The following is a 140,886-nucleotide window of genomic DNA, read 5'->3' as shown; positions in this document are numbered from 1 at the left end:
TATCTATCTATTGGGCAATGTAGACATACTGTATAACTGCAAATAAATGTATCTCACTTGTCCATATCTGGACATTGTAAATAAAGTCCTAATGATGATGTCAGGGTAACAAGGCAGGGTAATAAAGATGATTTAGAGCAGTGTCTGGAGCAGGTATGTGCAGACCATGAGAAAAACAAACAGCTCGAGGTCAAAACAGTTCTGTAGAACATGCCAGTGGATTGTATAGTGTCGTCTGATGACAGTGTCCATTACTGATGAATTATCACAGCCATTAGACTTCATATGCCTCAGGGGTGAACTGGAACTCTCTCTACTTCCTCAGGTGATGTCACATGCAGCCAGCATGAGAGCCTTTCAGGAGTCTCAAAAATACCCATAAAATACTGAAATTCCAAGGCCACACCAATGTTTGTGAACAAGCTTTTGGGAATTTCACATTGTCGACATGGCCTACCATCCAGATTATGCAAAACTCTACGCTATATAGCAATATTCTATTATGGACCCTTTCAAGAGAGTTCCATTATCAGCATCAAAGTTGGCCCCACAAGACTTCCTTTTTAACATTCCATATGTTATCTTAATGTAGAGGAAGTAGATTGGGACCCAAATAGAACGTTCAAGCATTGTTTTTGTTTTTATTGATGAAAGGGTCTATATACTGTAATTTGTGTTAATACACCTTTTTGGATGTGTGTCACATCATTTAATTTTTTCAGGTTCATCATTCACCTACATACATTTTGAGGACAAATTCAAGTGATGTTGACTTTCTTTTTTTGCACAAGCAGTTCCAGTCCAGTACCTCCCACACTACCAACATTTAACCATTTTGGATAAAATGTTACCAGACTATCCAGTTAAGTGAACAAATTGTGGTACTCAATTGTGAGAATCATGTAATTAACATATACTCCTGGTGTTCATGGTTCTCAACTCATAAATCACATGGAGGTGGGTTATTGCATTCTGAATGAGAATATAAAAGGTGAAGTGAGAGGTGGCTCACCTTTCTCATAGGACAAGTCAACAGGCACAACAGGTAAGATTACTTTTTTTTTTTTTTAAACATGATACTCTAACATAAACATTTCATAACACTACATGCAGTTCATAGGCTATATAATCCCATATGTCCATAACAAAATGTTTGTCATTACAATTTATCCAACCAGTTTTGAACATTAGCGGATGAACACATTTCAGATTATTTGATATTTGATTTTTTTTTGTGAAGTTTGAAGGTGCTGAAGGCATGTGGTGTCAACATTCTTAATCTTATCACAAAGTAGTGACAATCCATTCAGATCTTTTGAACATCAAAAATATTATATTATCATTTACAAAATTGTTTATCAGAATGATTTTCAGACAAATGTTCTTTCAGTCTTCAGTCTGTTGGTCTTTTCCAAGGCCCTGTCATGACAGTCTCCTACACACTTGAGGTGGCAGATGCCAGGTTTGCTGGCTTCTCTAAGCTGCTATTTCGCTGGAAGGGCAGCATATACAAGTTGCTCTACAAGGAGTTCATTGTCTTCTGCCTATTATACAGTGCCATCAGCATTGTATACAGGTATGTTACAGAAACTACTAGATCTCAGTCCACCACACCTGGACGTGTTTCCATTTATGAAAGGTTTGGAGTTTTAATGAGTTTCAAGTTGACTATTTTAACCATCCTTAATCTGACAGGTGCAGCCTTAATGAAACACAACAAACATTGTTTGAGAAAACTGCACTCTACTGTGAGCAGTTCTCAAATTTTATCCCCATGTCTTTTGTTCTGGGTATGTTATACTGTCACTAATAAAAGTCCATCAATCTCCTTGAATCAACATTTTTCTTGTTCATATCAAATAAGTAGGACTATAGGCCTATGTAAAAATAATTATATAAATACATTATTTTAGTATAGAAAATGTAATATAATAATATAGGCTAATATAATAACACAATTTAATATAATAATATAGGCTACTGTAGTTTTTTAGTAGACTTTTACCATTTCATTATTTGAGTCATTCAGTTTGAACTTTTCTGTCCCAAGGATTTTATGTCACACAGGCATTTAGCCGCTGGTGGGGCCAGTACACAAGTTTCCCGTTGCCTGACAACCTGATGATGGTGGTGTCAGGTAATGTCCACGGTGTGGATGAGAGGGGGCGGCTGCTCCGCCGGACTCTGATGCGGTACGCTAACCTGTCCTCTGTCCTCATCCTCCGCTCCATCAGCACGCGTGTGCGCAGGCGATTCCCCACGCTGGACCACATTGTGCAAGCAGGTCTGAACCACCATCACCCTTTTACCAATAGACCAAACTAGGCCTAACTGTCTGTAATGTGTTCATATACTGTACACAGCTGTGTGCTCTAAAAAACTGTGCTCTGTGCTCTTGGCCTGGGACAGGCTTCATGACAGAGAAGGAGCAGAAACACCTTGACCACTTGTACTCCGATTTCAACAAATACTGGATGCCCCTGACGTGGTTCTCCAACCTGGCCGCTCAGGCGCGGGAGGAGGGCCGTGTGAAGGACGACATCGCGCTTCGCTTGCTCATGGATGTGAGTTATTATCAGTGGTGTTGACAGGAGGGTGATGCATTGGTAGACTTTGAGACCACTTTTGTCTTACTCCCTTCCTCTGTGTCACACAGGAGCTAAATAAGTACAGGGCAAAGTGCAGTATGCTATTCCATTATGACTGGATTAGCATCCCTCTGGTCTACACCCAGGTCAGCAACTTCTATCAAGTTATAAATATCTGAGCTCATTTTATTTTATTTATCCTTTATTTTTACCAGGTGAGTCCCACCGAGATCTTAAATCTTTTTCAAGAGAGCCCTGGGATGTAATGTACATGACCCAAGGGAAAGAAGCGCTCGACTGCGTCTTTTAAACCCCCTGTTTCCAAACCTCCTCTTGTCTCAGTATAGTTAAGTTCAGTTAAAGATGTCAAAATACTCCCTTTTCTCTCTATTCTTATTTCTCCTAAGTGGATTAGGACAGGACAGATCTCATATCAAATGTTTTTTTTCTTCCTGTTGGTTCATTGCTAAAGATCATTCCACCAAAATATATGTAGTTTATTATGATGTACTCAACACGTTTGGGAAAACTGATAAATGTATAATTTATTTACAGGTGGTCACTGTAGCAGTTTATTCTTACTTTGCTTTCTGTTTGATTGGACGCCAGTTTTTAAACCCAAAACATAAATACCTTGGTCACTCTTTGGACTTGTATATTCCGGTTTTCACATTGCTGCAATTCTTTTTCTATGCTGGCTGGCTCAAGGTATGTGAACTTCTCTTTACATAATAACTGTCCCAATTGGTATTTGCAACCTCACATAAGCCCTTTCTATCAGGTTGGGGAGCTCATCATCAATCCATTTGGGGAGGATGACGATGATTTTGAAACAAATCAGCTCATTGATAGGAACATTCAGGTACCCTCTGCATGAATAAAAAAAACCTTGTCTTCACTCCAGATGCCTTTCCAGCAGTATAACCCAGGGCATCGAGTAAGGAAAACTCCCTTGTTTATACCCTGTTATAATCTCAGAATCCCCTCCTTCTCTGAAGGTGTCAATGCTGGCTGTGGATGACATGCACCAGAACCTTCCTTTACTAGAAAAGGACAAGTATTGGGTGGAGAAGAGCTTCCCTCTTAACTCCGACGAGGCACAAAACCAGCCTTCATGGGTTCTACCTACGATATGAGGTGCTGACCACAGGGACACTGCCTTCTGAGTACACACAAAAGATCTACAAACATCCAGTAAAAATATAATTTTCTCTGGGTCTGTTTTCAGGCTTATTGGGGAAGAGTCCTCAGATGCCAGCATACAAAGCCCTGTGGTCAACAGATACCTGCCTGTCAATGTATGGCCTCCCTCTAAACTCAAGAGATCCAACAAAGTGAAGTTACTGTGCTTCCCAGGAAAGGAGGCAAATGCTGGAGATGAAGAGACTCACTGCAAGACACCTATAGAGAGTGATGTGCAGTTTGTCCAGGAAGGGGACGGCATAGGTCAGACATCTGCCAAGGAACATGATGCTAAGCTGGACACAACTAACGTAGCATGAACACTGCTCACATTTAATCTTGTATGTGCAAGTGTTTTTTTTTTTTTAAATCAGCCGTTTGATGCCACCCTGAACCAAGTCTCCACCTAAGCAAAGAGTAAACTTCATGAATAAAAACGTCAAAAACTCAAGTCAAAATAGATATATTTAATAGCTTAAACGTGTAGACCACACACCAGGCATACTCCGAAAATAAAATTCAGGTAGGCTACTGTTTTGATGTTAAGTCATTAATCTAGGAGGTAATAACCAGTTTTAGCAGCACGTATGCAACTGCCAAACTTTCTCAATCCTCCTTTCAACCAGTGTGTAACGAAGAAAGCTGCAACTTTGGTGCCACCAAAACATAATTACTACATCTCCCATCCCAAGGAAAGGTGTAAATGTCCAACTACCAAAAAAAAAAAAAAAAAAAAAAGTCCCACCACATTCTTCTGTTCACTAAACCAGCTGATTTTAACTGGCACAACTCCTCAGCCAGTTAACCCTTAGAACCCTAAGCTGTTTTTAGGGCATTTTCACTACCTTTATTCATAAGGATTTATTCTGGTCATTGTAAGTGCCACACACATATATATTGTTCTTGTCATCATTTCATGTATTAGTACTAGCATTGAATTTATTTTTATTTTTAAAGAATTAAAATAAAAAGTGTATTATAAAAATGCTTATATTTTGACATGCATCTCACTACAGCAAGCTCATAGCTCTACATGCATTTCATGTTTGTGTAGGGCTGACTGTCCTGAATTGGGCAATATAATTGCCATGTTGGAGGGATACTCTGGGGGCTGAGCAATTTACAGAAATATGTGGTGTGTGATTTAAGGAAATAAACGCCATTTTTTATTTAGTGATGAAAAATGACTGCCGTTTTTTTTTTTTTTCCAATCGGGTTTTAAGGGTTAAATCAGCTAATTATTCAAATCAGCTGTATTAAGTGCACTAACAGAAGCCAGAACGCTGAAGCCGGACTTCCACAACTCTGCAATTAGACTACTTGATAAGCCTTCCTGTTTATATATCCGACTACCCACCTCTGTATAGCAATGCAGTACAGAAGGCACACAAATACCAGATAATTTTCTTCTCTTTTTTAATGGTAGCAGTATCAAACAGGGCTGTACATTTATTTGCCTTTCTTGGCCTTGATCTTCCTCAGGTAGAACTCCAGCTCTTTACCTTCCAAGACGTAGCCATCAGCTCTGCCGCACTGTCCAGGTCTTGAGGCAATGCAAGCTGAACAGTGAGAAAAAAAAAAAAAAAAAATACCAAGTTAAAATCTTAAGCTTAACATTACGCTACAGTGATTTTTGTACATCTTTATCAGAAATGTAATAGGCTCATCACTGGTAATCAGTAGCAGAACTGGTTAAGATATCATCATGTGAAAGACAAAATAGTCCTATGCCAGTCATAGCTACAACTTACCGAGCAGTTTGCCCTGCTGGAACTGCTCATCCAAGAGGGGACTGATTTTGCACGTTTTCTTGCGTGTGTCATATTTTTTTTGGGTCTTCTTGGATCGCTTCTTGTTAAGGATCTCCTCCTCCTCAGGACTCTACAAAAGATGCATTTTTAAAAAGCCAATGTAATTAAAAGTAGCAAAAGTATCACAAAACTACAATTGGCATGATCCCATGCGCCAATTTGGTCTTTCTCAGCCCTAAAACTCATCACTAATATTCAGTAGCAGAACTGGTAAAAGGTTTTTCATCATTGAAAGACATTTCCCAGCATGCCCCAGAAGCAGCCCATAACCAAATGCCAGTTTGATTACAGCAAGACAGGCATAAATGCAGCCTTGGACAGAACTCAAAATGCCACCACAAATTATAAAGATGCTACTGGGCATACTGGCTTAACCACACTGCATCCCACAACACTAACAGCAGCAATGTCAGGTTTATATATGCCATAAAGCACATACCAGTTTGGCACCCTTCTTGCGTCCAAGAGGAGTGACATAGTGGGACTCATACCACTGCCTGAAAGGAGTGCTGTCCACAAGGATGATGCAGTTCTTCACAAGAGTCTTGGTTCTCACCAGCTCATTGTTGGAAGCATTGTACACCACATCAATGATCCTGGTCTTGCGGGTGCAGCCTGAAGGGTGAAAGTTTGAAGACATAAGACTTTGACACCAAGCGGACTTAAAATGTGACCACAAGGTATACAACATTGACCCAAACAAGCATGCACTCAGAACTAATGCTTTAAACATTCCAGATTGTCTTTCTCAGCCCTAAAACTCATCACTAAAATTCAGTAGCAGAACTGGTAAAAGGTTTTTCATCATCGAAAGACATTTTTTTAAGCATGACCTCAGCAAGCAAGAGGCCTCATCAATGGCAATCCAATAAGCCTCAGCAGATACATGGCAAGAAGCATCACTTACATTCTGAGCCCCATGAGAAGTTGCCGACATCCAACCTCAGAGCACGGTATTTCTTGTTCCCTCCACGGACCCTCACCGTGTGGATGCGGCGAGCTCCAATCTAGATGAGAACAAGCTCTTAAAACGGCATGCTTCTCATTTGGAAAAACAAATGACCATAATATATCCTTGACCATGTGTCAGTGTAACTATGACGAATCCTAGCATGGGATGGTCCAAAACTTTGACCAAAACGGCCAAAATAGACCAACCTAAGGACGTGTTCTCATCACCCACACCATCAAGGAAGACCTAACGATAAGGCTGTTGCACGTGTAGAGATTTACCTTTGTGTTTGCGGGAGGACGTCCGAGTTCATACTTCCTCTTCTTGTGGACGGGCTTGCGTTTGCCACCGGTCTTACGGCGTTTGTGCCAGTTGTCCCGTGAGATACCTAGAGAAACATAGGTATAATGAGCAATGCTAACGACGCCATACACCAGTACACTACTTAACGAGCTTGAGTGGTCAGTTCTCCAAGGTGTTATCCGCACAGTATCATCGGATTCCGCAATGAGAATCATCATACACTCAAGCATAGCATCAGTTTACCACTATCAACTTTAGCTATACTCCACACTAGCCTCGGAGCAGAAACATTAGCCAGTGGAAATTACCTTCCAATCACAAGTAACACGTCATTTCAGCCGACCCTAAACTGCATTCCACGTTTGTATAGTTCTTAACAAAAATGAGTTCAGACTGCATAAAAAAAAACTACTCGATTTCTCTGAAAACGTGGTGTCACGTTAGCTAGCCATCTAATGTTAGCTACGCTGATAGGTTACATTATCTTGAGCTGGTAAATTCAGATGTTCAACGGACAAGAAAAAAAAAGCCGCCAGATAGAATTTGACTGTTTCTACTACAGCAATTAGTAACAGATTACTACAGCACAATTTACACATCTAAGAGGAAAAACACAATCAAAACTATGTACCCCATGAGAGCAGCCATCTTGAAACATGTCAGCAATTACTAGCACGGAAGCTTATCAAACAAAAATAAAAGACAAACTGGTCTCATCGCTCAATATTCCTTCAGAACACCTAACATTAGACTACGCACATCTTAACAAAAATACAATAAGTACAATTTGACTCAGAAGTATTAGATGGAGATGGATTGAATGCACCTCCTGGCAGCGAAAACACGTACCCATTCTCAGGCGCCGGCTAGAAAGAGAAATCGCAAGGGCTCATGGGCAAGTTTCAAGGAACGACACACCGCGAGAAAACACGAGACTTTGTTTCATCAGCACTCGACAGATCAGCTGAGGATCTGTCAAAAGTGTACATTGGTGACTTTTTAACTCAACACAAAACACATAGTAATATTGCCTTATTTTCAGCAATTTCAGAAGTGCTGGCAGATACCATACGACTTAACTGATTGTGTAATGACAGGATCGAGTAATAAGCATTGATGCGTTTGGGTATTGGGTGTCAAGGACAGCAGGAAGTCTACCGTGTATTGGTTCAACCTGTGTAGGCTAAGATAGGCGATCTCACTAATTATCCAATGTATCTGTCTGAAGAGGTGTACTAATTAAAATCAGCTGGTTTAAGTGAATGGCTGGAACCAGTATGTGGTAGGACTTTCTGAGTGAAGCTAGATTTTTCCACCTCTGGTATCTAGCCAGGACTGTTGTCACATGTTCCCTACCTCCCCGACCCAACATGTACCTACAATAAATGGAAAACGTTTTTTGTATTATTCATGATAAATGCAAACAACGTGCAAACGTTTGCATTTACTTACAACATTTGATTTAATAATGATAAAATCCCCTGAGTTTCTATGTCTGAATTAGACTTTAAAATTCCAAGATATTCCAGAAATGCTATGACCAGTGTACACCCAGCAAAAATGTTAATTGCATGTTTAATTAATTCAGCATGAGATGCGCTAATTGCCTGGACCAACCAAAGCCTCGCTTTCACAACTGCATTATGTTGCATACTGGTAGAAAAAACGTACGTTGAATTATATAATATCTGGATCATAAAGCATTAAGTAGCCTTTTAATTGTTATACAACCAGACAGACAACTACAAATTAAGACATCTTCTCTTTATTTACACATTTGAAAGTAGCAATATTGTAGACATAGTTTTGTTTTGTTAATGGGGTGATACTACTGCTGGATATGCAAAAACCCAGGTGTGAAAAACTTGTGTAAACATGGTTCAGCCAAGTCACTCTTCCCATGGGCTCATGTCTGTGTCTATGGCAACACAGTTGTAAGCAGCATAGCGTAGCTTCTCCTCACAGACCTTAGCACTGGAAAGAGATGGAGCAGAAAATCCATTACATTATGGATAATAATTAAGATACTTCGTTTTAGACAAAGGTCTGCTTTAACAGTAAATACATTTACACTACACTAACAAATAATCCCGTGCTGTGTCTACATTGGAAGAATGTCCTCTTACCTTGGGTAATTCGGTAAGTAAAGGGTGCTAGAACAAGTAGAAGACTGTGGCAGAGCATCTGAAGTATCAGACCTAAACATTTAAATTCGTAAAGTTAGAAAAGTAAAGTATAGCTGATCACAAAGTCCTTTTATTCAGATAACAATGTAAACGTACCCTGGTTTATCAGGATATATGTAGATTGGAGCAGGAAGACGGCTTCTACCGGTGACAAACCGCAGGAACCTGCTACGGTCCTCTGTGAGCAAAAATAAACAGTGCATATTGAATACAGTCTCTGCTATGTCTACAATGGAACCGACATGATTTATCATGGGCGGACCAGTTTTATACAGAGCCCTATATAGACAGAGTTTGGCCAACTCCGCCATGTTGGATACCAATGTCAGATTACTCTACACAGTGTAACTACAGCACAACCCTATGGGGCGGATATGCTATGTTGAAATAAATGGCTTATTTTCACCATTATAACAGGCATATAAATGTTATCATCAACATTTGTCAATATGTAAAAGGCCCTTACAGATATATTGGTATCCAACAAGACGCCCATTCGATTCCCCTGTTGGCCAAACTTTCTCTATATACGGCTCTGGTTTTATCCAGTTACAAAAAGGACAGCATTCGATAATCAATCGATTATCGACCATTGATAGGTGTACAAGGTGGGTTAACTCTATTGTTAGTAGTTAAGACTAGTCACGGAATGTCTACTTAAAGACTACTAGTAAAACAGTTCTTAGCTTACCATTTGTGAAGTTTGTGAGAGCTTCCCACAAGTACTGTACACGGCCATCTTTATGTTCAAGGTCCTCATATCGAGCTAAGGATAAAAACAAAACAATGTGCTAGTGTAAACAGAGTACATATACAATATTAACAAAAACACTGGGAGACTAATATATTTGGCCACTAGATGTACCGCAGAGCGGTACAAAATATGACCGCCGCCCAGTCCAGCACATTTTTTCCACAAAAATAAATCACGCTGAAAGGCCTATATGATTCTAACTGTCTCACTAAATTGCATTATCCACACTCAATTCTCACTGGTATCTGCTAGACAACAAGTACCAAAACATGATTAGTTCATAGATTGCACATGTAAAATTCATTTTATACAACCCTACCCCCATCTTGCCTGTTCATAATTCTGAGAAATTCTTGAATTGTGTGCATGTGTGAGTGTATATGTTTATGTTTATGTGTGTGGGTGTGTGTGTGTGTGTGTGTGTGCGTGCTTGTGTGTTTGCCTGCGTATGTGTGTTTGTGCATGTGCATGCATGCGTACATATGTCTACTGTGTGAGTATTTGTCATAAGTATGATTACTGTGAATGTATGTGTGTGCGTGTGTATCTGTTTATACACATGTGTGCACATGGAATGGGTTAACATGACCCCTGGAGGCAAACATACGGAAAAATTGGTCATCCTAGGCCCTACGGTTCTTAAGATATTCACAGAAAACTGTGTCTGCCCTACCCTCCTTTTGGGGGGTCCAGTACAGCGGGGGGGCTACAGATCAAAACAAAAAACGATGGTTCCATGCTATCCATGTGGGGTTACATGCCCACCAAGTTTCGTGTACCCCGGTGTCCCGGGAACCTTGTGTGACCTTGTTGGTGTACGGTCACTAAATGTACACATAAATTATTTTATTGTAAGGCCCCCCATGAACGAAAGTTCACAAAACTTGGCATGCATTCAGAGGGTGTCATAATGATCCTACACTTTCAATTTTGTGCAGTTTTGACCATGTCAGCCAGAGATATTGTGAAAAACACCTAATTTTTTGCTTTTTAATTTTTAACTAGGTGGCGCTATACATGAAATAAGTGGTAATGTGATGGGTTGACATGCCCCCTTAAGACCAACATACAAAAAAAAGGTGGACCTCCTAGGCCCTACGGTTCTCGAGATATTCACAGAAAACTGTCTCTGGCCACCTACAGGCCAGTTGGTGTATAGTAACATAAATTAATTTATTGTGTGGCCCCCCATGAACAGAATTCCAAGAAACTTGGCGTGCATTCAGAGGGTGTCATAATGATCCTACACTTCCAATTTCGTGCAGTTTTGACTATGTTAGGTCACAGATACCTGCGATTACAACACTTCATTTTTACTTTTTTGTGTTTAACTAGGTGGCGCTATACATGAAATGAGTGGTTATGGAATGGGTTGACGTGGCCCCTTGAGATCAACATACAAAAAAAAAATGGTCCTCCTAAACCTTACGGTTCTCGAGATATTCACAGAAAACTGTGTCTGCCCTACCCTCCTTTCGCTGCACGGCGGTCATAATTATCTCTGTCAAAAAACAGCAAGGTGCAACTCACTTAAGCGTTTGAGAGCCTCCACCGTGATCTCAGGATCTCCACAAACTTTCTTTTCTGCCTCCTGCCAGGTCAAAAGGTCTAGCACAGCCTGTGGTACGACCTTCACCAACCCAGCCCGCATGGCAGCTATCTGCAATACAAGTACACACAAATACAAATTATGTGTAGACAGGGCAAAAATACAGATGAATCCTAGATATTAAACGTACTCTTATGAAATCAAAATTAATACGAATTTTTAATGCATCAACTCACAAAAAATATGATAACATGCAGTCATTGATTCCCACGTGTGTATTGTACAAACATAACACTGGGCTTTTGAATCGAAGGGTGTCTTTATAAACATCTCTCAAACACACAAAAGCTCTGCAGGGGGACGAATCAGCACGAGCATTGCCGATCGCCGTAGTAAGGTTACCTGCTCTCGGCTCTCCTCCAGCCGTGCTTTCTGCACGAGCCGGATGAACTCCATGCGGTCCTCATAGTGGACCACCACCTCACTGCCCCCAGGGATGAGCTCGCCCAGCCGGCCATCACTGAGTGGCGTGGTGTACACTAGCTCCTGGCCAAACTTGAAGTCAAATGTCGCCTTGTCCATGTGCTCCATAGCCTCCAATAACTTCACCTATGTGCAGAGAGAAAGCAAAAATCAGTATTTCTCATGTAATCATGAATTGCTAATGTCACTGTCGTTGGTTGCAGGGGAACAGTGCCCAAGGGCCATCATTTAAATAATGGGCAAAGTGCAAGGTCCATCAACAAGCTAACTATAGCTGTTGTGTGGCATGTGGGAGCATTGATCTGACTCACCAACGCTTGCGTTTCATTGTCTTGCCCATGGTGTCCAATTAACAAATTGATTTTGCCTAGTTACTAGATAAGCTTTAGTTAGACTTAAAAACTTTGCCCATCATTCAGATAAGGGCCACAAATCAGAAAGTTGCTCACCAGTACAGAGTCTACTGCTGGGAAGTCTTTGGTCCAGCTGACCTCCTCTCCCGTCAACTGCTTCCATACCAGTCCAGGAAGAGCCAGGACCTGTGAGCACAACCCGTATTAGCGTGGGTGTTCATGACACAGAAGACAAACAAATAAAACATGTCATTCATATTGTTCTCATGCTAACCAGGAAGTCTTTCCCTCTCAGAGCTGCTCCCATCAGTTGGCCTATCCATTCGTACTTATGGAATTCCCTGCAGGAAGGGTTGGGCACGTAGAAATCTCTGGCCTCCCCTGTGCCCTGTAATAAGAAGAGGCAGCAAGAAGGCAAAAAGTCAGTCCCCGAACAACGCCAAAGAGACATGGAGGATAACCATGGCAGAAAAAGACACGGAGTGGAAGTGAACAAGAGTTGGCCCAGTGAGACAGACAAGAAGCGCTACCTGGTTGGAGGTTCTGTTGAAGAATGGTAGAGGCATGGGGCAGTCAGCTGAACTGGGGCACAGCTCCTCAGACATATCTGCCAAGCTGTCCCGGAATCCTCCACCTAACAAAGAGAATTTGCATCATCATCATCATCTCATTTAAGATTTATTTGATATGGACATTGCACATTAATCAACATGAAATGTAAATATGCCAGAATTAGCCAAAAAGGCTATTTTACATCTGTTATCGATTTAAACTGAATGCCCCCTGTCTTCTAGGAATAAACGTCCACTCAGACATCAATTAAGTGATGATGTTCGGTTACAATGCACAAATAGGTCACCTTGATCAATAATGCCCTCTGCGATGAATTTGCATTCCCACCATTGGTCGTATCGTGCAGGCCACCTGAGGGGTTCAGAAGAATACTAATGTCACCGCAATCATGGTATTTGCCACTATGGCCACCTTTGACTCTTGATACATAGACATGATTGTGTGGGTTTTGTCAGATAGTGACAAATGATGTCAACATACACAAGAGAAAGATTTTTTCTCTAACCAGTGTATTATTGACATTCTGTTATTCGAGTTATTACTGTAAGTGAATTACTTTTAATACATTCTTTTAGGCAACAGTAAACATAACTCTTCATTTGAAGAGAAAGACTACCTATAGTCCAGCGTCTTCTCAAATTTATCTGATGGCTTCAGACCTTCATACACCTAAAGAACCAAAAGGCAAACACAACCGTCAACAAAAATCCCCAAAAGGTTTATAATCTGAAGCACAGTTGGGTTTTTGAAGACCCAATACTGAGTGCATTATGCCTTCATATTCCACACTATGTAAAAAGTAAAAATCGCGTCTCTTCTGAGACAGCACCTGAGTGAAGACTGCGTTTTTGCAGGTGGGGTCCAGGGAGGGGTTGTCACGGTGCTCCATGGCTAGCCGACGGTTGATGTACAGGCGAGGCATGAAGTTGGGCTTGTTGGTCTCAGAGTCCTTCAGGCACTGGCTGATGAGCGCACAGCGGCGCTTGGACAGCAGTAGGAACTGCTTTATGCTCTGGAAGGGGACAGCACAGACCAGGGGTTACTACTGCAGGTCAGGAGGCGTGTCAGGCATAATGCAGCAGCACCACATAAAACTCACACATAAAACTTGTACATCTTTGTGGTACAGTGCTTTTGATCACCTTGATTTGGTTGAAGGTACCCAGACTGTAGTCCCAGGCTGGCACCAGATGGGGCAGGAGACTGTCCAGCAGAGAAATGAATCTACAAACAGAGAACTTTATTATTCAACCATCACATGACAATTAAGCTTTCCAAACTCTCCTTCAATTATGGATGAAAGTGGACATCTTCTGCCTATTTCAAAAACTGACAGGTTACCTCTGGATGATGAGTGCGCGGCGGTACAGGATCTCTGGGGGGGTGCCCTCCAGACGGGGGTAACGCACCAGGTTAAACGACTGGAAGACATCAGCACTCAGGCCCAAATCTCGCTCACAGGATGACTTAATCTTCAAGCCCCGGATCCTGACATCAATGCCATCATCTGAAATTTGAAACAAATGATATATTTTGCGTAAGTAAAGGATGCACACAAAGGCTAGCTTAGTATCATAGCACAGAAATGTGCACAATGTATATATGAGAAATGTGCACAATGTATATATGAGAAATGTAGAGAAAAAAAAAAGTCACGTGCCGTTACCTCTGCATTCCTCAATTCGGATTTCGATAACTGGCACGTGTGTTGTCATATCTTCCAGCACGCAAACCTCACCAATTAGATTCCTAGAAGAAAAACATTTAATTATGTTTACCACATAAACTGCTAACCAATTTGTCTTCGGCATCTTTCACAAAAGAAAGCCAAACGTACTCATCTATGGTAACATCACTGTACTTCTTCAGATTTTCTGCTTCACCCCCAAACACAGTCACTCTTTTTGGCATATAGTTGTCATCGGTTGAATCTACTGTCAGCATCAACTTACTAGACACAAAAAAAATAAAACATTTCATGTGAGCCGGTCACTAAATAAATGCAAAGATCATACAACATAATCCAATCATCTTTCATAAACTGTTTGTAATACCAAGGAATACAGATACCAGTTAGGAATAGCCAAGTCACAAATCTAAAGAAACATTACATGTACAGAGCAAAGTAGATTAGAGCTACCAAGGCATTTATATCTTTATACCAATAGCTGAAAAGGCATTTGTCGTTGCACTGGTCTATGTGTGTGTGATAAGGCTTACTTGACCACAGTGCCTCTCTTCATATGTAGACGGATCCAGTGTTGGCCCTGCATGCCGTCACTCTCCCAGTAGGTCTCATTGTCCCCATCTGTTAGACAACTGGCTCCACCACTGGGGTCCTCCTGGGAGGGGACATGAAACGTTGTCAATGTTACCTGGCTATGATAGCAACAGTAGTACGATAGTAAGTTACAGACTGTCAGGCCATGATATGGAAAGGTGTGGGCCCTGTATAAGCTCTTATACTGCCCCTACACTGTAACAGTGTAGACATAAAAGAGTTTGCCTATTATCTTGTGATATGTCACCTATTTCATAATTACAATAATATAACAACCGTTATAAAATACACTGTGGTGTATAATATCTTCAAACAAAAAAAAAAAGACATGGCTAACAGAAACAGAATGTTAGAGAGCATATAATTAAACTGTGAAAAGGCCTTGACTCACAGAGCACGAGGAGACATCGATGCTGGTAACACACTGCTTCACACTGCCCAGGTTCTCATCCTCCTTCCCAATGTGTTCATAGAAGTAGTGGACCAGGTCCTCATCACATTCGTAAGTCCATGTCGGTGGCACATACCTGAAAGATGGCAAAGACAATTCCTTTGAGGAGCTCTTTTAAGAACTTAATTGGCTGTCAAGTGGTCTGGTGGTATTCAGCTCTACTCACCTGAGTTTCTGTGTGGCAGCCTCATCTTGCTCTGCCACCTTGGGCTTGGTTCCCAAATACAAGGCGTTCTCAATGTCCACCACCTGCTCCCACCTAAGAGATACAGAGAACACAGACAGAGTAAAGCCTGTGGATTGGAGTTATACCACACCTAAGGTCTTGACAAGACTATCACTAGTCTTTAAGACAATGCTTTTCTTGTCTTTTGAATTTGTTTCCTTTTTAGTTTCTTCTTTTCTCAGCGTCTGTACTGAGACCAATCACTGTGCTTAATTTTAGCGCAATGTTCATATAGAGTTGTTTAAGTGTTTAACCACACCTGTTGCAGGGTTTATGGTCATAACCAAAAAGCTGCTGCTGTCTGCTGATTGTATCAGGTGATTCAACCGGCACCAGCCTGTCTCCACCTTCAGTGTGCTTACACACAAGGATCCAGCCCTCTTCCACATCTACTCCACTACGATATTCCTCCAGTTGTTCCTTCATTGACATGGGGGAGTAGAACCATTACAACATGAGATGGATGAAGTATGCACGTTATGTGACACAATCAACATAAATGTTTAGCCTATGAGCACCCAAGTGACATGTCAATGCCTAGTCAAATCGGAGTGAGACATCTGCATATTGACTTGCATAGGTAACGTTACAGTTTTAATCAACATCGTAAAGACATGACAAACATAAGAACCAGATGACCATGTGGTCTTTAAAAAATGATGTTTTTAATTAACTTTGAAATACATTACACCGTCAGATTTTCAACTATAACCTCCACAGAACATTGTCTTTAGATTTAGCAGCTACAGCAATGTTAGTCTAAATAGGCTAAGCATTTGAACTTACCTTGCTTATTTTGACCCAGAGACCATGACTGTTACAGTACTCTTCTCCAGTTGTTCGGATACACGTTCCCTTTTTTGGTTCAATGTTACATTTACATAATTTCTTACTGTGTGGAGATTGATAAGGACTCTCCCAAACAGAGATCAGTGTTTTCCCAGATGAGTTTCCAGGTGTTGAGGAAGACGACACCGACGAGGTTGATGATGAATCCTTGCATATTTTGTAGCACACTTCTTTAGGAACGAAACATAAACATTCTGGAAGAGGCTCGCTCTTTCTAAAACATCTTACGCATTCGTTGAGAAACCTAATCCTACCCAACAAGACGTGGGGGTTTTCGCCTGGTGTCATTTCTTGCGTATTTGTTGTGCTAGCTTGTTAGCTAGCTGTAGCTAGAGTGTTCAACTTCACTGTCAGCACACAATTTTACAAGCGTCACCTAACATCACTCTTTTGTTGTGGACCGTTTTGTCAACCCCGTCCGTTATTTAACTTAACAAATACCAGTGGACAGAACGTGGAAAAATTACCTATTCAAATACGCCAACCCGGTTGTTGTAGTCATAGGATTTGACAGAGAAATGCCTTGTTAGTTGGCAAATCGAGCCGTGCTCAGCCGGTCTAAAGGGCGCTCAGCCCAGCCCCGTAGTTCCGCCCATGTGTCTCGTTGACGCGTTGTCCTTCCTTATTTAGGCTCCGTAGTTCCTTCGTCATTTGCAATGGAATGGAAATATGTTTTTGTACGGCTAGGCCCCGTTACACAACAGTGGACCTGATTCGCAGAACAGTGCTCATTCTAGTCTGTTCATTACATTAGGTGGTCCATATGCGATCTGGCCGACTAGAAACTAGGCTATAACATGAAATGTGTTTAGAGGGGCCTCATCAAAACATAATTGCAGTTTTTCAAATGTCAAAATTTGTTTTTTGAATGTCAAAACTGCAGTTATTCAAAATTAAGAGACCACTGCGATTTGGATATGAGTCATAATAGTACCCTAAGTCGTTTAAATGTCAAGCACCCCCCCTCTGAACCACACAGTAGACGAGTAGCCTAGACTCAATGGAGATCAGACTACTTCTTGAGTTGTAGCAGGAAGCACCATCTGGTAGGCCTTTTTGAGAATGTGAGTGATGTCCTCGGCTGTCTTCCATTTCAGTTCCCAGAAGCTCTACAGTTAACAACACCAGGTTATTGGGAAGGCTGTAGGGGAGGTTGTGCTGAGTGTCTTTTAAGTTCAGTATCATCTCCACAGTCTTGAGTTTAGCTCCAAATTGTTAGAACACCGGCGGTTCAACCTCTCATCACAGATGAGTCCGATGTCTAGTGTGGTTTGCAAATTTCCACTGACCTGTTTGCCTGATAAGCAAGCTAGGGGCCCAGCAGGTGTCCTGTGATGCTCCTCAGGTGGACAACAACACTAGTGGTTCAAAAGACTTCATGACAGACTGGCAGGCCTGTATTCATTCAGTCCTGTGATGGGTTTCTTGGGGAAATATGAATTAGTGGAAATAGTGAAAAAAGGATCCAGTTCATCAGCAGGCTTTCAGTCAGGATGGGAAGACACTGGATGCAGATCATGCTATTTCCATGCGTCTTCTGTCCTCCGGCTCGTGCCCTGGAAATCGTTTAAAGCTCGACGTCATCAAGGATGTCTCATTTGTCTAATTGCTACCAGAGAAGATGAGGAACGAGGGGAGAGGAGAGAGGGTTTATACACAAGGAAGCAGAAGTGCACATGCAGAGCATTTTCAGCCAGAATGTGCGATCGTTGGCCAAAGCCGCCAAGGTGAAAAGTTCCTTCCTGTTCCTGCATGCCTGTCAACTTTTGGTTTAAAAAAAGTTTTAGCGATATGACCAACAATAAATGACTAGATAGACCAAGAAAAGATCTGCGCATGCTGAAATCATTATCAACTACCATAGCAACTTTAACAAAAAGATTGTCTGTTTTGTTAACATGCTGATGTGTTTAAATAAGAATTAATGTCTCGAGAACTGAGTATTACCTCATTATCATAGCCTGGAAGCCAGCCAGAATGTAACCCCGCCCACAAGATTTGAGGTTAGGAAATATAAATCTAAATAGAAATTTCAGTATGGCTACGTCAGGCTATCATTATCAGGATCAAAAAGTGGGTCAAAAAGACAAAGACATCATATCTGTCTCTTGAATCTTCCATCATCCCTTCATCCCTTCCTCGTTTCCTTCACAAGATTAGGAGGAGGGGCTAGGCCAGAAGGAAGGAAGGGAGTGAGGGAGGATGGACAAATAGAGAAAGGAGATGCACCCACTGTCTTTCCTGATCCTCACATCCTTATTGAGCGAGGGTGGGGTGCAGACGTATGATGGAGGGAGTAGCAGTTGGACTGGGTGAGATAAAACTGGCCCTTTCAAACCTGCAGTAAAAAATTGTGTTTGTGTGTGTTGGGGGGGTCAGTGGAGATCTGTTGGTGTCGATGCACACACTAAATCAATTTGGGGGTGGCGGGCATGGTGGTGGTTGTTGAATAGCCAGTGAACAACCCGATGAGGTCTGTTGGTGTCGATGCACACACCACATTAATTTGGGCCACAGACAATCAACATCAGTCCGATCATCAGATTGGTGTGCACAATCCACTCTGTGAAAACACATTGTGAAACAGTTTTTCAGTATAGCCTTATAGTTTAATGGCAAAATCTAGTAGAAGTGTATAGGGCCACGCACATCCCAGGCCAAAGTTGGACAGGTGCAGGATCCAGCATGAAAGTATCACAAGAGGAAAAGAGAATTTTTTAATTGTGTGATGTGAGCTCTTGAATTCTAGGCTTTATTACTCACAGTCTTGTCAAGGAAAGATATTGTTTTAGGGCTGGGTGGTATGGCTTGAAATTTATATCATGGTATGATTTTAAGCAAGGAGCAGTAGCAATATTTATCTTAATTATTCATAAATATGTCAATATAAATGATGGCAAGGCACCTAACCCCTCACTGCTCCCCGAGCGCCGCTGTTGTAGCAGGCAGCTCACTGCGCCGGGATTAGTGTGTGCTTCACCTCACTGTGTGCTGTGTGTTTCACTAATTCACGGATTGGGATAAATGCAGAGACAAATTTCCCTCACGGGATCAAAAGAGACTAAGGACTGAGTTAACAAGAACCTTCTCTTCACCCTCCTACAACTTGTAGAAGGTACAAACGCATTCGGACCTGTACCAGCAGACAGTTTCTATCTACAGGATGCTGAACTGCCATATTCTTCCTTTACCCATGTCATCAACATCACACCTCTTCAGTGTTTTTTTGCACTTGATGCTTTTTGTCTTTTATCTTCTCTTATCTTTTCCCCTTAATACTTACCCACGTCTTGTTTAATTAGCAATTAATATACCCTTTTAATTACTTCTATTTAATTTATTCTTTAAATTTGAGCTGATTCTTTAGCATAAGACATTTCATTACTGATAAATAATTTTATGAGTGCATGACAATAAACTTGAACTTGAAGTACAGATATGGCAACTGCATGAGAGCTATTTGCACTAATAGGACCTATTTCACATTGCACAGATGTATGAAAGTTCTTCTTTTTCTTTTCTTTTTCTGTTATTGGTCTAATTTAAGCTAATTTAATAACTAGGCAAAGTCAGTTTGCTAATTTGACACCATGGGCAGGACCTCAAGCACAAACATTGATGAGTCAGCTCAATACTCCAACATGCCACATACCCATTATTCATGTGTGAAAACTTGGCTTTTTGACAAACTTTCCATTTGGTCCACAAGGCATATCAAAAGCTCTGTGATCGCCTATTAAACCTATTTGAAGAAAATAAAACTGTAGCCTAACAAAATAATCTTAAAAAGACCACAACCAACTTGTCAACAGTGTGCATTGCACTTTTGGGGGTAAAGCTATAGAGGATGCGTCTGTAGTTACCATAAGGACCATATACAGTCAAAGTGGATTAAGAAAACATATAGCCTAATGGATTATGGATGTGAGAGCAGATTGGGTGCCCCCCCTGCCACCTCTCTCAACCATGCGAGAGTCGCACTAAGTGCCCGGTGCGGATAAAGTCGTTTTGAATGACACCATCAAACTAAATAATGTCAATACGCAGTAATTCAATGCCTGTAAAAATGTATCTCAAATTGTGTATGTTCTTAGGTAACTAGAAAGTAGGTGAAGAGTCATCTAGTCACACGTGACAAAAACCCAGTCCTGTGATTGGTCAGACATATACTTTTATGTCGCACAACCATCTCCACATTGTTCAGGACCTCAGAGACAGTCGGCAAAAATGCTTTTGAACAAGGTAATATCAAATAAGCTTCAATAGTACGGTGAGCGTTGTTTAGATTCTGTAATGACACAAATGTCGAAGACAACTTCAGATGTGTTATGTGTCACTATATTCTGCTATTCTGAGGTAGCCACTATAATGCAATCTGCGTTGGCTCAGAAAGCTAACTTTAACCTTAACCCAGCTAGTCTAGCTGTATGACTGTAGGGTAGCTGTAGGGTATATCTATAGGTTGGTACACCTAACCTGGCCTAAATTAACTAGCATATTTCTCAGGTGTTAACGCAGTTGTTATTATGTGATCAAGCGTAGATACTACCGTTTGCTGTAGGAACTTTAACCAGGGATCTTTGACTAGCCTCCTTGGCGTCAAGTCCAGTTATGTCAGTTAGATATTTCATTAATCCCGGACCAGGACCAGGGACCTTTAACCCAGTACAACGGTTAACCAGCCATACACAAATGGAATTGCTTACATAACTATAGAAAAGTACATAGTGTATGACAAGTATGACAAGTACATAGGTGAGTGTTTATAGAGCTGGTAAGTCCCGCCCTTTCCGCTGGACCTCTAGATTGAAAAATCGTCAATGCAAGTGAATGTGAGAAAATAATTATTTTCTGGTCCCGTTTGATTTGTGCCATGAATGTGAACATATGTTGTCTGTGAATTTTTAATATAAATTTTCGTGTAAAGAATGCTACAATTGAGCGGGTAGAAGTTTGATGCGGTTAAACTTTGTGTGAGAGCACTTTGTGGACTACAACTTTCCGCTAGACGACAGATCACTAGTTTCCCATAACAACCATCAGTTGGTCGAGATGTAGAGGGTTATTAAGATCGACTTTGAACACAGTGAACCATACAACTTTATGTTTTTGTTACTATGTGTGTTTATTCCTGCCGTTACAAAAACTAGCATCTCCGTTAATGTTAGCGATTAGAGCTAGCCCACGTCACAGGCGACATGTAGTCTTTCTAGTTATGTCTTTTCCACAACTGATAGCCGAAGAATCATATAATATACTGTCAAACTCGTAACATGAAAAATTATATTAAAAATCCACAGACGACATATGTTCACATTCATGGCACCAATCGAACGGGACCAGAAAATAATTATTTTCTCACATTCACTTGCATTGACGATTTTTCAATCTAGAGGTCCAGCGGAAAGGGCGGGACTTACCAGCTCTATAGAATGTTGCCACTTCAAAAGGTGACACACTTTGCTACCAAATGAGTGACTGACAGATGTATAAGACTGCCATTTCATTTATAGGTTTTGAGGGCAAGTGTCCGAACTGGACTCCGGTACCAGAGCACCAGTGCCCAGGCAGCAGCTAGTGCTGCCCGAGCACCACAAGGCGGATACTCTTTTGGTATGTTACAAAACACCAACATTAATATCACCAATATATTGGCGCAGGTGTGGGTTTGTGTAATGTATAACTCATGTCCTTTTTAAATTCCAACAGAATTGACTGAACAACAGCGGGAATTTCAAGAATTGGCCAGGAAGTTTGCCAGGGAGGAGATTGTACCTGCAGCTGCAGAATATGACAGAAGTGGAGAAGTGAGCCTCTTTTACCTCTTCAGTGTATCAGGAAACTCAGGATTAGTTATTATTAATCAATTATTGATTGTTTCTTGAATAAAAAAAGGGTTATGTTCTTCTGTATTCCCCCCCTTAAAGTATCCTTTCCCAATCATCAAAAGAGCGTGGGAGTTGGGTCTGATTAATTCTCATATTCCAGAAGAATGTGGTATGGATCTACCATTTGATTACTAGTCTGTTTTTTATTTATCTTATGAATGTCTAAACAACACACACATAATTACATACAGTTTACTTGAATAATCACAATTAATATTGTAAATGAATTAATATATCTGGCTTGGAAAAGTCATTCCACAGATTTAATGGACTTTCTGGTTACAGGTGGAATGGGTCTGACCATATTTGACTCCTGCCTTATCACAGAGGAGTTGGCTTATGGCTGCACAGGTGTTCAGACTGCCATTGAGGCAAACTCGCTTGGTGTAAGGAACTGTCTCTTTAAATCTTGATGTAATTTTGTGGTCAACCATTAGCATTACATGGCTTTGTTGACCTTGTTGAAGCTCACTGTGTGGACACTTAAAGCATCTAGTCACCTTTGTGCTTCCTCTTTTTTACAGCAAATGCCAGTTATCATCGCTGGGAATGATGCACAGAAGAAGAAATACTTGGGTAGGATGACCGAGGAGCCCCTGATGTGTGTAAGTGTCTCTCTCTCTCTCTCTCTCTCTCTCTCTCTCTCTCTCTCTCTCTCTCTCTCTCTCTCTCTCTCTCTCTCTCGATTTTGTATGATGTTGTTTTTTTTGGTAGGCATATGGTGTTACAGAGCCTGGGGCAGGCTCGGATGTGGCAGGTATCAAGACTCGTGCTGTGAAGAAAGGAGACGAGTACATTGTCAATGGACAAAAAATGTGGATCACGAATGGAGGGAAAGCTAACTGGTTGGTCGATTTCTGATTTCTCTTTCATTAGATATGAAGGTGTTATTTGTGTAATTTATACAATTTGAAATTTCATTTTTCATCATATACTAAACTGATCTTAATATAATTTAGGTACTTCCTGTTGGCCCGGACTGACTCTGACCCTAAATGCCCAGCAAGCAAAGCTTTCACAGGCTTCATTTTAGATGGTGACACTCCAGGGATCCAGATTGGAAGGAAGGTTAGTAAGTGCTGGAAATCTGTACTTTTTCTCTGAGCTCCTATCTTTACATTACATTTACATTTATTCATTTAGCAGATGCTTTTATCCAAAGTGACCTACAGAAAGAGAATAACTTTCAAGCTACAGTGCAGAGGAGACCTTACTACTGCATCGGTCATTACTATTACTAGAAGATAAGAGTGCTATTATGACAAGTACTAGTCAAAGTGTAGTATGAGGAGAAAGTGGTAGAAGAAACAGGTAGAAGAGGGAAGTACATGGTAAGTGCATGTTAAATGTGTTGGGTTGTTAGACATGTTAAGAGAGGAGGTATCCTTGGAATGTTATGAACATGGTGGTAGGCACTGATTTCTTTTGCTTTTTCACAGGAATTGAACATGGGCCAGAGATGCTCCGACACCAGGGGCCTCACCTTCGAGGATGTTAGAATACCTAAGGAGAACGTCCTCATCGGTGAAGGCGCTGGCTTCAAGATAGCTATGGGGGCTTTCGATAAGACAAGGCCTCCAGTGAGTTAACCCCATAATCTGCCACAGTAATTTTTACAAATTAAAACCCAGGATGTATACTGGAAATATACTTTGAAAATATATAGTTGGGTGCAGCGATGTATCCGTTGTCTAGAGGAAATGTTGAAATACATTGCTGTTCAGGTGGCTGCTGGTGCTACAGGCCTGGCTCAGAGAGCTCTTGATGAGGCGACCAACTACAGTCTGGAGAGGAAGACCTTCGGCAGGTTTATCGCTGAGGTAGGTTGGCCTCAGAATATGTGTGGTTTTGATATCCCTGTAGTGGCAGTGCTTTGTAATGATCACATTATTGTTATTGTTATTGTTGTTATTATTATTATTATTATTATTATTATTATGTACATGTTTCAGTCCTTTAGGAATATAATTAGTATGTTTGACAACAACAACAAAAAGAGTTGGATTAAATTTCAATGTACACATATTTTATTTCTTTAGTTATGAGTCATGTCCAAATAATGAAAAAGAACATTGGTATGACTCTTACTGTTCATTCTTTCACTTCTTAAAGTCCTGTTAGGATTTTTGTTGTAAAAAAGACTGCCAGGTACTACAAACAATGTGTTGGCCATACGTCCTCTTTAACCCTGGACTTTGATGAAGCCATATTTAAATGAGCTGTCCGCTGTGCCCTTTCCAGTTCTTAAAAGACTGTTCCCCCTGCAGCACCAAGCCGTGGCCTTCATACTTGCTGAGATGGCCATGAAAGTAGAGCTGGCCAGGATGGGCTGGCAGAGATCTGCGTGGGAGGTGGACAACGGCCGAAGGAACACATACTATGCCTCCATCGCCAAAGCCTTCGCTGGAGATATTGCCAACCAGTGTGCTTCGGATGCTGTCCAGATCTTTGGTGGAAATGGATTCAATAGTGAATATCCAGTTGAGAAACTCATGAGGGATGCCAAAATTTATCAGGTTAGAATTTTTAGAATTGTAACTTCTCTAAAAATGATGAAGGATGATTCAATGTGTTTGCCCTGTTGCTATGTTGAAACATTGATTAAACCACCCATCTGTGTTTTACAGATTTATGAAGGCACCGCTCAGATCCAGAGATTAATCATCTCAAGAGAACACCTGGGAAAATACAAGAAATGAATGATTGAATGAGTATGATGGCCATCGATGGTCATTTAACCCTATGCTACGTCCTTTGTACAGTTTAAAGTAGTTATGAACAATGGTTGCTGCATCTCAGGATGACTCAAAGCTGATTGCCTTATGCTCTCCCAGGGCTGCTCTCATATGTGTGAATGTGTACACTCACAAAACACTTTCTGTGTCCTTACCATATCTGATTTGTATGGCCAGTTGTCGACATGCCTTGTTCTTTTTTGTGTCTGTCAATATAAATACAAGTGGCCTGTCACAGTAGCTTGAATTGAATAAATTTGTATGCGCTGTCCTGACTTTTTTTTTTTTTTTTATTCCAAGGTATTTAAAACTGGAATTAATGGATGCTGTTTTAATAAATCTATTCCAGACATCACCTCTTTTATTTGGATATATCAGATGACTAACGCTAACAAACACAATCATTTAATCTTTCAGAATTGATCAGGACTACTGAAATGATTGACAATATAGAGTGATTCACACTACAAAAGGTTTTGATCTCAAGTCAGAATCAGAGTTAACTGAATCGTCAACGACATAAATGCATTTGGAACTAAAATTAATTTCATTTAGGCTGACCTCATTTCAAGTCGCCATCCATAGTTATCTGCTAGTGTTTTTGTTCATGGGCAGTTACATTTGAAGACATACAAAACTAATGATCAACTGTCAGGAGATTGTTTTGTCGCTGTTTTATGCCTGCTTATCTTCACCCATTTTTTGAGTGTTGGAGCAGTATAATGTTAAATGTCAAAGAAGCTGTCACCACAGTAATGATGCCATGGCATTTCAGAATTAATAGCCTATGGAATGTCAAACATGGTGAGGAGCAGTGTTGGGCAAGTTACTTCAAAAATGCAATATATTATGTAGTATTACTTATTACTGTAAATTCAGAGTAATGTGTTACATTATAACATTACTGTCTCTGAATTGTAAGGCATTACTCTAGGTCTACTACTGCATTACTTTTAAGTTACTTTCACCAAAATAACTGGACATATGGATTTGGCATACTAGATAGCTTATCCAGTGGAGAACGATTTTGTTAGAACACTTTTCAAATGCTTTATGTAAATTGAGTAGGCCTACATAACATACGTACAGCCACGTGTAGCTGTCGACACACAATGCATATAACAGGTCAATTTCACCAGGGCACCATAAAGCATTTGAAAAGTACAGTTTGTGTGTTCTAACCATGGTTCTAACAGCCTTCTTATTACTGCAACAGGATATAGTAGAAATATAGTGTTTAATGTGAATGGACAGCTTTTTTTTATTATTATTATTATTAATTAAATCAAACTGAGGGGTGAGATTTGTGTCAGTTAATGAAACCAAAAAGTAAATTTTCCCAGCGCAAGGATAATTCAGGCTAAATAAGATCAGCGAAGTATCGAGGCAGTTTACTCCAAAGTATCGTATTTTTTGAGCTTCTGTTAATAGTGGCTTACTGAGTAAAACCTATGAAGCATTTTGAAAGAAATCTCTTTGACTTAGGTTATTGGTCAGAAAAAAAACTTCTGCGGCAGTCTCCAACAACAAAACTCAAGTAGTCCTGGACCGGTTACAAGACAACATAGAGCTGGTAAGACCCGTAAGTTACCAGAAAATAATTATTTTCTCACATTCACTTGCATTAACGATTTTTCAATCTAGAGGTCCAGCGGGGATAGCGGAAAGGGCGGGACTTACCAGCTCTATTGGTTGTGACACATTACCTTCAGGACGTGACGTATTGAATGTGCGTCTGTGTGACAGTTCTTCGTGGACTCCCTTAACGATGGTAAATTGTGCCCAATTTGCTTTAGTACATTATGCATTTCTGTTTTAATTAACCCCACTCCCCTTCAGACACGGAATCTGTACCGGTTTAGACATTTTATGGTCTCACTCATACACAGTGGCGTTATCTCGTCCACTCGACCGGTTGGCTAACACTGTTAGCAACTAGCGCTCTGTGCCTGTAATGTTGGTTGTTTAAGTGACTGGCTGGTTGTGTTTAATGTTAAAACACCCACGACACTAACTATTTAAAAAGTATTGTCTCGAAAATGCTACATTATATTTGTGCTCTATCTCTGACATGACACTGTTTCCTGTGTTTGTAAGGGGACCCAAGTGAAAGACGTCGTCATCAAGGCCGATGCTCCAAATGCTCTACTCTTGGACAAACATGCAGATTATATCGCCGCATATGGTTCAAAAAAAGATGACTATGTAAGTAAAGAAAAGTATGTTTTGTCCATTGCAGAATAATGCAACGCTTAACCATTACGCCTTTCTATAGAAAATTGCCAAGTCGGACAGATTGAATTGATAACAATGTTATTTACGGAAAACAGGAATACACGCTGTCGGAGTACCTAAGAATGAGTGGAATCTACTGGGGGTTGACTGTAATGGACCTAATGAGCCAGCTCCATCGCATGAACCGCGCTGAGATCACCGAGTTCATCAAATCTTGCCAGCATGAGTGTGGAGGCTTCAGCGCCAGCATTGGGCATGACCCCCACCTGCTGTACACTCTTAGTGCTGTGCAGGTAGATAGCCTGACTGGATGGCTCTCAAACTGCTGATTTTAATAAATACCAGTGCATTTATATCTGAGAAATAACCTTCAGTCGTTTTGCATGGCTGAGCCAAGTGTCCAACAATATGTAAAGATTAGTCAAATCCTTATTGACTTTCTATGCATTTATTCTACAGTTACCATTAAGGTGGTGTAACAATTGAGTAAAGATGGTCACTCACTTAACAGAAATATCTACTTTTTTTTATAATTATTTTTTATTGTATGAAGTTATTAGGGTCAGCACCTTACAACTGAAGATACCATTCAAACTAAATACTTGCAGAGGGAAAATAACAGCAGTTTTTAAATTACATTTCTCTCCAAACACGTTCAATAAAAAGAAAAAGAAAAAAAGAGAGAACTCCAAAAGTTGATTTCCCTCCAACATTTCATGCTTCCCTCATAACACCAACCCCAAAACCTCCCACTACTCCCTCATTCTAACAGAAATATCTACTGTAGGTGGCAGCAGTGTTAATATTTTGAATCTTGATTTTACAGATTCTTTCGCTGTATGACGATGTCAGTGCCATCGACGTGGAGAAGGTGGTGGGGTATGTAAAAGGTTTACAACAGGAAGACGGTTCATTTGCTGGAGACAAATGGGGTAAGTTTACACTCTCTGATTGTGAAGTATGTCAATTGGTGCTTTTCATTCCGTAGTAAAGGTATAAGTAGGGTAAGGTAATTTCCATACATTTTTGATAGTGAGTTACTCCTTGTAGCCCTATGGATGTCTGTTCAGTGTTTGTGCTCAACAAACTCTAGTGTTCATAATACAAAGACCCGGGTCTGGGCCATGTAAACAAATCCCAGCCAATCAATGTGTGATCTGTAAGCAGAAATGGAATTTAGTATGTAAAGTTATGTTTTCATTACTATACACTACAGTATAATGTGTAACTAAATGAGCCTAGAAGGAGCATCTATATTGGTAGCAGGTCCACCATGTTGTGCTGCAATCATGCTACAGTGGCCCAGAATGGACAAACCAAAATAATGGCTTATGATGGAGCCTTTTGCATTTTTATGTAATTTGACACTTTCATCCAAAGCGACACAGACTCGCAATGGGCTGATTGTTTTTTCAGGCAGTGATGTTGCCACTGTTTCACCACGCCAGGTTTAATTAACATGATGGTTGTTTATGAGTTATTCTCCCACACACTTGGAAATGGAGTTGTATTCAGTTGGTTGTAATTCAGCAGTCTCACCACTAGATGCTACACACTGTAGCTTTACTATTTGAGATTTGGTTGAGACAATTGAATTGGTAGACCTCACATTGTCACTTTCTCTCTTCTTCAGGGGAAATAGACACACGGTTCTCTTTTTGTGCAGTAGCAACTCTTGCACTACTGGTAATGTGAAATATTTAATTTGGTTGTTTTACGGTTATAACAATAAGATTAATTAAATGTTTTGCTACAAGTTCTTAGACATTTTGTCAACTTTAAAACCCAAAACCGCAAAACACACACACAAGCATCACACTTTTGGAAAAAGCAAGCATTTCTTCCAAAGCTACTCTAACTCGTGTCAAAATGTTATTATTTCATGAAAACATGCAATTTTGCATGTCTGTATTCCAGCTGAAACACATGGCTTTAAGTTTTAAGTGTTTTTCAAAAAGTCTGTTTTAGAACTACTCAATGAAATGTTAAATAAGCTACCTGCTTACCTGCTTGTTTTCATGTCTTAGCAATTGCAAAACAAAATGTACAGAGCCTCAATATCTACAGATTCATTTAGACAGATGAGGGAAGGTGACCAAAATGGTCACAGGGTTGTCTGAAGTGATGATGTACATATTTATGTAAAGATGGGACATTTACACATAAATAGTAATGAGTGAAAATCTGACTGACCATCTACTGTGGTCTAGGGCAAGTTGGATGCAGTCAATGTGGAGAAGGCAGTAGAATTTGTTCTTTCCTGCATGAATTTTGATGGTGGCTTTGGTTGCAGACCTGGATCGGAGTCCCATGCGGGTCAGGTATTGCTAGTATTCTACAACTTTGCTCAGAGTAATGTGGTTGTGGTCATTCCATTTCATAGAATACCACATTTTCGATGATGATGATGAGGATAATAATTAATATTATTATAATCTGTATGTAATAATCCTTCATACAGTATGAACAGGATGTCTTTTGTGACTGGAGAGTAGATTTGATGCAGTTCTGCCTCATACAGTGTTCTCCATTCCTCATTCCCACTCCCCAATCAGATCTACTGCTGCACAGGCTTCCTGTCCATCACCGGCCGGCTGCACCAGGTGAACGCCGACCTGCTCGGCTGGTGGCTCTGTGAGCGACAGCTTCCCTCAGGGGGTCTAAATGGACGCCCGGAGAAGGTGGGGATGTGTCCTGTCAGACGACAGGCTTGTTGTTGAAGAGTAAAAATGTGTTTTTTGTGGTCGTTTGTGGTTCACCTCCTTTTGTGATTTTGCATGTCTTGCGTGTATTGTGCAGAGAAAAGGCTAAGAGGAGGATGATAGAAACCTGATTGCTTTTTTCCTTTATTTGCTGAAGCTACCTGATGTGTGTTACTCCTGGTGGGTGCTTGCCTCCCTGAAGATTATTGGCAGAATTCACTGGATTGACAAAGCCAAGCTGAGCTCATTCATTCTAGCCTGTCAAGACGAAGAGACCGGTGGCTTTGCTGACAGGCCAGGAGATATGGTATGCTATTTCTGTGTCCAATACAGTTAAAACAGCATTCACAGAACAACAGACAGTTGAGGCATTACTTTCATACAAGGAATACTTTTCCTTCTTTTGAAGTACTATGAATTTGATAATATTAAAGCTGATATTGGCAAGTCTGACAGATTGAGGGGACTTTCGGCTCCTACACACAGCTGCGTTGCTGGAGACGCATCCCATTCACTTTACATGGGCTCACGTGATCCGTTGCCGAACTGAATTGTGGGTCCGTTGCGTTGCGTTTCTCCCGCCGCTCGCGTTGAGAAGTTCAGCTGTTGCTGCACCGACAGACGGCACCGGCCAATCAAGCCAATCTACGGACGGCACCAACCAATCACATTACGGTTTTACTTCAAGTCATTTGCATAGCTACCGTCGGCAACACCCACTGGCATGCGTTGACGGAACGCAGCTGTATGTAGGAGCCGTTAGCCAAAATTTTGAATGTTTACAACTCTCATGCCCCTCCCCCACTACCACCGAGCACCCTCTCATCAAGTTTGTGCTCGTCAGTGCACACCAGACTGTGATTGACAGTCAGATCTCACATAGCCCTGCTCTGATTGGACCAGAAGAACCGGGAGCTGTGGATTTTTGCAAAACAAATACTGTAACAGGTTCTAGGCATTTTTTTTTTTCTAAAACCGGCTGATTTATGTTGTTCTGTCGGAGCATAGTGTCGGTTTCAGTGAATATGATCAAAAAAATCTTGCCAACTGCAGCTTTAATACATGAACAATTGATGCTACTATAGCACACATGTTAAAACTACAGGCACACAGATGATGTAGCCAGTTCATTATTTCCATACCACTCCCTTTTGCTCCAGGTGGACCCTTTCCATACCTTGTTCGGTGTGGCAGGGCTGTCCCTCCTGGGGGATGACGAGGTGAAGGCGGTGAATCCCGTGTTCTGCATGCCTGAGCAGGTGATTCAGAGGATCGGCCTCAACCCAGAGCTGCTGAGCTAACACCACCCTCAGCACCACTGCAGCACACCCCCTGCACCACCGTCACACACACTCCACCCACCTCCCGCACCACCCAGCCCTCCGGCTGGCTCACAGCGCTAAGGGGACATCGGGCACTGGCCAGAGATGGGTCAGTCTGAAGAGGACCTTTGACGCTTCTGTTGCCCCATGATGAAAATGACAAGACGTCCTCACCCTTGAACGAGACAGACTGTAAGACTGTTATTAGGCTCCAGAGTGTGCTTCGGTACTCACTATTCACTGGTCTTTTGGCAATGATAACAGAGCACATTTGTTTGAGTCATAACTTGTCAGTGAATGTATCCCAGGGTTCGAGCAGAGTGATTGCACCATATCATAACATCTTAACACGTGGATGTGAAGCCTCTGACATTGCACTCAATCCTGTCATCTTGGTCACATGGAAATAATGCTTAGAAAATCACTGTGGTTATTTTTAAATCACTTCATCAGCATAGGATTACTGAGCAAAATGTATTTTACGAGTCGGTAATTATTAGTTGGTACTTCAGTAAACAAATTATGCAAAATGGTCAGTTAGGGGTGTATCCATTGTTTGTCATATAGAATAAACTTAATTTAACTCTTAAGAGATTTGGTTTCAAAATGCCTTGTAGCATATATCCTGACAGTAAACATGAAAGAGGCTTTGCATTTATACTACTTACTTTACAGGTATTGTTCCTTGCTAATATTGAATGAAGACAAATATACATCTTTACAAATTACTTTCCATGATTATGTTTTCTCCATCAACCTGGAGAAAAAAAAATATTTTATGCATTCTTCATCTTAAAGTACGGATTATTTTTATTTTGTTGTCTGGTCTGAATGATAATTTGTATGTATGCTATTTAAATATCACTGTCTGTTTTCTGGAAAAAAAATAAACCATAGTCACATAAAACTCCTTTGTTGAGTTGTTTATGGCTACACACATCTGATATGAACTGCCAATATACTCATTTCAGTGCACTGGTTTAGTGAAAAGCATGCAGATAAAATCCCACGATGATTTCCCTGCAGATGGTATGGCCAGTGCAATCTTGTCTTCATTGCTGTTAGGTGTTGATTTTTCTCTCAAGGGCAAAGGCATGATTACCTGGAAACCATCTAGGTGGAGCGAATTCCCTCATGTGCATCACTGAAGATGTCACAACTCGTTTTGCAAATATTTGTGTTGTCTAGTCAGCCCTACTGCTATCGCTGCACAAATTCTGTCAGTTTGGGGAAAAATAAATAATTCATTGGATTAGAAGTCTGCACAAAAGTAGGTTAATCCCAGTTGGTATACGAAGTTGACAATGGGCCTGGATATTTCAGTCAGTTCTCCAGCACAACTAAAATTATCTGTAGGTCTGATGGAAGTGATTTGCATCATGTACCGCAAAAGATCAGCATCACTGTTGTCTTTCGAAGATTTGCTTCTTGCAGTGTTTCACAGTCACAACTCAAGCGTCATAATCCCCCTGTCTCTTTCATTGGTTTATAGTAACTAGGTCCTGATGTTGACACACATACATAAAGGCATTTGTGGAATTTTAAAGATGTACCAAAACAAGGCTCCAAGGCATACCATAATGAAGTGAATAATGTATTTCTCTTTCCACACTAAAAAAAAAAAAAAACAATCATTGTAATGCACAATGCCAATAAAAGGCATTGTATTTAATATCTGGAAAGATATATAATAATAAGATTGCGTTGTGTTGCCTGTCGTCAAGCAGACATGAAAGGGCGTCAGAAATCTCGCAGCCTGCAGGGGGGCCGTAATCTTCAGCACCCCCGCTAGAGCCGCCGAGGGAAGCATGACGGTTGTTAGGCTACTCTGAAACCCCACAGGCTCTCATTAGGGAAAGCAGGGAGTGGGATGTGTGCCACATGCCTGGCATCGTAATACTCTCTGTTTCTTCCTCTCTCTGTTTCTACGGCTTGCTTGGTTTCAAACACACAACAGGTTCCTAGAGCAGCTTTTTCTTCAGTTTTTTTTCTTTGTAGTTTCTTTCAGGGCTTTCAACTCTCCATTCTTTTCCTTTTGACAGATGAATTGTTCTGTGTGATATCTAGATGGCAGCCTGTCAGCTGGATATTGGTTCCAACACAATAACAATTTGCCATTCCCTTCAACTAGAATGTGTTTGTTCGGTTGCTTGATCACTACGGAACATTTCTTCATTGTTTCATTATGTGCGTCTACAGCACAGAAGCAAGGCAAGAAGCTCAAGCCAAAACAATGGACAACATTTTTCTTTAAATACACTGACTATACTGCATTTAGCCATTTGGACACAGTGACATCAAGCCTTTGAATGTGACATTTGTAGTTACTAGGACTCCAAGCAAATGACAAAAAAGCTATTATAGCAGGGGTTCCCAACCTTTTTTGGCAGGTGACTATTTTGATGTCACAAAATGTTGGACACCCCAAACATTCACATGTTGTGAGAGTGCAACTAATCTCTGCTGTAACATCCAGACAAGAGCGGTACTTTGATTTCCCAAAATGTCCTTCCATACCTGGTGGTTTTGCTACTTTGCTACTTTTTTTTTGAACATTTATCAAGCATAATTCCATCAATCAAACATCTCATGTAGGCTGTCTAGTTTAAGTTTATTTTCACTTAGTTAGATTGTAATGAAGGATCCGTTACTTAACTTGAATATCATGGGGGTTTTAACTTTTTAAATATATATATTTTTGATGTCTAATTCATGTACATATTTTTATGCAATGTATATGTCAGTTGTGAGAGACCCAGTATCTCAGCCGATCCCATGGGGTCCCGACCCCAAGGTTGGGAAACGATGTATTACAGAATCCTGTGTGGAAGCCAAAGAGCACACCGCTCTCTAGACGCTTTGATGCAAGAGTGTAAATGAGTAGCCCTGGCCTACCTAACCTAACACATATTCATCCGAATGTGCTCTCAAATACCATATTGTGAAACACTTCATTCAGTTGCTGAATTGTATTTGAGAGGAAAACAAACAAACAAACAAACAACAATGTAAGTGCAGTGATGAAAGGTTGTGTCTTGGTCTTAACATCACAAGGAGCTTTTAATCGGCAATCCCTGAGATCCCTGAGAGGCGCAGGTGCCCGCTGAGGCCTAATTCTGGGCCTCAGAACTCAATATTAAGGAAAGCCTGGAGGCGTGAGGGGAGAGGCAGGTCCTTGAGGCCATCCGGGAGCCGACACATCTTCAGCAGATGTCCCCGCACAGCCACCCTGCAGAGCTGGGTCAGCTCACAGGGCTCCTGGTAGTGGGTGATGGGGAGACAGTCCCTCCAGGCTGCAATCATTGGCACCCGCCCATAAAGGATCTGCATCTGCATGACATTAATGGAGGAATCACACTACTAACCCAGGTCAATGTATTTATTTCACTTGGACTGATTGGTGTTTGTTATAAATCTAATTGACTTGAGAGAAGAACCATGAGAATATAAGAGATTTAGGGGGCAGCCGTGGCCTACTGGTTAGCACTTCGGACCTGTGGCCGGAGGATTGCCGGTTCGAATCCCGACCAGTAGGCACGGCTGAAGTGCCCTTGAGCAAGGCACCTAACCCCTCACTGCTCCCCGAGCGCCGCTGTTGATGCAGGCAGCTCACTGCGCCGGGCAGTGGCGCAAAAAGTGGGTATGCGCTATATGCGGCACATAGGGGCGCAGCTCCATGAGGGCGCCAAAGCGATAGTAAAAAAAATAAAATAATATATTTGATATTTTCTATATGTAGCTACTGCTGTCCGTTTCTAAATCATTTCAACATTTTCTCAATGTTCTATAACATTTTAGAGGACTAACAGGCTAGAGTAGGCGCCCTATCTCCGCTGGACGAGCAGATAGGCCTACGAGTAGTGAGTTGCCGTCTATGGAAAAAGATGGATACAGCAAAAAAAAGCTGTTGACGACAAAAAAGAGAAAAAGAAAGAGGGAAAAGGAGATGGCATGTCAAGGGATGCAACAGCAGTTAAATAAGTGGACGGTGAAAGGCAACAGGTAGGATTTAAAGTGATGACGTCTGTACTTGGAGGCTTGCAAATATGAATGTTAACAGACTAACTAGCGTTTGTTAAGCAAAATGCCGACTGAAACATAGCCTATTCCATTCAGATAGCTAGGTGGCTACCATGCTCATACTGTACTTTTAATGGCCAACTGCAAACAGAAATGTCATGCTAGCAGCAACTCATTACATGTTTCCATATCCTAACAATGAATGCTCCTTGTAATAACTTAATATTGTGGTGTCAATGTGGTCAGGGCCTGGTTAAGGTCATCTGGGGCCCGGGGCAGAGGCCTTATTATCAATATACATAAGGGGGGGCAATTAAATTCTGACAGACATAATGTAAAAATGAAATTTGCATTTATATTGTGGAACCGTATAACCAACATACAATTGTACCAACATACAAAAAACAAGTAGCCTACAAACATGGGGCAATGCACACAAAAAAAAAATCAACCATGAAATATTACATTATTACCATCAATTACTTCAACTAAGGCTTGAAGACTTCCAGTGGTACCCAGGTCAGACTAAAATGTGCAACTCCCGAACTCTGAACTCATGAAACATTGTAGCCTAGAGTTTGGCGCTCACGCACAGCCACATCATGATGCATTGTAACACGCTGTCTGTAACACACTGTAACACGCAGCCCTAGCCAGCCACGACGTCAAATACATTGAAACACGCAGTCTCGCACACACACAGCCCAACCACATCAAATACAAACAAGGGGGGTTTCGTAGCCGATAACGGTAACGTTGTCAGGGACAGGGGTAGTATGCCTAGACGTGGACTTATCACTATTTTGATCCTCGTTTTGAAAAAAAGTGGACAGGGCGCCTGCAGGAATGAATGCACACACACACCTACCTTTCAACGCTTTGATAATATCTGTCCCGGTTAGGTTCCTGCATTGGTCAGTTAAAAAGTAGCCTACATAGCCTACTGTTGTAGGCTAATAACATCCACATGCAATATCTTTATAACAACAACGCCTAACGACCTATTTATTTGGACAACTTTGTATAGCCTAGCCCTATAAAGGCTAAAGTTGCCTAGTTTTGTTCTAGCGAAGGCTACGTTCACGTATGGCTTTAAACAGTGGTAATGATAGCCTAACGTTTTGACAAGCAATAATCTTGCCTACCTTGTGCTTGTGGCTTGCCCATTTTAAATAACTCATCTCGCTTTGCTGTCTCCATCCTTTCTGTTTTCGTTGTTTAAAAAAACGTGTTGAGTGTCTAGTTAATGAATTAGTTATACCATTGTGTGCTGATAACCAGCACTGATAGTAATAGAAAACAACAAGCTAGCCTACAACTTCTGTAGCATGCCTATGTATCTCTCCTGCTCAAACAAAAGGTGCGCGCGTGCATAGTTCTGCATTAAGTTGATTTTGATAAAGTTACAAACTTTACAGAAAATTGTAAATAGCCTACTGGCATGCAGTTAATGGAATATGCTACTGTGCAGAGTTGAGAAGTTATGGTAGCCTAGGCCAATTTGGTGTGAATACACGCACACAGGGGAAACTCTCTCTCGTTGTTGAGTAGCCTGGCTGATACACACAGTGCGTACAGCCGTGGTTTTAGCGCGCCTTAATGAGAACGTCTGGCTGAAGCTCTCTTTTTTCGAGATCCGCTTTCATATTTCCTAATTCTCTCATGCGAAGCCATTGTTGTCTGTGATAGCATGCATTGATACGGGCAAAGACAGGTGAAGATAAGACACTTGTTTTCTTTTTTAAATGTCCCGCGCCGGGGCCCCCTAGTGGCCGGGGCACAGCCCCTTTGCCCAATGCCCAAACGCGGCCCAGAATGTGGTGCAAACAAACAAAGCTAGAGTGCCTATCAACCTTATCCATTGTGAGCAATAGCTGGAAAAAGGACGTTATGAGAACCGTTTAGACTCTCTTAAAGTGGCAATGCACCATTTATCAATACTTATAAAGTAGGCTATAACATGAAGTTAAACATTAAATTGGCAGCATTTCTTTAAAAACATATTCAATAGACACTAATGCAAAATAATAGTGTAAATTATTGGCCTTTTGTTTTGCTTTAGTTGTTTGTGTTTTTTTTTTTTTTTTAGGGGCGCCAATATTGTTGTTGCATACCCCTCAAAAATGGGTAGCTGGGATTAGTGTGTGCTTCACCTCACTGTGTGTTCACTGTGTGCTGTGTGTGTTTCACTAATTCACGGATTGGGATAAATGCAGAGACCAATCACGGGATCAAAAGAGTATATATACTTACTTACTTAAGAGTAGAGTATAATCCTGTACTACAGTAGCTATAGGAGGCCAAGAGTCTTGGATATCTGGGGTTGTCATTCTGTCCATTCTCACAAAGCTAGAGCCCCCAGCCCGGACAGGAAACAGCTCTTGTTTCAGTAGGCCTGTCCCAGACCACAGGTGTCTGTGGGCATCGTGTGCCACTGTACCTCGATGTCAGCGATGGCGATGGAGGTAAGCACTCTGGAGCACAGTTCCACACACTCGCGGATGCTTCGACCCTCCTCCCCTGGGTTCTGGTCGTCCAATACTTCCAGGCGCGATGGGTTGAACAGGATACAAATGATGATGTACGTAGGTTGCCGTTCGCGCTCCAACATCCCGTACTGCAGTAGAACCTTCAGAACGTCATACTGCCGGTTCTGGGCCACGAACATCAACGGCGTCAATCCACCCATGGGGCTTGGGCTGTAAGTAGGTGTGAAGGACCTGCGAAGAGACACCTGTATCTTTGCCTGACTCATGGCTGTTATCATTTGACAGTAAAAGCCAGTCTAGTAGCCTATTTGCTTAGCAGATTCGATCTCGACATTTGTTGGCCTTTACAACTAACCGTGGACAACTGGCAGCTTATTAGTAGGTGCACCATGAATCAGCTAAAAATCTATACAAATGTGTGAATATTTCAACCAGATAAAAAGTGAATCTTGATGCATTTTTTAAAATTAGAATATGGCGTAATCTGCTTTTTATTTGACTTGTTTGATGTCAGACGTCAGTAGGCCTACACGTTCAGTTGTTCAGAGTGAAAACACAGACATCCCAATCATTGTAAAATTGGGAATCAGATTGGTTAAAAGATTATTCTAATTTAAACAGTGTTTCCCATACATTGACTTATTTGTGGCGGCCCACCACAATATCAACACCACCACACAATGTTTTTCCAGGTTGTAGGCTACTAAATTGTGCTTTAATATGGTTAGCATCATAACCATGCTGCGCTAATGTGTTAAAAACTGTTGCATTCAAGGTAATTCTGCAAACCTGCCACCACAAATAGAATTACATTCTGTGGGAAACACTGTTAAAACGTGTTCCTCTCAGTTTAGGCTATATAAATAAAGGCATATTTTCAGTCATAAATTATCTGCAGGGTCATTCCATGAAATCGGTGCCTTTTCAACTTTAAACATGTGAAAAATATAATTGTTTCAAACTGATTTTTTTCAATGCCCATTTAATTAACACATCTTAACATGACAAGAAATTGTGTTGGGCCATCTCAAGCTATGCATTTATTTTTTACCATTCACTTATTACATAGAATATTGTAGGATAGTAACAGGACTGATGGTAACAGGACTGATGATTTCATGGTAAATTGCTCCTTTCTAGCTAACAGGTCAAGGTTAGGGAGGCACATGGTATGTAATCTGAAAGGTTATTACTTCTAGATATAGGTAATATCAGTATTGATAAATAATTGTTTATATATACACTTAAAAAAATGGTAACAGGACTGATGTTGTATGCCCGCCCCTCTCTCACAACCCTGATAAAACATGAAAAATAGGACATTTAAGAAGAGAGAAAGTTAGCCTTTCTTACACTGTTGAATCTGCTTCTTCTAAATGATGTCACTTCCTTGAAATTATGTCACTTCTAGTTTGTACCATTATTTTATAAGGGGTTTTAGTGAAAGTAACAGGACTGAGATGAAATTAAGGGACAATGATAAATTACTTATATTTTCTAAGAAAACATATCTATTTATGTCAAAATCATTGCTTAACAATGAGATAACACTTAAGACAATATAAAACTGTGAAAATTGTATCATTTTACCAACATTTTACAACTGAGAAGTGCTGTTGAAAAAAAAAAAAATATAAGCGATGGGACAAGCCAAAATCAACCAAAATCCTTACCCATAGCAAATATTTATGTGTTTTTAATCATTTTAACTTGTATTTTATTGGGTTGACTTGGTCTTATATTTATGCATATGATCTATAGTAACATTAAGTTTTTTAAATTACACATGTATTTGTTGTTAAAGCAACTTTAGAACTGATTATATGTTGTGGGACGCAAAAGGCACCGATTCGGTGGAATGACCCTGCAGGTTATTTTGTTAAACATCATGAGAAAACCATATTGTGAACTTAAAATCGTGAATTGTACCGAATCTTGAGTTGATAGATCATCTTTACATCCCTACTTATTCGTGTAGCTTAGCCTATCCTTATCTTAGCCTACCTCCTGGCAATAGCCAAACAGTCGTTGTGTTCTCCTAGGAAACATGAGGTTCGTGCCATGAGTGTTCTGACTATTTCCACGCTACTCCTGCGGGCAAAGACCCAATACAAGATGGTGTTGGTGCACACGTTGATAAACTCCATGTACAACTGCATGTCGAGCCGCGCATGGGCTGTCTGCGCGAAGGTGATGAAGTCTGATATGAAGGATTCAAATTCTTCGGATGATACATTGCGCAGTATGTTTCCCAGTGTTTTGTAGATTCGTGGTTCATATGTTTCCTGACCCCACTGCTCTGGAAATCTATACGGGGAATGGTGTATAACCCGGGAAACAAGGCTCAGGAAGACGTTGCGCTCAGCATGGGAGTCTTCTCCATCCGACATTGTTGAGGTCGGACAGGCCAGCCACTATTCTAAAATAATAAACGTCTCTTAATGATCAACTTGTTGGCATTGTTACGTAACCACAAAAAATGACATAGGCTAAGTCTATATTATTGCCCGCTTTCTTGAGCGAAAGGGAAACTCAAATTTATGGATAATGTTTTTTTTTTTCAATTCTCTGTAACTCTTCGGACAAAATCAGAAACACGGCCTCTTAAAAACATTTGTTTTTCTTTTTCCAAGGAAGTCAGTCTTGTTCGGCTGTATTGTTGCACTAGTTGTTGGAGGCTTTGCCTAGCAGCTGCTTTTGACATTCTACCGTGGGTGCTGTCCTTGGTGCCAAAACTTAGTGTGCTGGAGAGTTTTGCTGTCTGGTTACGCACGAGGAGCCGCCTGAATGTTTCTGACGGAACTGAAGGCAAATCCCCCTGATACAGATTACTTCTTGCTTCAGCGGCGGGCAGCAAACACCCCCTCTCAAATCGGAGTGCTTCCAAGTCAACAGGCCCTTTATGAATTGAATGATCCTGACCTTGGCGTGCTGGTCTTGTTATGGTCGACCGTTTTGACCTTAAGACGTGGTATTCTTCTTCAAACACCCTTTGTAGCGACTTCTTGCAGGGGCAGGTGTTAGTAAGCGATGAGGGCAAATGGGTAAAATCTGCATTCGCTGTTTTTTGCCGTATGGCCGATCCACTTAAACCATGCCTGCAAAATACTTTTTGAAGTTTGACTGGAGGAGTTGTACCCTTCTCTTTGTCGTTTTCTTTCTTCGCCTTATCTGCACTTCTGAGATTGATCAAACCTTTATCCTTAGACTCTGACGATATATGGGTTTCATACTCACTGGAGACATGTCTTCTCTCGCCCGACGGCCCACCATGCTCGTCCACCAATTCAGGGGTCAGCACCCAATTAAGGGGAACGCGTCCACAGGCGCTCCGCCTGCATAACCAAGACATCTCAGGAATCAAATCTTTTGCATTTAGTATATCGTTTTGACGAATTTCTCTGTCACGTTTAATAAGGTGCGTTGTACCATCCTTCGTGGAGACGTTATAGTCTTGGTCTGGTGTACTTACAGCAGTAAAATGAAGAGATCTTGTTTCATGGCAATAGCCACTTATTGCTCTGATCTCCTGCAGGGTGATTTGAACTTCTCTTAATTCCCTGCTAATCGAAAACATCTCTCTCCAGTGATCCTGCTGAAGAACACGTTTTTGATGTTCGAACCTCTTTTCCTCCCATGCGTTTTTAGAGAGGGCTTTCGTCAGATTCAAGACACTTAATTCGCAGTCCTTAAGTTTGTGGCTCATGTTTGTGCTGTTTGATCATGGAGTGCGCATAACCATCAGCAACAGAGGGCGTGGACGGATGTTTAAGTATTTCGGGCGAATGACGCAGAAAACAGCAGCTCATTTGAAATCAATGGATACATGGTGTTACATAATTGCAGGCTAACACGAAATCACTTTAAAATGACAAATAAAAAAACAATCGCAATTACGCACGCATAACACTGGAAGACTTTTGAACACTGTAATCACACTTTTGAAACTGTTGGGGGCGACAAATATCTTTTAAAAAGAATTAGATGCACACACATACAAACACACACACACACAAAAGGTTGAGGTGGAAAAATGTGACAGTGCCAATATATTTAGGGAAAAGTCAGCCCTACTAACGATACTTTTAAAATGTCTAATAGCCTATACTTAAATATGGCAGAAAAAAACACATTGCATCAGCTAAAGTCCTTGTGTATTTTTTTTCTCCAGGCATTCATGTTTGTACTTTATCCAATATATAGCACCAAACAATATGTAATGCAACATGGTTATAGTTCATAGTTTAGAGGGGGAAAAGGAAAAAGTGGTTCACTTGTATGTCAGTAGGCTAAATTAGACCCTAAATATGAAAAGGGGGTAATGGTAGTAGAGGTTGCCAAAATGACCACTCTTTTAAAGATAGATTTTCCTTCCATGAACAGTAGGTCGGCTGTTCAGCTGTGAAATATATACAATGTGATATGTGTGCCACCAGGCACATTTGTTTTCAAAGGGAACTTCAAAAAGAGGCCCAGTGTGTGTCACTTTCCCTGCGGCCACAACCTGTTCCCTCCCTATATAGAACAAGACTCCCTCCACTGAACTACCTGCCCCGCTCTCCCTGCCCATGTATTTTTCATCAGAGTCTACATTGCATAAATTATTCACAGAGGACATCCACGTTTCTCAGCCCTGGCCACACCTAATAGTTGACTGAGCAGCCAGGGCAGTCCGAAGCCCTGATTGGTCAAAGTTGCATTGCCTTAGCAGGGATCTGACCCAGGAGATGAGGGAAATGTTAAGGTTATCGAGGGCGAGATTTTTTTTTAAAGGCCAGAATGTTGAGAGTGGCTGTCCTGCATATAGCACAAAACCCACACACAGGGATAAAAGAGAAAATTACAGTCTCTGAGATAAAAAAAATATAGTCAATAATGTTGACACACCAAAAAGTGAAAAATGTCTGCTGCTTTTTGGCACAACACATTTGGGCAAACCCACATTTCAATGGTGTGTGCTAAGGGGATGATTTTCTCAAAATGCATAACAAAGATGAAAGATTTATGCCACACAAAATATGCAGTGCATGAATCTATAAGGACAAACAGCTTGAAAGCAAGAAATATACACTTGAATGTAAAACCACATGGTGACAACCTATCCACAAAGTAGTACTTTTGGTAAGTTGCCTCAGCAGATGAAGGCTGTGATCTGAACTGATTTTCCATATCCATTTACAGTATGTTGAAACAGTTTTACCAGATTCCATTCTCTGAAATGCAAATGTTCGATTAATGCATATTGTTGTCAAAATGAGGCCTATTACCCCCATGCAATATTTTATACAATATAATTATATACAATTCACAAAATATTTTCATATACTTTCTATACCAGTAATGATTTATGCAACAATTTCTGTTGCATGCTCAAATGAGTCATTTTAACTCAATAATTTATAGAGAGAAATGCAAAGCTTTTCTTGATCATCTGGATACCATACTACCAAGTAGATCCCTGAGCACCATGGGTGTTACTGGGTGTGTTTCGCTATTCATTGCCCTGTGAAATCAAATATTTTTTTTTTTTTGTTTTGGGGTGTGTGTGTGTGTGTGTGTGTGTGTGTTGGGAGCACTGCAACAATAGAACCCTCTATAGACAAAATGCTTTATTTGTGTGGCTCCATCTGAACATGTTTTCCGCAATTGGACAAAACAAGTAGGCTGTACAAAATAAGCTGAATGAAAAAAAGGGAACATACACCAAGTCTGATGGACATACAATCAAGTCTGGATGCCTTTTTGTCCATTAAATACTGATTACAATTTGACAAGAGCACAATAACAACAACGATTACAGTGAAAGAACCCCCCCAAAAAAATGTATTGGACAGCTGAGTCACTGCCAATAGCCTGTCGTCACTCAAAGACAATCCCCCGAAGAGCCCATGAATAATGGATTCTGCACTTAAATGCTACAAAAATAACATGAAGTAGAATACATAAAAATATCTAGTCTTGTTTGTGGATGCTCGTTCCATGTTGTCTCATTATGTTGTGATTTTCACATTAGAGAAAGCCTATCCCTAGACTCCACTCTTAACACAGCAGTCATTTTGTGTTCCATCGTATATATGTGTGTGTGTGTGTGTATGCCTTCAGAGTCTTCCGATGATCAGAGCTTAATTTTGCAGCATTAGTGTCTGGCGTTCTTCAGCGAGCCACACTGACCGTGTTGATCTGTGTTCTCCAGATGGATCAGTGGCGGACGGCGTGCGTCAGCGTCAGCCCCCGCCTCAGCCCTCTCCAGCATGGACAAAGCACCAGAAGAGGCATCTTAGGCTGTGGCGGACCAAACTCATATATGCAAAGCAAACGTGATGAGTGAGTGAGATGTGTCCGAAGCCATGGGCCAAGCACAGCGCAGCCAATACGTCTAAGAGGCTTTTTTTGTTTTTATCACACATTGTCTGTATTTCTGAATAAAAATATATCATTAGGAAGGTCAGTGTTTCTTTCTTTTTCATCATTATTTATTATTTTTTTTATTTTACTTTATTTGTCACAGTGTCCATGCAAGTGGCTCTCTCACAATGTCCGCCCGTCTGATGTGCAGACTCCAAAGCCTCGTCATCATGTGCACATGTAGAGAGCTGAAGTCCTTTGGTGTCGCCAGGAGCCATATTTAATGGGATCCCTTGGGCAAATGCCCTCTTGATCCAGCTGGCTGAAATTGTGAATCCTGAATGTGTGCTATTACACGGAAAATGGTCCAGCCCAAATAACATTTGTGGGGAGCGACAGCTGTTACACAGGTGATGGAATCAACCAAGGCCCTATAATGCGACAAGCGACAGAAATGAGAGGGGTTTTTGTGAATTTCAAGAATTGTTCCCCCAGATATGAAAGACATTCTCTTTAAAATGCTTGGCAGGCCCCAGGTGTCTGCTGTTTTTCTATTTGTCACAGTGTCGTACACACACCACACGCACACACACACACACACACACACACACACACACACACACACACACACACACACAGTGCTCATTTGTTCGGTGTGTGTGGTGGTGTGGGTCGAGAGGGTGTCCCTGAGGGAATTGGGCCAGGGTAAAAGGGAACGGAGGAGAGAAGGAGTCGAGGGGGGGTGGGGGTGTGATGGCACGCTGGGCGGGCGGAGGGCAGTTAGTTGGAGGAGGGAGAGGGCGGCGTGGGCATCCGGGGCTCCAAGTACAGAGCGTGAGCGTGGTCACAGACTGGAGGTCTTCACAGAGAGGCCAGCGGCGGCAGCAGCAGCAGCAGCAGAGCCAGCACCAGGGGGAGGAGGGGGGCCTGCGCCCTCCAACTCGGGCCCTCGTCAATCAGGAAGGGCTCGGGAGACTCGTAACTCGAACCATCTGAAAGCACAGGAACACAGAGAGACAGCAAAACACAGGGAGTGCAAGAGCTGCAAGCCCAGGAGTAAAGGAACAAGGGAGGGAGGGAGGGAGGAAGGGGAAGAACGAAGAAATATATACCTCTTCTGGGGAGCAGCGGGGGGATTTTAAACAACATCCTGGCTGACCTAATTATGCTTTAATTACTGTGTTGCAGAAATCTAGAGCACATCCCCGGCTTTCTCTGTGCAGAGAGGACTGTATGATAGATTAGGATATTAGGACATATTTATGTCATGCCTTTTTTTTTTTTTTAAATTTGGTCTGTAAATATCCTCACATTCAATGTAGGTGAAAATGTCAAAGTTAAACACGTTTTAAGGGGGTAAAAGAAAATATGTCATCCAGGTGATTATACAGGAGGTGAACTGAACTAGGCCAGGAGATAGATAGATAGAGTGGGGAGAGAGAGAAAGAAAGACATGGAGCATGACTTACTTGTTGGCTTTACGTACACCTTCAGCTTTAGACAAGGCATCCCTGCATGGTTGGGATGGGGAGAAGCTGTGTATGGAGAGAGAGAGAGAGAGAGAGAGAGATGGGGAGGGAGGACAGGAAAGCATGATGAAATTGAGGAAACCATTGCGACTGACACTACAACCACCACAATCTTTGACCAGTTCCTTGAACGAAGTCTATTTCTGAGTGTCTTCTTGACCTCATGACAGAACCAAAAGTGGTGCCTGAAATCTGCCTCCCCTTCCTGCGGAAATTGTGCTGACCTTCTGCCACCCCCGTCACAGACAATGCCCTGTCACCCACCATGTCCCCATTGCAATTTGCTCTGCAGACAACTGGCTGACCTGAGAAACAAAAAGCAAATCTCTCTCCACTGTCATCAGTGGGCACACACACACACACCATGGCCAGTCACTCCAGCCACGCTTGGTACCTCCGCATCAGCCTGAATCTCTCCCTGATCTTCACTCACAGATCCTTGGACTTGATTATATTTCCTATCCCTTCCATGCTTACACACACACACACACACACACACACACACACACACACACAACACACACACACACACACACAAAGCAGCACCCGTCCAGAGCAGCCTACAGGCGAAAATGAAATCTGCCTTGAAGGACAACATAGAGGATCTGCAAATAAAAGCACATTTCACTGGGACACGGGTGGATGTTTTCAGAACATTGGGATGCATCCTGGCAGCGTAACCCATTTTCTGAGCCACTCTATAGACCCCCATATCTATTGACCAATCGCACCCCTCTCCCCCTCGTTCTCCCTCGCTCTCCCTCTCCTTCCCATTGCTCCCCTCTCTCTCTCCCGCTCCCTCTCCCTCTGCTTCCCGTCGCTCTCTCCCCAGGTCATTGCGTATTCCCGCGGCGTGCCACCACACCACATACACAGGGCTTCATTGGAGAGCACCCAACCTCAACCGAAGGCAGCTGGGGTGGGAGACAGCTGTCAAGACGTCATCACCGCCGATCAATATGAGGGGCCGGCGAAGGGAGGAGGGGGTTAAGTCCGACCGCAGGGGTGATGGACGTGCTCTTTTATCGCCGCACAATCAAGCCGAACCGAGCCCCCCACCCCCCTCCTTTCTCCCTCTTCTCCCCCTGATAACCCCACAGATCCATCTCCCCTCAGGATCAGTCCGACCCCCCAACCCCACGCCCCCACCCTCCTCGGCCCCCTGGGGACTGAGACAGATACAATGTTGCAGGCATCCAGACAATCCCTCTCTCTGGAGGTGAAGCCTCCCTGAATGGCATTATTGGTAGTATTGGTGTGGAATAGAAGAGGGGGGCAAAGGGGAGGAAGGGAGTAGAGGTACCCCCCTTTCACATGACCCTGCCCCTCAGGCTAGGACAAAAGGGCCTGCACAATGCAGGGCCCGGCAGAGGATCTGGAAGGCGGGGGCATTCAAAAACCCAGTTTGAGCGACGGGCCCCGGAGAGTGAAGGGCATCTTTGAACTTTTTTTAGCTCTTTGTGTCGTCGGGTTTTTTTTTTCCTCTCCCTCTCTTTTTTTGGAAGGTTGACAACACGCTACCATGTATGATAAGTAGCTAGACGCCCCGCTGGTTTGAGGGACGCAAACACTTCCAGAGAGTACCACTCCTCTAGTCTCCGACCCCCCCCCCCCACCCCCCACACACACACACACACACACACACCGCCTGTCTCTCCTGTCTCAGCTGTCAGTCAAAAGATAATTGACATTAAAATAGGATCTGTGTATAATCAGTGTCCATTTCCATGGGAGACGAGGCCCTGCTGGGTCTGGGGGGCTAAAGGCTTTGGCACTGCTGGTGTGGGGGTTGTACGACACTTGGATATGCTTGGATCTGGTGGGATTGAGCAGAAGCTTTGAGATGAATGTGTGTGTGTGTGTGTGTGTTTGTGTGTGTGTGTGTTTGTGTGGATGAGTGTCGCCATATTGTGCAGTGTGTTCACCAAATGCAGGTGGGCTTTGAACCCTTCTGTCACACTGCGAATGCCGGGGTTTTCTGTTGCCACGCATTGTAATGACTGTTTAAATAATTTAGCTGCTTTGGCACCCATTTGAGGGCATAGCGTAAGGCCTTTCAAGTTATCTAGTTAGAACAGCTGGATGTGGGGTGGGGGGGGGGAAATGTAATTATTCCCGTTTCACTTGTCTTCTGGTTTCGCTCGCATGTGGAGGAGTACAGACGCTGGTTCGTCCGCAGAGCGCGGCGAAGAGAAAAGAAACGATTAAAAGCCTGCGAATGGGCCTTCCTCTTTGAAAGGATGCGCTGGAAGTTCTTTGAGGTTGATGGGGATTGGGTTGGCATCAGAAGCCCCTTAAATGGGCTGGATTACGCTGCAAGAGGAGCCGGACCAGTCGCATATCACACCATTTCAGAGTAGCGTCCCGTCCGAAATCTGATTCCAGACCCTGATGAAGGCTTAGTACTGTTTTTTTGAATGCTACAGCCCTTGCTAATAAAGGCTTTTTTTTTGTCAGCGAGAGGAGTCGGAGGACCAGTCGCACATCACACCATTTTAGAAGACCAAGTAGTGTCCCATCAAAAATCTGTCTTTCAGTATGTTTACCTAGAGATACACACCCCTGCCCCACACACTGAATTCTGCCCTTTACACACCCCTGCCCCACACACTGAATTCTGCCCTTTTCTTTTTGGCGACTCACAGATGTAGTAGTACTCGTGTCCCGGGCGGAACTCGAAGCCCAGCGAGAAAGGCGTGAAGAGCTGGAACTTCTCGGAGAAGCGCAGTGGGCCGTCTGGGCTCTGTGGCCGGTTACACTCCCAGCGCTTGAAGCCGCGCATGCGGTGCTCGCACGTGGCGTAGCCGTCGTGGTTGACCATGAAGAGGATGTAGCGCTCCATCCGACTGTGCGGCTGAGGGGTGTCGTAGTACGGGCAGTAGACATCCAAGTAGTCGTTGATGCTGACCGCCACGGTGTACTCCCCATGCCAAAACCTGAATGGACAAAGAGAGAGTGCAATAGAGAGAGAGAGAGAGAGAGAGAGAGAGAGAGATAGCAGTGTTGATTAGTGATCGGGTAAGTGAACCAGGTAGATTTAGGAGGGGGGAAGACACACTTGGGAAAAAAAAGAAGAGAGAGCACTTGAAGGGGCTCTTAGACACACCCACATGGCTGTTTACAAGGGAGGGAGCCGAGCTGAGACCCACAAAAAATAAATTCCAAAGTAGGTCAGACGTGGGGGGAAGTGAGAAAGGCTCTTGGCGAAATGGAGCACTTTGGTGATGCTGGAGCCCATGGTTTCATGGGGAGATTTAAAGGCCACGTCTCCACAACTGATGGTGGAAATGAAGTAGTTGACCGAGAGCCTCTATCCGGGCGGAGAAAAAAGATTTGAGCCTTTCTTTTTTTGAAGTCTTTAGGTGATTACGCCAGGCCTTCACAAGTTATTTAAATTGTACGTAAATGACAGTTAAATCCAGTCTGAGAGATACGTCCCCTAAATTAATTGCTTTTTACAAAACAGAGAAAAAAAAATCTTTCACTACATTCTCAAGGCCTGTATGTTCTAAATAATCCCAGCAATTGGAGCTTAGTGATAAGTGAATTTGCCATGCAGCTACATCCTCTCTTTCTGACTATTGTCTATTTCAGACTATAGGGAGAACCATTGGAAAGAGAAAGACAGAAGAGTGAGAGGATGGCGAGGTAGAGAAAGACAGAAAGGAACAAGACGAGCAGAGAGAGAGAGAGAGAGGAAAAGGGGGGGAGGGAGGAAAATGGGGGGTAGAGACTGCCTGCCTTTGAAAATAAAATAAAAAAAAACCTCAGAGACATTGGCTGTGCACAGAAGTGATTTCAGATGTAGAAATGTTCTGTTTGCTGTTATATCAGAAAGAGATGTTTTTTTTTTTTTTTTTTTTTGCATTTGCTGCACCACAATTTCTGGTTCCCTTTAGCGTTTCCAATTGCTAATTTTGTCTTGAGATTAAAAGTGAGGCTCATGCATTAAATGAGACGTCGCGCCGATGAAATGGGCATATGAAAAAATACATAGTGCAGCTATCCCCTCAGTTAGGATGCTTAATAAATATATCCACGGCTGGTACAACAGGCCAAAGAGAGCGCACCATCAGAAGTTCACGAGGAAGAAACACGAGAAAGCACTCACACGTGGAGGAATGAGAAAAAGATGTCACTTCTCTGGCCTGCAGGATGCCTCCCCTCCCTGGCGCTCTCCGCTGGGCGAGCCTCTTGTCTGCTCACCCAGAAGAGCTGGCCTTTGGAGCACCTGCTCCTGCTCGAGTTCCTGGCTGTCCATCTGCTGTACCGACTTCACAAGACAAACTACCAGCGAGGCCAGCAGCGCATACCTCGGCGGAGGGAGCACCTCGCACCTCTCACCAACAGAGCTGACAGGGACAGCCTGTGTGGACTTAAGGGGCCTCCCCCTTTTTTCAACCTGTCCGCCAAGGACACACTGCCCGGTCTCCTGGTGACTAACGGTCACGTATGGTGCAGCGATGGCTTTTTTTTTGTCAGAACTGTATTACAAATTAATCGATTCATTCATTTATCGTGATGAGATTTAAGTTTGAAGTAAGTTAATTCCATCTGCAGAGGTCTCATATCAAAAGTAGGCTATTTTTAAAATCCGAGGGCGAGTTTACTTAAGCGAAGAGAGATTCGGCTTATTTTATGACCCGGCTCTTTTGAACGTGTCAAAGCAATTAGTCTGTGTGGGGGAAAACTGCACTTTGTGTACATTACCAGGCCTAATAAATCTCCTGGTAGTCTCTACTTCTGGACACGTTCCGTAAACAGTCCCGGCTTTTTATTTTACAGCTATGAGTGATTACATTACAGTTACAATCAGTCGGTGATGGAGACGCTCGTTTATTAAGGAGGCCACAGACTGACTGATGATGCGGGGCGTCAGGCTGAGAGGAAAAGCTCTTTGCCGGCTGCCACGTCCAAAGGCCATTTCTCTTCCTGGTGGCTAAACCTTGTGAAGGTTCCTCCGGAGCGTGGGGTGATGTGTTTATGCCTTGCGGTGAAGGATGGAATCCAGGCAAGTCCAGCCGCTTCCATAACCGACTCATCAATAGGCGCTCTGATTTGTGCCAGCGCCGAGCAGTTTACCAATCAATGAGTTTGTTCAAACACAGCTTCAAATTATGCTGTTGTTAGAACAAAAGACAGAGGGGGAAAAGAGACAGACAGAGAGAGAGAGAGAAAGAGAGAGAGAGAGAGAGAGAGTGATCGAAAGTGAGACGGGGAGTGAGAGAAGAGGAAAAAAGACAGAACTAACAGCCTCAAAGAAAATGTGGCGGAATGTTAAACAGTGGGATGCTCGTGCTCGGAGGGATCAAAGAGCCTGGTTTCCTCCTCCTCCTCTCCCCCTCCACTGACTCACTCTCCCTCTCCCTCTCTCTCGCTCTCTCCCTCTCTCTCTCAGTCTCCCCAGATAGGCGGAGAGACGTACGGAATTGTAAACAAAAACAAAATAGATCCTCTCAGTGTGACGCCTCTCGGTCACCTGCTGCAGGCTCACACGTCCCTTTGTCTCCAGGAGCCCTGATATGTAGACTGATTCACAGATAAACAAACACTGCAGCTGCGCTCCACACGCAAGATGTGACACAAGGTATATGGCATCATGGAGATGCTATATGAACATAAACATAGGAGAACATGATACACACACACACACACAGCCATGCTACCACTATAGCGACTACATATGGTGTAGACACTCACTCACTCACTCTGTGTGCACACACACACACACACACACAACATTTATTTGCACCCACGGCCCCAAAACCACTTTCTGGTCACCAGGGAAAAGCCTTGTACTCATTTCTCACTTCGCAGGGTTGAGTTTTTTCGCCTTTCTGGTCATTAATAGTAGAGCAGGCAGGGAGCCGGGTACCAGTGTGACTTAAAACTGCTTCATCCCTCACACACACACACCCACCCACCCACCGACATACAAGTTCCTGGGGATGCCTTCAAAACTTTGATTTCCAGCCATGCAAAATGGCGATGATACTATGATTTATACCCGCAACAGTGCAGAGTTAAATCACTATGTGATTTGCAAAAGCCCTTCCATTAAAAACACATTAATCACAAATGGTGGTGAAACGTGTGGACAGTACTCCAGGGAGGAGCCAGACATGTGTGGAGGCATCTGCCCATGACTCACACGTGTGGTGTTGTGTGGTGTGGCGCAGTGTGGTGTGGTGTGGTGTGGTGTGGTGTGTGGTGTGGGGTGGTATGGTGTGGTATGGTGTGTGGTGAGGTGTGGTGCTGTGAGGTGTGGTGTGGTGTGGTGCTGTGAGGTGTGGGGTGGTGTGGTGAGGTGTGGGCTGATGTGGTATGGTGTGGTGCTGTGAGGTGTGGTGTGGTGTGGTGTGGTGCAGTGAGGTGTGGGGTGGTGGTGTGAGGTGTGGGGTGGTGCAGTGAGGTGTGGGGTGGTGTGGGGTGGTGCAGTGAGGTGTGGGGTGGTTCTGTGAGGTGTGGGGTGGTGCAGTGAGGTGTGGGGTGGTGCAGTGAGGTGTGGGGTGGTGCAGTGAGGTATGGGGTGGTGTGGGGTGGTGCAGTGAGGTGTGGGGTGGTGCAGTGAGGTATGGGGTGGTGTGGGGTGGTGCAGTGAGGTGTGGGGTGGTGCAGTGAGGTGTGGGGTGGTGCTGTGAGGTGTGGGGTGGTGTGGCAGCCGAGGCGTGGACCTGCAGCGTCAGACCTCCCAGACAGAGAGGGCTCTTGTGGTGACACCCAGTCGGCAGGCACAGCACAAAGCCGAGCCTCTCAGCCTCGCCCTCCCTCCCCTCAGCACCAGATAAAAGAAACAAGAGAGCCCGCTTATCCCACCGACTATCTGGTGCCCAAATCAGATGCTAGAGCCTGGAAAACAGGAGTTGGCTGTGTAAAGAGGTGTGTGTCTTGAATAGTGTATTATGGGTGATGGGCAGTGTGTGTGTGTGTGTGCGCGCATGTGGGTGTCTGGATGTTGCAAGTGCCTAAAGGAATGGCAGCAGTTTCCATGGCATCATTTTCTTCTCTAAAATGGGTTTGAGTTTTGTTTATGCATCATCACTTTTTAGGAGTGGGTTTTGAACATGTATCATGCCCAGATATTCTACATAATTAAACCAAAGACAGCATGGTCATTTTAATAATGACTGAATTTATTAGACATGACATGGTATTCATTTTCATTAGAAGTGGAAGTGCTTACACAATTTAATTTAATTGCTTATAATACACTATTAGGTACAAATACTGTATACTCTTTTACATTCCCTACATTGAAAAGAAAATATTCTGATATCATACAATTCAGCTCTAAACCTGTTTAGCGGTATATTCTCTTATCTAAATCGGTTTATATAATATATTTTATATATTTAACTTTCAATAAAAATGTGAAAAAGGGCATGTTTTATTATTCCTGTATCATTGTATAGCATATGGGACATACCAAACTCCTCCAATCCCCATCTCTTAATAAGAAGTTCTTCCAAGAATTCTTGAAGCTGGCTTATAATCTGATCCATTACGTGGTTTTAATGGAAATTAAAATAAAAGGCCGGTGAGGATCTCAATCATGGCCTCCAATGGCCAGCCCCAGCTGCAGCCATTAATCAGCGGCATTGACTGCCGGAGCAGACGGCTGTATGATAGATGATGTCTGGATCTGGGCTCTCCCTGTGGTGGTGACAATAGCGGTTGGGTCGTGCTGAGCTGCCGAGGCTCCGCTGGGAGACGGCTGCTCCCTCGCCGAGTCCGGCCCCGGCACTCCGGCTGCATGCGCTCAGCCTCATTACGAGCCGACAGCCCTGGATCGCGAGCAGCAGGGTGGCCGCAGGCGCCCGGCAGGGGAGAGAAAGTGGGAAGGCGCTACACTTCTGGGCCGAGTATTACCAGCGTCGCCGGGGCGGCTGGATGTGGGCCTAGCACTGCCGCGTGATGTCACACTCTCATTTGCCGGGGCTTCAAATCCCCGCCACCGTCCGCCCCCCCTGTGGACATGGCGGACTTTTTGTGTGATTTCCAGGAGCTTTGTGCAGCTGCTAGCACAGTTTGCTGTCCCTGAAAAAAAAAAAGCTAAAGCCGGTGCATCTGCCTGCCTGATTTACAGACCCCCGGCAGCGGGTAGCTGAAAGCTCACGCCATCATGCCGAATGGCCAATTACAGGTGTTTATACAGCAGGTGGAAATGGTTATAGAGATTCTCCCGGGTCGTTTATGGGCTCGTAAAGATGAAGTTTCCCTGTTCCCCCGGGATTCATTACCACAAAGGGCACTGCTTTGCCAAGGTGATGAGATTAAAAAAAGCACCACGCTTCCACTGGCCTCGGAATGCCAATGCTCTCTATTGGCGAGGACTGTGTGGGGGGGGGATGTTCCATTTTATTTGAAAAGACGGCGATGAAGGACAAATAGCGAGCTAGCTTGTGGGGCACTTGTTCTGAACCCTCACTGCCAAGTTGGAGTAAGACTGAACAGAACACCACAAAAAACCTTGTCAAAATAATAATTGACCCATTAACAATGAGCTCTGCATTTTTATACGCTCTTCAAATGCTTGTTTGATCATTATGCCACAGTTGTTTTTTTTTGGGGGGGGGGGGTAGTTTAATTAACACTTGTGACTTGAAATTGCTCAGATCTCAGGATTGGCATTCCGTGGACATTTTGGATTACAGCGAGGACATGCCTTTCTCTAAAACAGTGCGAGGAACTCTGTGTGAAGGTCACAAAGTAGCTCGAACCTTCGTCACTGTCAATGCAAAAGTATCAGCTAACAAAGCCTGTATAAATCGAGATCTTTGCAGAAGGCAAATGCCAAACGCCCGCAGAGCTTGTATCACCAGCCGCATACTGTGTGGAGTGAATTGAAAAGAAGTCCTCAATGGAATTAGTTTAAGGTGAATGTCACCAGAGAAATAACAAGGAACTCAAGTCTGACCCGAGCACTCTGCAGCATAGCAACACAGGGAGGATGATGGGGTGAGCATGGAAGCAGAGGCAGCCAGCTCAGGTGCTTCCGACTGAGGAAAAGAAAGCAGAGACTCGCTGCATAAAGTGTGAAGTTACCCAATTGAGAGGCAAAAACTTTGGTGGAAACTGGGTCCCATCAATTGGACGCGAGATATTTGGTAAATGAGAGAGACTAATTGTTTGGCACCTGAAACGACAGACAACGGTGCAGAATTTCAATCAAAAGAGATTAAAATTTCAAACTTTTCCCTCCCCTTGAATAATAAGAACCCGGTAATGGGAACAACTGAGCTGTCTACACACACACACAGACACAGACACACACACACACACTTCTCCTTGTGCCATCTCTGCTCTGCAGTAACACAACTGGGATCATATGACACCATTATCAGGTGAGTGAGCAGGCACTGTGGTTGCAGTGACTGCACACAAGCCTCTGGATACAAATGCACAGTGACGAGTTGACAGCAAGGTCGAAGTAACGTTGATTGACACTCTAATTGCTGCAACAGTTCCCGAGCACTACCATCTGTTGACTTTTTCGAGGAATTAATCAGGCGGCGTGGCATGTGTTCAGCATTCCTGGGTGTCGAATGTGCCACTGATGTCCCCATTTGCGCTTCCAAAAAATAAGTGAAAAATTATTTCCAATGCTCACAGTGGACCCTGATAATTTCAGTATGCGGCTGCTACAATGACAAGCCTCTCTGCCTCAAATTTGCTTGTTCTAAACATGGCAAAGCTGCAGAATGCCAGGCGTGTTCACTATGTAGGCCAGCTCACCTCAGTATGTGACATGAGATCCTATAAAAAGATGCTCCTGTGTGTGCGCATTTGTGTGTTTTAACTCTCACTGGAGGACAGATTGGATTTCATGTCTCATGTCGGAAACGCCGGGACGACATGTCCTGCCGCACGCCTCTCCGCACCACTGAGGAACCTGACAGCCATGATGCAGACACAACATTTCATCGCACAACCGCAAGGCCACACACTTGGCAATGAAACCTGGCAGTAATGATATGGGTTGATGCAAACACAATGTTAAAATGATACATGTGCAGAGTAGACGCTGTTAAGGGTCCCAACCAAAACAATAGCCCTCTCCCTTCTGCCAGTTAAAGAGTTCAGCTCAGGCTGTGGGACTTTCCACTTTAGAAGCAGTGGTTGGGGAGAGCTGTAGTGATCCAAAGTGGTTTTTAAAGTCTTGTTCAAAAACCAGGACTCTATTTTTCTCCTTCACTGACCAAACCTTGACCCCCTCTGGATAGCTCTGGAAATAGGTATCTGCTCAAGGGAATAGCTTGAGTCCAAAAAAAAAAAACCCACAGCCCTAATTCTATAGCAAATGAACAAATCATTGCCTCCAGACCCCACGTCCAGATGTGTCTCTTTCCTTTTCACTCGTCAGTTGTGTGTCACATGAAATCAGCTCACACCGGCAGGGAGACAGCACCCTGGAAAATGTCTCCGTCTTAAGCAGTCGGGGGCCAGGTCTTACTAACAGAACGATAACAATGTCCTCTATGTTGCTGAGAAACAAAGCATGTGGAGACTGGCTGCGCCACAATAAAATCTTTTGGTCTCATCACACAGGCACAAAAATCCATTTATTTTATTTTCCACTGCTGAGCAACAAATGTCCATGGAACCAGAACACTGCTGCCTACTCAAGAAAATGATGTGAATCATGCTTTTGATAAAATCCTGAGATACCTCAGTACATCAATAAAACCACATTTGAACGCGCACATCCTAACAATTCCTTCAATATGACCATGTTTGATGCCATCTGTTTAGAAAATGAGAATAGAATATAACAAAAGTCTCAATCAGTCCAAGTGAGTTTCCATCTGAACCCTTTTACCGTCCCTCAATTGTGCATCTCTGCATGACCTGCTCCAAGATGCATTATTCAAAAACAAGACTAAAGACACTACACTCACCCTCTCAGAGTAGACACACACAAGGAGCTATCAGTGGTACCATACTTATTGAGAAACATTTCGGTTAAATGAATGGAGGTGTGAGTGCACTTCACATAATCATAATCCTCTCCTTGTCAGCCTTAATGGCTGAAACTAGTTCTGCTGGTGGACTGGACTTCTCAAATCTAAAAAATTACACAGCCATTTATGTAGCCTAAATATCATTGCATTTTTTTTTTCTCTGTCATCACAACATAAGCTTTTGCCACAGGGAGTTTGGGAAATTAACTGGCTGAAATTGGAGTGACAACAGCTGCACATTTTATTTATGAATACAAAAATGCACATGTAACCTTGTTGACTGGCACCAAAACAACACTTCAAAGACATTTCCAAAATTCGGTCACAGATGGCCTGTATAGGAATTGCATCTAGTTAAAATCCACAGCTATTTGAATTGCAGTTAATACTTAATATCTTTATTGTAAAGGATGCCATTTCAAAAAGAAACAATTCCAAAAACACATCACATAGATAACATATAGGCAAAAGATAACATATAGGCAAAACAGCAGAAACACAAAGGCTAATTTATTGTGTAAAAGAGGGCATACACAAATTAAGAGATTTTTTTAAGGACAATCTTTCTCAGCAGGCTAAGGACTCCACCTAAATAATTCAATTTATCCAAACTGTTGCTTCTGGCTTTATTCATATTTAATATTTCCTTTTGAAGCTCATTAATTAGTTTTGCTAGCGCTGCTGTTTTCACATTCCATTTTCCTTCCTTTAACCCCCCGTCCCATGTTAGATGGCACTGGCTAATTAGAATAAAAGAGGGGCTGCTGATCCCGCTCTTCAGGGTTAGCAACGCTAACACGGCTGTTGTGAGGAGGGAGGGGAGCCTTGCCCCTCCATAATGACAGCCATCTTGCCACAGGGAGAGTACAGTGAGAGAAATGAGCGTCTGTGTCTGTGTGGGTGTGTACAAATGGTGTGTTTGGCAAGACGACAGAGACACAAGACATCTTGCGGCTAAAATCAAAATCTGAAATACCAGCAACAGCAAGACGGAGACAAGGGGTGCTCTTCAAGGACTGAATAGCAGTGGAAAAGATAGACTCAGACACATTTTAAGACACCATTTCTATTTTTTTTGTGATAAATTGGTTGACTCAATGCCAGTGACAGTTTGGTGAACACCGTCACGGTGACCAAGAGGCTAATGACTTTCATGTCAATCTGCAGAGGCTAATATGAATGCGGCGTAAATGATTATATCCCCAAGTGCTATTAGCCATTCAATCACTTCAGCTGCAATGTGTCGCCTGACTTAAATCAATTAAAATCCTCAGAGTCCGAGGGTTGACTGACAGTTCCTTATCTGTCACGCTTCATCCAAAGAGAACTGGTGGCAAGCTGGCATGACACAGAGCATGATCACAATGGAGAGAAGGAAAGAGGGGTCAGGTGACTCGCATGTCAGTTAAGACACCAACATCCTTTTTCACTTAACTGCAAAATGGACATTATATGCTTGGGCCCTGTCGTTGGCCTATAATGAACGGGCAATGTCAATGAAGAGGGGACTGAATGCTATAAATACCGCAGGTAAAAGCCTGCACTGTCATGTTGAATGCCTCTCAGCATGATAGTCAGGCCCACGTTTAAACAGAGCTTTGTCCTTGTACCCCTGAACATGCTGCATTAGGTGAGGTTGTAGGTGTGGGCCTACTTTACTTCACTAAGTGCAATGGTGTACTGTGTGTGCGCGCATTTATGTATGCCACCGTAGATTTCCGATAGGTGTTTTTATGTGTTAGAAATAATGAGATTGGGCCTGAGAGAGGCATCTGTGTGGTAATGAATTTGTGTTAAATGTCGCTAAATTAATCACCGTGTACGATAAAGCCTCAGGAGATCTGCCTTCATTTGATTATCAGCACACATTCTCTCTCTCTGACACACACACAGTCACACACTCTTGAAGTGCACAGGAAGTGTAACTAAATGAAGTGGAAGAGAAGTACTTCCGACAAAAGGAATGAATTCTCAAACAAATACCACAGCCGCATGCCAGGAGTGCCTTAAACCCGACTGCAAAGGGTGCTGATGCATCCAGTATCCAGTCACAAGAAGCGCTCCGCTCTGGTAAGCACTAAGTCACGGGGCTCAAGCAGAATTGCTTTTGGACAGGACCCTGGCACTCTCCCGCACACTCACTCTCCCTCTCTCTCGGCTTGCGATATCTTCTCCGAGAATTAGCACGGATCAATGCCCTCTTGGTAGGCTCTGTGAGAGCGCGGGAGAGCACTGCTTTAGCAGATGGCGTGCCGTTTGTCACATCGATTGACTCTTTGCTCAGAGAGACGCTGGGCTGGCACCAGCGGGACAGGTCGGGGTCCAGTGGCTGATTGAGGGTGTGGAGTTTTCACATGGCTCTTATAACCACCCATACAGTCATCCCAGCAGGGGCACTTGCTATTCATAGTCTGGACCCGATACTGATATCCTTAATGTTTTCCGATTCCTTATTTCATACTTATCTTTCGCTTTCATGGGAAAGGCAACAGATGAAAGCGAATGTCTTCCTTGTCATAAATCGCCGGCAGCAGAAATTCTCGCTGTAGCACTGCTGGACTCTCATATGTATTTTATTTATAGAAGCTGGGACTAATCATATGACTGTAACTGTGACGTGGATACGGAGTGAACGTGTGCTTGTGGCTAGATTGGTTTGAGTGGAGTTTGGTTATGCATTTTTTTAAACTGACTTTCATTCTCAAGAGGTATAAAGATTTTTTGCTCATAAATTTATACAGTTTCTTATAGTTTGTTTGGTTAGTAGTGGCAGAAAGCCAAGGTGGAGACAGCTGGTCTAAACCACAACGTAAGTATATTGGTGATGCTATTAATCACAGCCAACAATTTTGCATTCCTGTCAGGCAGTAGAAACAGAGACGATATTTACTGGCCATTTATAATGGAGACCCAGCAACTTGCAGAGTTTGACCTTGAGTGGACTCCAGTATATCCTCATGAGATTGAGGACATATATAGACTCTCTTACAAACACACAGAGAAACACAAAAACAAATACACACACATATACAATGTGTGTCTGTGTGTGAGAGATAGACACACACACACACACACACACACACACAGTGTGTGTCTGTCTCTGTGTATGTATATGTGTGTCTAAAAGAGGGATTACTGCATGCCAGTGGACACAAGTCACTGTGAACATCACTGACAGTCTCAAGGAGTAAGACACATATGGAGCTGAACTAGTCAGTGGGAATCGTGCCTCCTCTCCTTCTCCATCTCCTGCTTCTCTTCTCCATCTCCCATTTCCTCTCCCCCTGCTTTCCTCTTTAAAATTCCCTGAGTGGATAATGTATTCCTGGGCTCTCCCACCGCCTCTCCGTGCCCATGGCTAAGCGGAGATCAGACGGTGAGATCTATCGGGTCTCTCTTGGCAGTGCTGGCTCGCTGCCTCGCGCTCGGTCCCAGCACTCTGTGTTATGTAAACACGTTCTGCTCTCTCTCCGCGCGAGAAGGGGGGGGGGGTTGCTCATTTGCACATCAAAGCACCCAGAGATGCTAGTCATCATAAGCAGAGTGGCATGTTAATTGTTGTGTAGGTTAAACTTGCAGATAAAAAAAGAGACAGAAAGGTTAGCCTAACCTACATTTATATATAAATATATATAAAAATAAGCCAGACAGACACTATGCTTTGTTTTCATTTTCCCTTTTCCCCACACTGTGTGCTATCTGATTGAAGTTGATGTTGAACCAGCTTTTGATTTGATTTCCCTGGTGACAACTCTTCACTCGATCTTTGTCAACCTTGAGGAAGTTTCTCGAACTTCTACTTTTATCATTTCCCCTTAGAGGTTATAGTTGAATCCTGGGTTTCACATTGCATTAAATAAAATGTCCTACGCTGCTGGCTGTGCCTGAGTGAAGGAAACAGGTCCTTTCACTCCCATCCTATTTCTGGTTATGCAAAGACAGATTGCTAATAATGTACAATTTGCGTGTGTATTCAAATGATGTTTATCCACCACTGGGACATTGCTCATCATGGATTTGCATGATTTAAGGAATTACTGCCCAACACAGACATTAATCACACAACTCCATAATCAAAGCAGAATAACGACTACAATCAAAGTGGACTAATTACCATCACCCTCCCATGTTATCAACTATGGTAATACAGATTTTGAAGACTGCAAACAAGTGTTCCATTGAGGCATCAGAAGAAACCAATTGTGCAATGGCTATCTCCCCTTGAAAACAATCAGACCTGGTCAGCTTTTATTTGTGGGGACAGTGACACAAAGGCTTGGATGGGCCACAGTTTTTGGGACGCAGTGGGTGGCCTTCAAGCCGACTACACTGTCCCCTACACCACTGAAGCTGTATCAAAGTCAGGCAGCAAATCGTTATGGGACGTGACGCAATGAATGTATTAGCAAAGATCAATATGCCTCTCTTTCTCTCTCTCTCTCACCCCTTGCTTGCTTGCTCTCTCATCATCTCTGATCAGGGACGCTCAGGCCTCCTCCTCCGCTCCCACGCTGCTGCGCCGGTTCTCTGCGGAGTGTGGAGCTGACGTCTTTGGTCACTAGGGGCCAATTAGAAGCGACACCTTCTACCTGTGCCGTCCCCACGCTCCCCTGCACCCCTGTCTCCGCCCGGCGAGTCAACAACACCGGGGACGCGGCGTCACACAACGCAACACAACCGCAACAGTTGCCAGCAGTCCGTCCGCCTCCCGCTTGTCGCACAAACAATGCACCTCTCTTTTTACCGACAGGAACTCGTCCCCAGTGTCACGCCCCTGGACCGCTTCTTACTTCGAGAGCGTGGAAATGTGATCGGTAGGACTGACAAGATGGATGCTCGGGAGACATGAGACGTCTTGTCATCGGCGATGCGGATGCCTCATGACTGTTCAAGGCTCAAGATGTGTCAGACTGTCACCAGCTATACCTCGATGGGAAATGTGAGATGATTCCCCAAGGATGTTTACACTCGTGAGAAATGTCAATACCCTTAAACACGAAGCCCACCCCCACCACCTCTACCACAACACACCCATTCTCTTCACTGCCGATTGTTTTGAAAAACAAAAGCCCACAGTGTAACTTTAATGTGAACGTGGCTGTAATTAGTCCTTGGGGCAGCGGCTCCTGTGGGCAGTCGGGAAATAAATAATCTAAATCAAATCAATCCGCACACCACCCCAGAATGCATGAATATAAAAACGCTCTGGTGTAGAGCTCCTCTCCCCTGATGAAATACATTAAAATATATGAATGCATAGGTAATACGCCCTTGAGCATGTAGGCATCTCTACACATTCAAACGCGCTGTGTACTGTGTATGTATTAGAAAGACAAAGGGAATGCAAACAGCACTTTTATACTTCTTGTTTCCCTCCCTGGAACTTAAAAGACATGAAACCATTCATGCGCGACATGTTGCCCTTTCAGTGTGATACAACATAACACCTTTACCAGGAAATTCTAGTTGTTCCAACGTGTTGCTTGCTCTAATTACAGTCCCCTATGACATAGACTGATGGTGGTGAGCTGGTGAAAGTCACATTCAAATATGGCCAGAGGACATGCATACACATCTCACATAAGGGGAGATGGAACGAGAAGACGGGAGAGCACCCGATCTTAAGGGAAGAGCTGTATATGTACATGTACGCAACTATTGAAGGAGGAAAAAAACAAGTTGACCCATTTCACACTGCAAACAATAACTGAGGCTGGTGTTGTCTTGAATACAATATCAAATCTCGGGTGACATTGATTGATGCACTCGCAGCTCCGTCTGCGTCTGTTCTTTGACATTCATACAGTGAATGACGCTCCAGCATGATTTAAGGCCGCCGGCTTTGGGTTTTGGGTTTGTTACATTTGCTTGGCTCTGTATGATAGAGAGATATCTTTCATGGATCACTGAAGCCATATGGCCACACTAGAAGTTAGTAATTGCACTAATTCCGCCAGCCTCCTCTCCTCTTGCCGTAGTAATTCTGGGAATGGGGGTGGATTTGGCATGTTTAATATTCTGCTGTGGGTCTCGTAGAGATGCGATGGGATGAAGCTCTTCGCCCTCCTGGCATCCCTGAGACGCCCACTTTGAGTTTCTCATCAATACAATTACTCACAAAGCTCACTGTATCCCCTTGTGTAGGTGGATTGGAGCAATTTTACACACAAAAACCCAACAAAATACACTTGGCATGGCATGATGCATCCAAACCCCTCTGCTGGAATCCTTTTTGTAAAGCTCTGAGTCCCTTTATCCACTTCAATAAATCACATACGTTTACTATGTGCATTTAGACTAGGGCGCTGTCGAAATTGGTGCGACGAGATGTCTATGATTTACAAGGTGTCTTCTGAAGGGGTCTGAGAGGGGTCCCAAGGAGTTCTTGGGACCGCCGGTTGTATGGTTGATCATTAATCATCCAGTGAGCCATAAACTCAGAGCAGCTGTGATTCGGGAGATTGGTTCGGGGGAGTGAGGGGTGACGGCCACACAATGAACGGCGCCACACAGGTGGTACAGTGCTGCAGCTCATAGGCTAATTGAAGATGGACCAACTCTTAGTTTACTACCAAAGTCACAAGGTATGCCAAAAAGTGAGTTAATTGTTACCAAGCAACTGTTTGTAGGTTCTACATCCAAGTGTTTTCAATTCTCTGTAGTTCAATGCCTTTGAGAAAATTATCGCAACCTCAAAGAGTGCTTTGATTTTGAACATGAACAAAAAAACATTAACTGTAGCTCTTGAGCAAATATCTCAAAAGGTGACTAGCAGCTTGTGACTGGGCTGAAAAGCTGCATGCATTTTGTCCTTTCTTTCTCCTGACGGATATCTGGAAGAGCTTTCTGTTTGCGCCCCCCCCCGTGGTCTTACAAGAGGGCACTGCCAGCTCCCTAACCTTTCGCAACAAAGGGACTTGAAGTGTGGTGCCAAGATATTATCGATGGGGGAAACATAATAACTCAAGTGGGGGTGCTCAGTATTCTGTCCAAAGCTGCTTCCTGATGCAAAGCAGCATCTCGCTGAGTGACAGGGCTGACACCGGCAATGGCCCATCGCTCCGTTCTGAGGGATTTAAGAGTCAGGGGGGATTCAGGGAGCATTAATCAAACAAGCGGTTATTAACTCTGACTGGAAATACGAACATGCTTCAGATCTGTCAGGGGTGCACGATGACTGATTCAAGGCACTCGAAGGAGAATGCGATTGAGATACCACACCAAAAGTGCTGCAATGCTGTTCAAAAAGGCTGATTTCTGGCACCTGGCCACATTTCTGACTTCTCATTTTGTCATTACCATTTTCATCATTGTGTCGCTACCAGAATATAAGCAAGCGCTGCCAAATTTGTGTCACTAATATTTCAAACTTCGAACATCAAATATCATTAAAACAAAAAAAACTTGAGTGCAACAAACAGAGCTGTCTTTGCCTGATTTATTTCACTGAGCCTAATTTGATGTGAATCAAGATGAGAGTTAAACAGCAAGTTGGGAAAGGATTGAGAAGATCGATCACAGGCAACTAAAAACAGGACACATCCTGTAATTAGACAGCAAACAGCCTCTAACCCAGTGATCCTCACTATTTTTTTCACAAGAGCCACATTGGCAGTGCAAAATCAAAAAGAGAGCCACTTTTACGACAACATACTAACTCACCTTTGCAAATGTGCATTTCTACATATAAATATCCCACAAAAAAAGAAATAACACAGCCAATACAGCTAAATATATACAATACAGCTAAATATAAGGAATTATCCGGAGTAAAATGCACTTTAGATCGATTTACAGATGATTGGGAGTACATACGTTGAGTTGACATCCAAATCATGTCATTCGGATGTGTTTTGAGAAAGTTCGATGTTACCATTTTTAGTCAAAGCTCGTTAGCGTGGAAGTGAGAAGGGCATATTATTTCGCCGCTACAAAACGCTATTTTTATACCTCTTCTACAGTTCCAAACAACACTGCACTTACGTGGTAGTGAGTAGAGGGTCCCTAAAGCCAAACCGAAGTATCCCGAGGTCTTTATGTGGTCGGATAGAGAGTCCAGAATGAATTGATTAATCGATTGCCAAGTGTGCTGTGGAAATTCACAATTTCGTCGCCGTTTAAAAAAAAAAAAAAAAAAACATAGTCCAGTATTTCTTTTGAAATTGAAATGAAGTTGTATGGACTGGACTATGTTCTTTTTTTTTTTTTTTTAAACGGCGACGAAATCGTGAATTTCCAGAGCACACTTGGCAATCGACTCCTACAGCAGCAAAGATGGCAACATTTCCGGAAAGGTACTGGCTTGATGAAATTCATTCTGATAGCGTTTTGTAGCGGCGAAATAATATGCCCTTCTCACTTCCACGCTAACGAGCTTTGACTAAAAACGGTAACATCGAACTTTCTCAAAACACATCCGAATGACATGATTTGGATGTCAACTCAACGTATGTACTCCCAATCATCCGTAAATCGATCTAAAGTGCATTTTACTCCGGATAATTCCTTTAATAACTTCCTTTCACCTCCATTATTTGGGTGAAGGAAGAAGTATAATTCAGATGTTGGCGTTTTTGTAGTGCATTATTGTATGTTTATGAAGCACATTTGAAAAAAATATATTGGCTTGTGTTACCACATAGCCTACAGTGGGTCCCATTTAGAAATGGCCACATAGCACATTCACGCTTTCCGTGATACACGCAGCTGCATGAAATGTATTACAACTTATCGCCACAAGGTGGCAGTTTAAGTCCGCTGTAGCATTGCCGGTAAACAGGGCAGCGGATTGCATTCAAAAGCGTTGCAAGTGGCAGTGAGATACTGTAAGCAGAACGACATTAAAGATCACCTCGTTGAAGTCATACAGTAGACTAGGCTAAATCAGAGCCTACTTTTGTTTTTATCAAGCTGGGGCCAGAGATGATTGCCTTTGGCGAACAGTTTAGGCCTACTCAAAATGAGTAAAACCAAATTTGGCGAAATCTCGCCAAAGCTGCATGCGAGCCACCAATTATAGCTTGACGAGCCGCATGTGGCTCGCGAGCCGCGCAATGAGTAACACTGCTCTAACCCTTTGCCTTTATGCTAGGGAAAATGGCACACATGCAGAGGAACACAAGAGGTTAAGTCAGTCTTTGGCTCAGAAATAGAAATAACACACAGCTAAGACCGCCAGATTTACAGACATGGCACTAAACTGAACTGAACTAGGATGATTTAGGCCTTCTCCAGGTAAGGGCTTTATTCCTCTTTAGGAAATTAGCCAATAGGACATTAACCTGAGCTCAATATGCTGCACCAATACAGAAACTGGGCCAGCGATGGGAACACCTGCAGTATTGTGGTGGCCAACAACAGAGCTCGGCATGCTTTCATCTCTGTACAATTCCGCATTTCAATGACAGAAACACAGGAATTATCAAACCGTTGATTTCATTTTTGCCTGACAGGCAACACTCTATTGTAAAAGTAACATCAGGAACAATGAAGGGTTATGGCAGAAATGCCTAATCATGTCTTAAATATTTCAGATATGATCCTGCCACAGTCCAATAACAGAATGAATTTGTAATGGATTTTAAATGTATCCCATGTTTTATAGATGTGACTTCCACTAAGCGGTGGCTCACTGGTGCCTTTTGTATCTATATTTATGTGACCCATGTAGTATTTACAAAACAATTTTCACTCTGGACACATTGAGGTAACATTAATTATTAAAGGGACATTTTGTATCTGCTTTTTATAATCAGTTAACTAGATGGATAGGCTATATTCCCTGAATCTAAATGCAGTGCACAGTCACCACTCGGTTCTCAATAGGGCTCTCCTGAATAAAGCATAATTAGCTTAATCCCTCTATGAGGTTTGTGTTCAGATCACTTTTAAGGCAGGTATTTGCTAACAGGTGCACTTGGATAATATATTCAAATACTAATGGCCACCATGATTTGAAAATAGTGCTTCAGCTCTCAGAATACAAACATGAGCCTCTCCAAACAACCATGCCTACACATATCCTACGGAGAAAAATAAATAATTGATCATCATCATGTGTAATTAAGATTTTTTTGCTACTGCTTTGCAAAAATCCCATTTCCAGTGACAATGATGGTCCTGAGCAATTCTCCATATCCATACTCATGTGACTACCTAGCTCTACACACAATTGAGAAGTACGGCTCAGCGAGTGGCATAAAAAAAACAAACGTGACTCCAAATATTGTCCATGAATTCAACATAAGAGGACTCTCTTTTCTACTGATTCTTATAAATGTGAGGACTCCTAGAAAAGCAGAAAATCTTGGAGGTTTAATCACTACCAAGGGCATCTAAGGAGCCTGCTGCTGCTGCTGCTGCAAAAAAAAAAAAAAAAAAAAAAAAAAAAAAAAAAAAAAACCCACTTCTGTTCCTCCACATTATCTGAGACCTTAAGAACCAGGGAACGTCCTCGATCCAAAGTGCTCCTGCTCCGTCTGTCTCTCCCAATTAAGCGGACTGAAAGGCATGCGAGAGAGAAACACTTCTCTCTGGCCCACTCCACTCTCCTCCATGAAAGACTCGGCGATTTGGTGGAAGTCCACGCACAGCAGGGAGTCAATGAGGGTAGACAAAAACATGGAAAAAAAACACCACACACACACTACTCTCTTCCTCAGTAGAAAAAAAGACTTCAGCTCCCCTCTCATCCATCAAAGTCCCTCTAAGATGATCAAGCAAAAATTATGAGGGCAGAAAATGTTACTATAGCATATGAGCAGATGTCCGACAGATTCCAGACACCCATCCCATTTCCTCCTCTCTTGTGTTGCTAGGCCTTAACCCACCGTGGAGGACTGTGCCCCTCAGCTCAGGCTGCCTGTCCCCACCCCCCGACCCTGAGCCTGGAGACGCTGCCAAGGGAAATGGGGGTCGACCCAGAGAGGGGAAGCTATCCCTGTCAGAGCCATGACCCTCCATTTGGCACAGCAGCGAGCCTCCTCTACCCCCAAATCCTCCTCCCCCCCTCCCCCCTCTAAGCAGCCATGAATATACCTCTCAGACAATGCAGGGCCAGGCAATCTCCCCATGCTCTCTGAACCCCTCCACGCGCCTGCTGCAGCCCCCTCTCTCCCTTTTTCTCACTAAGGGTGTGTGTGTGTGTGTGTGTGTGTGTGTGTGTGTGTGTGTGTGTGTTCATCATACAGGCCTTTGTTCTCCAAGGATCCCTGTGTATCTTTTAAAAACAAGTCAAAACAACTTATCAGACCTCTCCTTACCATCTGGGTCAAGAGAATGCATGATGGATTTTTTTTGGTCAATAATTCACGGGTGTTTCAGTAATCGATCAGAGTTTCTGTTTTCATTGAGAATGAAAAAAGTAGCTTAGTAGTATTGTAACACTTGGTCAGCACTTTAGCTGGAGAGTTTGCAGTGAGAAAGAAGTGGCTGGCTTTCTCGACCTTCCTTTCTTTTCCTCTTCTTGGACCACAGCTGCTTTTGATAATCATAATTTCATCTCTTTTAAAAAATATCCATTTAAGTGTCGACATGTTTTAGTCAAATACACCTCTGACTGATAGGCGTAACACCTCAAACAGAATCAATTAAGCAAAAAAAAGAACATTGTGTGATGTTCCCTGCAAGACTCTAGACGTTGGTCTGGCCTGCAGTCTGGTCTGCCAGGGATTTGATGGGAAGTGACAGAAAGATGATTCTCCCCCTGCCAAGATGATTGCAGCACTGAATGAGCCTAAGAGGGTAGAAGAATGAGGGTAGATCTGCCCTGTCCATCCTCATTCCACTTCCACCCCCGGCTTCATTGATATTGATTGAAAAACCTCATTACAACTTTCAGTCGGACAAATGCAACACATTTCAGAAGCATGAAATCCACCTCTGCTGTCAGTGCAGTCTCTCTCTTCTCCTGCAGATGCCAGATTATTAGTTTATGAAAAGATAAGAAAGCCAAATAAGTCTGATGCTGCTGCTAATCTCCAAAATGTGCTGCATGTTTTGATAGACGCTAAGGATAAATGCTGATAGAAGATTGGAAATGCTAACATTGGCTATGCCATCATCCTTAATTTGTGATGATAGGAAGATGTGTAACAAAACTAAATGGGACAAGCTTGTTATTACAAAAATGGATTAAGCGGTGTCCAGTGAGCTACCAGGGTGGAGGGATTTCCTGCCCAGGCACATCAGTGGAGGCCCACGACTGCTCCCATTCCACTTGACCATTCCTGATTGCTGTAATTTGCTGACTTGAGCGCTTTCACTTAATTCTTCACAGTCGATACTTATTTCGCCTGAGGAATGGCGATGGATTGATTTTGCTCAGAGGGAGCTACCCCAAACACACTCCTACTCCACACACACACAAAGTCTTCACACACTTCACTACGACATAGGGCTCTCAACGGTTAGCCCTCTCACACCTTGTTCGTGAGAGCACCCTAGAGGCTCATCAATCATGATCCTTCACCCTGGAAGGATCTCTCCTCCGCTGGGGAGGGAGGCCGGCACGCGCTGCTGGACATCGCCCGCTGCACACGCTCAAGTTTCAAACTTTCTTTTTCTCCGAGCGAAAGAGTAGGGCTTTATTTTCTTACTTTGTAACTTCCAGAGAACAGACTGGGCTTGTTAAGAAAGATAAGAAAGTAAACAAAGAAAGGAAAAAAACTAAAACCAAATAGAAATGAACTGCAAATGAATCAACAGCGTCCGCATTACCGGTGTAATATGCATAAATATGAGGACCTAGAGAAGAAAAAAAAATGTAATGAGGGGCTAAGAAAAAATAAATGACAAGTGGGCTGTGTTCTAATGACAGTGTCTTGTGAATCTCGCCGGCTTGCACTGAGTTCTAACCAGTCGCCTGTGGAGAGGATGTCATGACAACACACCCTGTTGGCAGCCAGGCCTAAACACTCGTTTTTAATATTAAAGTTGCATTGAGAAGCAGGCAAGGGAGACGACACAGAGTGAACATGCCTCCACGAAGCCATGGGTACAGTGGAAACATACAATACAAATAGAACCGCACACCATTTAATAGCCTCAACATTCTTACGCAGACATGCAGGCTGTGGATAAATGATACATTCTGCAGCTATGGCCTAGGATCCAAACACACTTCAGTACACACACACACACACACACACACTCACTCTAACCCACACACTCTGACCCACACACTCTAACCCACACACACTCTAACCCCCGCACGCACGCACACACACACTCTAACCCACACACACTAACCGACGGGTATCCAGGGGTTTTGCCGTGGACTGGCATGGTAATGAAAAGGAAATGAGACAAACGGGCTGAGCGCTCACTGCAAGAGTCCACAGAGGATGTGAAATCTCCAGCAACACATCACAGCCCGTCACCTCCAGGCCCACGCACTAACCCATGTCTCGCTCTCTCTGCTCCTTATCAAAGCACAAATGCTTCTGTTGAATGGAAATGGGCTTGTGCTCCGTGAACGCCTCTGCAAAATATCACTAGGATGGGAAGGAGCTTCATTGCTGGGTGTTGATCACTTTGGTATTAATGTTCTTGATGTTAAAATATGTATGATACCGGAGACTTAATAATGAATTGTTAGTCCTGAGGACTGAGCAGGCTCCTGCTGCTACACACTACCAGAACCATAGTGAGGCCCTCAGGGAAGCCTGACTCTTTAGATTACACATAAAACTCTACTGAAGCAGTAAGAGTCTAATGACAACACAAGAAATCTCAATGTGTAAGGTCAGGGAGGGCAGGTAGTTCTAAAATCTAGTGGGTAATAAACTCCTGTGGTTTACCTGATCACTCAGTTGTCCATACAAAAAATGCCACTCTCGAGTGTTGCATACTGTTACAGGATTAGTCGGATTTCTCTGTATCCACACCGGCAACTGCCTACATTTCTGACCAAAGCTTTAACTGGAGGGGGGAAAAAAAACGTGTTGAGAATGGTGATCTAAGGATGTGCAATTCCTGCCCATCCTTCAGCAAGTTGACCTCAACAATCAACCTTTTCGTAGGAGCTAATCACAGCTAATCCTTCAACCTTAACGCTACATTGCTGTGGACCTCCACTGTGCTCTACAGTGCTCAGACACTATGTTTCCAGTGCAGCAGTAGGCAGACACAGTAACCAAGCAACATTCACTGGTACATTTCATTTCAAAATGTCAGAGTTCCATTTTTATACTCAAAAGATAAACTCTATATAGGCCAGTGAGCTTTGCTGCTATACTGATACAATTTCCAAGCTTTAACCACATACAAAGTATACAATGTTCCTTTGTAACGGAACACAGTCAGACATGACGAGCCCTATTGTATCAGCAGGATTATATTACACCGCCACTCTGCCACTGCGAGGGGAGCAATGCATGGGGCTAGCACGTGCAGATGGCAGATAATGCCCTCGGAGAGGAATGTCCATTGCAATCTAAAACCCCACACATTAGCAGAACTACCGAATCGGATGGATGGCAAAAAACGACACCACTACTGATGCCGCTGCAGGATCGGCACGGGCAAGAGAGGTGGGAGCACAAACAACCTTTAAAAAAATAAAAAAATCTGACGTTTCTGCCTGTTCACCAGAAACAAGATCCACATTAAAAATAAACTAGATATCAAACTCGCAGACAACAAACTTGCTGTGTAAAATCCTTTCCTTCCCATTTGCACACGGGCCAGGCCTCGACAGGAGCTCTGAGCGCTACGTGTGACCACCCAGTCCATTAGAGAGAGAGAGGAAGAAAGAGAGAGAGAGGAAGAGAGAAAGAGAGAGGGAGAGGAAGGAAGAAAGAAAGAAAGAGAGAGAGAGAGAGAGAGAGAGATTGGACCCTCTCCTCTTCTGCCTCCTGCCATGCGGCCACTGGGGACCAGCCGCTTCTGGTTGAGCGCGCCGCAAAGGTGGAGGCCATTTCAGTCGACATCTGAGCGAGTGAGTGAGAGGCTGGGAGAGAGAGAGAGAGAGAGAGAGAGAGAGACTGAGAGAGAGCCTCTGCTCTTAAAGACAAAGATTCACAATATGTGTGTTAACTTTTTATGGCCAAAAGCAGAAACTTTTCTCTGGTTTTCTTTGAGTGGTGCGTGGGGGGTGGGGTGGTAGAGGAGGAGGAAGAAGGGAAAATATTTAGCACATCCAGCAGCGAGCGCGCACATGATCTATGATGGCATTACTGGGCCCTGAGGGAGCCAGCCGTCTTCCTCCACAACCCAAACAGAATGACAGAGCAGCTGTAAACATCTGTTGATAATAATGTATTTGATGGCATGGGGGTTCTGTAGAAACGCTTTATTTTATCCATTCACATAGCTCCTATCATGTGCTTGAGGCAGCAAGCCCGTGACTGACAGAAATCAAAGTGTGTAGTCACTTCTTCAGTAACAGTTGGGTGATAGTCTTTCAGGCTTGAATAATATGCATTCCGAATTAGTGGGAATAAAGTTATGCAGCAGTGAAGGTTCATTAAAACAGGAACCCTGGCAGTCACAAACATACACACATTGGCGGGCACACACACACACACACACAGTACACACAGTAGACACACACACACATGCACAACTACACTACACATATATCTGCTGAGCCTGTTCCTGCTTTGCTTTGTAGCCTCCTTGCGATTTCCCCAATACCCTCCCCTGCAGTCTGGTGCGAACACTTGTACCACATGCAGAAATAAGGCGAGCGCGGGCCAATGAATTATTTATACAGGCCTGTCTTTCAGAATTACACAAAGCTCTGTGAGAGTCTCACAACGTGAGCAGGGAGGGACATGGCAGCTCAGAACTGCAGCGAGCGAGAGCGAGGCAAAGGGAGAAAGAGATAGAGAGAGAGAGAGGGGGGGGGAGAAAGAGAAAGAAAGGTAGAGGAAAAACAAAGAAACAGAGAGGGTAGGAGGTGGTGCAGTAAGCAGAGGTAGGGGTTGACGAGTGAAAGTATTTTTGACAAGTAAATTAAAGAAACAAGAACAAAAAAAATCTACTGCTGACAAAGATTTTCTGCCATTTACGCCACTATTCCGAGTTCCGCTCAAAGCGCAGTACAGCAACAAAGGTAAACACAAAACAAATAACAAACACAAGCACACGCCTTCGCAAAGCCTATGGCACACAATCCAGCCAGCGTGGCTACAGAAAATAGCCTAATCTCTGCACTGCCAGACAACTATCTTCAACAGGCCCATCAAAATTATTACATTTCCAGACTGTTTGGTTTAGCGGTTTAGCGGCTACAGTCTGCATGCATGGCACACCAACATCAGTGGTGTTTGTGTGAGCCCTGCAGGTACCGCAGCCTCATAATGCAAACAGCACCTGCTCTGACTGGCCGCACGTCCAGGCATCAGGGGAGGACAAAAAGTGTCCAGTCATCAACATTTGCAATATTGAATTGATCATCCAGCCTCATCATGCCCTGGCTGCAGCAAAGAGCGTTTCATAATGTGCTAATGATAACCTTAGTACAGCATTTCCTTCAATATCCCATTTCCCAATATCTCCTCCTGTGCTTGCCCATCCATCATTGTATCCTGGAGAAGACACATCTGGACAGCTCACTACAGGGAGAGCCAGTGAGCCAGTTCCACTGTGGAGATGAACACCTCCATACAGAGTCAGGGTACACACAGAGAGGTTGATGATCTTTGCATTTTGTCAAGCCTGTGTGCTTCTTGTCATGAAGATCTTATGAAGGTGTTATACAAGACTCCTCAGAGAGGCAGAGAGAGAGGCAGTGCAGGCAGATTTCACTTAAGAATGCTCTGCCTACTCAAACCTCAATTTAAAAATTCACCAGATACGTAACGTTAAAACATGCATTTTAAATCCACAGCGGCATCATTTTCACATTTTGCAAGAGCAGAATATTCAAATATTCGGTTTGCAAGGAGCAACATTCAAAAAAAGGAAAACTTATATAAGCTAGAAACGAATATAGGAATGTTCATGAAGTTATTTCCATCTGTGCCGTCATTGTTCCGTCACTCAAACAGTATTTCTGACAGTTTCAGCCTGAAACCATCAGCATTGGGTCAGCTATCTGTGGAGAGGCAACAAAATGGAGTCAAATCTCAAATTAATTAGCTCTCTGGGGGCTCTTCCTCTGTGGCACAGGGAGGGGAAGAGGCGAAAGAAACCCTCCCAAAACCCAACACCCCTCCAAATCCACGAGCAGAGGAGAGTGTGCAGAGAGAGGGTGTAAAGCAGGTGAGGTAAGGTGAGGTGAGGGAGGTGTGTGCTGGCCTGGCTGTTACAGTAATTACTGCTAGGTCCGAGAGAACCAGCCAGAGTGCAACTCTCTAATGGCCATTACACACTCGCACTGATTAATCTATTTAACTGGGAAGACCTGTCTCAGGGGTGACTGCATTATCGGTGTCCTGTGACCCAGCACGTGAACGCTCACACACACACAGATGCACACACACAGAGATGTGCACACACACACACACAGGTTAGGATGCTGTGGATGCAGTAAATCACCTGGCTGGAGAGTTTGTTTCCCTCTCTGTGGTGTCCATTAACAAATCATAGCCTCTTCCCAGCAGACCAGCGCATCAGGCATAATAAAAACGGAGCAATTTTAGCACCGGCGCACAAGCCCAGTTTTCTGCTTCTCTTGCACTTTTCATCATAAACAGTCTCTCTTTAACAGCCCTCTCCCTCTCTCCACTTCTCGCTCCATATATTTCAACAGTTTCCACATTCCTACGCTTCAGGGAAAGGAGTGGGTTCTTTGGTGGATATTTCCACGATGCCAGCGACGCTTGTTTGAAGTGTGACTGATCAAACAAAGACAAGGCCGCCCCACTCTTTAAGTGGCGCATACAGTATTCCTCTGTGCCTCTCAGATCAGCAGTGTCCTGCTTCTCTATGCGGCTTTTCCCTTCATTGACATTCTTCTCAGAGAGTTTGGCATTAATCTAAAAACAGGAACATGGCGAGGCAGAGGGATGCCAAGAGGACGAGGAAGACGCTCCCTTCTAAAGATCTGCTCCTCCGCAGGAAATCTGCGGCCTCTCATGTCCACTGAGATAGTGGCTGTTGGGGAAACTTTGCAGGACTGTTTTCACAGAAGTTAACAGCCTTTTTTTGTTAAAAAACTGTGTCAGCCTTAACATATCCAGACAACTTAGACAGATATTGATTGTGGTGGCCAAAGAAAAAACAGCAATGATTCTATCTGCACTCTTGTCTTGTCGGGTTTTTTTTTGTGATGGGACATTGAAAGTGTCATTGTTGCTACACTAAGCCTTGTCTTCTTAAATAGCTTGGTTAGCAAAGTCAGTCCCACTGAGCAGAGAATTTCTGAAAAAATATTGCTACAAAGTCAAAGCACCCATTCATTAAAGGCTTCTACATAAAACCTTCAAGGGCTTCAGGCTTCTTCTATGCACACCAGCCTTTAAGCCCCAGAGCGATTCAAATGGGCCCTTTTTTAGACGGAAAGGTAAAAAGGTAAGAGCAGCTTGCTAATGTTGGGCTGAAAATCATGTTTGCCTGCAACGACTCAGTACCTACAATGGACAGACAAGCGACATGTCTCGGTGGGTGAGATGGAGTAATCTAGAACCTTCCCGAGGCTTCAAAGGCAAAATAGGCCGCCACTGTTGGGTCCCTCAGAACAATTTCATTAAAAAAAAAAATCAAATTCAGTTGGGTTTTTGGGGATCTGCACCTTAATTTACCTAGAAGGGGTATAGTAACACGGGGAGAACATTCTTCAGCCTTGCCTCATGGCTGTTAGGCTCTCGCTCCCTCTGAGCAAATGTGTTTCAAATCCCACATAATTTCTGCCGTTCATGGTCCATTCTGGTTTCAAATGAGAATTTCTGCACTCATATCCAATATCACAGCGTCCAGCCGTCCTGAAGATCAAATAAGGGATCGCCCTTAGAGGGAGGATTAAGCTTGGTTCTGGATATAAACACCCGAGGTGACTAAACAGGCTTCCTTGTCTTTTTGGATTTACTTCTTAAAGAGACAATTTATTCAGCAGTCAAAACAAACATTTAACTGGCGTCAAAGGTGGCCTGTTTAGTTATTGCAGCAACTTTAAATGTATCAATAACATAAATAAGCAATTTCTTCAGTGATGATGAAGGATGCACCTCCATGGTTATCGGCTGCTTGGTAATAACAGCCTCTGGCAAAAATAAAAAAAGGGAGAAAAAAAGACGTGTGGGAGTTGCCGCCTGTTGCCGACAAAGGAGGCCAAATCAATATCCAATCTGTTGAAGTTTTATTCTGTGACAACACTCTTAATTAAGGGCCACTCCAGGCGCCGCAGTAAGGAGCGTGCAAACAGTGGCGAGAGCAGGCTGATGTGAGAGCAGGCTGATGTGAGGCCTGCCTCCTGCCTCCCCCTCGTCCCCCCCCAAGAGCCCCTCATGAAATGGGGAATATCGTCCGGGCTCCAGGCCACAGAAATGGGACTTCACAGCAGCCGACTGAAGGCTGATGGACGATGTCTTGGGGGGTTGGGATGGCATGTGGGTTGTGTGTGTGTGTGTGTGTGTGTGGGGTGGCGCTGGTCATGCTGCTGGAGTGTTCAGTGTTCAAAGCGGTTGTAGCCCGCAGTCAAAAGAGGTCTATGCACACAGCTTTAAAAGATCGAAATGCCTGCCTCGAAATGCATGCCGTTCTGCATGAACGCCATCCTGCAAATCACCTCTCACTTCTCACATGGCTTTCATTGCCTGGGCTTCCTCACAGCCTTTTGCTTGTCTGCTGTTCTCTGGATGGTATTTTTCTCCAGACTAGACTAAGCGCTGTATACAGGAGGGTGTTAACAGGCGAGGTGCCCTGCTATGAACCGAGCCCAAAGCCTGGTCTCAACTACCCATTCATCTTGATCATTTTTCATCGATGGTGAGAGATGCATGGGCCCCAGGAGATGCTCCATATACCTGTGGTGCAGGCTGTCTTATCGGAGGCCAGGATCAAATGTAGCCGACACTGCCCACACGACTCTCTGATACTACTGACAGCTGAAAAATACATAAATAAATAAATACAATTCTGAAGGGAACTGCTGTTCCTGCAAGGCACAAGCTGGAGGAAGACCAGCCCAGCGACACAACCAAAGGAAAATGTTTACTTCTGACTGAAATAAAGCATGATAGAAGTAAGCATGATGGGTTCAAATCTACATACCTATGCTTGTCAGAGAGCTTCACCGTAGGACACACAAGTTACCTGTAAACAACTTGCCCTTTGAAAGACCAATGGAATTGTTTAATACTAACACTACTGTTATTGTTATTCAAGGACAACTACTGAGGTTTAAGCTTGGCCCCTAATGCCTCAGCACTGACAGCCCTATTAGAATGCAGCAGAAACGCTCTGCTTTGCTTATGTTTGCCGCAGACAGTTATCCAGCCTCTCTGAAAATATAGGCTTTTAATCTAAATAATTGAGGTAGCAGTTACTTAAATAAAAAAAATGGACTTCAGTGATATGCGACTCATGGCCCTGATAAGCGTCTGAGAGGAAATGATGTCGAGCTGCAGCCGAATTAACTGTATGAGTAACGGTCATACTTCTCAGAGGCTCAATCAGGTTATGAGATTGTTCTCCGTGCAATAATCTGCCTTGGGAGCAGAGAGCCCAGTAAATTATGTCCACTACTGAAAGTCACGAGTGAAAGTCACCGTAGGTCAGCGACTCAATTAAGCCTATGGTTCAGAACTTTGTCCCAAACCTCCGAACACCCACATTAATTCCAGTGCTCCTTCCTTTCCCTTCACGCCTCTAAGCTCAGTTTTGAAAATATGTATTTCATCTTGTGATGGGTTTTTATCGCTGCTGCCTCAGACAGACACTCTCTCCAGGGGATCTCCCAAAAAGAAACTGAGAAAAAAACATAAAACTGTGCGAGGCAGATATAGAGAGATAGAAAAGGAGAAAGAGGGAATCAAAATAGCCCATTTCATTCAGTGTAATAGGTATGGTTACAAAAGATGGGCAATGACCCATATAAAGAACCTTCACCATTGGGCTCTCTCTGGTCATTTGGTGGGTAAACACCGCATGTGAGCTGCTGTCTATTATTTCCCAGAGAGGGGGATGGGGGGATCTAATGCTACACCAATATGTACACAAACAGAGCGCAGTGGGGATATGTGTTCTCCTATCTCACCATGGAGAGGAAGGCAAAGACAGAGAACAAGGAGATTAATGGGTTTCATTTTTCCAAACACAAACCTGACAGCGAAGAGCCCCAGAATGCAAATGACCGGCCTAGAAAGGCGAGCGCGTTCGTTTGAAGGTCTCCCCACCATCACCCCCCACGCCCCTCCACCCGCTCCATTCCAGGAGTCTGAGCCCTCATGGCAGGATGCAGTACCAAAGTATTTCAAAGGCATTACATCATCGTCATCAGATCGTCAGTGCCATTAGACTGCAGGGGGAAGTGTGCAATTGCATGTAAAGTGCTGGGGAAGGGTGGTGGTGGTGGGGGTGACATACGCTGATTTACGATCAACACACACATCTATCATGTGACGCGGCCGCCACTGATGAAGTCCCCTGTTAGTATGTGTGTATGATGAGGTAGAAATGCTTATCGTTCAGTTATTTATAACCCTGCTCTCGCAGAGGAGCGCGGCACGGGGATGCAGCGCGAGGCTCTCGGGACAACCCGAGCTCAGCTCAGGTCAGACCCGCTTCTCTATGGACCGGGGTTGGACAGCCGCCAGGCGGCCGCTCCGAGAGCACTTCCACTGCCCGGGGGGAGCCGTGACTGTGGCCGCCATGTGAGGGTCTGTGTTCATGAAGGAGCGTCCTGACCTCCCCACATGCCGGCACACACTCTCTCAATCTTTCTCTCTCTCTCTCTCTCTCGGTCCTTTCAGAGAGATAGAATGCTTCACAATCTGCTGGCCGCCTACCTCTGCCCCTTCCCACCTCCACACAGAGCACTGTCGAAAAGGAGCATGATGAGCTGAGGGTTTTGTAAAAGAAACCTCAAAGCTCTTCGAGGAGAGAAGCGGCCTTTTGATGGATAAACCGTGGGATTAGAATGGCCGATCCTCTTGGGTTACAAAGCTGGGCTTTTTCTTTTCTCTCTCTCCTTTCTTTTTACTTCTTCATGTGGACCCCCAAGAGGGAAGCCATATTGGCACAGAGGAGATGTCCACTTGCTTTCATACTGGCCTTCAGCACCACAGCCCTGCTGGAGGGTGGGGTGGGATGAGGGAGACAGCAAATCCGATTGAGGCAGGCCAGTGAAAATGCTCAAGGTGAGCTGCCCTACAAAAGCTCATCTTTAATGGCATCTTAGGCCAGTGAGGTAGAAGCAGAGGGGTGACGACCTGCACGAATTTGCTGATGATCTCCCACCGGCTGGGTTTATTCTCGGCTTTTCTTTGGCCGAGACAATCCACAAACGGCAGAATGTATGGTTTTCTGAAGTAGATGAAATGACATTGTGGAGTCACTGTGGGGCTAAAATACTTTGGTGTCAGGTGCATCTTCAGAAAGTTGCTAATTTTCCAATTTGTGTGTTGTCCCAGTAACATTTTCTTAATGTATAATTTAAATCAGGCCAAAGACTTTCTAAAATGCACCCTAGTATCTATTTAATACAAAGGTCTGTTTACACAGGCAAGTATGCTTAAACCAACGGCAGCAAACAATGCATTATTAAAACATGAGGCTATTACATGTTCAGTCTTTGCACATTTGACCTATATTAACCTCTGGCTTATTTTGATAGACTCAGCAGAACTAAATGAGATTCATTAATGTACATTTTTGGGTTAGGATTAGACCTCTGTAATATTCTTGGCTCGAGGCAAACAAAAGTAAATCGACTCAGGCCTGATGCTCTGTTGAAGTGGATGTAATTGGTGGGCGCCCTTCTCGAAATCTTCCACTGAGCCTCTTAAATATTTTAAACCTCAGCAGACTACTGATGTTCTGCAAGAGGGGCCCCTCTTAACTTTGCTAATTCAGCCGTGAGAGGACCTTCACCGTGTTTATTTATCTAGCTAGGCTCTACACCTGAGGAGCAGGCTGTCAGAAACCATTAGGCTGACATCCCTGGTGCACTTTCTCCATGTCAATGAAACACACTCTAAACCAAGCAACACTAGGAAAAAAAACACAACAACGCTGTCCTATATATGGCAGCAAGGAGAGGTTGTCAGTGGAGTAGGCCCTCTTTCAGAACCAAAGAAACCATTAACATCTTCCAAGAAGCACAAACACTTGATTAGATTGATGACTGACAATCTGTGAGAGAATTCGTGGAACACTGTTTCTAACAAAACACCAGTTTCTTTTATTTATTTATTTTACCAACCAAAACCCACCTTTCATGATGGCACACCTAGATTGAAGAAGTTAATGTGATGACGAGTAAAGAACTAATGTGTAAGGAAGTCAGCCATCAAGACCATCAATACTTCGCATTGCATTTTGTTAACGTCACAGGTGGATTGTAATCATGTTAGCCTACTACCTGGCATAGTGACCTCATCTACTGCTGTTCACTAACATTATAGTGAAATTGACAGTGTTTTATCAGATCAAATTAAAAGGGGAAGTGGAATAATGGCCCACTGTGAAGGCTACTAGGAGAACAGTTTAATGATCTTACCTGGCGTTAGAACTGTTCCAGTAGACCGCATGTCTGTCTGAAATGATTTTGTCGTCAGCCCACACGGAGTCCCAAAACAAAAAGGTAACGGCAATCAATACCAACTCCATAGCACAAGTTCGTCCACGACTGCCCATATTATGAGCCTCAGTTCTTTCTGAAGTTATAATCTGTTTGAAGTTAAACGTATAGCTGTCCGACAATCTCTCATTGTGTAAATGTATACAGAATAAAATTAGCCAATGCTTCGGGGCTGATGGTCATTCAAGGCCACATCAATTTGACAGCAACAGTACATTTTAGTTAGCTAGCTTACAATACTGCTTGCCACTCATCAAGATGTGCCAACATTTCAGTAACGCTATCGGATTTCTAATAACTCTTTTTTTAAAGCGTCTTTGCGGTGAAATAAAGACGCATCCGTGTAAAGGAATCCATGATCAATCCACAGTCCAGTGCTGGATTCGCCGGACAGGCTATAGTGGGCTATAATAACTTTCGTTCCCAATTATAGACAACACTCAAGCCTTGGATTGAGTAGGCAAATCATGTAAAAGTCCCTGAAGTAGGCTATGCGCGTGAATTTGGCTGTCCACTTCTCTCACTCCCAGGCTGAGTAAGCTAAATCAGTGACATTTAAATCGTATTACGGGATGCCTTTGTAAACTATCCTGTAATGAGTCAAACATGTCCATCATATGCAATTCTGATTCAGTCCATCCGACAGTAGGCTAACCCTCCTCTGGCAAACTGTGATAACCGATTACATAGGTCCTTAAGTTTTAGCTTCCTCGTGGCGAGGATGCTCCTGCCTCCAACGTAGCCCACTGAATGAAAGGGAAATGTATTCCAGGCATTTGCTGTAGGCTAGGCAGTCTTCCGATGTTCTTGTCAGTGTCAGAATTTCTCCATTTTCACACCACGCTTCAACACTCCATAAGAAAGATTATTTCTGGAACGAACTTAGTAAGCGGCCGCTTCGCGCACAGCATCCGTTCCCATTGTGATTCGAATCGCCACTCATTGCGCTCTCCCCGCTCCGTCAGCGAACCCGCCTCTAAACAAAAGGGCGGGGCTCAGTCTATGGGCTTGAAGTTTACAGCTCTCCTCAGTTTGACGGGGCGCCTTAAAATTCAAAATGGGGAAATTGGCTTCTTTCGTGTAGATAACTGGGTCACTTCTAAAACTTCTTTAGCCAACCTAGAGTGCTAAAGTGCTACATCTACTATTGTTAGGCCTACTTGTCTAAAAAATTAATTTAGGGTAGGCCTACAATGTCACAATCAACAAATGCACCCGCCAATCTTGCAACCCATGTCTTTATAGGCTAGGCTTAAATTCTGATATCACAACTAGTTATTTAATTAGGCATGATTTCCACTAACCGTTAGCCTACTCTAAATTTTAAAATACGTGAATGATTTACAAGAACATAGCTAAATGAGGACATTGTACAAAATCAAGAGTTTCTTTTTGTGTTCAGAACTTAAGAGTTTCTTTTTTTTTTTTTTTTTTTTTTTTTTTTTAAATGGCATGTGCGCCACCTGCTGTTCAATCATATACTCAATGTTTATCGTTCAGCTCCCGGGTCATCAAACAGCATTTCTTATAGTCTGGCCTCTAAGTCTATTTGAAATGTTATAACTTTTGGTTGATGTTCAGCAGACAGTATCAATTTGCCTTTAAGTAAACTACTGCTGCAATAGATTAAGCACACAGTGGAAATATTCAAAGGCTGCAGGGCCAGGACAACTGCTCCTCAAACAGTATGCTGCTAGATGCAGTAAAAGCACTCCCACTTCATTGCAATGTTAGGAAGCACAAATACGAGACAGAACTCCGGTTGATAAAGTATGAGCTTGAAAGATCAGACACCAGACCGGCAGGTTAAAAAAAGATTGAAAACAGAGTTGTTAAAACACTGAAGACCATTTTAAAAGTGCAGCAAAGGGCAGGAATCAAAGGACAAGATGAAAGCAGGAATAAATGAAAGATTTATTGAAGGCAGAAAGGTGTAACTAAACAAAGGGTTGCATTTCTCGAAAAGGGGCACTTGCTGACACACTGTGTTGAATCCACTTTAATTTCTTTTTGTGTGATATAAAAAATATGAAACGCTCTACAATGAGCTGACATCTGTTGCTTTTGTCATCAAAATATACATGTTCTTTGAGGAAAAAAAAAAAAAAAAAAAAAAAAACTTGTAAGTTCAGAATGGCCATTTAAAAGAACAGAAATAATATATACAGCCATATTTCCCATCCATCAATGTGAGAAAGTTGGGGCAAAACACATGGAATGGCAAATTTAACGTTAGAAAATGACTGGAAAAATTCTGGACTTGTCATTTTGGCTATTTGGTCAAAGAAAATTAACAAGAAAAGGGTAACCGTTAGGCCTAGGAAATTTGAGTTAAAGTGTTCACCTTTCTTAAATGGCAGGTCCATTTAAGTGCAAAGCAGCCAGTCAACCAGGCTAACCTTAGCCCCTTCCATCACTTCTCATTACACATGCTAACCATATTCTTACACTTGCAAGAATGCATTTTAAAAAAGGTACAGGGCATAGAAAGGAAAATCAAAAACATGCACACAAATGGCCTATATTGTAATGGACCAGGTTCAATTACGCTTTACATTGAACTCATTACAGGAACGTCTCTTCATTAAATCCACTGAGCAAATTAGCCATGCAAAGTTTGAAGGCTACTAGCACTGTGATACCACTAGTGCCTAAGGAATCAATCTTTTCACAGCTTACAAACTCAAAATTAAGACATGAGTGATCAATTTTGTTGGTCAAATTTCTTAAACAAAAACTAAAAATAAGACTTGTATTTGAATTTGAGTTTTACTCAAGCATGAAGTCCAAGGCATCTGTTGCAAAGAATTGAGGCCAAATGGAAAACATGTAAACATTCACTACTATAAGCATCTTAATAAGTACTCTGTGTCTGTAACACACAAAAAATGAAACAAGATCAAAAGACTTGAGCCTTTAGTTAAGGCAAATGGGACAGATCTAGCACTTAAGAATGTATTGAACTCATTTGGTTCTGAGCTGTGTATCATAACTGATACAGGGATACAAACGAGAGAAAAAAAAAAAAAGAGAAAATGGCGATATATTGATTTTTAACAAATCACAGACAATAAAAACTAAGTGTACAAGGCATACACAGAGAGGGAAACTTCAGGAAGTGAAAACAGAAGTGATCCTAGATAGCAAAAGGCACAGTGATATGGAATAGTGGGCCCTCGCAGTCTAATACAGTATAGAAATCTCACAGGAACAGACATGTGAACCTCTGAAAAAGAATAAAACATTGAGACATAATTCTGAAGGAATATACACCAATACAATATCGAAAGGAAGCCAGTATATATGGGCTAGTCTACGTACGATTCTCTTTAAAAGAAAGGTAAGGGAAAGGCAATCTTATGAAAAGCTAGGGCACAAAGTAGCCTCTTGGGGTTTACCATGGTGGATTCAGGTTTGAGGTTTCAGCCTTTTCTTTAGAAGAGACAAAGCTGTAAAATCAAACCATTTTGAAAGCTGTGACATTGCTCATCACAGTTCTTTAACTAAAACACTGCATGGCCTCCATAGAATGTGAATGTTGCCGATATTGAAAAATCATACACATCTATTAATGTACTGTAATGATCGGTCAGTAAATGTAAATTTCTTTTGAACTCCCAAGGACAGCTCTGCCAAATAAGGCACAGTGTTCTTCAGCAAAATGGAGGAAGCATTGTGCAAACATCTGACATCTAGTGGTCTGTACTGGCTCCCAAAGGATTGAAAGGGGAATAAAAGAAAGAAGATATTCAGATGTATGAACACAGAATGACAAGATATGTGCAACCTGAAAGTGTGTGTGTGTGTGTGGGGGTTTCCCCAGAGGCACAGAGTGTAAACTATGCAGCATCTAAGATCTCTGGTGGATCTATACGACTACAAGAACACCAGGTCTAAAGAGCACTACCAGTCTAAGAAAAGGAAAAAGCCCTATGATAAAAAAAAAACCCATACAAAAACATTGGGTCTCTTATCCCCTCTGGTCTATTGGTTCATAGTGGCATCTTAAATAGACATACATATATAGATATATATATATATACTTTTTTTTTAATAAAAAGGAATGATGAAGTGTGTCTTGTGGAAAACAAAAGATCGATCCACAGTAATATAAATTGTGTAAGGCTTTTTTTTTTTTTTTTTTTTTTAAATGTTTGGTCTAAAGTGACAGTCCATGCCCTCTCTGCTTTGTTTCACCAACCCCATTCTCCTGCGCCCTACTTAGATGGTAGACTTGGAGAAGGAGACTCTGAGGTGATGGCTCTCGCCGAGGTCATGGTTGTGGAACTCGATGAGGGCCTCGATCGCCTCCTCCACAGAACCCATCTGAATCAGAGCCATTTTACGGTCCTTCCTGCAAGGCAAACCAGTCAGATCGCGAAGCTCAGGGCGTTCATGCCAAAAATAAGAATATAGGGCTCATAATAAATAAATAATAAATGTCATAAGTGACAAAAGTAGTGTGGCTCACTTCAGATCACAGAATTATACTTTGAATTGAAACCCTGCAGAGGTCGCTCATGCAGCAACTCAAGTCAATCGCAGGGTCTCCATTCAAATTACAATGCATACAAATCTGCACTTTGCCAAAAGCCTTCATGTGACACACAATACCAGCTTAAAAAGCATCGGCTTAATCAGCAAGCTGTTCAGAGTGTCGAACAGGAATGCAACCAATATGAGCATAGGAGAACTGCAAACTGAACTTACTGGAAGAACTTGAAGGCCTTGACCATGTAGCCAGCGCTCACAAACAACCCTCTAAGGTCATCCTCAACCACCGAAGGTCTGCAAAAACCAGGGCAAAAAAAAGAAAAAAAAAGATTGATCATGAATAAACCATAAGTGAATAACACTGCCTTGAGATAATGTTTGACTGTAAGAATCCATGGGTGTGCTCACGGGATGTTGGATAGATGGAGGGTGGAGGAAGGGGGGAATATGTTGGAGTAGTTCTTGGAGCCGGGCTTCTTGAAGCGGTGCAGCGGGGAGTTGCCGTAGTCCTTGGTCAGGCCCTGGTCCTCGTGGCCCTCGCGGGGCAGCTGGACGGTGGTGTGCTTGGACAGGGTCACGCGGATGGGCTTCCCATGCAACTTCTGCTGGTTCAGGTGGCTCATGGCTACAAGGCGGCCGGGGGAAAACCAAAGCACCATAATCAGGGGGTGTAGATCAGTGACCATGAGGTGAGGAAAGTGAAAAATTCAACACTAATGCACACGACACACCTGATGGTCAGTGATAACACTACTAGCACTTACCCAGCTGAGCCTGTGTGGCGTCCGCCATCTGTACCAGGGCGTTCTCCTTCTTGTTGAACAGAATCTTCACTCTCATGACATCACCATACACACCTAGAAATGAGAGGGCACACAAGCAGGTCTAAAAAAAAAGACGCAGCTCGAAAATGCTGCCCTACTCTCACCATACAGAGACACTTCCCCCCACACCTACACTTCAACTAATGATTTACAAGTATTTGCATACAGAGCAGTTTCAAACAGACACAAAGTGAAACACTACCACAGAGTCCTCTCACTACTGATTCAATTCAGATCTCTGCAGAGGTTCAGTGTATGCAAGTCTACTGTTTAAGAGTCGGCAATCGACACGACCATGGAGTAAATCAGAAATTTAAGTGATTCTACCAAGTCAATGAATGCAGCCAAGTGCCATAAGGCAGAGAAGTTCTAATCAGAAAGTGGTGGCTAAATAAATGTATGCCACAAAAACAAGAAATGGATCAATCAAAACATGCATCACTTAAGTCAGAGCCAGATGGCATGCTCTGCTCAAATGGCTGTAAAGATGCAACATCTCATTTGATGATTCCCCCAAATATATGCTAGGGATTATTCAATACCAAAAGCAACCAGCTACAAGAGGGAATCCAAAATTCTAGAGCCAAGATCATTGATGAGGTCATGTGACCTTGTGAACTCCATACTCTAGATGAGCATAATACTCCATGGATTGTGATTTGGCTGGAGGGATTTTACTTTACTACCCACACACACACACGAGGGGGTAGTAGTATCTGTTAGGCATGTTTAAAATATCACTCATCATTGAAATGCTGCATCTTTCAGCCATTAGCCCCCCCTCCCCCCCCCCCATCCAGGCTCCCCACCCACTCAACCCTCAGCAACACATTCTCAAAATCAATACTTAAAACAGTTGTCAAATATGAGAGACACAAACACAAAAACACAAGAGAGGTAATAAATAATAGGAGATGCCAATGGTAACATACCGAAAAGAATAAAGAGGCATTGGGGCGTAACACGCTTTTAAGACAGCAGAGGAAGGCAGCGTAGGAGGGAAGGGACAGGGGAAAGATCGGAGGCACAGGAGAGTGGAGGTTGGACATGTCCACAGCGAGGCACGTGTTCCCACAGGAATGGCCAAAAAACAACGGTGGTATGATCATGGAGGAGGGTGGAGGAAAAGACAGGGGGGAGAGGAGGGGGGGGGGCAGAGAGAGAGAGAAAAATAATAATAAAAGAGAGAGAGAGATTGTGATAAAGTAGGTAGTGATGTGTTTGAGGTGGTTTTGAATATGCAAATTTGTAACCGTGTGTGTGTGTGTGTGTGTGTGTGTGTGTGGGTGGTATACAAGGGGCGTGCAGTCAGTTTTCAAGTTCAGGTGAAGAAATTAAAATAAAAGAGGGGGAGAGAGATAGAGGGAGAGAGAGAGAGAGAGAGAGAGAGAGAGAGAGAGAGAAAGAGAGACAGAAAGAAGGGGAGACAGGGGAATGGGGAGGGAAAGTAACAAGGAAAAAAAAGAAAGTAAAAAGGTCAGTATACATAAAGAAATGTAGTGTTCCACTCAGCAGAACGTGCTAAAATTAAATGCGTGTTTTTTTCTAGAGGAACACTAGAGAGAAAAAGAAGGGAAAACAGGATTAAACAATGAAATACAAAGAAGGCAGAGACAATATTTACTTAATATATTAATATAGATATTGCAAGTTCAGCTAAAAAAAAAAATTATTGTAAGAGAAAAGTAAATTAATAACCATATATTATTCTTAAGAGTGGGCTTTTAAAAAAAGACCCACTGTCTTCAACATAAACAAAGTAGACTAAAATATTATTTTCATAGTATTGACTTTTCAAAGAAATATTGTCTCGAAAAACAAGAGATCTCAGGAATGATATACTAATGGACAAATACGTGAAGAAATGGAAAATGGCAGATAAAAACAGAAGTTAGTCTTCAATAAAAACCAAACTCATGGAAAACAGATATAGATGCAGTAGGAACATTTGAAAAATGCAAAAAGTTGCCCTTCTTGGTAGCATAAGGCTGGCAGAGATCAGGGAGTGGGAGGGGGAAAAAAGAAGAATTTGGCTAGTCATGTTTCTGTGAGCCAGATGTTTCAGTACACACGAGGCGTTTCAACTGTACGGTCACATGTGGTCGAGCCCTCAGGCCATGTTGTTGTTGTAGCTGTAGTTGTTGTTATGTATTTGGAAGCCATGAGCAGCTCTGAGCGAGACTAACCTCGGGGTTGAGATTGCTGACCAGCAGGACGCTGTGGCCGCCGGGACCCATGCCACCCAGGCCCAGGCGGCCAGCGGCGGCAGCAGCGGCGGCCGCAGCAGCGGCACCAGGTCCCCCCAGCTGGGCCAGGGCTCCAGGCATGCCAGGCAGGGACAGACCTGGGACAGGACACAAGTTGAACACGGGGCATTTAGATATTTAGCTAGATATTCATGAATTTCACTCACGCCTTCACCCAAAGTGACTTAGAGACCAATTGCAGGGATAACCTCCCTGGAGCAACTCGGGGTTAAGTGCCATACTCAAGGGGACAATGGAGGCAGCCAGGAATCAAACTCATATCTCTGTGGCTGCTGCATGCTAGCCCTGTTTCTTATCCACTACAGACCCCCCACACACACACACACACACACACCGACAACTTTGTCTGCCATTTGGTTAACACAAGAGGGACCTGCTTCTGTTGTGCGGACCAACTGACCTGCCTGCTGGATGGCGAAGGCCGGGGGGAAGCCATGAGCACCAGCGTAGGGATTGGCAGAAATAAGGCCAGGTGCAGCTGATGGGAGAGACACACACACACGTTAAATCAAACAAAGTGTTACGTTTCAAAACACTCAGAGAATGTGGGTGGATGAGAAGGGGGGGAGTGGGGTGGGCCTTACTGAAAGCAGCGGCCATGGCCTGGTGATCCATGGGGGGCTGGCTGTCACCAGTGGGCAGGTCTGGGCGCGTGTAGTCACGGCTCTTGTCATTATTGTATTTCACATTGAGGCTGGTGAGTTTGGAGAAGCTAATGCGCAGTGTGCAGCAGGCGTTGTAGATGTTCTGTCCATCTAAAGACTGGAGGGAAAGAAAGAAAGATAGAACGAAAGAAGAATCACTAACCCAATTATGTGGTGACCAACTCTACAGAAGGTTAACTCACAGACTCAAACACCGAATCACAAAGGCAGAAGTGCCGAGCTGAATCACCAACCAACTCACCATCTTTGAGTGCTGTGCGGTCATGCCATCTGCATACTGGACCAGTGCTTGAAACTGGTTGTTTTTGGTGAAAGTGATGATCTTCAGAACGGTTCCAAACTTGGAGAAGATCTGTAGACGGATCAACGTGAACATGAAGAAACATCACTAACATCATTAGAAAGGGGAAGAAAAAAAACAAAAACAAATCAAGAACAAAGCCCAGAGAACCTTGTGTGTGTCTGCGTACCTGATGAAGCACGTCCAGGGTGACTGGGTAGAAGAGGTTCTCCACGATGACTCTGAGCACAGGGCTCTGGCTGCTCGCGCCGTCCATCGGTCCCATGGGCATGGTGCCCGTCTGCACCGCATTCACTGCCTGCAGCGCCGCCTGTGCCCTCTGCAAGTACAGCAGCACCATCAATATTTGCACACACTGTTCACATCCACAAACCACTTCTGCCTTTGCACCACTTCTGAAACCCTGCTGTTGCTCTACCCACAGAGTTTCATTAGAATTTTAAAAGAAAAAAAAAAAAGGCATGTGTTGAAAACCACATTTCTGACTCAATTTCCTCCTTTTCCCCCCTCATATGTATTGAAATGAGTGGACTGAAGGCTCACCACTTGGTTTGGAGAGTTGTCAGTCTTCAGCTCCTTGTGGTTGGAGTACTGCATGAAGATGGGGTGGTTACGGATGACTGGCGTGACAGAGGAATAGTAGCTGACCATCGTCTGGGCACACTCCTCTGTGTTCATTTCCAGAAAGGCCTTTAGTGCAGGGTGGGGCAGAAAGAGAAAGAGAAAGAGAAAGAGAGACTCAGTAACTGTAGTCACTAAAGGTGATCGCCACTGCATATGGGGTGTTCTGTGTTGGGCAGTACCTGGTTCTTCCCTTTGAGCATCAGCAGGTTGGTCACTTTGCCAAAGGGCAGTCCCAAAGAGATCACCTCAGCCTCATTGATGTCGTTGGGAAGCTTGCGCACGTGGATGACACGCGATGGAATGCCTGGGCTACGAATGTCCCCTTTAAACTTTTTGCTGTCGTTTCCATTTGCTGCAAGGAGAGGAATCGTGAGGTTATCATATCAGTTATCACCATGGCAATATAGTACTGACTGCATATACGGGAGGCTACCCACCTGCACCGGTGTTCATGATATATGGCCCGTTAGATATGCAGGAGGAAAAGAGTGCGTCAGAACCCCTCTGTGAAAGGAAGTGCACATGGGTGAGCAAACAATGGCCACCTTCTTTAGGAGGAAGAGACACAGAAATGTGTGATATGCTCGTGTGGCTCATATGGACCAGCCTGACATGAATGAGCAATAGTTACTAACAAACTTATACTTGTAGCTCAGAAAATGTGTTAAGTGTTGTTACTGGTTAAAAACTTCACTTGAGATTGAAGTCTATTAATAGCTTCCCTAATTCTGAACTCACTCTAACCTGTGAGAGGCATTGGTATTGTTTTTTACAACTAAACCAACACAGTAATGCACACCAGAGGTATTAATACACATCCAAAACACTAAACAAGATGCACATTAAGACCGGAAACCAGATCCACGGCTAAGACCATAAAAGCAAATGACAAAACCACCACAATCATCGAGACACAGTATCCACACAGTGAGTCAGCATTCCCCCAGATTGGCTAAAGCCATGTGATTACAAACAAGATTGGATAACCGAGGTAATATTTAACAATGAACACTCACTAGTCACAGGACAAGTCGTGACAAACAAAACCCCTACTGCAAATGACTGACCGAGGCTGTACCATCTGAAATAACTCACTTAAAGCATTCATTTTCAACCCAGCGGCAATTACTCCAAACTACCAACTTCACAGCCTTTAAGAAAGAATGGCTACGTGCAATTGCGAGACACACCCATTGATTTTACATAACAAATACACAACGGGGAAGAATAAACAGTTGACTTGGCCAGTCACCTGTGCGTGGCATATCGGTCTGTTCATCAGAGTGGATGGCAGTCAATCTGAACAGTGGCATCTGTGTTTGCCCGCACCATTTCCACACAAAGGGCTTGCTCTGGGGCGAAAAAAAGCTGTTGCCTCTTAACTGGACTGTGTGGCCATCTGTAGACCGGGGGGTGGGTGTGTGTGAGTGAGAGAGTGACTGCACGGCTCTTAATAACCCCACTTCAGATGGTGAGGGGCTGCTGCTGGAGTGGGTCACATGAACTGGATCAACCAAAGCCCCTTTCTCCTCTCCTTGACAACACCACAATGTGTTTACTGTTCCGCGCCCAAAGCCGGCCATTGTTACAGTGGCAGCACTAGCAGCGGATGCTTGACTTGTGTCTCCTCCTTGGGCACTGAGCAACAGCGAGGATGCTGCCGGGTTCCATGTTGCTAGCATGCCAATGGGAGTGGCTGTGGGGGTACCTTACATTGAAAGCTGTGCGATGCCATAGCCATCAGGAGACCAAGCAGACTTTCAAAGTAGTAAAACAAAGGTTCCTCCCGCCGTAGCCAAAGGCAGGACATTCAGCTGCTGCATTCCTCTAAGCTCAGAGCTCAAAGCACAGGAGTCAGATTTCTGAGAACTGTACCCATATCCCAGCGATGACAAATTCTACCTTAAAAGATCTGAAAACAGCCATTGTTCCGAGCAGGGTCCCCCATCCCCCTCCCTCTCTATACACTCCCGTCCATCAGCTCTTCCTTCTTCTGCTTTAAAAACCACAAGCCAAAAACAGTCAGCAGGAAATCATAAGTGGTGTGCGCACAAACACACACAAACTCTCTCTCTTAGAAAGAAGAACAAACCAGCAACAACACTAAAGTCCTTTACAAGTGTGAGGCTTTGCAGGTGCGAACATGTATACATCCCGTGACAGATTAGGCTTTCCAGGGCACGAGGTAATGAGCACTGAATCAGAAAGGGGGCCCGAGAGGCGAGTATTTGGGGGGAGGGGAAGGGCAGCAGGAATGTAACCGCGGCATTCCAGACGCACCGTCCAGACACAAGTAATTACTGACTCCAGTGAGGCTTGCATTCGGAGTCTCTTTCCGTCCCACACATGTCGAAAGTATTAAGCCACTTTCACCACAGAAATATCACAAATGATCGAATATCAAAACTGAACACATACAACACTTCCAACTCCCTACAGGCATATTGCAAGACCTAATATCCTGATAAAGCCTACACTGGTTTGCATGTTAGTTATGGAGGGAGTAGAAGGAATAGGTGTTTGGCCAGCTCATGCCTTTTGCCCTGGTGTTACTCATCAGTGACTGTTTGCACAGCCGGCAACCTTTGACCAGAGTAACTGAAGTCTCAGCAGGAGCAGTATAAAAGGTTGCACCTTGGAATCTGGAGGATTTGGGGTACTTTACAGTAATCAGAGAAACAAAATGGAAGAACTGTGACTAGGGAAAAAAAAAAAAAAAGGAGCAAACGCACACAACTTCAAAACAAAACAGCTTATCCACCATGCTCATCGGTACTACTTATGTCCGGGTAATTGATCACAGATATAGGCTAGTTAATGTGAGAAAGATGTTGAAAACTCTTACCTTTGTGCCAACTGCAATATCATGGACACTGCTAGATAGGGAAAGCAACAGGGGGAAGAGGAGAGGGTTAGAATTAAATGCACCAACTAAACCGCAGCATAAAAAAAATGCTTTCGTCCCTACAACTTCATGTACGCTACAGAAGAGGCAGTTCATAAACTGCTCTTGAAGATTTTGGGCTGCAGTTAACCTACCTCAGTCCCTTTCTCAATAGTAGCTCTTCATACCTCACATCTCTACAATCACAGCAGAGTAAAGCCTCAATAAACTGGAGAGTTTTATCAATAAATGAATATTTCAAAAACAAACAATTGCAAGCAAGATGGTGGCTAGACTTTAAAAATAATCATACGTTTTAAATATGCAAAATATTGTCCAGTCTAGGCTAACTGCTTTACATAAGTTGCAGTCTTGAGCTGTTCTTGAGCTCAACACATATCAGCTAAATCAAGGTCATAGTTTATCCACTCTAAAAACCTGAAATGAAACAAGCACGTCATTCTCTTCCTAAAATCTAAAGAGGTGGTATGTGTACAATCCATTCGGTTAAAAGCTAAATAGACCTAAGGAAGATCACACTGACAGAGTAATGCAAATGCTGAAAAACAAAATAATCAAATAGTAAAGTCTGCACTGTCGAACAAAGTTGTTAAGCAAACCAATGTAGCAGTACAATAACCACTACCAAGACTAAATTTGCAAGGAAAGATGATGCCTTGCAAGATTACTTACTCTAGTTCAGTGACGTAACTGGATCCAAGAGGATACAAATCAGTCTCTAAGCGCCTGTGGGAGTGGGAGATGAAACATACCAAGAATGAATGGCCAGTGAGCTGGATGGATTCACATCACTTCAATGAGCTTAGAGAGCTTGTCCTCTGGTACAATTGCCTGTAACTTACCAACCTTACCTACAATAACTTCTAATGTAACGTTTAACAGTTTGCGTTCACGCACATTAAACACCAATATTGTAAGAATAGCTTCTACCTTCAATACTGTAATATTGATAGGAAATAGATTGCAGAGGGCTGCCAGGAGGTTTACTAACGTTACGTTACAGAACTTAGCATATAACCTGTTAACGTCACCCAACGTATACTAGTAAAACCGGTCGTTTGGCAAAATAAAAACACCGAGAGAAAACACTTTTCAACAACAGTGCACTGAAAGAAATACGTGTCTTGATCATCAAGGTAGATAACGTTAGCGGTCTGGCCAACAACAATGCGGAAATTGAGACACGTTGGTCGGTCGCCCAGCAAGTTAACACAACCTAGCAAGCTAATGTTAACGTTGTTCGATTGTAAGTCATCTAGAAGTAACGTTACGTTAATGTAACGTTAAATACGTTTGGGTTGTGATGCATGTCTTTAAAAGTCGGTACAACAGGTTGCTGTTTTTTCTTGTGATGATCAGTTTAAAAACTCATTGAAAGTTAGCCCTCAAGAAAGGTTTCTTCCGGACATGTTGCTCAAGACCGAAGGCTAGTTACCTCCACCCTGGGCGAGGCTAGCTAACGTTAGCTGGCTAATAAAGAAATTAAATTTGTTCAAAACTCATGTTGATCCCTATTATGCTACAAATACGGAATGTTTCATACAACATCGCAAATGCTATCAGAAAGTAATGTGTAAACTAAACTTTAAGTGGCTATGTTATTTCTAGCGAATACATAAGGTATTTTTTTCCACTCACCCGTCCATGGCACAACAGAAAACTACAGGTTTGAGCAGCAGGGTGTTGGACTTGGTAGAATTTCTTATACCCTTACAAAATGGCGGAGAATGTAAAGGCGATTTCTGATTTGTTGGTCGACTTGTAAGAACGCGGAATGGGCGGAAATGTAAATAAAAGAGGGAAACATGATTGGACAATGGACGAATCGATCTTAAAAGGCGGCCAAAAAGTTATTGAAAAGTTTTTGATACGTTTCGTGTAGTTAAGTGAGTCTCCGTGTCTAGAAAGTCTGGGAAATATGACACCCCAGGCCGTAAAAGGCAAATAATTCGTATGCAAAGCTACGCTGTCAAGAATGAGGTAATATAATTTTAATTGTAGATGTGTCCTGAAATGTCTAACGTTCACTATAATCAAACATGTCAAACAAATAGCATGTGAGAAAGGATGGAATTTAATGACGTTTGATAAGAGGCATCGTATGCACAATGTAAAACACAGTAAAATACTAACAAACCAGAGACGTAAGACCTTAAACAGCGCAATGATTATTTTTAAGATTGGCACATTCTGCTTAATATGTAATGTTGCATAGGCTATAGCATTTTTAGCATTTTGACCATGGAACGTTATCTTAGTGTATCAGGTTAACTAAAGTTAGTGTTTAAGAATTGTTGATATTGTATCAAGCAGCAGTCTTATTTCCCCTGCATGAGTTGTGGTTAGTTTTGTATTTAACGACAACCTGCAGAGGGCAATCGCTTTCCGTCATCCCGTTGCAAGTCCTCGTCTGGGCCAAAAGTTGCATCTCCCATAGGCCCAATAGTGAACCCAGAAATGTTGAGTAGGCCTACCCTAAAGTTTTATTGCAGAAATGTCTTAGGCATAGTGGATGGATTTCAACTTCGTTGCTAAAAGTTGTACCTTGGGCAATTTGCATAGTTAGCATAATAATAATTAAAGTGTGAATAGGGTAAAAAAAAAATATATATAGCCATCACAATGAAACTTTCTCAGGTGATTACTTATGTTAAGGTGAGAAAAAAATGCATTGCATGTTTTTTTCTATTTTAATGTTAAAATATGCACAAACAGTGTTGACGCCTTAACAATAGGTTAGACGTAGGTTTGGTGATGTTCAGTAGCCTAATTCTTCAACAGCTATTTGAACTTGAAGGCTATGAAGACTTAACCTGACTCTCGCCAGCTAGCCTACGAGACACAACTTGTTAATATAAGTAATAGGTTTTGATCATACATATTTATGTATATAGTTACTCTACATCGAGAGACGGTAGGCCTACAATACATCAGTCAAAAACTATTTGAATCTACGTGTCACACTAGTTCACCTGCAGGAGAAGCAAGAGGACAATCTCACATCATAAGAAAATCGAACCTACAACGTTGGGATAATAAGTCATCTGCTTTAGCCACTACACCATTTAACACTGCTGTTGTTAGGGATTGTGAAGAATACTAAAAGCAAGGCAATACTTTAATTAACATAAATAGCAAGAATGAGCCAAGTAGGGGAGCAGTGTCTTAATCAAATTTAAGCTACAGGATAGATCAATTATTGAGTCACGAGATAAACATCCACTTCGCACATTTTGGTTAGGCGGTTGTGATTTTTGGTTAGGCGCTCCGGACACCAACAGGAACTACCAAGGAACGACACAAGTGCGACTGCCTAGGGGCAGTAGTTCAAACGACCAAACTTTGCGTCCTTGTTTGCGATTGAGAGTTCGAACTACCCTTTCTAAAAGCACCAAATCCAAGAACGATGGAGCGAACTACCAAGGTTGCGACGCAAGTTAGTAAACGATGCTTTCTAGAAACGACCCCCTGAGCAGGTGGGTAGGTGGTAATGGACATAGATGTAGGGAAAAGGGGGAGGTTATTGGGAATTTATAAGTCTGACTGCATGGGGAAGAAGCTATTGCAGAATATGGTGGTGCGGCGGCTTTGGATGATAGGCCTACTTGGTTGTATGCAGAATGTCAAGTATTCACCATGTTGAGTCAGTTTAATGCAGACAATCAAATGAAAACTAGTGTGAATCATTATACATTAATGTCCCATTCACAACATTGTTGTAAACAAACATTATATTTATTATTTATCCTGATTTAACACATGGACCAAAACAGGCATTGGTCAGACCAATAAAGCACCTATATTACTTATGACATACATATTTGAAATCCACAGACATTGTGTTTCACGCAAGTACAAAGTAACATTAATCAGAGCAGTAGCATCACTGTGACTGCACAACTGTACATTTGGAACATCCTGGCTGTGTGTGTTCTGGAATGTGAAAGACATTTTTATAGCCCTGATATTATCTTGTGTGGACAGAGAATACGATAAAAGTTATTGGAACATTGATGCCAATAAACATCCCTGTAATTTAGCCTGCTGCACTTTCTTTTTTTACAGCTTTGTGTAATAATTCTTAACAAAAATGTTACAGTCTCCCATATAGATTTTTTTTCAAGAAAGAAGAGACACAAATAGTATTAATTAAAGGCAGTCAGGTCAATAACAATACCACCGTCAAACAACAACATGTGTCTACCCACTGCACACAAAATTAACAGTTCAATGGATGAATAGCTGTCCTTGTGTGGCTTTCAGCAATTTGGGAGATTGAATGGTAGGCTACATAATCTGTTTGCCGCTCATCTGACACTCCCTTGACATTACTGCTGTAAAGACAAAGTTTATGCTGTAAAAAAAATAGGCTGTAAAAGATGCAGAATATTGATACTCATGATCCTTCTCCAAATGAACAGTCATACATTATTCCACACAACTTTGCACTATGGTGACTGCAAATGAATATGTGATAGGACAGAGACTGCACCAAAGCTCACAGTGGCTAGGGATGGGTAAGAAAACAAGTACAAACACAAATTAACAAACAACATTGTGTGATACATTATTACAATAACAATAATTTCATTGTAGTGATAAAGAATGCAAGACAGAGAGATAAATAATCATTTAGAGAGAGATGATCTTGTCCTTCCTTTGTTTAAATAACCAAAAATAACCAAAGAGAGTTTATATTGTCTCATTACAATGAATGTAAAAAAGGCAGTTGTCTTTTTTTTGAAAGATCAACGTCAGGTAGAAGTTCTTTCCTACATTCTGCTGTTCCAGACTTCAAGCAATAATACTGACTTTCATTAGATTATATAATTAAAATATATGTATATAAATGTCACGACAGAAAAATAGAAAAATATTACTTAAAATAAAAAAGAAAATACATATTGACACCAAACCAATAACAAGTATACAGCGTATACTTCAGTTTTTTTTTTGTGTGTGTGGCATTGTGGTTTGTTCTGCTTTGTTTCCATAAGAGTCTGCTCGTCCTCATGGGTGAGGGAGACTGCTCACATGATGGTACAGCACTTGCAAGACTTCTTCTCTTTCTCGTTTGCCTCGTCTGTCTTGTCTCCCTTCTCGGCGGTCTCCTCTTGGCCCTTCTCCTTCTCGGCGCTGCTGCCGTTGGGCGGCGCCTGCTCCTTGGCTCCCTCGTTGGCCGCTTTGCTCTCGCCGTCCTCGATGACCACAAACTCGGCTTTCACCGTGCCCCCGTCCAGCCCCAGGGCCTTCTCCGTCTCGGCCTCGTCCTCCACATTCTTGTAGCCCATGAACACCATGGTGACAGGATGATCGGCAGAGGCGTTCTCAATGGCCGAGTCAGGGTTGGTGCACTGCAGCTTCGCCTCAACGCCCATGATGTGCTTTTTGGCAGTTGGATCTCCTGTGGCATTGGGACTAGGCTGCTGAACACCATTTTCTAGGAGGCACAAAGGTGCTGTTTAATGTGATACCAGGCAAGATGGAGAAAATAAAACTATCAAAATCAATCAAGAACAAGCATTGATCACTGAAGCAGTCACTGGTCAATCATCAGTCAATCAGCACCGACACTTGTTTACACATAATCACTGACACTGATACACACTGGTTAAATTGTGCCAATGTTTAACAGTCCAAAAGACATTACCAGTGACATGGCAAGGTTGAAATGAAAACTACAGAAATTCTCCATCATCAGTGTACCCAACATGCTTACGTTGTATCTGTGGAGCACTTTTTTTTAGTTGGCAAAGCATATGCTGCAGTATCTGTATCTAAATGCACAAGCTTCGTCTTGCACCCCCACTGGTACCACTCCACAAAAATAGATGAGAGGCTTTCAGTGTGGGAGCCCAACTATCTAATGTCTATTTTTACCTGGGCCAACAAGGAGTCACCTGCTCCTCTGCATCTAGAATCTCAAATATCCCTAGCCCCTTCACCGTATAGTCACAGAACAGCAAAAGATTCAGCCATTAGAAAGAACAGGTAGGATCAGCGATGCAATTATGCCAGGACAAGGTCCCCTGATAAAATATAGGGTGCGAGTTTGATAGCGTATTTTGCTGACAGTGCAAGTGCAGAGGACAGAGGCAAGTCAGACGCACAAAGAAGGCAGAGTCAGGCCGTAGGTAATTAATAACAAATAGATAGATCAGAATTTAACACTGGTTGCATGTGATTGGTTTATTCAATTTCACTTCACTGGAGAGGTTGCCCATTTCAGAGTCCCCGCTTTGACATATATAGCTTCCCACTACCTCGCCGCCGAACTCAGGGCCCATGTAGAATGATGTATTAAAAGCTTTTTCATAGTAATCGTGACCTGATGGTTTCAATGACATAAATGGTCCCTTGTGTATTGCAATTCTGTTGCTTTTGATTAAGTTAACATAAGATACAGTAAGCATACACATGCAAGCCTTCTAGGGAATTTTTTATCTTTCAATGTCTTCTCAAGTTGAAGAGTAAACAATTGGGTTTGATTGGTGGGGTGAAAAAGGGAAAGATTATGTTTAATCTCACCTTTCATAGAGCCTGCAGTGGCCTAAACAAGAGAAGAAACACAAACATAGAGTCTGTAAATACCCACTGCTAAATACCTCAATTAAACATCACTGATCATGAAGTGTCACACATTCTGAACGATCGGGATGCAAAGAAATGGACAAGCTATCTGTCATGTTTGTGTGGCTGTGGTTCCGTTACTCACATCTCCAGCTGTTTTCTTAATGGGAACGCCCGTTTCCAGCTCCTCCAGTTCCTGTTCCAGTCTGTGACCAAAATTAGATTTAAATGGGATGCTGACTGTGCATTTAACATCATTACACTAGAGAGAGGATAACCAAAGATGCAATGCATCGCAGAAGCAGTAGGGCTGTAATGGGTTCAAACTGAATCATTTTTTATTGTATTACTATCAGAGAACACAGAGTTGTTCATGTGAAGGTTCCACTTGCCTTAGAACTGACTGCTCCAAAAGTTTGGTCTTGATCTCATCGGCCCGTAGGCGCTGCTGGGTCTCATCTTCCTCTGCGCCACCAGATGGCGCTCCGTCCAGCAGCCACCTCTCCCTCAGCCCTTTGGACTGTGAAAAGGAAGGCAGAGCCTAGGTTTGCAATTTGGAAAGGGTAGTGAGCCCTTCTATGATGTATTTAACAAAACCATACAGAACAGTAAAGTAAAAGTACAATAAAAAAGAGACCGATCAGTGACCGTTTTTTGGGAGGGGGGTTGCATATTAAGCCATTTAGGACTAGGCCCACCCTTACATATGACACTTCATTTAGAAATGAACAACAGCAATACAATTCTAGTGTGATGGCTATGTCTGGGGTGAAACTCCAGAACCTTTAGAATTCAGCATTCACATAAATGGAATTGAGTAAAAAATGAAGAAATGTTCTCTGTGATTTCTATTTAGATTTGTAAGACCTTAGTTAAAGTGCAACTCCGATATATCCTCAGGTCATCTGTTGAAACAGTGAGCATGAGACTTAAATTCTTGGAAAGTTGGCTGAATTATTTGACTGTGGCCCATTTGTTATCACGAATACTGATTTTAAAATGGGCATATTTAAGACTGATAATAAGCTTTCCGGGGGCTTTGGACTAAGATGAGCTGTAGTCCATTTGATGTATTTGCTCCTAGTGCCACTGTGCAGCCTTTAAGCTCTGACTATCCCCCCTGACAAAACATTAACTGTCTATTAACTTTTCACTCTGCTCTCTCTCTCTCTGTCTCTCTCTCTCTCCCTTCCTCCCTTCCTCTCCCCTCTCTCTATCTCTCCCCCACCCTCAACAGATCTGCTAATGCATGCCAAACTTAGTGCAAGTGAGTGCGACATAATGATAGACACAAGCTTAACCCAGGCAGTCAGCCAGAGTTCCCCTTCCTCTTCACATGCGTGCACTCACACAGTCATGAACACACACGCACGCACACACGTACGTACTACCCCCACCCCACACACACACACACGCTCCCTAATCAGAAGCCAAAGATATATGCTATTGCTGTATCAAATCCCTGGATGTGTGAAGACAACACTATGTTTAGAGAGGGGAAAGTTGGAGTGTGTGCTTTCGTTTTTTTTTCCAGTGTTGAGAGAATCCCTAGAATCACCGAATTACAACTGCATCTAGTTTACCTTATTAGAACAAAACACAGAGCTTGACAAAAGCCTGTAGGGAGAGAAGGCCCCTGGGCTGCCCCATGTAACATTACTGGCAGAGGTTAAATGGCTAGTGGCTGGGCCGCTGGCGTAAGAGCCCTCCACCAGGACACAATGAGATTGTAATCCCTGGAAGTCAAGGGAAATGAACACACTGAGGAGGCACAGGGGCTGCTGGAGTATTTTAACAGGTCGATTGCTTTTGTGTTCTGCCTCTCTCGCCCTCTGTCCCCATTATGTGCATTAGAGAGACATTAATGATTGATGATGTTGTCTACATACACAGCAAAAAAACACCCTCTTCCCCTCTATAATTGTATATATGGATCTGTCTAATGTAATGTTAATGATATACTGTGATCAGCACTTAGGGAAAGTGCTATATAGGGTATATATTCTAATATTCCAGACAGCTGTCTCTCAGTACTACATTACCCAGAGTGCCGTGGTGTCTTTGACATTAGCCAAAGAGCAGCCAGGCTCCCCACCCCAACCAGGACATGAGGAACACTGGCAAAGCGACAGACATGCTGACATCATCCAACATCCCCGCACACAATTGTAGCAGAAAATAGCAGACAAAGGAACCTGAAGTAGGCTAGTTGCAGAGCCGATCAGTTGGTGCTTTGAAAGCAAAATCATGCAAGCTCTACACATCAGTATATTTGGATGTAAAAAAGACAAAAAAGCCATATTCATCTGGAGCTGGTTACTATAGGAATATACTGTTACTCTTACAGGACATTTTAAAAGTTTCCAAGCTGCTGTCATTACCTCATGAACAATGTTGTATTCGTCTGCCTTAAAGCAATAAATGACAAAATACAAGCTCATTACCACGCAAGGATATGACCTCTGAAGCACCATGAACAACACACACTTTTCTGAATGCTAAATGGTAGCTCTCACTGCAAAGGAAGCTAGTTTGTATACTCCCACCTGCTTAGTTGCCTCCTTATAAACCCTTCATTGAATTTGCATTGATTTTACTTCACCCTATAGTTTGCTGCATCCTATCATTTGTCGAGAATATGACTATATATGAGATATGACTATAACTTGAGATATGACTATAACTTGAATAGATAATGGAGAGTGTGAATAGATTTAGGAAACACTGTTGCACTCAGATGCAGTCAGAAAAACGTACTGAATAAAAACAACTCTGTTTAGACGCTCTTAAAGGGATCTGGGGCATGCTGACGATGACTGTTGCTCAGTGATGGTTTTTAACTACGGAAAACGTGAGCGCATTCACACGAGTCTCTCTCTGCCATCTCTCCAGATGTGCTTCCAAAGCTGAGAGCGAGCGGACCGAGCGAGTGGCGTCCAGCACAACAATGCAGTGCAGCCTTGGCTTGGGGACATGAGCGACTCCTCCCCGGAAAACAGGAAACTGCTGCTGCTGCCTGCACGACAGCCTGCCCCCACCCACGTCCAGTGGGGCCCCAGCCGACCGAAACACAACACACAAAATCACGTTACGTGTGTAACAGACCTCGACGCTGGAGCTGAAAATAGATCAATCAGTCCTCAGAGGGCTGAAGCGAGATCATTATTACGCGGGCGCGCCCAAAAGAGCTTCTCCAGGCTCCAAAATCGTGTGTGTGCTGTGTGTGTGTGCGCATGCCAGCCCTGGCCTGCACATTCATCTCCCCAGCAGAGTTCACATCAGCGTACCCTCCACTAATGCCCTCCTGTCCAAATCCCAATTACCGCCGAACACCAACTCAGATATAGGCCACGCTATAAACTACAAGGCCATTACGGAGATGGTGTCCCAAGAGCCCTTCGAGGAGAGCCGGCTCTCGGAGTCATTTCTGTGTGCTGCAAAGGGACTGCATGCTGCCTTGCCTGCTGTGCTGTGCTGTGCTGTGCTGTGCTGTGCTGTGCTGTGCTGTGCTGTGATGTGTGCTGTGCTGTGCTGTGCTGTGCTGTGCTGCGCTGCGCTGTGCTGTGCTGTGATGTATACCTTGAGGTGCTGGAGCTGTCTGCGGTCATCCTCCAGCTGCCTCCTCTTGTTCTCGATCTCCGTCTGCCTCTTCCTCTTCTCCTGAGAGGGATAGAATGTAACAAGGTTTTGTACGACATGTACCACTGATGATGAGCTCTGCATGAGCTCTTACACCTCTTCTGTTTCCAGGGCTGAAGTATTTGACATTGTTATATTTGAGCATTTTGACTAGTGTTGTTATGGAGTATCAGCAACTTCTATTTATATAAAACATCTCCGCTATACAGATGTCCAGTTCTGTCATCGGCTGTGAATATCGTATTATTGGTTTGCATGTCTGTCTTTTTTTTAAACCCAATGTCTGCCTTTGCATCTGCTTCAGAAGATTATACTTCAAGAGAGGACTTGTTTATAATCTCTGTCCTTTGAGATATTTAAACATGTTGCCAAAGATGATGTATTATGATTATTGCTAAGAAAATAGGTTAAGCATGCTACTGGTTCAGATACAGTTTTTTTAATTGAAATATATGCAAATAAAATGGTATCATATTAATTCATATTGTAGGAGTTAATAAGAGAAATAGAATATGAATGTGCTCACCCTCACTTTTACGAACCAATGACAAACAGTTGCTCATAAGACTTGTCTGATACATTGCTCTCCTCCATATATTATGCATAGGAGCCAATAGTGTAGTGGGATTCAGAGGTAAGGTATCCGTCTATAGTATCAGAGATGGGAAACAGAGAGAGTGTTCTTGGAACAGTCTCTTCTTATTAATGTTCATTCTCCATCCCTGTTGTCACTTAGTGGATAGTTTCATACACAACCACTAGAGCACAAGGGAATGCAAGTGCTGTTGTGGAGACCTACTCCTAGTTTCCAATATCAGTTATGTTCTGTAATGGAATGTGTTGCTCTTTTAAACACAAACGCTGATTATTTACCTGCATGATAACATATTACATTGTTATAACTTATTCATAAACATAACTCAAAACATGGTTGTTTACGTGCAGATTGGAACTCACAGCTATGGCCTGGAGTCTCTCCTGCTGTGTTAAATCCTCCGACATCCTGGACATAAAGGGTAGGGAATGACTTTCATCACTGTGTTCAAATACAATAAAACAGCAGCATGCAACTTCCTTTCACATTTGATTGGCTCTAAACTATCCTTGCAGATCCTTCGTACACCTTGAAATCTTTAACATTGTGTACTGCGTCAAAACATCAACACATCTTTGTATCCAATGCAAATGTATTTCAAACAAATAAAAACACACTTTGTGTCAGAGAAACTAAATAATGCACTTAACTGAAATGCCTCAAACAGATATTCTTTCTCTTTAACAAAGTTGTTGAGCCTACATCAGTGTGTGAGCCAACAAAAGAGCTATGAGAGGCATGTCAATTTCATGACTGTTAACATTTTGCATTCCTTCCCAAATTGATTCCAGAAATCCTGACGCTGACCCATGGGCAAGGCCCACATCACAGGAGAATCCCAGGAAACTCAAACAGGAAAAATCTGACATAGAATAACAAATAGATGAAAATAACCTCCAATCATGTGCAGAGATATTACATGGGTTGAACGTTTTTCTGTAAGGATTTGGAATGTGCATTTATAACTTGGAAGTACATTTTAATTGCAGTAGGCTACAGCACCGTAAAGATGTGAAAAGATAGGCTACTAAAGTCAACAGCAGCCAGTAAAAGCTTGTCCCGGGAAAATACTGATTATTAAGGTGATTTAAATTCCCCACAGAAAGTCCTGCAATACAGAAGAGAAAGACAATGTAGATAGTAGCTCAGCATAGTCACACATGAATTCAGTTGAGCTAATGTACAGTGATACCAAATCCTACTAGATGTACTGATAAGATACTGAAAAAAAGCCTTGGCCCAGGATACCAGTGTGGAGACGAAAACAAGGTCAACCAGAAAATGGGTAGATGTACACAGCAAAGGCCAAGTCAAGGATGGTACAATGATGTCTTTTGTAGCCTTTGGTTTTATAGATGTGGGTTTGGCTCGTTCGACAGAGAAGGCCTCTTTTCCTTGAGAAATGGCTCAGAGGAAAAGTTAGCCAGCTGATCAGCAGCTTCATCAGCCCACCCAAGGTGGAGGAGTTGCAAGTTCATGCCCAAAGAACAAAGTGCCAAATGTTTATGGAGCGCCTCTCCCTCCCGTCTCCACTCTTTGTTAACACATTTTACACCCAGGGAACCACTCACAAAAGAACTGATCGTGCTAGGCCAAAATCAGAGCAATCTTCCTGGGTTACATGCCAGGAATACCGGAACTATCATGCACACTCATATCTACAAGGTCTGTAAGAGTGGGTGCAGTGAGGACAATCTTCTTAGGTAAAGACAGTGTGGTTTAGTTGCCAGACATGCAACTAAAGAAACTGGTTATATATGTACGCTAATGGAGTATTGTCAACATGACAGTGACTGAGGCACTGGCTAGACCACCCACTGACCTTCAGTAAAGTGATCTGTGGCACATTAGTGAAGGCCAACAAGCTACAAGGTTAAATGGATTGAACATCTGATTGTAATTGACATGTTGTTAATTTTTCTCATGAGACAGAATTGGCCCTCATCCAAAGAGATTATACTGTCATCCTCATTTTCACAGGAACTACTTAATCTGACCCCTAAATTGAGAAGTCTAATCAGACTAATCTGGGATTATCCTAAACAAACATAAGAAAAACACTAGATTAGAACATACAGAGTTTTTAAAAACACTGTTTTTAAACTGATTCCAAGTTAATGTTCCCAAAATTAAATAGATGACTAAATATGTAAGATTCAGACCTGAAAAGAAAGGTATTCACCCAACATTTCCTTGTGTGCCCCTTACAGAATCAAATCAATAATGTTTTCTGTGTAGAGACTAATATCTAATATCTAATAGTCTTGCATTTACCCTTTTTCGACCAAACTAACCCTAACAGTCTCTCCAAGTCAGGGCTCAACTTGTTAAGGACAATGACAACCCCTTCAAGATGCTGCAAATGCCAGAAAAGACAAAGAGCAGCTTCCTTGTGGAAGGAAAGGAGTATTTACTTAACCTCAAGGCTTACTTACGGAAGAAGCACAAAACACTCCAAACACTCACAAATAACCATTTTATACAAATTAACCTCAGGGAATTAAAATGGATCATGTGAATTTCCCAACATGCTTTTCTATCTTATGATATAACAGTCGCCACAGGCAGCGGTCAAAATGAAAACAAACACAGAAAAGGAAATGAACATCTTTTCTGATTGTGATGTTGAAAGTGGAGTGAATAAACAACCACCCCTACAATGTGGCAAATATAGATTTTGTGGATATAATAAAATATTTTACACGGAACAAAACAAATGCAACATGTTAGTCCCCCAATTTAATAAAGTCCACATTAGTCTGAGCACTTCACCTTTACATTAATTTCACAGGCAACAGCTCTGGTGGATATTCTTGCTGTCAGATCGCCAGTTGCACACTCCCAAAAGTTATGACATCAGTGGCTTTGCGTTGTGTGACAAAACTGCACATCATAGCCTTAGTGACCTTTCATTGTGGCCAGTCCAAGGCACATCTGTTCAATAATCATGCTTTTTAATCAGCATGTTTTGATCTGCCACGCCCGTCAGGTGGATAATTACCTTGGCCATGGAGTGCCAAGTGCCCACTACAATGGATTGGAATAAATGTGTGTATAACATTTGAGAGAAATAAGCCTTTGTGTGCATAGAACAAACCGTATATCCATTCCCTCAATTCATGAGTATAGTTACACTCCTCTGCTTAAGACCCGCCCTCCCTGATCTTGATGTATGACTCATTAGTAACACTGTCACTGGTTGGGCAAACAAAAACAACTCTCTAAGAGCATCCAGATGACATCAGCTCTCTTCTGACAGGAATAGCATGTGGGCACTATAGATCGGCACCTCTGTAATCCTCATATTCTCCATGCCTTGAATGGAGGATGCCTTATAGCCTTCCATAAATCACACTGCAATAAGAGCTATAGAGAAGTGCTCAAGGGAACTGCTTTAGTGAAAAATATGGCAGAAAGGCTTGAGAGGAGAGTGCATATGATGGATGTTTTGGGCGGCTCTGTGGTGTTGGGTGTTGTATGGTACTGAGGGGGACTGTGCTGTATCTGGGGTGGGGGTTGAAGGAGATGCAGACCCCTGTATGCAAACAGCTGCAATCACTCCAAAGATAAGTCTTAGCCCTGTCTTTCAACCAGTTGGTTTTAGCCCTGTTTTTACACACTGTTGAGATTCACAAGTTATGTAACTGGTACAATAGCAAAAGCTGTATCTGTTTGGATACACCCCCACCATCCTCACTCACAACACACACACACATACACACACACAATCACAATCAAAGATATGCACATCATATCATTCGTTTGGAACGCTCCATGGAAAAAACAAAACACATTGTGCAGGAGCAGTGTAAGAGTTGGGCTTCTGGAAAATACTCCTTGTCTGTCAGTTGTCCAAGCTTCAGTCAGCTGCACAGAACAGATAGAGGCTGGATGAGATATGGGTGGAGGGGCTTAGGACATCAATGGAGGGAGTCAAATGGTTTCCAGCTTTAACACTCTGTAGAGATTAACGGCCACCCCCGCCAGAGGCCAGAGCCACTGGATGTCCATAGTGTCAGATACATTGGGAGAAGAGCAGCACCATGAAGACAGGACTCCTGAACATCCGAATGATCTATGCAAGTTTCACGTATAAAGACATTACTGCCATTACTAACCAACCTGGTATTCAATTATCACTGGTCAGTTGACACATGCATCCTATTTTCTGTCAGGTTTGACAGTTTCTTCTAATCTTATTTACCAGGTCCTGGTTTACAAGAGTTTGCAAATGAAACCTAAAACAAAGACGCATACCAAAAAATTCCAACTGAAAGAACTTAGTCTTCATCTTAAGTGATGACCGGTGCTGGACAACTGACAGACTGTTAATCAGGGTGCCCAAAAAAGCACCAGTGGAGAAAAATCAACCACCTGGTAACCCTGTGAGATGAACACTATGTGCCACACTGAAGCTTGTTGGTGTGCCTTAACTTCTATACATCATTGGGAATGTCATTAAGAAGAGCAAAGGGGGTATTGGAGGTATTGGATGAGGGTGTGTCAATAAGAAAATACATTATACAAAAGAACAGTATCAATTAGACATGGAAATGAAAAGCTATTCAATATGAAGTCTATGCCAGGGCATGAAATATAAATGTGACCCAAAACCCCCAGCCCCATGAAAGGACAAAGAAATAGCACAAAACACCACCATATGCACTATATGCTTGTCAATATTGCTTTGGCCTGGATTTTGTGAGCCCCACTGACCTAGTCTTTCAATGTCCACTGATGCGTTGCTTCACTTGGATTTCCTATAGTGACCCTGACACTGCACTATACTGTGGTCCATGCCTCGCGACGCGTTCCCTCCGTCCTAATGCACTTCAGTGGCCAACGAATAGCCTACGATATCCGACCGAAGGTAGTCTGGAATGGGACCCACGCTATTTCGGTGGTTGCGTTCCAGGATTATTGGTGCAATCAAGCATCAACTACACTAACCCCTAAAAATGACAACAAAACAATGTATATCTCAACGGAGCCACCCCCGTGAGTCTCGGCCATGTTGGAGCATCGTTGGCACATCATCGACACAGACATGTTCTCACCGACGCACACCCATCGCCCGACAGCCATGCCCCAACCATATGCAACACGAATGTCGAATTGACGAGGAGCTGAAATAAATAGTGTGGGTTGTCCAAGCGTGACAAAATATAGCCTATTTAAAATAGTATACGCATACACAGACATTACGCAAGGCGCAATAAATATCTCCTTGCAAACACTATTCCATCAACCCATCTGTGAATCATATAGGCTCTCTAGGTTGCCTGTCAGTTTACAAACATATATTCACAAACGCGTCATGTTCTTGGATTCAATTAGCACTGAAAGGCAGTGAGATTCTGCGTAATAGCAAAACATATGAGGTAAATTCTCCCATTCAGACAGACGTAATAATGAAAACATTCAGAAGCGCACGCAGCATCCCTCCTAGCCAAGATGTGAAGACGGACTCAAAACAACACTTGCCTTAAAACCTTGCATTCGACCATTAAGCTGAGGGATGCATCAGTAGGCTACATTATTTGACCAATGTGGCAACATATAGACCCATGTTAAGTCGATGACCAGAAAAGGTGTTTAATAACAGTGATCAATTTAAGAAGGATACTTACTCAGTAGCCTATGTTTGTCAAAAAGTCACTCAGCGTAGTAAACGATCGCCGTGTAGAGATGATGTAGCCGATGTCACTGGTTCTCTAATATATTTACCCTAATTATTTTAATCAATTTCCAAAACAGTTTATATTCTGTATACCTCTTTGCCACCTCCCATTTGGTGTGGCCACTGAGACGGCTGTTTTGGGGGGAGCAGCGCTCAACCCGTCAATGGAGTACACTGTACACTGTCCTTGCTATTACACCAGTGAAACGTTGCCTCCCTCACATGGCTCAATGCATCTGAGTTGTAGCCGATGCCGAACCTAGAGCCCCTTCGGTATTCTGATGACTCCACACTGCCCTTTGTTTCCCGCTCGACTCCGCGATTGCCAGCAGCGCAATGTCTGGCATACACTCTCTTGGAACACTAGAAACGGCCTGGCACGCCTCCCCCTGGATATGCGCGAAACCTTTCATAATGGTGGAGGAGAGGACAGTGAAACAGATCAGCAATTGGGTCACCCTGTATAGTGTAGATGCATTCCTCGTCATGATTAAATATAAGGGCATGTCGTATTTTCCACAACTATGTTCATCAGAATGAATGAATAAAATAATGACTAGTGCTGTTTAGGCTATTAGGAGTGATGTGCAGACAATAATAGGATATTCACCCTTCTTTTTCACGGAATGTTGGCAACCAGTGTCGATTTCGGCATAGTCGGACTATCATAGGCTAGATGAATAGCTGATTATTAGATGTTAGTTTAACCTTTTGGTATGGATGTCCTGTGCAGGCCCATCAAGGGCATGGCATGAGCACGTGTAATTAAACCGCAGTCAGAGGTAAATGAACCTGGACTCTCCCTCTTCTTTTTCACATGAATTTGAAATCAATTCCTCTATCTTCATACCTACATTTTCACGCTAATTTCAAATATATTGGCAAAAGCCAACCCGTGAAACCAAAATGAAACGAGCTGCATAACAAATCACAACATTCCAACGCACCCTCTAGCGGTTATGGCGTATAGCCTACCTACCTACCAGTCAATGACAGCCGGCCTAGGCTACATCCAAATCCATGCATTAGACTGCAATGAGTTTTCCGAATGAACTGAAGCCATCTCCAGACTGAGTTGTCAGCAATTTTAGAACCCTTTGTGTGCATGGATGGAGCAAACTTGTTATAATGTATGCAGCTGTATGATAATTATAATGTAATTAAAAAAAATAATATATACACGTTTGATCCGTGAGGGAAATAATATATAATATAATAATATAATAATAATGGGAAATAATACAGAGGAAAGCAAACATCAATGCAATTCCTCTGATATTTCTTTGTTTGGTTAGTGTTAGTGACTACACAGGTTGTAGTAGTGGTCACATTGAGAGCTGGTCATCATCATGGTCCCAGATTATTTGGGCCTCTGTGTATTATGCAGAAGGCTGTGCAAACACTAAAATATATTTACCAGCAGATGATGATTTCATTGCGTCATTTCAGAGACTAAATTGGTAATTGTTGTTGTTGAACATGTTATACAAGTATAATATTTTGTAATTTTAATGAGAAAAAATAAGTTAAATTCACGCAACATTTTAACTGCTTTTGTTGTTGTGTACAGTACAGTGCTGTTCAAAATGTGGGATCCCTTAGACAAGTATGCTCCATTCTACTCCTGCATAGTTTGGAGCTGTCCTTTTGGTTATTGTGCTCTTATAAAATGAAATTTGCTCCAATCCAGGGTTTGGCATAGTGTTGTAAAATGAGGTGAATGTCTTCCTTCTTCAAGATGCCTTTTATCCTGTACATTTCTCACCACCTGTCACCGCCAATGCACCCCCAGACCATCACCTTGCCTCCTCCGTGTCAAACTCCTCCAGAATTTGGTCTGCATCTCAAAAATGTTTCTCTTTGTGATCCGAACACCTTAGATGTGTCTGTCCGTCACACTTTTTTCAGTCTTCTGTCCATTGTCTGTGTTCTCTTGTCCATCTTAATCTTTATTTTTCCACTAGATACTCTATCTAAGTGTTAAGTCTGTATCCAGAGCATCTCACAGTAGATAGAGAGGAGCCTGCACACCTTGATAGGTTAGATCTGCAGGTGCAGCTGTTTCGTAAAGGACAACTTTAAAGTAACAGAAAGAGAGACAAGTGCTTGGTCCACAGTGCTGCGGTTTATTGATAAACTGATGTTTTGGTCAGTCAGACCTTTATCAGAGTATCCAGGGCATCGTAAACTGATAAAAAGGTTCATGTTCCTTCCTGCAGGGGCGCTGCTTGAATTTGGGCCCTATGACAATAATTCTGGACCCCCCGATAATATATACTATTATTGGGGGGCTCTCTGGGGACCCCCTATCAGTCCTTAGAATCATCCTATAACCACCCCCCCCAGCCCTGTATTCCTGCATTGTACAACACAGCTACATTGTGCAATACCAAGCAATCCAGGCACACGTTGGCCATGTCAGAGACCAAAGACTCTCCCTATATGATTTTGCATTAAAGTTTACACTCTTATGTGTTGTATGAGATCTTCACATTTTCACTTGGAATAGCCATTTCTTAGAACAAGGATAGATACGTGTGTTCATTCACATTACTTAAACAACTAGGCCTAGTGTCTAGTTTGCTTCAAATGTTCATATGTAGAGGGCCACTATCTCGATCCTACACAATGAGCCAGATGTGAGTGCTGAGATTTTACTGAGCAATTCTTGGGGTTTGGCTCCATAGCTCCACTGCTCTTCCCTTGCTAATGCATCTTATGGGTCCCTCTTTTATGTGTCTTTCCTCATTCTTTTCTTTAATGTTTCTTCTTTTTATGTTTTATCTTTAAAATCAAAACAAAAAACAATGGTTCCGTGTCATCCTTGTGGGGCTACATGCCCACCAAGTTTCGTGCATCCTGGTCTTTCAGTGTCCAGGGAATTGCTGAAATAAAATTACTGGGGAAAAAACCAAAAATAAAACATCTGGAAGAAAAAAAAACTCCTAACTAACCTATATGACGCTGTTTCGCTGTGTTGCGGTCATAATAAATAAAGCATGATGAAAACACGTCTAATAAATAAATGATGATGATGACTATGACAATGGTGGGGGTGGTGGTGGTGATCATTATTATCATTATTATGTGAAAGCTATGTACTTTTCTCACTAACCCATCCTTTGGTTTGTTTGGTGTAAGTGTAACACACAACAAAACCAAAGAAATCTGGACCCTGGCAAGATTTAGGAGCTTGGCTGACTAATAATATCCTAGTAATAGACTAGTAATATCCTCTCTAACTAGAGGCCTGTCTGATAATATCAGCCTATTGACAGATTTCCCCCAAAGGTGGGATCATAAACATGATCCCCGAGTAATTGTTTTAAATCCTGAGATCCCCTGCCATCCTGAAACTCAATAAGCATGTCTCTTTGTTTTCACATTTTTGTTGTTTTGCTCCAACAAACCTGTCCAGTAGTTCTACTTCGATAGCATCTCTGTCTGGGCTGCCTGCCATCCCATTTCTCAGGTTGGGTGATGCTCTCTTCATTTTCCTCCTGGATTTCTCACTGCAGAAGCATGAGAGGAAACTCCAAAAACAGACCTGACAGTAAAATCTGTGAAGTGTTTAGCCCAAATACCAAGACCCTCTTAAGGTAGTAATATTCTCTAGAGCACTCTCCTTTGTTGGCAGTGTATCTTATAACACTTACAGTAGTTGCTTCTGTGTGATGTATTTGATATTTACTGTTTAATGATTGCTTAAACACTAAAATCAAAAGTATTCCTCAGTTAGCAAAAGATTACAGTCAAGGAGCATAATATCAGCCCAGATTCGCACAACTATAAGCAAATTGTCAGCCTCACACTTTTTGTATAAATGTTACACATTTCGCTACTTCAGACACATAAATCTCAGATAATGTATCCTGTTTGCAATTTCAAGGCACTACCTTCCAAAACACCACCACCATGAATATGATGATCAAACACAACTATAGGGTGTGTAAAGACACTTAGCTGCATAAACTCAATAAACAGTCCTAAACACTAACAGGTGAGCCTTGTGAACAGTAGAAATTGAAGGCAAGCACTGAGAGGAAGAGGATGACGAAGAGTAAACCTGTAGAGGAGGAGGAATTGGGTGAGCAAGAGACAGTGGTAGACCTGGAGGAGCATGTGAACAAAGACAAGGATCAAATTCAAGCCAAGAGATTTTAACAATATGTAGGCAGTAAAGATTGGGTTGAGTCAAGTGACATGTATCCAAATGCATAAAGGGTCTATGAAAGGATCCTTAGGGGTTTTTTGAATTTTCTTCCTTTTTTGCTTGACCTTTTTTTGTTGTCTCCACAAATGTTTCACTGCTCTTTAACAGCAGTATATTATCTATTTAGAAATGATGTTCTGTTCTGATTTCCAGTGCAAAATGCATTTGGAAATGGATATATGTATAGAGTATACTTCACACTGGGGACAGAAAAAAAGTCCTCAATGTACAGGTCTGGTCTAATGTGTCGTGCTCGGTCAGTATATTCTTGTCCTCTAAATTATCCTATAAGTATACTTGAACAATATTTCTGAAAACAAAACATCAAGCATACACTATATCCTAGGAAAGTGTGTTTTGCCAAATGTGTTTTGCATTGAGAACATTGGTGTGTACAGATTCAAACATCTGATTTTATGATGGATGTGTTTGTAATATGACAACAACATAGAGTTTGATAAATAATTTGTTTTAACTGAAGTGTTTCATTTTGCAAAATATCTGGGGGATTCTGCTACTTGGGTGTTAATTGTGTACGTAGTGTTTTTTTAAAAAAAACTGGCCCTTTTCAAAATTGTGCTTAAGCAAATGGGAAAAAAACTGTAAAAAGGTCATGTTTTCCCCTTGAAGACACAATCCAATTGTATAAATGTTAGCACAGATACAGTACATTTGTTATTCAAAAACATGAAACATTCAATTGTGATCTTTTAGGACACTCACTGGCACAGATGTCTTTTCTTCACCACATATGACTAAAGGGTGGAATAAAACAATGATGTAGACCTTTTGTGTTTGAGAACCCCAGACTTTATAACCAAATGCCCCCTTATTTTGGTTAGAATTTGACTTTATCCATGTTAATTTGAACATGACTTTAATGTCATAGAATGTCAAACCCAGTAGCTATTTAGGGTACTGAGGCTGCCTGGGGAGTAACTCAAATCACGATTCACAGTGTTGACCAACAGAGGGCGTATATGCACCACTGCTTGTCCACTCACTCATGCTCCACACCCGCCAACTGGACTCAGGATGTTCTCAGTGCATGGTGTGCCTTGAGGCAGTATTTATGTGAGGCAGGACAGCTCCCCAGAGCCTTTGAGTTTCCTTACTATAAGGTAGTAATTGGTGTATAAAAGGTGCTTCAACACCATGCTTTCTACCAAATGAAAAATGTTGTTTGTTTCCCTGGCTTGGACCCATTGACATAGAATCTATCACATTTTTTCTTAAAGCAACACTATGCCACCATTTGATACTTTTTGGGGTTTCTGACAACTTGGTTTGACATTTTTAAATTGATTTATGGTATGGACGGAGAACAATGCATTAATAGTACTTTTTCATGCCTTCTGAGTAGCTAGCTTGTGAGTTTTAGACCAAAACTCCTTGCAGCTTTAAATGTCCACGAGTGCACAGAATATGGGGATGCATGGTAGATTGGTGTACTGGGATTAATGGGAATGAGCTGGTTTCATGAGCTTGCATCAGGGGGCAATGGGATGCACTCCAGCAGCCAAATCATTGCTAATGTGCCTTGAGATGAGAGGGCTGCAAGGAGCCAGCTCTGTTTGCATAGAATCTGAAAACATGCGCGAAAGCACCACAGTCATTGTTCTTGTTGAAAGGAAAACTCCAGTCTAACAACAACCTAGGGTCTATTTTTGGATGATAATGAGTGCAAACCTTTGTTGGGGACCAAAATGATGTAAATCGGAGTTTTGACCAGAATATGCATTTGCAAGGATAACATAACATAGCCTTGAGGGCATGTTCACCACGTCCAAGGAAGTCGCTACTGTAAGCCACTGACTAGGCTCACAACAGCATTACACTTTCAAGCTATATGGAGAGGGTCCCTGCAGACTAAACAAAGTATTTTTAGCTTTGTAAGTGTAAAGTAAGGGTAACAAAATTCCATCAACTTTGACTGCATACCTTATGCGAATCAAGAGGTCATCCATCCCTCTCTGGTGAATCACAATTCGATGTGCATAGGAAGATTAAATGCACATTTGAAGTGTTTCTTGTCAGGATTTCTTATTCAAATAGTTGAAATGCGCATTAAAAAGTTGGATGAAAACCAGTATGGTTAAAGTGAAGAAGATAGGAGATGTCCTCCTCAAAGCTGCATGCTCCATGGGGAGAGACAGCTAGGATAACCAACAGCTGTTTGGCTCTGGTGACACTGCAAAAACTATTAAGTAAATGGCCAACACAACAACCAGAGGAAATAAAAGTAAGTGTAGTCAATAGCAGACACATTCAAAAGGAAAAGTTTGGTCTAACATGGAGGAGCCATCACGTCTAACAGCAGAGTAAAATATTGTGCCATTGGTGTGTTGGACTCTTTGTTGTCAGACTCCCAGAATGCAGTGTGTGTGAATGTTAGTAATGTAGGGTTTTGTAGCTGTTTTGCGCTTACAATGTGGTGTATTTGTCAGCGTGTGTAGTTTGTCTTTGGTAGTACCTCATGTGTTATTCCTGTGTTGTTGTGTGTGATAACCCCTGTTTGTGTATTGTGTGAGGGTTAGTGACTACTCTTGTGTGTTCCTTGTAATAGTGTTTAGGTCTGGGTCTGTGTTCCCCACTTCTGCTCTAAAAAAGCTTTTGATTGGACACCGTGTCTCATCAATCGTTACAATATAAATATATAGCGACTCTAGAGGGAGTTTTACAGTCAGCAAAAATACCTAAACCTGCATAGTGTACCTTTAAAGTGGCGATTTACTTTGACATAGACAATTTTTACCCAAAGCTATCGCTATATGCTATTTTGTTGCAAATGCATAGGCCTATTCCAGTTTTACTCAAAACCTTTCAGATTAACTTTGTAAACATCTTCAATGACAGTTTACACTCATTATCATCTAAAAATAGACAGTAGGTTGTTGTTAGACCTAACTTTTCCTTTAAAGCAACACCAAAGAACTTTCCCTCTGTTGCATGCACGGTATTTGTTTATCCAGCACCGGCTTTGCAAATAATGATGTCCACAGACAAGGTAGAATATTTTGCATGAAAAGTATTGTGTATTGCGACATCAGATGCAAGTCAAATTTGTAGTTTCTTATGTCTCATTCCATCGAACTACAGATCCGCTACCCGATCTGGCAAACTTACATAGTGCGGTTATAGCCGATAGAGGGGCCTTGGCGAAATGCAGAATTGCCGTTCACCCTGTTACGAGTTGATGAACCACTGAAACGATTTTGGAAACATTATTTTAAGGTATAAAAAACTCTTTGGTGTTGCTTTAAAGGTTAGTTGGAGTTGAAAGGCATGAACTGCAAGGACAAAGGTAACAAATGCTCCACAGCAATTGAGTGAAATTTTAGGGACTTTGCTTTGCTATTTTCTAAAATGTCTTTAGGCTAATCTACAACCTCTTTAGGTTTATTAGCCTACACAACTCTAAAGGGCCATTCACACCAAGAATAATAACTAGGCCTGTATAACGATAACAGCAAAAAATATTGCTCTAGCTGAACAACAACGTCCACACATAAACTATAGAGGCCTAACTATAACGACATGAAGAACGATATCACTGGGAACCACTTTCAGAGCGATTTTGAGAATGATAAAAAGCTGATAGCCAATCAGAATCCATCACATTTTAGCCATCACATTCATCAACAAGAGGAGAGACGTTCCTTATTGTTAGTCAGTGTGGACGCTTTTATGGTTAGGCCTATGGTTATCATTCCTGGTGTGAACAGCCCTTAACAGCCATCTGATTTCACTGACTGACACTGTTTACAATTATTCACTTGTCCCTCGCTCTCTTCCAACTGCCGAAGACAAATCTCACATTTTGCATTTTCTCAAGCGCCTCATAAAATGTGCAAATGAGAGAGAGGAAACCACATTACATTGAAAACACATATACATTGCATTCATGTAGGAGGGGGGAGGGGGTAGCAGTCTTACGGGATTTCATGCTTCATTGTGTGTCCTCCAGTGCCATCAAGATCACTGTCTCATCTGAAAAATAAGAGAAGCTGGCAATGTGGATGTGAGCCCTACCTCAGATCTGCTTTCTTCAAGGACCTATGACTCATGGAGGCTTAGTGAATGTGTGGCCACCGCCAGCAAGCCCACGTTCGGCTGCCTCCGCCACACAACTGTGTTTGTCAACTCAACTGCAGCACGAAAGAGAAAGAGCCCAGACAAGTAAAACGCTGCTTATCTCTGTCAACTTAAGGCTTCAGCCACTTAAGGGGTCAGGCGTTTTTACCTTTTCTTATCTGACTTTCCTCTCTCCCTAATTTCAAACCGCAGGCGTCAGGTTTTTCTTTTTTTTTTGGTCATTTTGTGCTGGAGAGGAGTGAATAGAGGGGAGCCTGCCGGAGGCACACACATGCTTCCACCAAAGGGCTCTGACACTTAGAGATCAAACGAGCAGGACTTCCGTATGCAGCTAGGCCTTCCTCAACGTTCACCATTTTAATTAAGCGTTCAGGGCTCCTTCGTGGAGACTGCATATGCTGAAAAATAATATAAGACGTGTACATGATCTGAATAAATTTGACTTCCAAAAGGATTTGAATATGTATAGCCTATTCTATTTTGAGTCTAGTACTTTTGGCTGTGATGAGCTACAGAATCAGGGTGACAAAATGACAGGTACTGTGATATGTTGAATAGCCTCCTTCTTGGCAATGTTGACAAAGTACCTCAAGGTTACCCACTGTTAGTCACTTAATGGGCAGTTTGGTAGTCCAGCCAGGTTTGACATGTTCTTTGAAAAGCGGTTGATCTCCAGTTTCAGGTCATTCAGTATTTCTCCTAAAAAAAGCAAGGTCTCCTCAGACCAAAAGTGAAAAAAAGAGATCACATTTTCAGTTCCATCCTCTCTGATGAGAAGTGTTTGACATTTCCACCACACAGGAGTCTATTTTCACCAGCTGCCAACCCTCTTGGTCGGGAGCATCTGCTCCTCTTGTCCCAGCTGGGGTTTGGCCCAGGAGAAGACATGCTGTCTGCAGTCACAACAGCAGGTCTGGGGGAGGTAAAGCGACTGCCACCCCTCCCCGAGTGCCCTCCCACCATCTCCCAGCACCGAGGAGAGAAAAAACAGACTGTGCCCAGTGATCAGGCCGTCGTCTCACACTAAAGCAGGACTTGTGTACTCAGATCACATACTTTTAATGGACTTGACAGGTTTGGACAGACTTGTGGAAAGTTAAATCAAGTTGATATAAATAGGTTTCTTTGGTAATGCTTTCAGCATGTGGAAATTAAATCTTACCTTAGCTGTAATATAATCCATGGATCTATAGATGACAAAGCCAGAGAAGGCATACAGAGAGGAATACCAAATCAGTTATGTCTAAGCCTCTTACTGTATGTATGTGTACAGTACTTCAACATTCAATGAGCAAATGTCTCTGTCTAACATCAGACCAATTCTCAATTGAGAATTAATTGGTCTGGGGACCCTTCACTTCCAATTTCCAAAATGTGTAACCAGCAGAGAAATTAAACTTAAAATGGTACGGTAAGCTCTTGTCAAATCTTTTGGGAAGTGCAACAAACACATCGCTCATGTAAACAAAGGTATTAAATTCAGTTGTTTACTAAATGCCATCGTTGCTGCCAGTGGTAAAGTTCAACAGCATTGCTAATGGTACTCCTCTGTCTGTCATCATAAGCCCGCCCCATGCCGGATAAGAAGTGATAGGTTCTTGGGTTTTAGGTGATTCAGAAATGTGCTTGAATGGGAAGAGAGCCAGACTTATCTACAAAGCAAATTCAAATACTTTTACAGATTCATCTGGGTTCACCCAGGCTACATGCTTCAAATGCTCTAAAACAATATTTGTCATTTGATGTAAATTGATTTTGGATAGCTCATGAATCGCCAATGAAGCTCATCATAGATTGCTCTATGAATAATTCTATGTGCTATGGTGACCTTTTCTCCATGTAAAATGAGCTGAGAGCTGAAACATCTCATGTCTTTCTTCAGGATTAGTGCTGATCACTTGAGCTCAAGATTTTGCATGAATGGCTGGACTAAATCTCCTATTGACCACTAATTTAATGCGTCATCCACATTTTGAAAAGATGTAGAAAGGCTGGTATGTGCCAAAGGATTTGATCCAGGTAAATGGCTGCACAGACGAAAAGCATGACTAATCGAATAAGCATGCATGGCTAATCAGCACAGCCAGGTCCTCTGTGGTCCTCAGAAATCAGAGAGCTTAATCAATCACGCATATGCACAGGACACCAAGACCCTCAAACACACATGGGTATCCTGGCATACACACGCAAACGCACACACATGCATACACACACTCGGACACACATACACAAACAGGGGATGCACACACATATGCACATAGGTACAGGACACATAGACCCTCAAACACACATGGGCATTCTAACATACACACACATGGACACACACACACACACACACACACCCACATCCTGGCATACAAATATGCCCACATGTGTGTATGCACACACGCTAAAACACATGAACATACTGGCATACACACTATGTGTGTGTGTGCACACACAGGTACACACCCACACAGACAAGGCAAGGCAATTTTATTTATATAGCACATTTCATACACAAAGACAATTTGATGTGCAATGCACAGAAAGGAATACACACACACACACACACACACAAACTCACACTCACATCCATACTTACACACAAAGGAATTGCACATCCATTCACATTAGTGTGGTCTAATAACTATGCTAGTGTGTTACTGGGCATCCTGCAAGTGCTGCAGGATATTTTCAGGGGTGCCATGGCCACGCCGAGTCTCCCTCATGCATCTGCAAGCAAATTCACATTAATTCACTCATGCTGAAATCCTGCTCTGCTGTCTCCAGCGAGACTCCATTCTGTAGGAGACTGTACAGACCTAAGAGGGTTTACATATGCAAAGACCCCATTTATGCCACTGTATTCTGGGAGCATCCAAGTACGGAGACTTTGATGGTGCTTTTCTGTCCTTGCTTCCTGCCTTTTCTGTATCTGCCCACAAAGATATTTTTATCTCCCCCCCAACTCTGCCACAGAGATCGAACAAAAGCCCATCTCCACTGACCCTGATCTGGTCGGAACAGATGTCTGGAAATTAAGACCCGGAGAAAGCGTTGCCACTCCGGATGTGCCACACACGGCTAATCTGCCCCAGTGCGTTGTGCACAGTGGAACGGCTCATTTTTCAATTCAGCCGCGGGTGAATGGAGAGGAGTCGGCCTGTTTTCTAAACACGGCGGTCAAGCCCATCCACACCAATCACCAGATGCCAGGCCTCTTTTATGATGATACAAGGGAATGGATGCGTGATGAGGCACACACACGCACACACACACACACACACACACACACACACACACACACACACACACACACACACACACACACACACACACACACACACACACACACACACACACACATTAATACACACACACACACATGCACACACACAGACACACACACACACAGACACACATACACACAAGGACCTGGGTCAAGAGGAGAATCAATGCCGGGCCATGTGAAAAGCCCGGCCCACTGTTCCTTTTTATGTCCTGCTGAATCACACCTTGGGACGCTGGGAGAAGGTCGGGATGACATGAGAGGCGCAGTAATGGGCGAGTCACAGTGATACACTCCTGCTTCCAGAGCCACAAGGCTGAGACAGAGGCCTCGTGGGAGTGGGGAGTTGGGGGGAGATGTGTGTGTGTGTGTGTGTGTGTGTGTGTGTGCACGTGTGTGCGTGTGTGTGTGCATGCATGTGTGTGTGTGTGTGCATGCATGCGTGTGTGTGTGTGCTGGCATTGTTTTATGACCCACTAAGGAGGCTCCTCTCGCCTCCCAGCAGAGCTGCAGTATTGAGTCACGGTCTCAGCTAGCCCGAGGATGTCCAGCGCTCCGGCTTAAGCAGCGGACGCGTATCTGATCAACGGCCTCCTTCCATGCTGGCGCATATCTCTCGCTGCATCTCGCCAACTCTCCCTTCCACTTCCCTCTCACACACAGACGGGCCTCTTCTAATGTCCCTGCTCCGTCTAATTGACTGGCTTCTGTCCGGCGTGTCCTCGTCCCCCAAAGGACAGCAAATTGTTTGCCTGGCTGGTGATAATGGGCAGACATGAATCACGGTGCTAGGGAGGTTTCCCTCAGAGGAGAATTCAAGCCTGATCAGGCCGGATAGCAGATTTCATTACAGATATCTGATATTGACTCCATGGTGCTGCTGTGCTGCTTGACTCTAAAAGGAGGCTATTTTCATCGCCTTGGGAGTGGGACGTTAGCCACGGCTGGTTGTTGAAATGGCATTTTCATCTGCAAACAACGATCGCTACTCTGCTCTACAAAACTGTACAGATACACCAGGAGGACATAGGGAATTTCACTCTTTTTTTATTAAACTGAAATAACACTATGATGCTATGACACCAATGACACAGTTGTTTTGAAAATCCAAATATAGAAAAAATGCAATGAAGAAAATAGATACAGTACTGTACACAAATGGCAATGGTTCTTGAACTCAATTTTGAATGATCACAGGTCTGAGATTACGTGAAAGGCATGTCAGAACCCATACTATAATAGTTCCCAATAGTTATTTTGTAGAGAACCTGGGGTTCAGCTCAGAACGTAAACAGAGAAGTAAAAATGAGAGATTAAAGTTTGTCAGTGGTGTGAGAGAATTAAAAATACTACATGTTTCCCATTCATATCAACAGTGGAATTCAGACTGTAATTACAAAAGCATTGTTAAAAAAGACAGTACTGTTAACATCAGTCCTTTCAGAGAAAATATCCCAAAGCAGACATTTAAATACATACACATGCAGCACACAAACACCACAGTTATATAAAAATGGGCAAATTTGGGTACACAATGTCTCTTTTCCACAAAAAGGGCAGTCAAGTCATCAGAGTATTTAAATATGAGGAGGTTTCTGTCAGTATAATTCATACATCATCTCTAGTGAGACCTGCCACAAGAGCACAGATAATAGGCAGGCCTAATGAGAAAGTCCTGTTCCCACATTGGAGTATAGTATTTCAGCCAAACATGACAATTAGGGGTAACCTGGCTAACCTGGTAAGAGTTGAATATACCAATTTCAAGTTTGATTTCGAGGTTAACAGGTTTCCAGGTTACCATTTCCAGGGAGCACAACCAGCAGTGAAATCAAACTTGAAATTGGCGCATTAAAGTATTACCGTTTTTTTTTTTTTTTTGGAAGTACAGCGAACACTTCTTTCTTGTAATTGAAGGTTTTAAATGCAGTTGTTTACTCACTTCCAAGGAAGATACAAAGTACGAATAATTTAATACTGATGCCATCAGCACTGCCATTGTTTGTGTTCAGCAGTGCTCCTAACTATACTCCCCTGTCTGTCATCATAGGAAGCCCCGCCCCATGATGGATGAGCGGTTGTGATTGGTTCCTGGGTTTTTGGTGATTTTGAAAATTGTTGTGAACTGAAGAATTTCCAGATGGATCTGCAGAGCTGAGTAAATTCAAATGTAGTCGCAGACTCGTCTGGTTTTACCTTGGCTAAATTAGGGCTGTTGGTGATGCCAAAATGCAGTGCAATGAAAATGTACAAGGGCCATTTATTCATTTTGAGTAGAATATCCATAGTCCAAAACAATCTATTTGGGATGCCAATGTTTCCTCCATCAAATGCTTGCACAGACTGTGTAAACAGGACTGATTGCTGAGTGCCGAGTGACGTTAATACCTGCAGGGCTTGTAGTGAAATCCGTCCAGATGCTCAGTCAACAAGATGGCCAATTTGGGTTGAGCGTCTCTCTCCTGAGATGCAAAAATGTCGTCCTCACAGGCTAAAAATTACAGCAAGTCCTACACAATACAGCTGCCCTTGCGGCTAGTGCCTCTAGTCCTGTGGTGGTCAGTCTTTGTACCGTCGGCTTAAGCTGTCGGTCTGTAAGTTCTTAAAAAAGTGGTCGGGCTCCAACTGCGGAGGCTGCACCAGTGGGTCCCAGTCGCGGGCGGACATGGAGGGCTTGCGGTGGAGCGGTGAGTGGCGGCTCAGGCTGTGGGTGCGCGAGTGGGAGTGGCCGCTGTCCAGCAGCAGGTCCGGATGTGGCGGTGGTGGCAGCGGCAGCTCGCGACTGGAGTCGCTGGCCGAGGAGCCCACGGAGTCGGCCTTGGCTGGGCGGTGATGGTAGTCGTGCATGCTGATGCTGTCCTGCCGGTGGAGCGACTTGGTGCCGTCGATGATGCCGCCGCCGCCGCCAGCCTCCTGCGCCTCGGAGGTGCCCCCGCCGTTGGTGGTGCTCATCCAGTCCCAGGGGTTGCCGTTGCCCGAGGACAGGCGCACCACGGGGTGGTGCGGCGCGTGGGCGTCGATGGTGACGATGCTGCCGCTGTCGCGGTCGGACGGGATGCGGTAGTAGGGCGACTCCGAGCCCGTGGAGGAGGTGGCGCAGGACGAGCCCCCGCCGCCACTGCCGGCCCCGCCTGCGTCCGAGGACTTGGAGGTGACGGCGAGGGGGCCGTGCTGCTTGGACATGGCCATGACCTGCGCCACGCGCGGCTGGGCCGGCAGGCGGGGCGGCTCAGGCGTGGCCACGGGGACGGCCGTCTTCTCGGTCATGGAGAGCCACTTGGCGCGCGTGGTGGCGCTCTTCGGGGAGACGGGCGGTGGGCGCGAGGCCTCCTCGGGGATGTGCACCAGCGGGGGGGCTCCGGGCGGCCGAGGGGGGAGCACCACGCGCGCCCCCACAGGGCCTGGCTGGCCACCCCGGTTAGCCGCCTGCACCGTGGGGTAGAGGGTGGAGTGGGAGGAGGCCCCGAGCTCCTCCTTACCGCCTCCTCCTCCTCCCCCTCCTCCTGCTGCGGTTTCGGCCTCTCCCCCTGCAGCTCCCTCCGTGGTGGTGGTAGTGGCGACACCGTCCTGCTCGTCGTCCTTCAGGCTCAGGCTCCTCATCTCGATTGACTTCTGCCTCCACTCGGACACCAGTTGCTTGGAGCGCTGTGGGTCCATGGGCACGTGGAAGGTCATATGCCGTTGGGTCGTGCTGCTGCCACCGTAGACGCCGCCAACTCCACCGACGCCACCGACGCCGTTGCCGAGCTCCTCGGCGGTGTTGGTGGCGACGCGCGGCAGCGTGTTGCTGAATGTCACCATGGTCTCCTTCCCCATGGGGCTGCGGGGCGCCAACAGCTCCACGTCGGCGCTGGCCCTCTTCAGGCTGCCCATGGAGGCCTTCTCGCGCCGGACCTTGCGGTTGAGGCCGGCCACGTGGGTTGGGCCGGCCAGCTCGTCGTTGCTCTCGGAGGCGCTGGCCTTCTGGTAGACCGAGTCGTGTCCCCGCTGTGTGAGAGCGCGCAGGGCGTCCTTCTGCACCGCCTGGGGATGCTTAATGGGCCGAGGAGGGGCGTCCTCGGGAGACTTGAAATTGCCCACAGCATAGAGTGCCTGGAAAAGAACAAGTGAGTGAACTAAACGTTCAGACATTTGTCACCATTGGCTAATTGGCTAAGTGGCTAATTTCTAAGAACAATATAAAACGCTTTTGATTGGGCCACTGCTGTCTCTTTTTATTACTATTGTGTGTGTTAATTAAGGTTTTTTTTATCATTCACAGACAAGTATATGAGATGATATTAAAATGATTTGAACATTATGTTCGCATATTGTTTCTTGCCATGCTAAAATGTTTGGAGAGCGTTTGATGTGCTCTGCAGCAATGAACTGCAAGAGTGAGTTCTCATCTTTGTCAGAGAAAGAGAAAGAGAGAGTCGAAATGGAAGAGAGTGATGCCATGGAGAATTGAGTGCAATAAATGGAAGCGACAGTTGCTGAGCAATGGAGCTGTGAAAATTCCACCAAAGAATCCTGGAGGATATTTTCTCACTCTTCCCTCACTTGCACTCTAATAGAATAAAACTCTATATATAGCACTTCCTGCTGACAGATTAAAGTATCAGACAGAGTGTATAAAAGAGAGTAAATAAACCGGCTTTCTTCACATACTCTGACTGTGACTAGGGGTGAAAGGACTCAGCTCAGCTGCTGGGTAAACTGACAACACAAAACAGCTCTCAAATGGAGATGTGCTGTACTTCATTGAATGTCCTCACCAGGTAGACAGCGATGCCGGCTCCGATAACGAAGCCCACATAGACGTCGATGGGGTGGCTGCGGTACTGGGTGATCTGGGTTAGGCTGGCCAAGGCTCCGGCGATGGCAAACGCAAACACCAACAAGGGCTTGAGCAGCTTGGTGCTGTCGGAGATGGTGGAGTTGAAGTACATCTGGAGGTGTGAGGGAGGGAAAGGAAAACAGCTACAGTTAATGACAGGAGCATCTTCCACTGAAATCGAGTGCTTCTGAAGTCACTGAAATAACTGCTTTTCAGAACTGAGACATCGGCCGCCGCTTATGCAGATGGTGAATACTGCACTGAAATGCTTTGAAATTTTGATGCTTCATCAAGTCCTCACACTAGCTTTGGACAACTTCCTCCTCGAGTCGAGCCCTACTAAAGATTAAGTTGCTGACCTTCACCCAGTCAGCAAATAAACAACCCGAGCCAGGCAACAGCTGGCCCCTGTCTCCCTGTCTCTTTGTCTCTCTCCCTCTCTATCTCTCTTCCCCTCTCTCTCTTTCCCCCCATCTCTCTCTCTCCCTCCCTCTCTCTCTCCCTCCCCCTCTCTCTCTCCCTCTCTCTCCCTCCCCCTCTCTCTCTCTCTCCCTCTCTCTCCTTCTCTCCCTCTCTCTGCCCACAATAAGGGCTCAGTGGCTTCATTAGCAGGCCGGCTCCCACACTGAGGTCAGTGAGGCACGGCTAACGGAAAGGGACTAATGAGCAGCTAAAGCAAGCGCCACTGCACCAGGAGAGAGAGGGACAGCACGCCGACACGCCGGCGCTGACCAGTGGAAGGCCAAGGATGCGCTTGTTAGGGAGGTGACAACGGGGGTCGGGGGAGTGGGGGGGGGGGGATAACACGCTGCAACGCTTGACAACAGCGGACCTCGGGGCGGTCTTTAGAAAGGGTCATTATGGCAAAGGATTTGTCACACACTCCGTAAAGCAAACTTTTGGCAGTTCAGCAGAGATGTACACAACGTGGCTGCAAAGCCAATTAGACAGAGAAAGGGTAAACACTGGCAATGGGGCATGGTGGTACAGATACACAGGGAGAAATGAGGCAGGAGGAAAGCGCTCACCGATATGTAGACAGCTGCGAAGCCAGAGAGGGTGGCATGTTGAGATGGGAAAGTCTTCCTGGAGAGGCAAAACAAAACATGTCAGTCGAAGACAAACAAACAGCCCAGGCACAGAGGAAAGAACAAATGTAGGAGGAATGGATGATGATGGGCTCCGGTGGTACCGGGGGAAGGTGCCAGACAGAATGTGTTAGCATAATGGCTGGTGCCACACATAATGAGACAGCTGATACATGGTCTCTAGGACACATCAGCCTGAAATGCTGTGATAGCCCGTCAGTATCAGCAATACTTCACATAACGAATCTGATACACCATCCACCCAGCCCCCCATCTACAGCGCACTCTGATGCAACCCCCTGCAACCACTTAACAACAACAGTGTGCATCTTTTGTTTGTTTGTTTGCCTCAAGGCGCCGAGAATCACCTGGCAGACAAGATGGCGTACTGGTCTCTCCCCGAGCAGATGTCCTGGGTGATGTAGGGGTTCTTCTCGCAGGAGATGCCCGGGGAGGTGTAGTTGGGCTTGCACACGGTCAGGAAGAAGGGCGTGTGGTAGCCAGTGGCCAGCTGGATGACGTCAGTCACCAGGGCTGTAGCACAGAGCCCAAACACATGCACTCCTAGTGGGGATAGAGAGGGGAGACATCAGGTAGGGACACCAAGGTGAGTCCATCAAATGGCAATACTGGCAGTATCTTATGCCTTTTTGCACACTCTATGAACAAATTGCTGAAAGAGACAATATTGTAGGTGTAATTGGAACACCTTCAAAATCAGAATAAAAATCAGTCATGCAAAAGAAAAATATTTGGGAGTGTTATTAATCAATTAACGCTTGCCATTACGAGCTTGAAATGTTTGCACCAAGGAAATTGTGCAGGTACTGTACCCAGAGGTGCTGCATAATGTGGAGAAATCAGTAAAACAACCCAGATAATGATGCTGTGAATAACAATGTGCCAAGTCATCAGCCACAGCACTCCACTGTAATAATCCTCCCTACATTACACATCTGAGTGGGGTAGGCAGTGTTAGGCTGCTAAATCATTACACATTCCTCTGAGACACACACACACAGACACACACACACACTATACACACACATACATAGAAACAAACATACATACACACACACACACACACATTTACGCGTTCCTCTGAGACATGGGCACCTACCGACGAAGCGAACGGTCCTGCGCAGAAACGAGTTGAAGTTGCAGCCGCCAGCGTTGATGCTGCCCTCGCAACTGCGCCGCTGCTTTAGATGAGACTGCATGCAGTACATCAGAGCTTCGCCGATCATAATCTGGACACACAGACGCAGGGCAGGATGTGAATACAAACACCAGGATCTCTTTTCATTAGACTAGAAACAAGTTCCTAGTTCTCTGCATGAGACAGATACATCAATCGTATATTATAGAAGATAAAACACATAAAATGTGGAAGTGTGACGGAGCAGGGGTAGGATTGCCACCTGACAATCAACCCCACCTGGGTCCAATTCCCGACCCTGTCACTGAGTCTGTGTTGCCTTGAATAAAAGCGTCTGCTAAATAATAGTTTACCACAACAATTTAACTGTAGAAATATAAATGCTCACATGTTTTTAGCTGGTTGTTGATACACAACCATACACAGTGGGACACACTGCACATGAGGTTAGACACAGACCAAAGAGGCAACCGGGCCTGTGTTGACTACATGTGTAAATGCAAAAACTTTATCTACACCGATCAAAAACATGAATTTGGGCTTATTATTGAGCTTGAGTGTGTCTGTTTAATGGACTGAAAAGTCAAAAGATCTATAATCACTCTCAGGCTTCACCCTTATTTCTCTTTCATGCAAACATGCCTGTAGCCACAGTCGTAGTCAATGTTTCACTGCCAGATGCACTGACTCTGAGACTCTTTCCTTAACTCTGAGATGAGAAGTGAAAAAAAAGATGTGTCATGCAGCATCTATCCACGAGGTAGTAGGTGTTTCTCAGTGCATATTTCTGTGGTGCCATCTTTAGCTCACCACACTTCAAAGCTGTGCAGACGAGACAGATGTGCGATGCGGTGTGGTGCGGTGTGTTGTGGTGTGGTGCGGTGGTCTACTCACGGAGGCAGCTGGTCCAGCGAAGGCCAAGCTGAGCAGCATGAGCAGGGGGATGAGCTCGTCGCCCGTCTCGATGTACGGCATGCTGAGCGCGCGGTCGTGACAGCGGAAGCCCACCCTGGCCGGCTGGAGGATGTCGGTCAGCTCCAGGAAGTACAGCGAGATCATAGAGGAGGCTACAATAGGCAGCTGAGAGGGCAGAGGGGACAAGGGTAGCGGGCATGAGAAAAAACAGCTCACCTGGGCAGCAGCGACGCTGAGACTGTGAAAACTGAACAAACTAATGCGGACATAAACATGGGGTGTTAAATACTGACCGGAATTAGATGATAAATGTTAGCAGTCAGACTGTGGTCTATTTGTACACAAGTGAATAACTGGGTGGGTAAATATTAAAGGATTTTGTGACATTAGGTACAAAATCCGTAAATAATCCTGTGTTCACATGAGTGCTCTCTGCCTCTCAGATTAAACCCCTTTCAGACAACAAGCATCTGTAATAACAAGCAGTAATTATGCTCTTATAATACACATCTGTTTATTGATATGCTGTCGCTTTAATGTCTGTTTTAGCAAGCTTTTTCCCTATGAAAAAAGTTAACCCTCGAATCTTAGTCACAAAAAATAATTATGTTGACACAGCCTTGCAAGCTGAACTAAGCATGCTCCCAGTTACGCACACTGTCAACAAGCATGGCACGATATTTAACCTTACAGGAACTTCAGAGGAGTACTTCAAAGCTAGTCTAACAACATTAAAATCGGGACTTTCCCTGAGTCCCAAAATCTGGTGGATGTGCTGAAAACAAGAATCTGCCAAACAGAACATATGGTGTGAGCTGTGCTGACAATGAATACTTTCAGAAGGACTTCTAAATATAGATCATCACATTCGTCACAGGGTGTAAATACCACGAGAACCAATTAAAGGTAACCTTTAGCAATTTAGCTCACATACAGTGAGCTCATTTAAAGAGGGTTTCCCACTGATGTCAGTCTGTGCTATCTCACTCTGTTCAGACATCAGTGACATGACTGTACATACTTACCTCAACAAAGTAGAAACACGGCAGCAAGGTCATGCTGTCTTTGGGTGGTTTCTTCTTAGGTTTGTCTTTTGGTGACATCATCCTGGAGGCGGGGCGAGACAAACCTGAAATCACATGTTTTCAAGCAGAAGGAAAGGAGATTTGGTCAAAAACTAGCCCTGAAACTACTGAAAAGGCAAAACCCTTTACAAACACCAACAGCACATCTGGTGCTGATGAAGACCTTAATGGCATGCTAACTATATTTTTGAGACGTGGTGCAGGCCAACCCCATAGCGCTGCGGCCAGTTTGAGTGACAGGTGTGTTGAAAATAAATGTACTAGTTTCTTATTAAAATGCTTGAAAAACTGGCAAACTTGTACTCTGACTCTTTAAAGATATGGCCATAAGTCTGCCATTTACCTTACAGGAGGGAGCTGTTACACTGATTGAGCAGAGAGACCCAAAAGGTATAGAATTACAGCAGCAAAAATAACAAAAACCTATATCAAAAGACATATCGTCACGTTCTCACCCAACATAGTAGGTTTGTTTTGATTTCTTTTTTTGAGCTTTACTAATAATTGGTACATCAACCTCAAAAAATCACTTAAAAAATCAACCCCATCAAATGAAAAAACAGCAAATCTAAATAATTGTGATTCTGTCCTCTCCCTTTGTGGATGCAGGCTGAAAAGCCGATAGGAAATCCCCTACATTAGTTAGTATTTTCATCCAAAAACAACTGGTGAGCAGGCATAAACCGCCACATTGCAATCTTCTATTTCAATCTTGGAGGAAGATAGAAATCAATTAGAGGTCCGGGCTGGCACTGATGGAAACCCAGTCAGAAAGGCCGTGGCCAATTTCAGAAGGCTTCATCCGTGAAATAAAGGACAGCCAGGACCGGGAGGCCCAGGGAGAGAGAGAGAGAGACAAGCCTCTTGGAATGTGAGGCGAGACACTGGCACAGACACAACACTGGGGATATCGGTGTGTGTGTGTGTGTGTGTGTGTGTGTGTGGGGGGGGCAGTTCCTTGTGATGGTAAAACCATTTCTAACCATTCAAGTGGAAAACATGAGTAAAAATACAAACAGAGCATGTATCCCTGTGTAAACGTAGAGATTTTAGGGTTTGGACAGCATAAAACTTTAAACATTGCACTTTCTAAAACCACTATCCTACTACTGTGAGACTATTTTGTGTATACAGCCCAATACAAATAGCTCCTTTGCTAGTTGTCCCCTAACAAATCACCAGAGTATATTGCATTCTTTACATACCACAATTTGTAATTAAATATACTCTCCACAAACTCTCAATTTATGGGCACTGAATGCAGGCCAACATATCTGCGGGCAAATTGAATTTGGGCTTGATGAAGAGCCCATATCCATATCCATCTCTCTGCACAGGCCCACACAATGAGGGTCCATTCACCGTTGGAGAGGCAGGCCGTTCATCTTGTTTAGATGCTTGTGTCTCTGCTGAGAGGAGAGGGCATGGGGAATGGTGCTGTAAAACAGACTCAGGTCTGTTCTCCGCTAGACACAGTCCTCTGAGAAGGAGGGAGAAACGAACTTGCCACTTGGCAGCCACTAAAACAAGCAAAAAAAAAGAGAGAAGCCTTTGAAAGAATCACTCATGCCAAGATGGTGACCAGAACATGAGGACAGGGATCCCGTCCATCTGAGGGGATTGCCACGACAACGGGGTGGATTTTTGCAAGCCACCTCTGAGGCGCACTGGCAACCGGCTTCTGAAGGAATGCTTGCAAACAGAGTCAACCAAATAAGCTCACATGACAGTCAGAGAGAGAGAGAGATGGCTATAGTTGAAGTCGCTGTCTCTTCAGACTAATTTACTCACAGCAGGATGCAGAGAGACAGACAGGATTATGGAATTACAGTTGACAAAAGTGACAATTTGTATTAGATGGACTGCTTACAACTTCCACGTTTTACAGTAAGCTATCAAATGGTGTAAACCCATAGAGATTAACAAGGCATTTAACAAGGCAATTAGAGCAGTCAAAACATAGCAAAATCAGCAAACTGTTACAAACAAACATTGCACTGATTGACAAAAGTAAAAGACAGGCCAACTTCCCAGTTCTCTAAACGGATCCCACAAATTAAAACTGACAAAAACTCACAGTTGTTTTTTTTATCGTCCTAGAGGAATTCAAGTGAAGGGATACTGCTTTCCCAGCGTTGGCCTCGAGCCCCAAATACAGTAGGCTAAGCGCTGTCCACTACTTAGTACTGAATCAAACGGCAAGTGCAGTGCAGGAGCTTGTAAACGGTATACGAACCTTTAGAAACGTCAACTCCCGATTATAAACGCATTATTAACAGTCCAGGCTACTTGAAAGTCAACATACCTCTAGAGTGGGGTTATTCGTAAAAGCTATCACAGTTACACAATAAGGTAAAAATATATCTCACTTTCAACCCTTTTACAAAAAAAATCTATATTGAAACATTGGCGGACACTGAGCTGCTGCTGTAATCTACGCTGTTCACCATCACAATTCTGACATTAACAATGTTTTATTTGCCTATTATCAGCTAGTTCCCGTATAAGTGTGCGGACAATTAAAATACACAACCAAACAAATCACGATACCTACAAGATACTTCGAGTCGCCTAATACAGAACCGTAAGAGACATAACACATTTCTACCATAGTGACGAAAGTAGCCTATCACGACAGTGGCAGCGTGCTCTGAGAAACCTCCCTCGATATGTCTAGGAAGACACCATACATTTACTCCAGTCGGCAGCCCCAATGACCCACTACGACAAATAATGCATCTCACCTTTTTCTCGTTGGCTATGTGAACTCAACGAGTCCTTTCGACCCCGTCTCCGTTTTTTCGATCTTCTGTGGTGCTCCAGCTTTCCTCCGTGAGATCTAATCCATTTCACACACTTCTAGTTTTCAGAAGCCTTTGATCAGTGAACATCGATTTCGTATGTGTCCACCAGTCCCAAAAACTTGCCACAGTTTTTTTTCTGTAAAAAAATAACAAAAAACAGGGGCGATCCAAGACCTTTTCTTACACAGAAAGCGTAGTAGCGTAGGTCCGTCAGCATTCAGCGTGTAGCCTGCACTACGCGACACTCAAGGGGTCCAGGGAATCCACTCCTAACCCACCAGCTTACCTGCCAATAACTAACGAGGTGAATGAAAATGTATACACTTTCACTCACGGACTTAGGTTTTCGCACTTGAATGGCGGAGACAGTCATACAATAAAATGTTTGGGACGCAGCAACCGAGTAAGGGCACAGTGAACACAAAGGCTGGAGGAGGGGGGTGGGGGATTTGAGGGAGGGGACAGTGTGTAAATGAGTGAAGAGGCGGTCTGCCCTCACACACACACAAACGCACGCACGCACACACACACACACACACACACACACGAGAGTCGCACGCACGCACGACTAGAGGCAGACGGAGTGGTCCTTCTTAACCATATCCTGCCCATTTCATTCATAATGACCACTCTATTAAAAATAACGGGTGGTTCATACCCAGGCTACGCTCCAACATAGCCTACAATGGGAATCAATGAGGGGAACCCCCTCATTAACGTCCGCATGTGTCGGTCCGGATCTCGTGTGAAATTATAACTATATTAAAAAAAATACTCCAAATAACCGAACACATGAAGCAGTCCAGACGGCACATGGCTGCCCCAGCCTCCCATCTTTGTTTATTTGAGAAGGGTGGGGCTTCATATTGGCCATGCGCCGCTTTGTGTCTAGGCAAGCTTTTTTCTAGCAGCGATGGGCGGTAAGCACATGTCGAGAAACGCCTCCAGTGAGAAAATGTCATAACAGCAACGAAGGCGTGCGGCGCGCGTGGATGGTGCCGCGTGGAACTAATCGGCGTGATTTTCCAAACACACACTATCTGAAGGTGCGACAGGTTTGGGCATTTGTGTTTTGAAAAATAACTGCCGTTACCAGGGCTGTTTTTGCTGTTGTTGGTCGCAATGTACATATTATCACCTTTTAATTGCGTTCCCACAAGTAGGCCTGAATCCCCAATGGATGTATTTTAGGTGTTTTGTCCTTGTAGTCACAAACGAGAAAGGAATAAAAGCAGGCAACAGATAACACAACCACACACACACACGCACACACACACACACACCCATTCACACAAACACACACACGCAGGCTCAAGGCCACAAGCGCACACACTCACGTGCAAACATACACACACGCACACGCACGCACACATACACACACACACACACACATACACAGTACACACACACAAACACACCTTAATAGAATAGAAAAATGCTTCACCCACCCCTGTTGCTCTCTGTTTTCCTTTCACTCGTATGAATAAAAGAAAGTACTTGCTTTCCCATTGGCCATTGGTTGCCAGGATATTGGATTAGGCCTCTTGGGCAGTCCCTCTTGCATAGCCTTGGGTTGGGCACAGCTGTGCTGAAGCTAATAAACTCATCAGTCAACCATTCAGCCCTTTCCCAAATGTAGTCCTGGACCAATTAGTTGTATAGCGGTTAGAATGCAGTGACATCCAAAGCACATTTGCATTTTTGTATCAGTCAGTTGCACACACATATGCGCAAGCACATATACATACATAAATACACACACACACACACACACACACACACACACACACAGTCAAAAGCTCACTCATAAACACAAATTGTGTTTCAAGTGTAAGCTTGATCTTGGTGTATGCAGTCTGCAGTTCAGCACATCTCTCTCTCTCTCTCTCTCTCTCTCTGTGGTGTAACACTGAAATCTATTGAAATGCCTCTTCCTTAAAAACCCTCTTCCCAGATGAGTTGTAATTGAATGCCCCGGGGATCAATTTGTTTCTTGACTTGATTAAAATGCTTCTTGACTTTTCACACGTCTGACCTAATTAGCCAGCCCAAACGCACTGCTCCAAATGCTCGGCGACTCCATCTTTATGGCCTTACACTCACTGATTGTGTTCTGATTGATTATTTTTAAACCCCTCCCTCTGACTCTCTCTCCCATCTCATCTGTGACTTGTGTTTCCAGTGTGGTAAAGACATTTTTCTGCAAAATGCCGGTGCAGGCTACTTTTCCCTGTGACTGCAAAAAATGATTTAGTGCATCCCTTCAGCAAGCAGACTTTTATATGAGCCCCCTCAGCCACTAAGATATATGGGATCTGGGGGTTGATCCCCATTTGAGATAATGCTGAGAACGCCAGGGGAGGGATAATGTCTTATAATGTCTGAGTCATCCTGGGACCGAGAGCGAGAGAGGTTACACACACAACAAAGGATGGATATTAGCTAATGTCTATTTCTGTTAATGATATGGCCTTGTTTTGTATGAGTAATGCTTGCCCAATGTATAATGAGCATTAAATCTGGGCACAGATACAGCAGCCTTTGTTCCTTTGCTTTTTCTAATGTTAGATATAGAACATCATGAAGATGATCCTATTTCATAGTGGCACATGTCGTTCAGATTGCCCTGATATTGTTGTACAACCATGATCAACACAGTGGACATAAATTGTGGTCCTCTGCTGAAGGCCAAGCATGGGTGTTGGGCTTACAGTGTCTGAAGCGTGGCTGTTGTAGTTCATTATGTCTAGATGCCACCTAGTGGCACAATGTTGTTATCTCAAGAGCATACTTGTCAAACCCAAATGTACCTACTGCCAGTTATTTTTTGTGGAAAGTATTTGATGCATCACCAAACCTCATACATAAAAAGTCCTATAAATTTGTAGAGGGCTGGTGGACTACAGAGGCATGATCGTTAACAAGACAAACCTACTTGAATAGCCCTATAATGTGGAAAAGGGGAAATGCATGCTGTGGCAGTGTTCTCTGATAGACTGCTCCAATATAATTAGAAATTATAATATAATGGTAGAATATAATTTGTATAATGTAACTGAGGGTAGAATAAATACAAATGACATCCACCCATACACAACATAATCTGTATTTCTTGGCAATGACCTGACCTGACCACAGCTTTTAAGCTTTTTCTCCGACTGCTGCCAAGAGTTGCGTTTATGAATGAATATCGCTGACCTCAGTATTTATAGAAGGACCACAGAGTAAATATTACTCAAGCTGTTACACTTCTGGGTAGCTGTCACAGATTTATAGTGCTTTGGTGTGTTGCATTGCGAGTGGGAGAGGGGTGCAAACACGACCTACAATTCACACTCCCAATGCTCCCTTCTCAGTAAACAGTAGACAACTTCTTTTCTTTTACTTGAAATTCAGGGGTCTCAGGGGGCGAGACAAATGCATTTTCATTAAAGGAATAGTTTAGCTGAGACGAGGCATCACATAGGCTTGCTATGTCTGTACAGCATGAGATCAGCTGTCCAACTGACAGTGACCGGCAGAGACAATGATGGCCATTCACTCAACATTCTCACTTTCTCAACATTCATCATTCGCCATGCCCTTAAAAAACAAGATTTTCTGCTGTCTAGTTTCTTCTGCATTCCAGAGAAAATGAAACCCGACACAGGATTGAATTAGCTTGAGATAAATAGAAAATGGCACAATCAAGGTCTCTGTTTGACTGATCGTCTTCATATAACCTTCCAAATAAATGGCTGGGGAAAACATTCTCACCAGTCTACATAAGATTGGAGTTAGAAGAAGAATGAGCGACAAAATTGTTAACAAAACCACCTCAGTGCATGATGCGACCTGCGGGCATTGCGGCTAGTGTAAGAGGATAGGCATTTTATATCAAGGGCAAACATAAGGGCAGATTCTATACGTTGTTACCGTGCCCTGACCCCTGTACCTACATCCCATTATACTTAACGGTGATGAATGGGTTACTGCTCCACGCGGAGCCCACAGCACTTGACTTTGAAGTGCAATGTTGTCTATATAACCTCTCTGGTGATATGATAGACACAGATGCATGCTAAGTGTGCGGTTCTGTACTCTACAGAACCCTGCTCTCCCAGGCACTTGGTTGCATGCAAATAATCTGATCTATGCTTTCATCTGTGCAGCTGCTCACCAATTTAATTAATCCATAAATTCCATGCAGATGCTGCAGGCTGTGTGTCCATTCGGTCTTAATATTTATTCCTTTGTAGATGGCTTTCCATATTCGCATACGTTATTAAGTACCTCTGATTCATTCTGCGCTAGGACTCTGCAGAAAGAGACAGCCCTCTTTATATATCTTTCCATGCTGAAGTCACTGCAGGTCATCAGAGCACTACTCATGTTCTCCACTGCACATCCCATCCACGCGTGCAAGTGTGCTGTGGGTTATGGTGTCATGTTGTTTTCCATGCAATGTGAGAATCCCTATGAGGGTATCTGTCTTACCATCACCAACGCTGGAAGGCCCAACTGTGTGGACCTTGTAATGGAAACTACAGTGGTATGCATGCAAACAGTCTGATTAATGTCAGACAAAGTCTAATCTGGGGAACAAGCGAACAAGTTGCCCCTTCACCCCAAGCGTTTTTTTGTTATTCAAAAAAGTCCTGTATCTGCAAAAGTGCTCAACCTGACAAGCTTATATTACAGACCTTGTTAAAAACAAACCTTGGGTTAGCTCAACCCTGAAGTGGAAAGTGATAGGCGAGACTCTACCCTAATTGTAGTCATTTTGGAGGAACACACAGGAAACAGGCACTTGCTTCCAGTTGTGTGTGCTTACTTTGGTTGGCTGCACAGAGCCTATTCCAGTCCTGGCACGGTGCAAGTGTTTTGCCTCTCATTTGTTTTCTTGTGCCCATCAAGACTGCTGTGTGGCACCAGCGAGCAAGCAAGCAGGCATGAGAAGGTGCCAAAATGGGCGAAACACGACTCCGGCAGCTTGGACATCTGTTGGAGCATAACCACCAAACGCTTTCTGCCAGCCTTCTGAAGTGAAAACAATGCAACAGATTCCCTGACATAACAGAGGTCTGGACACTCATAACTCATCAACACCTGCAAACCATGCTGAGAAAAGACTTGTCTGTTTGCCTTAGTTTTCTTTCTTATGCTTGTTTCTAAAAACTTTTTCAAAATTCCTTAGTCACTGCAGTGATTCACTGCATTGCTTAGCACTATGATTAGCTCACTGACTAACTTATATGCGAATGCCTTCGAGGAAACACTATGGAAACAAAATATTGTGACACTTGAACCACTCATCATTTGGATCGGCACTCAGACAAAACGAATTGTATGCCAGAGCACATTTGCCAAACAACAAAAGAAAAATGGCGGGGGGAACGGCCCGATTTGTCATGTGTTGGACGCTCATCTCCTCTAGAATGAATCAGAGAAGCGAAGAAGGGATTTGAGACACAGCCAAAGGCATTTGCATGCGTTTTGACGTCCCGAGACGAGCAGAGAAGCTAAATTGTTGTGTGGCACGACACTGGATACTTCATCAAATGCTTAATGGTCAGCCAAGCATGCTCAAATAGCGGGTTCAGATAGAGAGGCCACAGCTCATTTCTCCCGCCGAAAAACAGAATGTCAACTCGTACATCATCCGGACGTGCTCCCACTGCCTCTCCACCCAAGGTTGTCTCACGGCAGTCAAGGATCTCTGTTTATATTCTCCTTCAATAAAAAACTGTCCCAAAAGTTACTCAGGTCATGTCAGGCTGTTCCAGTAAGCATGGCAAAATCAGGAAAAGAGCTGTACTTCCTTTCCTGTAGATTCCAGTGCACACATTTCCTTAAACAACATAAAGTAATTTCCTCAAAGTTGGTCTCTCCACACTTAACAAAAATTGCAAACCTCAGCAAACGCATGAAAGATCAGGTAGAGCTAGCCAGCTGAGCGGTGCCATTATTTTCTGACTTTGTCATTAATCATAGTGGCGCAGAGGTAACCATTTTGGCCAGTTCTGCTTTGCCTCAGCCAAAGCCTCTATTACTGCAGCTATGGGGATATGAACTGTTCTATGGCCCTGTTCCTTGTGATTTCCTAGTGATTGGACACCCAACTCCTCAGCCAGTCCAAGGAACATGCAGAGTAAACGGTGGTAAACCACAAGCCTCTTTCAGACAGGACATATGAACACAAAAGAACACCAAGACCATGTGATGATGTTTGTGCACATGCAATGTTCGCATAAAAAAACAAAGAAAAAAAAGAAAGAAAGATAGAAAGAGAGAGAGAGACAGATTGGAAAAAAAGACAGACAGAAAGAAAGAAAGAAATAGGTTTTCAGGTTCAAGTCATCGGTGGGAATAATCACATTCCTGCTGCTTGTCACATTCAAGTAAACCTGGTCCAGTCCAAGTGTAAACCAAATTTATTTTGAAATGCATTAATGGGAAAACCAATAATATTTCAGTTCACAGAGATAGCGAGTCATTTAGCTGTCTGTCAACAGATTGTGGGTCAAATACTGTACTTCTGTTACAACCAGCCATTCTTACAGACGAGTATGCATCACCTTATCATATTTACAGACAAGTGGGTGAAAAAAATGGACCACCTCTAGAAAAAAAGCATTTGATTTGTAGTGAAGAATGTTCTATCCTCAGTCTGTCTTGGTCCAGTGTCTACAATACTCAAAGCCAAACTCAAGTCCAAAGTATTGGCCAAAGAAAACTCACTTTAATCCATCTGTCAGGCGTTCTATCTGTAAAAACATAACAGGGTGTTGTTCCTCTATCTGCCCCATCCATTTCATTGTGGCCCAAAATTGGGAAAAAGATAACAGCTGGGCACCCTGTTCACCATGCCACCATGCCACCCTCCCCTCTGTCTCCTTGGCACACCACACCCCATACATCACCTCCTCAGGTTGGTGTCCTTGTCTCTGACTGGGCCAGTGGTGGCCGTGGTGGAGATGGTGGTGGCAGCTGCCAGGGAGCGGCCGATCGGCGGTGGCGGACTCCACGACGGCGCGCACCCTGCACGACGCCTTCTCCCGCTCCAGGCTGTTCTGCAGCTCGGCCCTCCGCGCCAGGGCCGCCCGCAGCTGCCCGCGGAACTCCTCGATCCGCCCCTGGAGCTCCTGCAGCTCGCCCTCCCACTGCGAGGAGGTGGACCCCTGCTAACGAGGAGGAGGAGCAGGACGGCGGGGACAGCACCAGGCTCAGCGTGGCCGGACCGCCGTTCTCGCACAGCTGCGTGGGGGGGCTGCCCACCAGCCCGCGCCGGAGACCGCGCTCTGGACCCGCCGGCGGAGCCTGCAGCCGGTACGTGTTGAGGGTCTCCAGGTTGAAGTGGACCCGCTTGCTGTGGTCCTTGCCGGACTCGCGGGACGCCCGAGCGCTCTGGTTGTTCCAGGCCATGGTGGTGGTGCTGCTGCTGGCCGAGGTGGCCGTGGAGGAGGGCTCTGGGCAGGGAGATGGGGGCTGCAGCCGGTGGATGTTGCAGCTTTCTGACAGACATAAGGTCGGACTGGGAAGGCACAGACACAGAGGGAAAGAGAGAGAGAGAGAGAGGGAGAGGGGAGAGAGGGCATCGATCAAGCTCACACAGAGGTGCCTCAGGGAAAGACTATCTGTGACTCTGTGAGGTTTAAACCACTAATGGAGCAGACAGCATACATTTGTTATAGTGATATAAAGCGATATCTGGCGAGAACCAGGCTGGGGATTTAGTGGAAACACTACAGCTTAAACTAAAACAAAAAAATGCATTTATTCACTGATTAGGACACTGGTGCTGTGCAGCAAGCTAATTTCCATTCCGGTTATCTTTGATGCGTCGTTTTATTTCCAGTAATTCAAAAACAACAGCAACACAATCCTCTATTGCACAGCAAGTGACAACCTTTTCCTATCATTTAACACACACCTCATGCGTCTGCTTTAAAAGGTTTCATGAGAGAAGGCATTTGAATAACCTCAGTGATGGATTGTTCAGAGGGTCAGTCCTCACCTTCTGTCTGGAGTGGCCTGATGTCTCCCCTCCTCCTCACAGGCCATATTCAAAGCACGGTGGATCTTCTGCAGATTAGAGCAGCACAAAGCTATCATCAGCTCTAATCACACTTATGTGGATGTCTACAGCTGAGTTTCCATCCAATTCATTCACACATTTCCCATTTCGTAGTTATAGAAAATCAGCAAAAAGAAATGGGAGCCTGTGAACATTAACACATTTCCACTGTGTTATGCAAATGAACAGGACACTGCCCTGATCAAGGAGGAGTTGTGCACATAAATGCAAATAAACCCATTTTAGATAGATAGTACAAAAATCAGAGGTTTACAGGCCACGGTGGCCTTGTTCTTTAAATATTCTACTTTAGACTAATACGATATATATTTAGCCTATGAAAATCTCAACAAAACAATTTCAT

The 140,886-nt window shown here is 43.4% G+C and overlaps 11 protein-coding genes, 1 long non-coding RNA gene and 4 other non-coding genes across 24 annotated transcripts in view; 4 read left to right on the top strand and 12 right to left on the bottom strand.

Moving 5' to 3' along the window:
• The first annotated feature begins 1,031 nt into the window (after positions 1 to 1,031).
• On the top strand, positions 1,032 to 4,545 carry best4 (bestrophin 4). Of its 2 annotated transcripts, none has more exons than XM_048249129.1 (10): positions 1,032 to 1,045; positions 1,417 to 1,576; positions 1,696 to 1,790; positions 2,051 to 2,284; positions 2,410 to 2,564; positions 2,657 to 2,734; positions 3,144 to 3,296; positions 3,370 to 3,450; positions 3,587 to 3,725; positions 3,817 to 4,545. In XM_048249129.1, exons 2-9 carry the CDS (start codon positions 1,425 to 1,427, stop codon positions 3,722 to 3,724), a joined length of 1,086 nt encoding a protein of 361 aa, XP_048105086.1. In that variant the 5' UTR covers positions 1,032 to 1,045; positions 1,417 to 1,424; the 3' UTR covers position 3,725; positions 3,817 to 4,545. The 2 variants fall into 2 exon arrangements, with proteins under 2 accessions (XP_048105086.1, XP_048105081.1); XM_048249124.1 differs by having other exon boundaries at positions 1,038 to 1,045; positions 1,391 to 1,576.
• Positions 4,307 to 4,387, bottom strand: LOC125308855. The gene has a single exon (XR_007195998.1). It is a non-coding gene; the product is annotated as a small nucleolar RNA SNORA47 (small nucleolar RNA).
• Positions 4,546 to 5,169: 624 nt separating the features above from the next.
• On the bottom strand, positions 5,170 to 7,757 carry rps8a (ribosomal protein S8a). The gene is made up of 6 exons (XM_048249114.1): positions 7,686 to 7,757; positions 6,815 to 6,921; positions 6,489 to 6,588; positions 6,021 to 6,196; positions 5,522 to 5,651; positions 5,170 to 5,329 (listed from the first exon to the last, which is right to left on the bottom strand). The coding sequence occupies exons 1-6, from the start codon at positions 7,687 to 7,689 to the stop codon at positions 5,220 to 5,222; spliced, it is 627 nt and encodes a 208-aa protein (XP_048105071.1). The 5' UTR covers positions 7,690 to 7,757; the 3' UTR covers positions 5,170 to 5,219.
• On the bottom strand, positions 5,747 to 5,815 carry LOC125308784. Its single transcript, XR_007195972.1, has one exon. It is a non-coding gene; the product is annotated as a small nucleolar RNA SNORD38 (small nucleolar RNA).
• On the bottom strand, positions 6,326 to 6,394 carry LOC125308791. The gene has a single exon (XR_007195974.1). It is a non-coding gene; the product is annotated as a small nucleolar RNA SNORD38 (small nucleolar RNA).
• Positions 6,662 to 6,767, bottom strand: LOC125308794. The gene has a single exon (XR_007195975.1). It is a non-coding gene; the product is annotated as a small nucleolar RNA SNORD46 (small nucleolar RNA).
• An 828-nt stretch (positions 7,758 to 8,585) lies between the features above and the next one.
• Positions 8,586 to 17,356, bottom strand: hectd3 (HECT domain containing 3). Of its 2 annotated transcripts, none has more exons than XM_048261366.1 (21): positions 16,479 to 17,356; positions 15,952 to 16,112; positions 15,633 to 15,725; positions 15,407 to 15,542; positions 14,955 to 15,076; positions 14,572 to 14,685; positions 14,395 to 14,483; positions 14,076 to 14,241; positions 13,877 to 13,958; positions 13,564 to 13,746; positions 13,351 to 13,403; positions 13,021 to 13,085; positions 12,692 to 12,795; positions 12,436 to 12,549; positions 12,258 to 12,347; positions 11,728 to 11,934; positions 11,307 to 11,436; positions 9,714 to 9,788; positions 9,119 to 9,200; positions 8,963 to 9,034; positions 8,586 to 8,810 (listed from the first exon to the last, which is right to left on the bottom strand). In XM_048261366.1, the coding sequence occupies exons 1-21, from the start codon at positions 16,827 to 16,829 to the stop codon at positions 8,726 to 8,728; spliced, it is 2,574 nt and encodes an 857-aa protein (XP_048117323.1). In that variant the 5' UTR covers positions 16,830 to 17,356; the 3' UTR covers positions 8,586 to 8,725. The 2 variants fall into 2 exon arrangements, with proteins under 2 accessions (XP_048117323.1, XP_048117333.1); XM_048261376.1 differs by having other exon boundaries at positions 14,401 to 14,483; positions 16,479 to 17,354.
• A 3,310-nt stretch (positions 17,357 to 20,666) lies between these two features.
• On the top strand, positions 20,667 to 25,439 carry acadm (acyl-CoA dehydrogenase medium chain). Its single transcript, XM_048248329.1, has 12 exons — positions 20,667 to 20,783; positions 22,055 to 22,154; positions 22,251 to 22,348; positions 22,469 to 22,538; positions 22,715 to 22,815; positions 22,954 to 23,034; positions 23,144 to 23,274; positions 23,389 to 23,497; positions 23,869 to 24,009; positions 24,154 to 24,249; positions 24,697 to 24,945; positions 25,057 to 25,439. Exons 1-12 carry the CDS (start codon positions 20,769 to 20,771, stop codon positions 25,126 to 25,128), a joined length of 1,263 nt encoding a protein of 420 aa, XP_048104286.1. The 5' UTR covers positions 20,667 to 20,768; the 3' UTR covers positions 25,129 to 25,439.
• A 1,360-nt stretch (positions 25,440 to 26,799) lies between these two features.
• On the top strand, positions 26,800 to 32,324 carry rabggtb (Rab geranylgeranyltransferase subunit beta). Of its 2 annotated transcripts, none has more exons than XM_048262943.1 (9): positions 26,800 to 26,935; positions 27,262 to 27,369; positions 27,495 to 27,692; positions 28,226 to 28,331; positions 29,033 to 29,085; positions 29,610 to 29,720; positions 29,955 to 30,080; positions 30,259 to 30,408; positions 31,262 to 32,324. In XM_048262943.1, the coding sequence occupies exons 1-9, from the start codon at positions 26,933 to 26,935 to the stop codon at positions 31,400 to 31,402; spliced, it is 996 nt and encodes a 331-aa protein (XP_048118900.1). In that variant the 5' UTR covers positions 26,800 to 26,932; the 3' UTR covers positions 31,403 to 32,324. The 2 variants fall into 2 exon arrangements, with proteins under 2 accessions (XP_048118900.1, XP_048118910.1); XM_048262953.1 differs by lacking the exon at positions 26,800 to 26,935 and adding an exon at positions 27,030 to 27,115.
• Positions 32,325 to 34,464: 2,140 nt separating this feature from the next.
• Positions 34,465 to 40,341, bottom strand: LOC125303113 (ankyrin repeat and SOCS box protein 17-like). The gene is made up of 3 exons (XM_048256649.1): positions 39,937 to 40,341; positions 37,884 to 38,163; positions 34,465 to 34,753 (listed from the first exon to the last, which is right to left on the bottom strand). The coding sequence occupies exons 1-3, from the start codon at positions 40,320 to 40,322 to the stop codon at positions 34,547 to 34,549; spliced, it is 873 nt and encodes a 290-aa protein (XP_048112606.1). The 5' UTR covers positions 40,323 to 40,341; the 3' UTR covers positions 34,465 to 34,546.
• Positions 40,342 to 43,526: 3,185 nt separating this feature from the next.
• On the bottom strand, positions 43,527 to 81,386 carry efna2a (ephrin-A2a). Of its 2 annotated transcripts, none has more exons than XM_048264855.1 (4): positions 80,373 to 81,386; positions 48,450 to 48,742; positions 45,747 to 45,812; positions 43,527 to 45,269 (listed from the first exon to the last, which is right to left on the bottom strand). In XM_048264855.1, exons 1-4 carry the CDS (start codon positions 80,507 to 80,509, stop codon positions 45,139 to 45,141), a joined length of 627 nt encoding a protein of 208 aa, XP_048120812.1. In that variant the 5' UTR covers positions 80,510 to 81,386; the 3' UTR covers positions 43,527 to 45,138. The 2 variants fall into 2 exon arrangements, with proteins under 2 accessions (XP_048120812.1, XP_048120821.1); XM_048264864.1 differs by having other exon boundaries at positions 43,527 to 45,266.
• A 962-nt stretch (positions 81,387 to 82,348) lies between these two features.
• ptbp1a (polypyrimidine tract binding protein 1a) lies at positions 82,349 to 94,234 on the bottom strand. Of its 4 annotated transcripts, none has more exons than XM_048249512.1 (17): positions 94,172 to 94,225; positions 93,206 to 93,259; positions 92,668 to 92,709; positions 92,474 to 92,504; positions 90,066 to 90,132; positions 89,808 to 89,980; positions 89,548 to 89,694; positions 89,174 to 89,323; positions 88,945 to 89,055; positions 88,623 to 88,800; positions 88,439 to 88,516; positions 87,958 to 88,115; positions 86,704 to 86,737; positions 85,712 to 85,804; positions 85,356 to 85,572; positions 85,164 to 85,241; positions 82,349 to 84,807 (listed from the first exon to the last, which is right to left on the bottom strand). In XM_048249512.1, the coding sequence occupies exons 1-17, from the start codon at positions 94,177 to 94,179 to the stop codon at positions 84,675 to 84,677; spliced, it is 1,752 nt and encodes a 583-aa protein (XP_048105469.1). In that variant the 5' UTR covers positions 94,180 to 94,225; the 3' UTR covers positions 82,349 to 84,674. The 4 variants fall into 4 exon arrangements, with proteins under 4 accessions (XP_048105469.1, XP_048105475.1, XP_048105481.1 ...); XM_048249518.1 differs by having other exon boundaries at positions 92,474 to 92,501; XM_048249524.1 differs by lacking the exon at positions 92,668 to 92,709 and having other exon boundaries at positions 94,172 to 94,234.
• Positions 94,235 to 94,353: 119 nt separating this feature from the next.
• On the top strand, positions 94,354 to 104,689 carry LOC125301609. Its single transcript, XR_007194771.1, has 3 exons — positions 94,354 to 94,513; positions 103,688 to 103,758; positions 104,129 to 104,689. It is a non-coding gene; the product is annotated as an uncharacterized LOC125301609 (long non-coding RNA).
• On the bottom strand, positions 96,216 to 109,468 carry palm1b (paralemmin 1b). 2 transcript variants are annotated; one of them, XM_048254226.1, is made up of 7 exons: positions 108,968 to 109,468; positions 103,700 to 103,745; positions 102,683 to 102,763; positions 99,496 to 99,623; positions 99,249 to 99,309; positions 99,062 to 99,083; positions 96,216 to 97,973 (listed from the first exon to the last, which is right to left on the bottom strand). In XM_048254226.1, exons 2-7 carry the CDS (start codon positions 103,742 to 103,744, stop codon positions 97,564 to 97,566), a joined length of 747 nt encoding a protein of 248 aa, XP_048110183.1. In that variant the 5' UTR covers position 103,745; positions 108,968 to 109,468; the 3' UTR covers positions 96,216 to 97,563. The 2 variants fall into 2 exon arrangements, with proteins under 2 accessions (XP_048110183.1, XP_048110175.1); XM_048254218.1 differs by lacking the exon at positions 108,968 to 109,468 and having other exon boundaries at positions 103,700 to 103,753.
• Positions 109,469 to 121,627: 12,159 nt separating this feature from the next.
• Positions 121,628 to 132,884, bottom strand: plppr3a (phospholipid phosphatase related 3a). Its single transcript, XM_048264962.1, is given in 10 exon segments — positions 121,628 to 124,046; positions 124,049 to 124,156; positions 124,158 to 124,688; positions 125,354 to 125,527; positions 126,444 to 126,501; positions 126,872 to 127,067; positions 127,624 to 127,753; positions 128,557 to 128,742; positions 129,603 to 129,706; positions 132,407 to 132,884. Coding segments are annotated over 9 exon segments (2,355 nt in total). The 5' UTR covers positions 129,684 to 129,706; positions 132,407 to 132,884; the 3' UTR covers positions 121,628 to 123,155.
• Positions 132,885 to 138,863: 5,979 nt separating this feature from the next.
• grin3ba (glutamate receptor, ionotropic, N-methyl-D-aspartate 3Ba) overlaps positions 138,864 to 140,886 on the bottom strand; it is a 36,759-nt gene continuing 34,736 nt past the window's right edge. Inside the window, 3 exon segments of the mRNA XM_048252012.1 lie at positions 138,864 to 139,620; positions 139,622 to 139,979; positions 140,463 to 140,530. Of these exon segments, the coding sequence (XP_048107969.1) occupies positions 139,183 to 139,620; positions 139,622 to 139,979; positions 140,463 to 140,530 (864 nt within the window). The 3' untranslated portion in view covers positions 138,864 to 139,182.

Source organism: Alosa alosa, chromosome 1 (assembly GCF_017589495.1).
Source record: "Alosa alosa isolate M-15738 ecotype Scorff River chromosome 1, AALO_Geno_1.1, whole genome shotgun sequence".
Lineage (NCBI taxonomy): Eukaryota > Metazoa > Chordata > Actinopteri > Clupeiformes > Clupeidae > Alosa > Alosa alosa.
Note: the sequence above shows the minus strand (reverse complement) of the source record. Positions and strands in the feature narration are given on the sequence as shown.

Bases quoted from the DNA above. Each gene is read 5' to 3' on its own strand.
- best4 (XM_048249129.1), top strand. From the start codon at position 1,425: ATGACAGTCTCCTACACACTTGAGGTGGCAGATGCCAGGTTTGCTGGC. The intron at 1,577-1,695 runs GTATGTTACAGA...TTAATCTGACAG, and splicing joins GCCATCAGCATTGTATACAG to GTGCAGCCTTAATGAAACAC. The intron at 1,791-2,050 runs GTATGTTATACT...TTCTGTCCCAAG, and splicing joins CCCCATGTCTTTTGTTCTGG to GATTTTATGTCACACAGGCA.
- rps8a (XM_048249114.1), bottom strand. The intron at 6,589-6,814 runs GTAAATCTCTAC...GTTCTCATCTAG, and splicing joins GTCCTCCCGCAAACACAAAG to ATTGGAGCTCGCCGCATCCA. The intron at 6,197-6,488 runs GTAAGTGATGCT...TTCACCCTTCAG, and splicing joins CTTCTCATGGGGCTCAGAAT to GCTGCACCCGCAAGACCAGG.
- hectd3 (XM_048261366.1), bottom strand. From the start codon at position 16,829: ATGACACCAGGCGAAAACCCCCACGTCTTGTTGGGTAGGATTAGGTTT. The intron at 16,113-16,478 runs GTAAGTTCAAAT...ATGTCAATGAAG, and splicing joins TCTGGGTCAAAATAAGCAAG to GAACAACTGGAGGAATATCG. The intron at 12,348-12,435 runs GTTAGCATGAGA...TTGTGCTCACAG, and splicing joins TGAGAGGGAAAGACTTCCTG to GTCCTGGCTCTTCCTGGACT.
- acadm (XM_048248329.1), top strand. The intron at 23,275-23,388 runs GTTGGTCGATTT...AATATAATTTAG, and splicing joins AATGGAGGGAAAGCTAACTG to GTACTTCCTGTTGGCCCGGA. The intron at 24,946-25,056 runs GTTAGAATTTTT...TGTGTTTTACAG, and splicing joins GGGATGCCAAAATTTATCAG to ATTTATGAAGGCACCGCTCA.
- rabggtb (XM_048262943.1), top strand. The intron at 28,332-29,032 runs GTAAGTTTACAC...TCTCTTCTTCAG, and splicing joins ATTTGCTGGAGACAAATGGG to GGGAAATAGACACACGGTTC. The intron at 29,086-29,609 runs GTAATGTGAAAT...ACTGTGGTCTAG, and splicing joins TAGCAACTCTTGCACTACTG to GGCAAGTTGGATGCAGTCAA.
- LOC125303113 (XM_048256649.1), bottom strand. From the start codon at position 40,322: ATGTCGGATGGAGAAGACTCCCATGCTGAGCGCAACGTCTTCCTGAGC. The intron at 38,164-39,936 runs GTAGGCTAAGAT...GTCTCTTCGCAG, and splicing joins TGTTTGGCTATTGCCAGGAG to GTCCTTCACACCTACTTACA. The intron at 34,754-37,883 runs GTACAGTGGCAC...AATGTCATGCAG, and splicing joins TCGCCATCGCTGACATCGAG to ATGCAGATCCTTTATGGGCG.
- efna2a (XM_048264855.1), bottom strand. From the start codon at position 80,509: ATGGGCAGTCGTGGACGAACTTGTGCTATGGAGTTGGTATTGATTGCC. The intron at 48,743-80,372 runs GTAAGATCATTA...TTGTCCATTCAG, and splicing joins TGGAACAGTTCTAACGCCAG to GTTTTGGCATGGGGAGTACA. The intron at 45,270-45,746 runs GTAAGTCATGCT...CTGTGCTTTCAG, and splicing joins GGTGTACGTAAAGCCAACAA to ATGGTTCGAGTTACGAGTCT.
- ptbp1a (XM_048249512.1), bottom strand. The intron at 90,133-92,473 runs GTAAGAGTTTTC...TTCCTTTCACAG, and splicing joins ATATTGCAGTTGGCACAAAG to AGGGGTTCTGACGCACTCTT. The intron at 86,738-87,957 runs GTTAGTCTCGCT...CTGTCTTAAAAG, and splicing joins TCAGCAATCTCAACCCCGAG to CGTGTTACGCCCCAATGCCT.
- palm1b (XM_048254218.1), bottom strand. From the start codon at position 103,753: ATGTCCAGGATGTCGGAGGATTTAACACAGCAGGAGAGACTCCAGGCC. The intron at 99,310-99,495 runs GCAAGTGGAACC...TTTTGGTCACAG, and splicing joins TTGGAGCAGTCAGTTCTAAG to ACTGGAACAGGAACTGGAGG. The intron at 97,974-99,061 runs GTGAGATTAAAC...TGTGCCTCCTAG, and splicing joins CACTGCAGGCTCTATGAAAG to AAAATGGTGTTCAGCAGCCT.